This window comes from Oryza glaberrima, chromosome 7, assembly GCF_000147395.1.
Source record: "Oryza glaberrima chromosome 7, OglaRS2, whole genome shotgun sequence".
In the NCBI taxonomy this organism is placed as follows: domain Eukaryota; kingdom Viridiplantae; phylum Streptophyta; class Magnoliopsida; order Poales; family Poaceae; genus Oryza; species Oryza glaberrima.
The window spans coordinates 17,994,321-18,115,177 of NC_068332.1; the positions used below are offsets into that span (position 1 = coordinate 17,994,321).

The window sequence follows — 120,857 nt, forward strand, 5'->3', positions numbered from 1 at the left end:
TCATACCGGTCGGTTGCGTTAATATTCTAGGCTTCATTAGAAGGATATTATTGATCAATAGGATGGAACCATATTAAAACTAGAAAAACTAGATCCTTGGTTTAGAAGACTGAAAGAGAACAACATATGGCTTTTTTTTATACATAGCTAATTTAGTAAGATTAATTGAAAACGCAAAAGGTCGTCAGAAATTTGACTTGAGGGCATATTAAATTTGGGAGATTAGCGAAGCTTAGCTTCATTTGTCAATGTGCGTACATAACTGAAGCAGATATGTCAACCAAAGAGATGGAAAAGTCCAGCAGGATCGAGCAATCAATTTTCAGGTTTAATGGATTATATATTCAGGACATTTTCGTGAGATAGGCGCCAGTTTTGGGGTCTATTTATATATATATATGGTTTCATACATTTCCACTAAATAAGTTAGGTACGGCATTGTTATTTCTCCGAAATAGGCTCTTTCAAAATAGAGCAATTTTACAGTCCTTAAGAAGGTACCATGAGGTACCACTTTTTCTATTGTAAATTTGGTACCTCTTAGTATCTATGTAATATGAGGTACCATGAGGTACCAAATTTTACACTGAATTTTTTTACCTCATGGTACCTCTTCAAGGACCGTAGAATTGCTCATGGTCCTTATCGCTCCCATGTTACCTATTTAAAGAAAGTTAATTTTTCTTAGAAAAATAAGTTATTCTAACCCAAACATGGAATAAACTTTACAGTTCATATTTTTTTCCAAAAAAAATACATGTGAAAATATTCAAACTTGGGTAAAATAAAACCAAACCAAATATACCATTAGAACTGTAGTTAAATAAACTTAAATTACAAATTAAGCACCATGGTTTTAGGCTTGACATTGTGTAGTTTTTGGTGAATGAAAATCTACAAACCTTTCAAGCACCTGAAATACAACAAAATCCCTGAAGAAATAGTTGCAAGAGTTTCCATTTGGAAGAGCCTTGATCGATCCCTCCTACCCACGCACACATCACAGGTCCACAAGACCACAACATACACGGTTTGCGTTATGCCCTGTGCTGCAATGTCACTGTGCAATTAGCTGGACTGATCACGTCTCCCAATAATAAGCCGTACGCCGGCTCTGGCCTAACCAGAACCACACTAGAACAGGATTAGCAACTTTAGCAGCAGCTGCCAATTTGCCACTGACGCCTCTCCCGTCCATCTTTTTCCCCGTGTACCACGTCTACGTCCGTATGCATGCGCGACCATCTCCAGACTCCACAGCTCACGAGATGCCTGCCTTTGCTCCCTGCAGCTGCAGCTGCAGGCCACAATCACAATAGCCCAAGAGTGACACCACCACATGACCGCAACAACAAACTGCAGCCTGCGAAAGGTACCAAAAGCTGCTCGCTCTATCCTATAATATAAGAGATTTTGAGTTTTTATTTACAACGTTTGACCACTCGTCTTATTCAAAATTTTTTAAAATTATTATTTATTTTATTTATGGCTTACTTTATTATCTACAGTACTTTAAGCACAACTTTTCGTTTTTTATATTTAAAAAAAATTGAATAAGACGAGTGATCAAACGTTACTATCAAAAACTAAAAATCTTATACTGTGGGACGGAGGGAGTAGTAGCGAAAAAACAGCGCAGCTTACCATGTCATGCGACCGCGTAATCCGTGTACACGTACGTTGTAGTAATAGCTTAACCGAGAAACGGAGGCGAGCGTGCGCGTGCGGAGTTTAACCGAGAAATGTGGCGCCGATCTATCGCCAGAGAGACCCAAGGCGAAATTAAACGTAACAGCGACGACGCGCCCTGAAACTGAAAGTACGTACGTTGCGTTCCAAGATGCATTTTGCCATGGTCGATCGGAATTTCTTCTCAATTTTGGCTGTGCCTGTCTGTCTCAGCCTCAGGGGGACGCTCAAAAAGGTCACACGGTTTTCTTTTTCCCTTTTTTTTTTCGTTTTGTTTTTTGTTTTCTGGGGGAAGATAAAAAAAAAATGGATGGAATCTTCGGCTAAGGGAAGTTGGTGGGTACCAGAAAAACTAACGCGGTTCTACGTAGCGTAATGCGCAAGGCACTCGGTTCACGGTAATCTGTATTGGGCGCAGCTTAAGAAAATAGGTCCCCTAGGCCATATCGACGATGGGTACATATCATTGTTTAGGTGACAAAACACCGGCGCGTACGAAGCCCCCGTCGGATGGCAGCCAAATAAAAAACTAAAATTAAAAATTACAAACTTAATTATAAGATTCATTTTGAAATATTTTCAACCTAGTTTTTTTTCGTTGGTTTTTAAGTAAAAAAAAGCACGTATTTAAAAGTTTTACCTGTAAATTTAATTTTTATTCTCTAATAAGCCCTTTTGGGTTTATTAGGGAAAAGGCGAAACAACAGGGCCTCGAGACGGCATGGAGAATTCGCGTGTGTCGTCTCGTCGTCCCAGCGGAGACGCTTCCGTTTACCGGTTCGCTCTCGAGGAGGAAAGGGAATTAGCTGGGACGACACGGGTGTTTTTATTACAAACCGTCCTTGCCCGTGTCCGTGAGAAGGGGGAGGAACGACATGCAGGGAGGCGGTACTACTGTCCCGTGGTAGACAATCTGAAATCTGGGTTAATTGTTTATTTGTTCGTTCGTAGCTAGTATATTAGCTCTTTTTCTAAGGGTGTATTTGAAACTAAGAGTACCCTATACCCACACAGTATGGTTATCCGACTGGTTATAGGGTATAACTTATAGAGAAAATTCGATCTATAGCACAGGAAAAAACCCGGTACCAAAAAATAGCAGAACAAATTTTCCACTTCGACTAAAAGCATAGGGCACCAATTTTCTTGCGATTCATAGCACTTCCGTCACATTTGCCATCCAAATATGTGAGTTGATATGAAAAAAAGACTCATTTGCCCCTCTTCCCTCCGCTAGCGCTCTTCTCACTCGGCGACGTTGCCGCGCCCATGTCGCCGACGCTCGGTGAGCTGACGGAGCCGCGCTTCCCGCCCGCCCGCTCGCTCAGCCGCTTCCGATCGGCGCTCGCCACCACGCTTCCCACCGTTGCCCGCGCCAGATCCGTCGCGCCACCGCTGGATTTGTGCGCGTGGGGTGGAGCACCGGCCAGATCCGCATGGGGAGGGAGGCGGTGGAGGAGGAGGTGGAGACGCCGCGCTTCTGGCCCGCCAGATCATGGCCGCCTACTCGGCGGCGGCGGCACCGCCCGAGGTCACGGAGCTGACAGCCCGCCGCCCGCCCGCTCGCGAATCATCCCAACATCCGCCAGCGCGCGCCGCAGCCCGCCTGCATAAGCGGCAGGTCATCGTCCCTGTCGCCGTTGTCGTCATCGCCGGCGTCCCCGTCGTTGTTGTCATCGTCACGTGCAAGCAGCGGCAAGCCAGCGCGGCGTGGCGTCGTGGCGAGGGAGATGCTGTTCTGCGGCACCGAGTACGGCCACCACGGGCCACATCCATCCACGCCGAAGCTAGGGCCGCCCACGTCATCGTCGTTGTCCTCGTCGTCAAGCTGCCGCCGGCGCGGGAGGCTCGCCCTCTATCAGCAGCGCCGAGTGCCAGACGGGGTCCACCTCGCCGTCGGCGGCGACGGCGAGCCACGCGCCCACGTCGTTGAAGAGCGTGTGTAGCTCGCTCGATGGTGGCGGGGAGACGAGGCGGTCGGCGGTCGCCAGGCACGCCGATGGCCGCCATGCCGCCATCCACGAGGGGGCGGAAGAGGAGACCTGGTGGGGAACGTGGGGAACGAAGGGCAAATGTGTCCGACAAAAATTTTCTCCACTCCGATCTAACACCGTTACTTCAAAATGTGACGGAAGTACTATAGGGCGAAGAAAAATCGGTGGCCTATGCTATGGATCGAAAGTGGAAATTTTTTGTGCTATTTTTTGGTACCGCTTTTTTTCCTGTGCTATGGATCGAATTTTCTCTAACTTATATCTATAGAATATGTAACGGATAATGACTTAGGTATTACGTTTCCTTCTATATTATGGAATGGCCTAAAGTCTTGGTTTGATAATATTGTAGAGTAGATTTAGAAAACCGATACCGTATTGGTTAAGGTTTCTATCTTGTAATCATGTCCCCCCCATCCTATATAAGGTGGGCAGGAGACCCTCTAGAGGCATGAGACACAACTAGATCGTCAGATCTATAATACACCCGGCAGATTCAAATCCTCAAACAGGAGTAGGGTATCACCTCTCATTGAGAGAGCCTGAACCTGTCTAAATTCTTTGTCTCCGCATCCATCCATTTTTAAGTCTCGTGCGCTACCCCTTTATATTGCTGAAATATTGTTTCGACACTATGGGTTAGGAGAAGATTGAAAAGACATGTAAAACGAGATAAGTCATTAGCACATGATAATTAATTAAGCATTATTTCTTTTAAATTTCAAAATATATTAATATGATTTTGTTAAAGCAACTGTTTTATAACAAATTTTGAAAAAGAACACCGTTTAACCGTTCAACAAAAGTAGGAGGAAAAACAAGACAAATTTCCTCTCAATTTGTTGCTTCCGAATGTAGTTACTTGCATTTTTTTTTTAGAATGAACAATACTGGAGTACTTGCATTTGAATAAGGACTAGGGCTCTAATAAGTCCATGAGCTTGGACACCGTACCTCTTTATCATAGTAAATCATATCCAGCGCAACACAAAATAGGCTAGGTCCCGCCTCTGCTCATAAGTCTTGACTAGAATGAATGGATGAAATTAACATTCAAGACCAAGATCACAAAGGCAGTCCCTTCTTTAGTCGATTGATGAATATATAATATAAACATCGATGGCACATCTTATAAATACGATAGCAATATGCAGAGAAAGGGGGTACGTACGTACGAGTACGACTTCCAACTTTGTTTCAAAGTCGTCGATGACGACGGCCACTGCCCACTAGCAGGGCCAAGTGGTACACACACATATATCGTTCGTGCATTCGTGCGATATCGCGACCGGGTCCATCCGTGCATTTGCCTCAAAACCCCACACACACAAGCTTCACAGTAACCATGCACAATTGAGCGCATCACTTCAGGGCAGTACGTAGCAACCGGCATAGCCAGAAAGAAGTCACATAGGTTCATCTGTATTCAGTCACTAGCTGAAAGACTAGGCTGAAACAAGGTTCACAATCCCAACGAAAACCGGACTTCTCGAACCGGTTTGCAATACCACAAACCACTCGGTTTTTTCGTTAATTTGTTTTTTTTAAGAAGCTATAAAATTATTCAAATTTTATCAGTTTTTACCGGTTTGCTAACGGTTTTCATGAAAAATGGAAATACTGACCGTGAGTTCTTTTCAGTCCGATAAGAGGCTTTCACAGCACGCATACTTATCGTTTAGCCCCAACCTGCCGCATTAAAGATTTCACGCTATATCTGTCTCTTCTATTACCAAGTGAAGAACGTGAAGCCAAGTAAGACATGTGTTCCTCGTTAGGATTCGCCAGGGCGGGACAAGGAATGGCTCATGTTGCATGTTGGGAGAGGCTTAGCTCCATGTGACGCCCCTATGCCCTGTGCGGGTTGGCAACGATGAGCCATTTGTATTATGAGAAAAGCGGATTTTAGACTTATGACTCCAGTTTATGTGGCACTTTGAGCCCCCCTCGTATGAGTGTCCTATATATTGTGAGTATCCTAAGGCCATTTACAGTGTGTCCCTCCCATGCCGAGCCTCACATACCAGCTAGGCCAAGACCGGTGCTAGACACAAGTTTCAGAGAGTTTTAACCTTAAGTGGGGTCCACAAATAGTATCCCCATTTCTTACTCTCACACCCCTTCCCCTCTCTTTCCCTCTCTCACGCTCGACTTGGCGACCACGGTGCGCTCTCCTCTCCTTTCACCGCGGCGGATGGCCGGGCAGAGTGGTGGAACAAGCGGCGACAGCGCCTGAAAGAACGGCAGCGGGGCGGCCAGATCCAGCCCAACGCTCGCCGGTGCATCACCGCTACTCTCATCTCCCGAAGCAGCAGCTTGGTCGGCAGCGTGGGAGCGTGGGATAGCGAGCTCGGGACGGATCTGGCGACGGGGCGTTCCAAGTGGCGACGAGGAGCTCCTACGGCGAGACTGAGCTCCGACAACGGCGGATCGAGCTCCGACGGCGTAGATCGAGGCTGACAACAAGGGCGGTCTTCTCCGGCGCGGATCTAGCCAACGCGAGCTCGACTAGGGCGACAGTCTCTCTGTCCTCTCTCTCCTCCATATACGCGTCTCTCCTTTCCCTTCTCCACCGCTCCGAGAGATTGGTGAGGAGCGATCGGGTGACCATTGTCATCGCCATCCCCTTCCTTATCGCCAAGGCAGCTCAGGCTGCCGCGTTGTCATCGCCATCCCCTTTCTTATCGCCAAGGCAGCTCAGGCTGCCGCCTCCGCCGCCCATCCTCCGACAGCAACGTAGATTAGACGCTGTTGGATGGCGAGCTCGAGGTCAGCCACTCAGCCACCATTCCCATCTCTCTCCTGCTTTTCGGCCTCGCTTCACCCTTTTCTAACATTTTCTGATGACACCCTTATTACCAACAGAGGACACGCAAACCTGGCAAGGTATGGTCTCCACACCCCTTTCTCTTCCACGTAAGCAATCTATCTACGTGGATGGATAATACCACACGTCACATGTATGTATTGTGAATGGCTTAACGGGACAATTTACCCTGCTGAAACGTGCAGCTACGTGTTTCTGTACCAACTACAGATTTACTTAGAGCAGGTACAATAGCAGGCTATAAGCCAGCTGCAAACATATTTTAAGAAGATAAATGAGGAGAGAGAAGGGCAACGGGCTACAGATTTGTAGCCAGCTGTAGCACGGACTCCAAGACACAGTGTGTGCATGACAGGTGGGACCAGATATTAATAGTGTAGTATGTAACTATTATATGAATGAGCTATTAGATTGGCTATAGATGAATTAGAGTTAGTAGTTGGCTATACTATTGAACTTGCTCTTATCAGAGCAGATCAGATCAGATCCACAGCACATTTGCATCGACAACCGTGAACCCAGTACAAGATTCACCTGCCGGCACAAATTTTTTTCATTTCTCTCTCTCTCTTCTGTTCCGTTTTGTCTGGACATGACAGTTGTACAGTTTGGCTTCTGCATAGAGCATAGTTTAACCGGCCAAACAGATCGATCGATCGATCGGCTCTATCAGGAAGGATGCGTCTTAATTGCTAGCCTGATTGATTAGTTTTCTGATCTGAGGGTGTAATCATCGTGCTAAACTATAATCACCTTGTCTGGCAGATAGCATCGAACAGATTACAGTGATGATCCCACCGTCGCTACGAGGCAACAGAAGAAGCAACCTTTTTTATGTCCACTGTAAGAGACTGAGTAAATCCTAAAACTAATGGTTTCTTCAGGTAATCGGTGACAGTTCACTGGAATATGCGGAAAATATATACCCCAAATGCTAGCTATAGCATCTTTGGATCAAAGGAAACGGCATGAAATCAAAATCAAATTTAAAAAGATTTTTTTCTTTTTTTTAGCGGTTAAAAAGATTTTTTTTATTACACAGTAAATGTGCATATGCACAACACTACACTCATATACCCACAAATGCACCTGGCCCTAACACAAGCTAAAGAGAAGCAAACAAGCGGTGCATCCCTTATCTCACTAGATTCCTATTGAGATTTCTATTGAAAGCCCACTTAAATGTGTGTAATATTCATAAATTTAAATTTAAAAGGATTTCTAATAAAGAGTGTGACTAAGCTAGTTTGTAAGGTTAAATATGTTAGAATTAAAAAGGATGTTTGTGTTTGTTCTAAAATTTATGTACTATGTCGCTAATAGCGGCATCCTAATCCTAAAATTAAAATGTCTCACTCACTGAGAATTGTAAAGAACATAATTTGATTAAACTTGTCAACAAATGTAGCATGTAATTAACAAATAAAAATATAAAAAGAATCAATGCATTTCCTCTAAAAATTCATATACTCCAATTAAAGGGTTCATCCACACCACAGCCAGTAACATTTGATCAAGTTTTGTCCATAAATAGAGGATATTCTCAGTAATATGCAAGTTTATTTGGTACAGCTGCATAGTGGTTACTCAAGCAATCTACAATGTCGCAATTTGTCAGCTTCCTTGGCGCATCGGACATTAGGTCCACCCCTTGTTAAACGAGAAGTACAATGTGTTGATTTCAGAATCGACCGACCCAATGCCAGGCCACCCCTGACAGCCGCCCGGACTCGTCGGTGAATCTGAATATATTTTGGCCAAGTGCACATTGGTAGAGAAAACTGGATGCTTTTATCTACTTAACGAAATCTTCATTAGAGCATGTTCGGTTAATTACATGAGAAATGAATTGAAAGAGATTAAGAGGATTAATTTCACACCTCTTTTTTTTTAACACAGTACAAACGCAGACACTCATAACGCGCGCACACTCACCCCTACGAGCACTTCTGGAAGATTGGGCCGGTATAAATCCACACCTCAATATGCATAGAATAAATCATAAAATAAATTCCACACCTTAGAACAAGGCATTTTTTGAAAAGAAAAAAAAACAGAGGCATATGCCTTAGCACTAGGCGTGCAATTGAATAGTGAATTTAGCTCTTTTAACTCTACCCTACCTCTTGCACCGTCCATTTCTTTGTAAAGAAAACCGCACCGTCCATTTCAAAATATTAAGATTGTCCATGCACATATTAAATTCTGTGCATATAGAATATATCGCCGATCGATTCGATCATCCTCTGGACCATTCATCTAGGCTTCGAATGATCCATCCCATGATTCAATTCGTATATATGCACAGCCCAAACATAATTAAGTAGCCAAGCAGAGTACTCCGGCAATACAAACCGAAATTTCAAACAATCTCACTCGAGCTTTGAATTAATGCCAAATTTATGGCCACGTCCCCTCGAACGATCCGTTGATGTACTGTAATAACTAATCGACCTACACCACACACGTTGATGTACTAGCACCATAATTCCATAAATCTCGATGGTACGCTAGCCAGATGAGAGATCGAGGTCGACGAGACGAGACGATAGTCCTGTTCGTAAAAAATAAATTAAATATTATAAAGTTCAAAAGTTGATTTTTAAAAAAATCCTAGAAAAATGTTGATGAAAAAGTTTTCTTTAGCTGTTTAGAATAGTAAAAAGTGGCCGCACAATATAATCCCTAGTCGGGAGAAACGCCCCCATGATTTTGTAGCTTCCGGCAAACTCCATAAGGTGGTGGGCTAGCCATGCTTAGTTCGAAACCTCATATCTTTTATTTATTTGATATTAGCTCATTCCTTAATATTTGTGTTTTTCCCTAATTAGATAGCTAAAAATAACACGCCAAACTACACAGATGCTATTCCAAGTCACATATTTATATAAGGACAAAATTCACTATGTTTAAATGGCAGAAATTTATGATCCCTCCAATTTATGACCCCAATTTAACATGCACTATACATGTCGATGTACTAGCAACGATATAAATTGTTGCGTGTTTGTTATCATTACCAGACAAAACAGAGAGGCAGGGGGACGTAGTTTTGTGTATGGCTAAGAATCAAAGTTCATATATATTACTAATCTCATATAATTATTTGATGGTTCGAACAATATAAATGGCTTATGTTTATATATAGGTAGAATTATCTGACGATTTGGACAGTTTTATATAGGGAGTAATTTTTAAGTCTTGTGTTTCCATATGGATAAAAACATATTACTATATGAATTGGAGATGGGATATTTACGGTGACTCTAATTTATAGGTTAAGTCCTAGACTTAACATGAACGTTCGTATTTACGATTATTTATTCTTTGAGTGGTAAGACGATGTATCTGTCAACGGCGAAGCATCCATATGACTTTGTCAAAATCGGTCCACTCTTTCGAATATACTCATTTTTTAAGATAATGGAATAAACATTCTGGCCTTTGCTCAATGAGTTATAGCCAATTGTTACAATCTAACACTCAAACAGAGAGTGTAGTCCAAAAACTCAGACACAACAACCATAAATATTTTTTTAAAAAAAGACCAAACCAAGATGATGAGCACACATTTATTCGAGTTTATTTGTCAATCTCCATCTATAGTTTGCAAAAAGTTGTATAACCGCCGTCTCAAGCCTACGACATGCAATCTTCAGAAGCTCTCCATCTTCATCGCACCTTTGAAGTTGTGCTCAAAACTAGAGCCAATATGTTGCCCAAAAAATTACTTGCATATAACTAGCTGGGTGGCCCGCGCAATTGCGCGGCTAGCACCCAAACAAAATTATATATTTTTTTATGATTTTACTTAAAATTTATTAAATAGCTATCTCATTGTCTTAAGAGTTTGAAAGACCAAACCTTATCATCCCCGTGTTTCTAATTATATAGTTTTTTAAAAGCCACACCAGTTACTACCCCTTATGTCATTTCCTTCTTTATTTGTTTGCTCGATCTACCACTATTTCTATTCATTCTCCTTGAACCTTTAAAAATTAGATCTTATAGTTTTAGAGTTTATTTTCACGTTGGGTTTCGTTTTTATAATTTCTAGATGTTCCGTGAAACGTTGCCATTATACTCCTCTATGACCCGTGCACTGTCTCTTCTCTTTATTGTCATTGAGATATTAAAAATCGAACATAATTATCGTTTTGGTTCATTTTTACTTTCTAAAAATCCCACCAAACCGTCAGCGACTTTGCCATTGTACTTCTCTACGGCTCGCCCACTGCCTCCCTTCTTTATTGTCATTGAGATTTTAAAATCGAACATGACTATCATTGTTTTTTTTACTTTTTAGAAGTTCCGAACCTTCAAAAATTGAACCTTGTAGTTTTTAGAGTTTAATGTCTTGGTGGGTTTCATTTTTTATATTTTTAGAAGTCTTGTCAAACGATGCCACTATGCTCCTCTACGGCATATCCGCCACCTACTCTTTATTGTCTTTATTGTCATTGTGATTCTAAAAATCGAACATAACTATCGTTGGAATTCATTTTTCATTTTCTAGAAGTTCCGTCAACCGTCGGCAGCTCTGCAACTATACTCTTTTCCACCCCGCCCGCTCCTTCTCTTTTTTATTGTCATCAAGATTTTAAAAATCGAATATGATTATCAATGGGGTTTATCTTTTTTACCTTCTAGAAGTCCCGGCAATCACCTTGCTCGTTTGCTTTACGGCCTGCCTGTCGTCCCTCCTTTTAATCATCATTAGGATTCTATTTAGTGTTTTATTAATATTTTTTTATGTCGTATCAACCATCACCACTCTACTCATTTACAGGCCTGTTACTTAATTTATCTCGTCATGTGTTTTAGATGGTCTTTTCTTTCAATAGTCTTTATTTTTATCACAAATGTTAGTTATTTATTAATTGTATTCCTAATCGAAATCTTATTTTTCTTTTTCTAATTTTAGAATTTTATTTAAAATTTTAATTAATATCGTATTGTGTTCTTTTAATATACTTTTTTATTTTCAGTTGTTTGAAAGTTGTATTCTTACTTGAACTCTCTTTTACTTTATCTAATTTTGGATATTATTTTGTTTTTTATTCTGAATTTTAATTAATCTCGTATTGGGTTCTTATATGGATTCTTCTTTCAATATTGCTTATTTTTAATTCTGAATTTCAGCTAATTTTAAATTGTATTCCTACTTGAACTCTTCTTTTATTTTTTTTTGCTAATTTCGGTTTTTATTTTTATTTTTATTCCCAATTTTAATTAATCTCGTATTAGGTTCTTATATGGACTCTTATTTTTGATATTCCTTATTTTTAATTCCGAATTTCAGCGATTTTAAAATTGTATTCCTAGTTGGACTATCCTTTTCTTTTCTAATTTTGGATTTTATTTTATTTTTATTTCGAATTTTGATTAATCTCGTATTGGGTTCTTATATGGAAACTTCTTTCAATATTCCTTATTTTTAATTCTGTATTTTAGCTATTTTGTATTTCTACTTGGGCTCTCTCTTTTTTTTTCTAATTTTGGATTTTATTTTATTTTTATTTCGAATTTTGATTAATCTCGTATTGGGTTCTTATATGGAAACTTCTTTCAATATTGCTTATTTTTAATTCCGAATTTGAGTTATTTTTAGATTGTATTTCTACTTGGACTCTCTTTTTTTTTCTAATTTTGGATTTTATTTTATTTTTATTTCGAATTTTGATTAATCTCGTATTGGTTCTTATATGGAAACTTCCTTCAATATTGCTTATTTTTAGTTCCGAATTTGAGCTATTTTTAGATTGTATTTCTACTTGGACTCTTCTTTTCTTTTTTTTTTCTTTTTCTCCGATTAATATGGGAATTTCTAGCCCCCACAGCGAACATGGTGCCTCCTTTCAAAGCTGTTTTAATAATATAATAGATAAATGATGATTTATCAAAAAACCATATCATTTCTAATTTACCACAGAGCCCAACATATAGCAGAAGCTCCAACAAGTATCAGTTTGCTCATCTTTTTATCTACCCTCAAAAGCCAACCATCAAACATTTGAGATATGAAAGTAGGGAGGTATAAACCAAAATAGAACTGTACTATTGTTTATACAAACTTCGTATAATGGCAATAAAAAAAGATGTTGAATGGTCTTATTTTTCATACAGAAACAATATCTCAAATTACTTGTTGCCAATTCGAGAATACTCGTAGGATACGGTGTATATATATATATGCGTTCGTACGAATGAGTGGGTGAGCGTTAGAAGTGTCCGCGTTTGTACCGGGGTTTATAAGAAAATTTTACAGCGAACTGGGTAGTACTAATATTACGGAGTAATCAGCAAAAAGATGGACCTTAGCCGTCGTGTTGGACTCCTCCATGGAAGACGACCCGGAACAGCTAAAACAAGAAAGAACGTAAGAATCGGGGGTCAAAAATAATAAAAAAAGATATTAAGAAAAAAAAAGAAAGAAAAATCCCCAAGGAGACGAAACGTGGACAAAAAATCGCAGCCGTCACGTCCATCTCCGCAAGACCGCGGCGCCAAACGGGTCAACCACCCCCCTCATCCCCCATCCCATTCCCATTTCTCTCGCGCGCACGGCGCCGCGCGCGACGCGAGACGCGACGCAAGCCATCACCAACACAAAAACATGGCGTCCACCACCACCACCTCGCCCACGCGCGCACCCTCCTCCTACCCGTAAACGACACCCACACCGACCCGCCTCCGCCTGCGCGGCGAGAAAACCCAAGAACCCCACGTAGGCAAGGCGAGCACGAGGAGGAGGAAGAGGATTGCAAGACGCTGTCCATCGAAGCATGCCATCCATGGCGCCTCCTCGGCTATAACCAGGCGAGAGAGAGAGAGAGAGGGAGAGACGAGACAGCCAAGAACACGCGCGTGCGCGCGTGCGTGATTCTTAGTTTAGCGCCTTCCCCCCCGCGGCCGATAATAACACGGTGGTGGTGGAGGTGTTCGTCCGTGGCGCGTTCTTTTGTCCCAGGCGTGCATGGCCGAGACGCCATGACGACGACGACGACGGCGACGAACACGGCGACGAACACGGCGGCAGCCATGGAGGTGACCAAGGCGGTGACGCAGCTCTGCGCGCAGGGTGGGGGCGGCGGCGGGAGGAGGAGGGGGAGGGGGAGGCCGGCCGTGCTGCGGCTCGACCTCCGCTGGGGCCGCCTGCTCCGCCTCGCCGTCATCAGCAGGGTCGTCCGCCTCGTCTGGGACCAGCTCCTCGCCTGCTCCTCCTGCGCCGGCGGCGGCGGCGGCCGCTACCGCAGGCTCGGCCCGCCGCCGCAGGGCGTCGCCGCCGGTACCGTCCTCTCCCCGCTCCCCAGGGACGCCGACGACGACCGCGCCGCCGCCGCCGACCGCGACGCGGCCGACGTCGAGGACGTCGTCAGCCTCAAGGTCAGCCTGCTCGGCGATTGCCAGATCGGCAAGACCAGCTTCATGGTAACTTCTCCCATCTCCTCCTCCTCTTTCAACCAAGAAGCAATCATTTCTTCTTGAATTCAGAATAGTCAATCCAGATAGTAAAAAATAAATTAATCTATTGGGTAATTGATTCTGCAGGTTAAGTATGTTGGGGACGACGAGGAGCAGAACGGCTTGCAGATGACGGGCCTGAATCTGATGGACAAGACCTTGGCAGTTCGTGGAGCTCGAATTGCCTTCAGCATTTGGGATGTGGCAGGTAATTTGCACAAGCATGAACTACAAATGCAGGATTATTTTTCCCCCTTTACTTGCATTGGTTGAAGAATCAGATTTTTTTTTTTGGGTGCCTAAACTTGCTTTGTTTGATGAGTTTTTGTTTTGGGATGAAATGCAGGAGACAGCCAGTTCCTCGACCATGTCCCGATCGCGTGTAAGGATGCCGTGGCGATCTTGTACATGTTCGATCTCACGAGCCGGTGCACGCTTAATAAGTTAGTGTTCCGATCAGTCTCACAGCATCATAATCTTGGATCAGATTTTGAGTAATTAGAACTTTCAATATCTGTAGTACTTATTGTTGATTATATTATCTTTTGCTTGATGCAGTGTTATAGATTGGTATGAGAGGGCAAGGAAATGGAATAAGGTTGGTACATTGTTCTTCTATAATCGTGTGGTTTTCATTTTTTCTGGATGTGTTCTTTAGGATTATAGCTGAACCATAGGTAGACTGTGCACTGAAAAATTGTTACAGTATTACAAGTTGCTGCTAAAACAGTAACTAGCGGATGGGTTCCCACAATCCAACATATGTCAGAGCATGCCTGCAGATCACTGTTTCTGAACAATTTAGTAATGCTGATACTTGTTCATATGTTTTTATCGGTGCTCTAGCTGAACAGTGAATAGTGTCCTTGGTTCTTGGTATTGTAGCTGAACAGTTTTTATCTCTCTTTTGTTTTCTGACAGACGGCTATTCCAATCCTAATTGGGACGAAGTTTGATGACTTCGCTCAGCTTCCTCTTGAGATGCAATGGACCATCGTTAACGAGGTACGTTTATTAATAGTTTCTTGCAATCAAAATATTGTTCCCCCTTGCCTTTCTTTGGTTCTTGGATATGCAGCCTTAAGCATCTCCAATGTTTGTTAGCATAGAAAGATGAGACCTTTTCTTGGTTCTGACGATATGGGTTTGGGCTACACATGTTTCTTTTATCTCAAACGCTGCAAATTAACCAGATAGGTCAGAACTTTAATCTTGAATTAGCCTTTTCATGGCTACCAAGTGCTAATAGCAAATCAGAAATATTCGAAAGCCAACCATCCCCTGAAAACTCCCATTTTGAGGTTCAGATTTCAGAAGACTGCTACTGAATCAATTTTTTCTCATCAAAGATTTTAGGCCATGAACACGAAATTTTTTTAGCTTGATCGCATCTGCAATTAATTAAGAATACCTATGTGAAAACGACAAGAGAGCCCAAATCAAACCTGAATCGAGTACAGCATGCTACCAATTATGTTTGTGCAGACCATGCTGACCTGATAGCACCATATATGAATGCCTATTACTATTGCAACATTGAATACAGTGGACCTTGGTTGATCAGGGGGAGCATTCGTTAAGTAGGCCCAAACACGTCTTGTCTTCGTCTTCGTCTCCGGGGAAGGAGGCTCGCCAGTCACCCACTAACAACAGCCGGGATGATCAAGTCAAACGATAGAAAATTTATTAGGCAATGGATATAATTTCTGTTTTGTTTGTGCCCATTTGTTTGCATCTTTGTCCAAACCATACGACGATCATCGATCCCTGTGGGCCTTACAACATACAGAATGTAGATCGATGGTCACTAATCACTCGACATGCTAAAAGCATGGAAAAGCTACATCACAACTAACCGAAAATAACTCCTCGTGCTATTGGGAGCCCTCATGCTTGAAAATGTAGTTGCGTTTCTTTTCAGCCACAGTGAATATCAGTTCACTGAAAAGTTTTTGTAACTAATCCTAGAAACTACTGTTTGACCGGGTTTAATTCTGACAAAGAATTCGAGAACACAAAACCACATGCTTCGCATTTGGTTTTCTGTTGTTAAAAAAACATGTTGTATTCGAAAGAAACTCCTCTGATGTAATGCTCTCTGACATGTGGGTCCACGAGTTATGGGCTCCATATGTCAGTCACTTGAAGTCGGAGGACAGTAAGTTAGAAGATTTGTTTCTGTTGTATTCTTGTTTCTGATGGAGGAATTTTTGTTTTCTGAAATTTCAGGCCAGGGCATACGCGAGAGCGATGAAGGCAACCCTCTTCTTCTCCAGCTCGACGCACAACATCAACGTGAACAAGATCTTCAAGTTCATCACGGCCAAGCTCTTCAACCTGCCGTGGACGGTGGAGCGCAACCTCACCGTCGGCGAGCCCATCATAGACTTCTGAAGACCCTACACCCTTATACTGACAAAATGCTAGGCAAAAAAGAAAACGTACACGAGCCCTTCCTTCCCTCCCCTTCGTCGTCTTCCTCCTGACCTTTCTCTCCCGATAATGGAGGCCGGCCATGGCCATGGCTGAGCAGAGCTGAGCTCTTGCATGTACATATAGGTGAAAAAAAAAGAAAAAGAAAAAGGATCAAGTTGAGTTCGTCGTTGTCGAGGTGTTATCCCTTCCCTTGTGCAGGCAGGGGAAGAAGAGGAAAACCATGAGATGTTGTCTGTAACCCTCGTCACAGTGTATAGTAGAGTAGGAGTTTAACCGATCCACGTAATATAATCCTCACCGTTTTTTTAACACCAGTTTTAGATATGGGTACTCATCGAACCATTCGATCAGTTTAATTTTTTTTTGCGGGGAAACCAATAATTCGATCAGTTCATCTAAAGTCTAAATGAACTAAAATCTACATAGTCCCTCGTTTCAAACTAAGTATATGTCCAGGCCTCCAGGATACTTGTACTACTTCTATCCTAATATAAGAGCATTTTTAGACGTGAGAGAAAAATAAGAAGAGAAAATTACCTAAATGTTCTATATTAAACGAGAGATGATGGAAAGTGCGAGGGTAATTGAGGATAAGATTTTTTTTTTTGACTAATTCACCGGGAGGGAGAGATTCCCCACCTGAATATATTGCGTCAAACGAAATTACACAGGGCAGGCTTTACCTACGCAAGTGCAGGAACCCTGGAGGATAATAGCAAAAAAATACACGGGGAGTAGAGAGGAGAATACAAAAGAGAGGCCACCTTCCCAAAATAACAGCAATTGAAGTTTGCACTTGCAAGAAACCCAACCGAAAACCAGAGCAACCTAAAGCTAACACCCTAGCTCATCAACAACCATATCCTTATGCAAACTTGGAAACGCCAGAGTCCACGCCGGAGGGCCTTTTTGCCACAAGCATGTCAGCTATGGATTAATGGCAACCAAAAGACTGAGGAAGTCATAAACCACCCGCATTAAGCCGTCAAAATCCAACTTAATCTTGTTGCTGCTTGGATCAGTGCCCGCCGACACCATTTGGGGGAAGGAAGCCTCAGAGAAGGGAGGGCCACTGAAGGTTACGGCCATAGAGACCGCCCGCATCGAGTCTTCTTCAATCCGACTATAACAAATTGCTAGCTAGTTCCACGCCCTCCAACGCCCTTTTAGGGAAGGAAGCCTCAAAGGAGGGACGGCCGCCGAACAATGTGGTTGAGGACAATACAAGGAAAAGGGTGGAGACGAAGAGGGAGCTGGACAAAAGATAAGTGGTAGAGGGGGGAATCCTACAGCTGGAAGAACATCAACCGCGTCAACAGGGAAGGCTGCAAGAATAGTAGCTATTCAAGCCAAAGAAAACCGTAGGCACTAACATAAAAGACCTGACCTAATCCATCCATCAAGGAGCATGCCAAAAGGAGATCTAGAGAGAGGGAGAGGCACTAGCGAATCCTAATTGACGGATCAGAGCCAAGCATGTTATGGCAAGGAGCTCGTTGGCTAGCTCAAGGGCGCCTCAAAGAGGAAGGAGGAGGAGGGATGGGGATGGAAGAAGGTGTTGGGCAAGGTCACCGGTCCCGCGGGGGAGGGGGGGTCCGAGGCCAGAGCCTGCCACCGGTGCCACGGATTCGACCAGATCCGGCCGCTAGGAGCGCGGATTTGCACGCCACCAGTCGGGGGCGCCGGGCCTAGCCTTCATCGCAGGCCGGGGGGGACTACAAGGAGCCAAGCCGAGGCCCGTCACCGCCCCCACGGACGACACGTCGCCAGACAGCACCACTGGCGACTGCCTTCCGCGGCCAAGGAGCACGACCGCTCCTTCGCCGGGAACAGCACACCGTCGCCGGGACACACGCTGCGCACCGCCTCCACCACGCCCCATCACGCCACCGCGCACGGCATTGTCGCTCTCCTCCGGCCAGGTCCAGAAGCAGGGTGCCGGATCCAGCCACGGGGGCGCCAGATCCGAAGCTTCGCGCCGCGCCGATGTCAGCCCCCACCCATCACGCGTCACGTCATCATCCTCGCGCTGAGCCGTCGCGTCGCCGAGGAATGGCCTCGCCGCCGCCCTCACAGCTGGCCGCGCGGAACTCCGGTGGCGCGCTCTGGCGGCGGCGAGGGGGGGAGAGGAAGGGAGGGGGCGGCGGGGGCTAGGGTTCACCCCCTGTGCCGCTCGCGCGAGAGGGCGACGCGGGGGTCGTGCCGGCTTCGTACTCTTCCAATTGAGGATAAGATGAACTGATGTGATAAGTAGTATGGGATTGTACTTATTTTAAAACAAAATTTGAATATAAAATCATACTTATTTTAGGAGGATGTAGTATTTGGGACTTGGGAGTAATTTTACTGTTCTTGGTATTAGAAGGTACCATTTCTTTTATATCAAACTTGGTATTTCTCGAGGTATAAAAAACATACGGTTAGGACCGTAACGAGCTGTGTTAGCTGTAGGTTTGCATCTGTTCCCAAGGTGATTTAATTTGAGCAATTGCAAATAGCCTTTTCTTCTTTCACTCGGCAGCTGAATCTTGCTTGGTGGAGTACTCGGGCCGTGCACGTTCATCCACGGGTTTGATTTGACATTGGTCATGAGCGCGTTTTAGTGGACAAAGTGGTGGTTAGCATAGTGAAATTGTCAACGCGAGAAGCAGAAACCAATTGCTGTCGCTGTCGCTGTCGCTGTCGCTGTCGCCGGTACCAATACTGTATGGTGTTCCTGTTCCATCAGAATTCAGTCGAGTGCATGGCAGCTCATTCTTCTGGCCATCACACGATTAATCTCCGACGACGTATGTACGTAGTGGCATGTATAACTGCGAGCATTTAGATTAGTAATTCTCGAATACATTTTCGTAAGGGTTAAGTGGGCATATGTAACGTGTTCACTCCTTGTTACTATCTCTGTTTTCAGATGAGTGACATCATCAGCATAGTCCGCAATACACATTTTATCATCATAACAATTTTACACTATAAAAAACGATTTTTCATGATGTTACCCTATAATTTACGCTAGCGGCCATATACAAAAACCGCCAACAAAAATATAACAATAGGTGAGGGGCTACGGACCACCATGAAAAACCAATTTTTGCTGGTAACCACGCTAAGAGAAACGCCTAAAAAACTACTCTATTTTTCGAGGCGGGCCTCTTAAGTGTCCGCCAACGAAAAATCTCATTTTCACTTGCAGTAGGTAAGGAGGACCGCTGCAAAAAATGTTTTGGGCGAATATATAAATCTACTGTCCCCCACCCCCCACCGCTCCCTTCTCCCTTCCCCCTTCCCCCACCGCGCGGCCCCTCCGCCGCCTCTCTTCCTTCTCTCTCAGTTTCACCTTCTTCCTCCCTTCTCCACCGCCGCCGGCTGCCGTCGCCTCTACCGCCTCTCCGCGGCGGTGGGGCGTGGCCTCCTCCTCTCCGCCGCTAGCCGCCATGAGCTCGGGGCCGGATTCGGCCACTGCGACGACGGCGGAGGCCGGAACTGCCGCCGCGACGACGAGAGAGGCCAGATCCGTCGCCGCGACCGCAACAGGGCCACTAGTCTCTAAAGTCTAAACTATATATTTAAAAAAGCATTACGAATATAACTTTATGAAAGAGAGTTTCTCATAAAAATACCAATATAACTTTTCATATTTTAAATATTTTTACGTCTATTAAATTTTTAAGGTTTCAAGATTTGACTGCACTTATAGGAGATACTACTATAGAAGAATCAACGAGAAACGAATTTTCAAGTTACGATAAACTGGTAGTAGTAAGATTTTGTGAACAAGGATAATGCATATCTGCGTAAAAAAATATATAGTGCAAATCACATATACATTGAAAATCTAGAAACTATTGTCACAAAGAGTAAAATTTTTTACCAACCAAACGGCCACAATGTCGCGCAGGGCTTATCCGGGGCACTACTGCCCATGGGCTGAAAGTGCGGCCACAAGCCCAGAATATCTTGCGGGGCTTAGCCGGGGCACCACGGCCCATGGGCTCTATCTCCCTCACCAGTAAAGCCCTAGCCTCCAAGACCGCACCCGTATAAAGCCGCAGACCTCTCTCTCCTTCTCCTCCCCCGCCGCCGCCGCTCGCCTCCGAAACCCTAGCCGCCCCCTCCCCGCGGCCGCGAAAATGGTACGCTTCTCCCTCCTCCTCCTCCTCCTCCTCCTCCTCCCCTCCGCCGCACGACGGGAAGATCGCACGCGTGCTTGTCCTCGTGCCAGTCCACGGCTCCGCGCGCGCCGTCTTTCTCATGGTCTTTCTCGATTTGTAGGATGCGTTCTTTATTCATGTTGATCTGCCGTAGATGGGGGGATCTTGAGCCGGAGGAATAGCTAGTTTCTTTGATTATGCGTTTTGGGGTCTAGCGGATTTTAACATGAGATGGTTTCTCTTTAGCGACATTTTTTTTTGTTCATGTTGATGTCCACGGTGATTGTTCTAGTTATGTCATTTTTATCTTCAAGACTTAAATGCTTTGAATCGTTGGTGTAGACCAGATTATTGTCGTGAAGATCGACGTATTTTCCGAGCTTACCCTCTGCATGCTGAAAATTTTGTAGTGGATTATATCTAGATTATATGTGTATTGTTGACATTCAATTAGCACTTAAACTTCTGTAGTATAAACATTTTCATCATCTTCCTGTGAGGACATGGGATGAGTTCCTTTTTTTCTCTCTTGTTGTTCTAAAATTGTTCGGTAATCTTGTCTGGCTTTGACTGATGGTCTCCGATGATGGCATGAAATCTTTGAGACCTGACATTCTTGTGATGACAAACATAAGCATATTTCCTGAGGACCCAATTGAGGTTCTAACCATTGGTTTGCTGAATGTGTCTTCACTGTTGAAAAATTTGGACACACATTTGCTTCAAATTATGCACATTTGACTGTTGTTTATAGGCTTGCGATGTCCATTCCACATTCAGTATTTGTTAAGCTGAGTGCTTTTGTTTCAAATTTGTTATGCATAGGTGAACGTTCCCAAGACCAAGAAGACCTACTGCAAGAACAAGGAGTGCAGGAAGCACACCCTTCACAAGGTCACTCAGTACAAGAAGGGTAAGGACAGCCTGTCTGCCCAGGGAAAGCGCCGTTATGACCGTAAGCAGTCAGGATATGGTGGTCAGACCAAGCCTGTTTTCCACAAGAAGGTTCTGTGACAGTTTATATATGATTATGCAGTGTTGTGTGTCTCTGTTCATTAGAAACATATGGTGTCATGATTGATGTAGCAGTGCTATGTGTCTGTACAATGCATGTGGCAATAACCATCACGTAGTTTTAATTGCATGTGGCTTTCAGCTGTGCATTTTTCATGTTATGATACATGGTTCCTGTTTTCAGGCAAAAACCACCAAGAAGATCGTGCTGAAGCTGCAATGCCAAAGCTGCAAGCATTACTCCCAGCACCCCATCAAGGTATTATTTCATTGTCAAGACTCCAGAGCTGAAAATGAATCATTATTTTGCTGGATGTGTTGGATGCTCACTTGCATAATTGTTCTCTGCAGAGGTGCAAGCATTTCGAGATTGGTGGAGACAAGAAGGGCAAGGGAACATCTCTTTTCTAAATTGCTTGCTACCTACTGGATACTAAAGTTGTTGGTCTACTGTGCTTCAATATTTCAATGTTATTAGGAGCTTATTTAAGCAGACCATATCAATGTATTCAAGTATCATCGTCTGACATTTACTCTAGCAAGGATTGGCTTTCTGCTGAATCAACTTTTGTTGCTTAATGCTCGTTGAATCCAATGTGATGCATGTGTTTATATTTTGCAGCAATTTTATCTTACGACAGTTCTATTTCCCTTAGTCCTCAGTATCCCTTTTTTTTTGTTATCTTACCTGCTGTCTTTTGATTAGTAGTTAGCAAACATAGAGCGACCCACTTTAATGACTTCCCGTGACATGAATATGACCTCGAGAGATTAGTCTAGTGAACTTATTCAGACTGAATGTTGTATTGTTAACTGTACTGGCGTTTGGTCAGTATCTTTCGAAACAGATTGAATGTAGGGACGTAATTTTATTGCAAGATAATTCATTTGTTCTTGTGGTTCAGTATCTTGGAAGGTCTTGTGATGTTAGTGAATTCTTTTTGTAGCATTGCAGTACTTGCTCCGTCCTTAATGCATGATTCAATAGGCTACGCAATCTCGTTTGTAGCAATGAATTTTAAAAATTTGGAATTGCTAACTATCGTTTGACAGATTTATGAGCCTTCCATCATTCGTTTTTTTAAGCTGTCAGATGGTTTAAAAATTATAAATTATTATGAACCGAATAAATAGCTTCGAACAAGCTAAGCTATGCTGATGTAGAAAAAAATTAGTTTGAGAACCGTGGTATATTCCAAAGTTCGTAGCTGTCATAAGCCACCCATAAAAAACCGGATGGCAGCAATCACAACTTAGCATTGCTTCTCATGGCAATGTTCATATACTATAAGTGCAGGTTAGTTCAGACTTCAGACACCTGTGGTAATTGTTTTTTATTTTGTTCGTTAGAAGGTGGTTGGATCCATGGATTAAACTTTAGCCTCTGTATTTAGACACTAATTGAGAGTAAATATAGATTACTTACAAAAATAATTAAATAAATGAGAGCTAATTCGCGAGACAAATTTTTTAAGCCTAATTAGTTCATAATAAGAGAATGTTTACTGTAGCATCACATAGGCTAATTATGGATTAATTAGGCTCAATAGATTCGTCTCGCGAATTACTCCAAGATTATGGATAGGTTTTGTTAATAATCTATATTTAATACTTCTAATTAGTATCCAAACATCCAATTTGGAAAGTGCTAAAAAATTTTAGTCCCTTCCAAACACCCCCCTTATTATTTTTATCAAATAGCCACGTAAGCGTCATGTCAATAGCACGTGGGACAAAGACCCCTAGTCAAAGGCGTCATGTCAGCCAAAACCAGAGACATTGCTACTGAGGGAGCTCGTTTGCATAGTTTGAAGAAGGCGCCATGTCCGCCAAAACCGGAGACATTGTTATCGAGGGACCTCGTTTGCATAGATGGGTTGTACTCTCTCCATATTTTAATGTATGACGCCGTTGACTTTTTAATCAACATTTGACCATTCGTCTTATTCAAAAAAAAATTATGTAATTATCATTTATTTTATTGTGGCTTGATTTATCATCAAATATTCTTTAAGTATGACATAAATATTTTTATGTTTGCACAAAAAATTTGAATAAGACGAATGGTCAAATATTATTCGAAAAGTCATCATACATTAAAATACGGAAGGAGTATATGGTTTTCGGATAAGGATGAAAAACAGACTTAGCGACAAAGTAAGAGACCTAAAGTGAACTTATTTTGAGGGATAAAGTCCACTTGGACTTCCTTAACTATAAGGGAATAAGTTAACTAATCATAAACCGTGCGAAAAAGATCCAAAAACATACGGAGCGACAAAGTAAGGGACCTATTGTGAACTTATTTGAGGGATAAAGTCACTTCCTTAACAACAAGGGAATAAGTTCACCTCACGGCCCTCAACTTTATGTTGAGTTTGTCTGAGGTCCCTAATCCGCGATAGCAAAAATCTCTACCCCACAACTATCACAAACCGTGCAAAAAAAGATCCCAAGACAATATTGATCCATTTTCCCCGGTTTTGCTGACGTGGCATACGGTGGGACCCACATGTCAGCGTCCTGTCTTCTCCTCTTTTCTTTTTTCTTTTTTTTTCTTCTTCTCTCTTCTCCTCTTCCCTTCTTCCCCTAGCCTGAGAGGCCGGCAGGTGGGCGAGCAGGCGACGGTAGGAGGCAGCAGCGGTGTGCGGAGCAGGCAAGGGGTAGCGGGCGACGGGCGACGCCTCAGAGAGGGTGTGGTGTGGGCGTCGCTGTGCTGTGTCGAGCAGAGCGAGGTGGCGTCGGTGGGGTGTAGAGGACGACGGCAGATGGAACCGACGGCGGATGCTGTAGGGGACGATGGCGCGGAGGACGGAGTAGGCCGGGAGAGGATGACGCCGATGCGCTTAGGGTTTCACCGGGAGACCCCGCCTTCACCGTCTTCGTGCCCTCACCGGAGTCTTTCCACAGCGTCCTCGGGCTGCGGCATCCCAACGACAGCGTTGCCGATGGGTGGGTCTCACATTTTCCTTCTATTTCACTTACATGTGGGACTCACGTATTATTTTATTTTTATTTTGCTGACTAAGATGTCACGCCAGCGAAACCAAGACATCTATACTGCCATGGGATATAAATTGAACGGTTTTGTATATTTAAGGGTGAAGATTTGTGGTATTGAGGATAAGGGATTACAAACAAACTCGGTGTAAAGTTGAGGGACATCAGGTGAACTTATTCCAACTATAAGGCAAAGCATCACGGCCCATGGCCCATGGGATGCGCATTCTGGTCCACAAAGCAGCACACGCTCTCTCCCCCACCAGTAAGCCCTAGCCTCCAGGAGCTCACCCGTATAAAGTCGCAGACCTTCTCCTTCCCCTCCCCGCCGCCACTCGCCGCAGCGTGTCGATCAGACAAGGGAGCGCCTCCGAAACCCTAGCTCCCCCCTTCCCTTCCCCGGCCGCCAAAATGGTACGCTTCTTCCTCCTCGCCGTCCGCCTCTCTCCGCCGCACGACGGCAAGATCATGCGCTCGTGTGTCCTCGTGCCAGTCCACGGCACCCTGCTCTGGTCGATTTGTAGGGGGATTGCTTTCTTTATTCATGTTGATCTGCTGTAGATGTGGGGGATCTTGAGCCGGAGGATTAGCTAGCTTCTTGTTGATGCGGTTTCGGGATTTAGAGATTTAACACGGAGATAGATAGTTTCTCTTTAGCGATTTCTTTTTTTCATGTTGATATAATGATATCCACGGTGATTGTACTAGTTATGGTTTTCTTTATCTTCAATGCTTTGTATGATTGTTTTTGATTTGTGGGTAGAGACCAGATTATTGTTGTTAAGATGGACGGATTCTCCGAGCTGGTCCTTTGCATGCTCTGAAGCGCAGAAAATTTGTGTAATGGGTTATATCTGGATTATGTGTAGCTATTAACTTCTGTAGTAAACATTTTCATCTTCCTTTGAGGACATGGGATGAATTCCTTTTTTTCTTCTCTTGTTGTGCTAAAATTGTTCGGTAATCTTGTCTGTGGCTTTGACTGATGGGCTCCGATGATGGCATGAAATCTTTGAGACCTGACATTCTTGTGATGACAAACATAAGCATATTTCCTGAGGACCCAATTGAGGTTTTAACCATTGGTTTGCTGAATGTGTCTTCACTGTTGAAAAATTTGGACACACATTTGCTTCAAATTATGCACATTCGACTGTTGTTTATATGCCTGCAATGTCCATTCCACATTCAGTATTTGTTAAGCTGACTGCTTTTGTTTCAAATTTGTTTTGTATAGGTGAACGTTCCCAAGACCAAGAAGACCTACTGCAAGAACAAGGAGTGCAGGAAGCACACCCTTCACAAGGTCACTCAGTACAAGAAGGGTAAGGACAGCCTGTCTGCCCAGGGAAAGCGCCGTTATGACCGTAAGCAGTCAGGATATGGTGGTCAGACCAAGCCTGTTTTCCACAAGAAGGTATTGTGACAGTTTATATGTGATTGCGCAGTGTTGTGTGTTACTGTCTCTCTTCATTAGAAACATATGGTGTCATGATTGATGTGTCTGTTCAATGCAAACATGTGGTAATAACCATCACGTAGTTTTAAAGTATGACTTTCAGCTGTGCATTTTTCATGTTATGATACATGGTTCCTGTTTTCAGGCAAAAACCACCAAGAAGATTGTGCTGAAGCTGCAATGCCAAAGCTGCAAGCATTACTCCCAGCACCCCATCAAGGTATTTTTGCATTGTCAAGATTCAAGCTGAAAATTCTCATGAATCAGTATCTTTTTAGATGTGTTGGATGCTCACTTACATAATTATTCTGTGCAGAGGTGCAAGCATTTTGAAATTGGTGGAGACAAGAAGGGCAAGGGAACATCTCTTTTCTAAACTACCTACTGGATACTGAAGTTGTGGGTCTACTGTGCTTCATACTTCAATGTTATTAGGAGCTTAATTTAAGCAGACCATATCATGTATTCAAGTACTCTAGCAAGGATTGGCTTTCTGCGGAATCAAGTTTTGTTGCTTAATGCTCATTGAATCCAATGTGATGCATGTGTTTATGTTGCACTGCAATTTTGTCTTATGGCAGTTTTATCTCCCTAAGTACTCGGTGTCTGTTTTTCGTTATCTTACCTGTGTTTGCAGTCCTAGAGCGACCCACTTAAACGAATTCCTGTGACATGAATCCCTGAGAGGTTAGTCTGATGAACTTCCATTTTTCAGACCGAATTTCGTATATGGTTAACTATACTATGTTTTGTTCAATATCTTCGTCACGAGATAGAAGGTATGGAATACCATGGATGGAGGTGAATTGTAAGATAGGCCTTGGTCTTGTGATTGTTATCTTAGAAGGTCGATACTAATGTTTGGTCTTGTGGCGTTAGTGAAACTGTTTTCGTAGCAATGTTTGGTCTTGTGATGTTAGTGAACTGTTTTCGTAGCATTGTAGTACTTGTTCCATTCTTCATGCATGATTTGGATAGGTTATTGACAATTGTTTATAGAAATGAATTAAATATTACACTCCTAAATTATTATAAACCGAATAAATAGCTTAGAACGAGCCAGGCAATGGTGATGTAGAAAATTTCTAGTTTGAGAACCGTGGTATGCATATCCCGAAGTTCATAAGCTGAAAAGATTGCCCCCTAAACATTACGAATATAACTTTATGAAAGAGAGTTTCTCATAAAAAATACCAATATAACTTTTCATATTTTAAATATTTTTACGTCTATTAAATTTTTAAGGTTTCAAGATTTGACTGCACTTATAGGAGATACTGCTATAGAAGAATCAACGAGAAACGAATTTTCAAGTTACGATAAACTGGTAGTAGTAAGATTTTGTGAACAAGGATAATGCATATCTGCGTAAAAAAATATATAGTGCAAATCACATATACATTGAAAATCTAGAAACTATTGTCACAAAGAGTAAAATTTTTTACCAACCAAACGGCCACAATGTCGCGCAGGGCTTATCCGGGGCACTACTGCCCATGGGCTGAAAGTGCGGCCACAAGCCCAGAATATCTTGCGGGGCTTAGCCGGGGCACCACGGCCCATGGGCTCTATCTCCCTCACCAGTAAAGCCCTAGCCTCCAAGACCGCACCCGTATAAAGCCGCAGACCTCTCTCTCCTTCTCCTCCCCCGCCGCCGCCGCTCGCCTCCGAAACCCTAGCCGCCCCCTCCCCGCGGCCGCGAAAATGGTACGCTTCTCCCTCCTCCTCCTCCTCCTCCTCCTCCTCCCCTCCGCCGCACGACAGGAAGATCGCACGCGTGCTTGTCCTCGTGCCAGTCCACGGCTCCGCGCGCGCCGTCTTTCTCATGGTCTTTCTCGATTTGTAGGATGCGTTCTTTATTCATGTTGATCTGCCGTAGATGGGGGGATCTTGAGCCGGAGGAATAGCTAGTTTCTTTGATTATGCGTTTTGGGGTCTAGCGGATTTTAACATGAGATGGTTTCTCTTTAGCGACATTTTTTTTTGTTCATGTTGATGTCCACGGTGATTGTTCTAGTTATGTCATTTTTATCTTCAAGACTTAAATGCTTTGAATCGTTGGTGTAGACCAGATTATTGTCGTGAAGATCGACGTATTTTCCGAGCTTACCCTCTGCATGCTGAAAATTTTGTAGTGGATTATATCTAGATTATATGTGTATTGTTGACATTCAATTAGCACTTAAACTTCTGTAGTATAAACATTTTCATCATCTTCCTGTGAGGACATGGGATGAGTTCCTTTTTTTCTCTCTTGTTGTTCTAAAATTGTTCGGTAATCTTGTCTGGCTTTGACTGATGGTCTCCGATGATGGCATGAAATCTTTGAGACCTGACATTCTTGTGATGACAAACATAAGCATATTTCCTGAGGACCCAATTGAGGTTCTAACCATTGGTTTGCTGAATGTGTCTTCACTGTTGAAAAATTTGGACACACATTTGCTTCAAATTATGCACATTTGACTGTTGTTTATAGGCTTGCGATGTCCATTCCACATTCAGTATTTGTTAAGCTGAGTGCTTTTGTTTCAAATTTGTTATGCATAGGTGAACGTTCCCAAGACCAAGAAGACCTACTGCAAGAACAAGGAGTGCAGGAAGCACACCCTTCACAAGGTCACTCAGTACAAGAAGGGTAAGGACAGCCTGTCTGCCCAGGGAAAGCGCCGTTATGACCGTAAGCAGTCAGGATATGGTGGTCAGACCAAGCCTGTTTTCCACAAGAAGGTTCTGTGACAGTTTATATATGATTATGCAGTGTTGTGTGTCTCTGTTCATTAGAAACATATGGTGTCATGATTGATGTAGCAGTGCTATGTGTCTGTACAATGCATGTGGCAATAACCATCACGTAGTTTTAATTGCATGTGGCTTTCAGCTGTGCATTTTTCATGTTATGATACATGGTTCCTGTTTTCAGGCAAAAACCACCAAGAAGATCGTGCTGAAGCTGCAATGCCAAAGCTGCAAGCATTACTCCCAGCACCCCATCAAGGTATTATTTCATTGTCAAGACTCCAGAGCTGAAAATGAATCATTATTTTGCTGGATGTGTTGGATGCTCACTTGCATAATTGTTCTCTGCAGAGGTGCAAGCATTTCGAGATTGGTGGAGACAAGAAGGGCAAGGGAACATCTCTTTTCTAAATTGCTTGCTACCTACTGGATACTAAAGTTGTTGGTCTACTGTGCTTCAATATTTCAATGTTATTAGGAGCTTATTTAAGCAGACCATATCAATGTATTCAAGTATCATCGTCTGACATTTACTCTAGCAAGGATTGGCTTTCTGCTGAATCAACTTTTGTTGCTTAATGCTCGTTGAATCCAATGTGATGCATGTGTTTATATTTTGCAGCAATTTTATCTTACGACAGTTCTATTTCCCTTAGTCCTCAGTATCCCTTTTTTTTTTGTTATCTTACCTGCTGTCTTTTGATTAGTAGTTAGCAAACATAGAGCGACCCACTTTAATGACTTCCCGTGACATGAATATGACCTCGAGAGATTAGTCTAGTGAACTTATTCAGACTGAATGTTGTATTGTTAACTGTACTGGCGTTTGGTCAGTATCTTTCGAAACAGATTGAATGTAGGGACGTAATTTTATTGCAAGATAATTCATTTGTTCTTGTGGTTCAGTATCTTGGAAGGTCTTGTGATGTTAGTGAATTCTTTTTGTAGCATTGCAGTACTTGCTCCGTCCTTAATGCATGATTCAATAGGCTACGCAATCTCGTTTGTAGCAATGAATTTTAAAAATTTGGAATTGCTAACTATCGTTTGACAGATTTATGAGCCTTCCATCATTCGTTTTTTTAAGCTGTCAGATGGTTTAAAAATTATAAATTATTATGAACCGAATAAATAGCTTCGAACAAGCTAAGCTATGCTGATGTAGAAAAAAATTAGTTTGAGAACCGTGGTATATTCCAAAGTTCGTAGCTGTCATAAGCCACCCATAAAAAACCGGATGGCAGCAATCACAACTTAGCATTGCTTCTCATGGCAATGTTCATATACTATAAGTGCAGGTTAGTTCAGACTTCAGACACCTGTGGTAATTGTTTTTTATTTTGTTCGTTAGAAGGTGGTTGGATCCATGGATTAAACTTTAGCCTCTGTATTTAGACACTAATTGAGAGTAAATATAGATTACTTACAAAAATAATTAAATAAATGAGAGCTAATTCGCGAGACAAATTTTTTAAGCCTAATTAGTTCATAATAAGAGAATGTTTACTGTAGCATCACATAGGCTAATTATGGATTAATTAGGCTCAATAGATTCGTCTCGCGAATTACTCCAAGATTATGGATAGGTTTTGTTAATAATCTATATTTAATACTTCTAATTAGTATCCAAACATCCAATTTGGAAAGTGCTAAAAAATTTTAGTCCCTTCCAAACACCCCCCTTATTATTTTTATCAAATAGCCACGTAAGCGTCATGTCAATAGCACGTGGGACAAAGACCCCTAGTCAAAGGCGTCATGTCAGCCAAAACCAGAGACATTGCTACTGAGGGAGCTCGTTTGCATAGTTTGAAGAAGGCGCCATGTCCGCCAAAACCGGAGACATTGTTATCGAGGGACCTCGTTTGCATAGATGGGTTGTACTCTCTCCATATTTTAATGTATGACGCCGTTGACTTTTTAATCAACATTTGACCATTCGTCTTATTCAAAAAAAAATTATGTAATTATCATTTATTTTATTGTGGCTTGATTTATCATCAAATATTCTTTAAGTATGACATAAATATTTTTATGTTTGCACAAAAAATTTGAATAAGACGAATGGTCAAATATTATTCGAAAAGTCATCATACATTAAAATACGGAAGGAGTATATGGTTTTCGGATAAGGATGAAAAACAGACTTAGCGACAAAGTAAGAGACCTAAAGTGAACTTATTTTGAGGGATAAAGTCCACTTGGACTTCCTTAACTATAAGGGAATAAGTTAACTAATCATAAACCGTGCGAAAAAGATCCAAAAACATACGGAGCGACAAAGTAAGGGACCTATTGTGAACTTATTTGAGGGATAAAGTCACTTCCTTAACAACAAGGGAATAAGTTCACCTCACGGCCCTCAACTTTATGTTGAGTTTGTCTGAGGTCCCTAATCCGCGATAGCAAAAATCTCTACCCCACAACTATCACAAACCGTGCAAAAAAAGATCCCAAGACAATATTGATCCATTTTCCCCGGTTTTGCTGACGTGGCATACGGTGGGACCCACATGTCAGCGTCCTGTCTTCTCCTCTTTTCTTTTTTCTTTTTTTTTCTTCTTCTCTCTTCTCCTCTTCCCTTCTTCCCCTAGCCTGAGAGGCCGGCAGGTGGGCGAGCAGGCGACGGTAGGAGGCAGCAGCGGTGTGCGGAGCAGGCAAGGGGTAGCGGGCGACGGGCGACGCCTCAGAGAGGGTGTGGTGTGGGCGTCGCTGTGCTGTGTCGAGCAGAGCGAGGTGGCGTCGGTGGGGTGTAGAGGACGACGGCAGATGGAACCGACGGCGGATGCTGTAGGGGACGATGGCGCGGAGGACGGAGTAGGCCGGGAGAGGATGACGCCGATGCGCTTAGGGTTTCACCGGGAGACCCCGCCTTCACCGTCTTCGTGCCCTCACCGGAGTCTTTCCACAGCGTCCTCGGGCTGCGGCATCCCAACGACAGCGTTGCCGATGGGTGGGTCTCACATTTTCCTTCTATTTCACTTACATGTGGGACTCACGTATTATTTTATTTTTATTTTGCTGACTAAGATGTCACGCCAGCGAAACCAAGACATCTATACTGCCATGGGATATAAATTGAACGGTTTTGTATATTTAAGGGTGAAGATTTGTGGTATTGAGGATAAGGGATTACAAACAAACTCGGTGTAAAGTTGAGGGACATCAGGTGAACTTATTCCAACTATAAGGCAAAGCATCACGGCCCATGGCCCATGGGATGCGCATTCTGGTCCACAAAGCAGCACACGCTCTCTCCCCCACCAGTAAGCCCTAGCCTCCAGGAGCTCACCCGTATAAAGTCGCAGACCTTCTCCTTCCCCTCCCCGCCGCCACTCGCCGCAGCGTGTCGATCAGACAAGGGAGCGCCTCCGAAACCCTAGCTCCCCCCTTCCCTTCCCCGGCCGCCAAAATGGTACGCTTCTTCCTCCTCGCCGTCCGCCTCTCTCCGCCGCACGACGGCAAGATCATGCGCTCGTGTGTCCTCGTGCCAGTCCACGGCACCCTGCTCTGGTCGATTTGTAGGGGGATTGCTTTCTTTATTCATGTTGATCTGCTGTAGATGTGGGGGATCTTGAGCCGGAGGATTAGCTAGCTTCTTGTTGATGCGGTTTCGGGATTTAGAGATTTAACACGGAGATAGATAGTTTCTCTTTAGCGATTTCTTTTTTTCATGTTGATATAATGATATCCACGGTGATTGTACTAGTTATGGTTTTCTTTATCTTCAATGCTTTGTATGATTGTTTTTGATTTGTGGGTAGAGACCAGATTATTGTTGTTAAGATGGACGGATTCTCCGAGCTGGTCCTTTGCATGCTCTGAAGCGCAGAAAATTTGTGTAATGGGTTATATCTGGATTATGTGTAGCTATTAACTTCTGTAGTAAACATTTTCATCTTCCTTTGAGGACATGGGATGAATTCCTTTTTTTCTTCTCTTGTTGTGCTAAAATTGTTCGGTAATCTTGTCTGTGGCTTTGACTGATGGGCTCCGATGATGGCATGAAATCTTTGAGACCTGACATTCTTGTGATGACAAACATAAGCATATTTCCTGAGGACCCAATTGAGGTTTTAACCATTGGTTTGCTGAATGTGTCTTCACTGTTGAAAAATTTGGACACACATTTGCTTCAAATTATGCACATTCGACTGTTGTTTATATGCCTGCGATGTCCATTCCACATTCAGTATTTGTTAAGCTGACTGCTTTTGTTTCAAATTTGTTTTGTATAGGTGAACGTTCCCAAGACCAAGAAGACCTACTGCAAGAACAAGGAGTGCAGGAAGCACACCCTTCACAAGGTCACTCAGTACAAGAAGGGTAAGGACAGCCTGTCTGCCCAGGGAAAGCGCCGTTATGACCGTAAGCAGTCAGGATATGGTGGTCAGACCAAGCCTGTTTTCCACAAGAAGGTATTGTGACAGTTTATATGTGATTGCGCAGTGTTGTGTGTTACTGTCTCTCTTCATTAGAAACATATGGTGTCATGATTGATGTGTCTGTTCAATGCAAACATGTGGTAATAACCATCACGTAGTTTTAAAGTATGACTTTCAGCTGTGCATTTTTCATGTTATGATACATGGTTCCTGTTTTCAGGCAAAAACCACCAAGAAGATTGTGCTGAAGCTGCAATGCCAAAGCTGCAAGCATTACTCCCAGCACCCCATCAAGGTATTTTTGCATTGTCAAGATTCAAGCTGAAAATTCTCATGAATCAGTATCTTTTTAGATGTGTTGGATGCTCACTTACATAATTATTCTGTGCAGAGGTGCAAGCATTTTGAAATTGGTGGAGACAAGAAGGGCAAGGGAACATCTCTTTTCTAAACTACCTACTGGATACTGAAGTTGTGGGTCTACTGTGCTTCATACTTCAATGTTATTAGGAGCTTAATTTAAGCAGACCATATCATGTATTCAAGTACTCTAGCAAGGATTGGCTTTCTGCGGAATCAAGTTTTGTTGCTTAATGCTCATTGAATCCAATGTGATGCATGTGTTTATGTTGCACTGCAATTTTGTCTTATGGCAGTTTTATCTCCCTAAGTACTCGGTGTCTGTTTTTCGTTATCTTACCTGTGTTTGCAGTCCTAGAGCGACCCACTTAAACGAATTCCTGTGACATGAATCCCTGAGAGGTTAGTCTGATGAACTTCCATTTTTCAGACCGAATTTCGTATATGGTTAACTATACTATGTTTTGTTCAATATCTTCGTCACGAGATAGAAGGTATGGAATACCATGGATGGAGGTGAATTGTAAGATAGGCCTTGGTCTTGTGATTGTTATCTTAGAAGGTCGATACTAATGTTTGGTCTTGTGGCGTTAGTGAAACTGTTTTCGTAGCAATGTTTGGTCTTGTGATGTTAGTGAACTGTTTTCGTAGCATTGTAGTACTTGTTCCATTCTTCATGCATGATTTGGATAGGTTATTGACAATTGTTTATAGAAATGAATTAAATATTACACTCCTAAATTATTATAAACCGAATAAATAGCTTAGAACGAGCCAGGCAATGGTGATGTAGAAAATTTCTAGTTTGAGAACCGTGGTATGCATATCCCGAAGTTCATAAGCTGAAAAGATTGCCCCCTAAACATTACGAATATAACTTTATGAAAGAGAGTTTCTCATAAAAAATACCAATATAACTTTTCATATTTTAAATATTTTTACGTCTATTAAATTTTTAAGGTTTCAAGATTTGACTGCACTTATAGGAGATACTGCTATAGAAGAATCAACGAGAAACGAATTTTCAAGTTACGATAAACTGGTAGTAGTAAGATTTTGTGAACAAGGATAATGCATATCTGCGTAAAAAAATATATAGTGCAAATCACATATACATTGAAAATCTAGAAACTATTGTCACAAAGAGTAAAATTTTTTACCAACCAAACGGCCACAATGTCGCGCAGGGCTTATCCGGGGCACTACTGCCCATGGGCTGAAAGTGCGGCCACAAGCCTAGAATATCTTGCGGGGCTTAGCCGGGGCACCACGGCCCATGGGCTCTATCTCCCTCACCAGTAAAGCCCTAGCCTCCAAGACCGCACCCGTATAAAGCCGCAGACCTCTCTCTCCTTCTCCTCCCCCGCCGCCGCCGCTCGCCTCCGAAACCCTAGCCGCCCCCTCCCCGCGGCCGCGAAAATGGTACGCTTCTCCCTCCTCCTCCTCCTCCTCCTCCTCCTCCCCTCCGCCGCACGACGGGAAGATCGCACGCGTGCTTGTCCTCGTGCCAGTCCACGGCTCCGCGCGCGCCGTCTTTCTCATGGTCTTTCTCGATTTGTAGGATGCGTTCTTTATTCATGTTGATCTGCCGTAGATGGGGGGATCTTGAGCCGGAGGAATAGCTAGTTTCTTTGATTATGCGTTTTGGGGTCTAGCGGATTTTAACATGAGATGGTTTCTCTTTAGCGACATTTTTTTTTGTTCATGTTGATGTCCACGGTGATTGTTCTAGTTATGTCATTTTTATCTTCAAGACTTAAATGCTTTGAATCGTTGGTGTAGACCAGATTATTGTCGTGAAGATCGACGTATTTTCCGAGCTTACCCTCTGCATGCTGAAAATTTTGTAGTGGATTATATCTAGATTATATGTGTATTGTTGACATTCAATTAGCACTTAAACTTCTGTAGTATAAACATTTTCATCATCTTCCTGTGAGGACATGGGATGAGTTCCTTTTTTTCTCTCTTGTTGTTCTAAAATTGTTCGGTAATCTTGTCTGGCTTTGACTGATGGTCTCCGATGATGGCATGAAATCTTTGAGACCTGACATTCTTGTGATGACAAACATAAGCATATTTCCTGAGGACCCAATTGAGGTTCTAACCATTGGTTTGCTGAATGTGTCTTCACTGTTGAAAAATTTGGACACACATTTGCTTCAAATTATGCACATTTGACTGTTGTTTATAGGCTTGCGATGTCCATTCCACATTCAGTATTTGTTAAGCTGAGTGCTTTTGTTTCAAATTTGTTATGCATAGGTGAACGTTCCCAAGACCAAGAAGACCTACTGCAAGAACAAGGAGTGCAGGAAGCACACCCTTCACAAGGTCACTCAGTACAAGAAGGGTAAGGACAGCCTGTCTGCCCAGGGAAAGCGCCGTTATGACCGTAAGCAGTCAGGATATGGTGGTCAGACCAAGCCTGTTTTCCACAAGAAGGTTCTGTGACAGTTTATATATGATTATGCAGTGTTGTGTGTCTCTGTTCATTAGAAACATATGGTGTCATGATTGATGTAGCAGTGCTATGTGTCTGTACAATGCATGTGGCAATAACCATCACGTAGTTTTAATTGCATGTGGCTTTCAGCTGTGCATTTTTCATGTTATGATACATGGTTCCTGTTTTCAGGCAAAAACCACCAAGAAGATCGTGCTGAAGCTGCAATGCCAAAGCTGCAAGCATTACTCCCAGCACCCCATCAAGGTATTATTTCATTGTCAAGACTCCAGAGCTGAAAATGAATCATTATTTTGCTGGATGTGTTGGATGCTCACTTGCATAATTGTTCTCTGCAGAGGTGCAAGCATTTCGAGATTGGTGGAGACAAGAAGGGCAAGGGAACATCTCTTTTCTAAATTGCTTGCTACCTACTGGATACTAAAGTTGTTGGTCTACTGTGCTTCAATATTTCAATGTTATTAGGAGCTTATTTAAGCAGACCATATCAATGTATTCAAGTATCATCGTCTGACATTTACTCTAGCAAGGATTGGCTTTCTGCTGAATCAACTTTTGTTGCTTAATGCTCGTTGAATCCAATGTGATGCATGTGTTTATATTTTGCAGCAATTTTATCTTACGACAGTTCTATTTCCCTTAGTCCTCAGTATCCCTTTTTTTTTTGTTATCTTACCTGCTGTCTTTTGATTAGTAGTTAGCAAACATAGAGCGACCCACTTTAATGACTTCCCGTGACATGAATATGACCTCGAGAGATTAGTCTAGTGAACTTATTCAGACTGAATGTTGTATTGTTAACTGTACTGGCGTTTGGTCAGTATCTTTCGAAACAGATTGAATGTAGGGACGTAATTTTATTGCAAGATAATTCATTTGTTCTTGTGGTTCAGTATCTTGGAAGGTCTTGTGATGTTAGTGAATTCTTTTTGTAGCATTGCAGTACTTGCTCCGTCCTTAATGCATGATTCAATAGGCTACGCAATCTCGTTTGTAGCAATGAATTTTAAAAATTTGGAATTGCTAACTATCGTTTGACAGATTTATGAGCCTTCCATCATTCGTTTTTTTAAGCTGTCAGATGGTTTAAAAATTATAAATTATTATGAACCGAATAAATAGCTTCGAACAAGCTAAGCTATGCTGATGTAGAAAAAAATTAGTTTGAGAACCGTGGTATATTCCAAAGTTCGTAGCTGTCATAAGCCACCCATAAAAAACCGGATGGCAGCAATCACAACTTAGCATTGCTTCTCATGGCAATGTTCATATACTATAAGTGCAGGTTAGTTCAGACTTCAGACACCTGTGGTAATTGTTTTTTATTTTGTTCGTTAGAAGGTGGTTGGATCCATGGATTAAACTTTAGCCTCTGTATTTAGACACTAATTGAGAGTAAATATAGATTACTTACAAAAATAATTAAATAAATGAGAGCTAATTCGCGAGACAAATTTTTTAAGCCTAATTAGTTCATAATAAGAGAATGTTTACTGTAGCATCACATAGGCTAATTATGGATTAATTAGGCTCAATAGATTCGTCTCGCGAATTACTCCAAGATTATGGATAGGTTTTGTTAATAATCTATATTTAATACTTCTAATTAGTATCCAAACATCCAATTTGGAAAGTGCTAAAAAATTTTAGTCCCTTCCAAACACCCCCCTTATTATTTTTATCAAATAGCCACGTAAGCGTCATGTCAATAGCACGTGGGACAAAGACCCCTAGTCAAAGGCGTCATGTCAGCCAAAACCAGAGACATTGCTACTGAGGGAGCTCGTTTGCATAGTTTGAAGAAGGCGCCATGTCCGCCAAAACCGGAGACATTGTTATCGAGGGACCTCGTTTGCATAGATGGGTTGTACTCTCTCCATATTTTAATGTATGACGCCGTTGACTTTTTAATCAACATTTGACCATTCGTCTTATTCAAAAAAAAATTATGTAATTATCATTTATTTTATTGTGGCTTGATTTATCATCAAATATTCTTTAAGTATGACATAAATATTTTTATGTTTGCACAAAAAATTTGAATAAGACGAATGGTCAAATATTATTCGAAAAGTCATCATACATTAAAATACGGAAGGAGTATATGGTTTTCGGATAAGGATGAAAAACAGACTTAGCGACAAAGTAAGAGACCTAAAGTGAACTTATTTTGAGGGATAAAGTCCACTTGGACTTCCTTAACTATAAGGGAATAAGTTAACTAATCATAAACCGTGCGAAAAAGATCCAAAAACATACGGAGCGACAAAGTAAGGGACCTATTGTGAACTTATTTGAGGGATAAAGTCACTTCCTTAACAACAAGGGAATAAGTTCACCTCACGGCCCTCAACTTTATGTTGAGTTTGTCTGAGGTCCCTAATCCGCGATAGCAAAAATCTCTACCCCACAACTATCACAAACCGTGCAAAAAAAGATCCCAAGACAATATTGATCCATTTTCCCCGGTTTTGCTGACGTGGCATACGGTGGGACCCACATGTCAGCGTCCTGTCTTCTCCTCTTTTCTTTTTTCTTTTTTTTTCTTCTTCTCTCTTCTCCTCTTCCCTTCTTCCCCTAGCCTGAGAGGCCGGCAGGTGGGCGAGCAGGCGACGGTAGGAGGCAGCAGCGGTGTGCGGAGCAGGCAAGGGGTAGCGGGCGACGGGCGACGCCTCAGAGAGGGTGTGGTGTGGGCGTCGCTGTGCTGTGTCGAGCAGAGCGAGGTGGCGTCGGTGGGGTGTAGAGGACGACGGCAGATGGAACCGACGGCGGATGCTGTAGGGGACGATGGCGCGGAGGACGGAGTAGGCCGGGAGAGGATGACGCCGATGCGCTTAGGGTTTCACCGGGAGACCCCGCCTTCACCGTCTTCGTGCCCTCACCGGAGTCTTTCCACAGCGTCCTCGGGCTGCGGCATCCCAACGACAGCGTTGCCGATGGGTGGGTCTCACATTTTCCTTCTATTTCACTTACATGTGGGACTCACGTATTATTTTATTTTTATTTTGCTGACTAAGATGTCACGCCAGCGAAACCAAGACATCTATACTGCCATGGGATATAAATTGAACGGTTTTGTATATTTAAGGGTGAAGATTTGTGGTATTGAGGATAAGGGATTACAAACAAACTCGGTGTAAAGTTGAGGGACATCAGGTGAGTGCCATCGCAGTGATCCTACCAAAAAGCACGAAAGAAACATCTTCATTGGAACCTAAGCAGCTCTGGCCTTTTGAGCCCAGAAAAGCTATCCTTCATTCAAGCACAAATCGTCATTTGGTTATATGCTTTCTCCAAAGGCATTCTCCAAATACTAGCGTGAGTAAATTGTATTGGCGGTACACGAACTTGTTAGGTGAAAGCAATCTAGTACATAAACTTGTAAAACATTCATTATTAGCGGTATACGAACTTGCTAGGTAAAAGCAATCTAGTACATAAACTTGTAAAACGCTCATTTTGAATTTTTGATACACAAACTTGTTAAGTGCATGTGAATCAAGTCTAAAAGAAAAACCAAAGCTAATCTTATTTTAGTGTTACTTAGGATGCTACATAAACACATGCGTGAGAAAAATGCTAAGTACATATTCAATAAAAAGGGTTAATAAGGCCTAAAGATTGTATGGAGAAAGACATAAAAATACTGAGAAATAATGCAAGGGGTAGAACAAGGAATAATAAAGCACAAATCAAATTTACAAAGATAGCATGTCTCATGTCCACTTCCATATGCACGTGTCGTCCTAAATCAGTGTATAACTTAGTAAAATTGATTATGATGTGTTCTTTTGACCTTGTTTCACATGCATCAAACAAATTCATGCACCAAAACGAGTCTTTTACAAGTTCATGTAGTAAGGTGCATCCATCTGATAAGTGTGAGTACTAGCACTGCAATTTACTCTACTAGCATTTGAAGCTAAAAGGCTCTGGCCTTTTGGAGCCCAGAAAAGCTGTTTTTGATACCAGAACAGATCGTCATTTTTGGGGTATATGCTTCCTCCAGAATCCTAAAATTCTCATTACATGCAAAGGAAAATCGCAAGAGTCCAACGCTGAATCCATCCCAGAGATCTCAGTGAGCAAATTGCACAGCACCAGTTGGGATTATTCAAGGATTTTCAGGGCCATGCCCTGTACCCATCCATCACCCAGCAACAAAACAAGCCGGACCGTAGTGTGTCAAGCATGCACGGCTGCTGCTCTCCGATCTAACGGGTAGCCCCCAACTCATTCTGAACCACACCTTGTGATTTGGACCACAGCACAAAATTCAGAAGCAGCAGCAGCAAAAGGTCAAGCAAAAAATCTAACAGCTTTATTTAGGCAGATCCACCTCTCTACATCATCATAGTCATAGTACAAGAACTCGACGAATTCAGAAGAAACATTGGCAGCTACACCTAGAGAAAGAAAAATGAAAAGAAAAGAAGATCTAATATATTACAAGGGATCCTTGGATATATGCTCATAGCATTGTTACATCCCGAGCACCGAGTCGCGACTTGTGGCGAAAATGGGTGCCATTTCCATGCTTATGCCATTACTTCTTCGCCTGAAAAAATGAGATGTTTTTTTTTTTTTGGTTAGAGATTCAGACTTATGTTCATGAATTGGCTCTTTTGTGAAAAATGTGATTTGGTAAAACATGTGCGGAAAATCTACCTGAGAGTAGATGAAAGTTCCGAGAATCGCAATGGCGGCTCCGAGGGCGTTGATGGGCTGGACCGGCGTGTGGAAGATGATGATGGAGGCGACAATGACGGAGATCCGCTTCATGGTGTTGCCGATGCTGAATGTCAGTGGTGAGATCTCGTCCAATGACATGTAGGACACTTGGTTGTACAAGTGGTAGAACACACTCTGCGCCGCCACCCACCTACAAAACCACAGAGAAATCCATGGCCACATGAATCAGCTGGATTATCACACAAAAATATCATCAAATCTTTTGATACTTCTTATTTCTCTTTCAGAATGAACTGAAGAAGATATTGCTGCTTAGGAGGAAATGATAGTGATAGGACGATCCTATATCTATATTAATTGATAATGGTTCTTTTTGTATAGAATACTTGAGTGATGTTACTGAAAGTACAAAGTATTGCATGCTGAAACTGTTTGAAAGCTTAGGTCAAGCACTTATCACTAGAAATTTTTTGGCCAATTGATACCCAAAAATCTCAACTGACGTGATGGTTGTGACAGTGAAACGGTGAGAAGTGGTACAAAGAAAAGCATGTGAGGCTCACCAGACGAAGTTTGGACCGATCTCGGCGACGGCTTTTTGCCAGCCGGCAGCCCACACCTTGGGCCCCTCCATGGCGAAGGCGAAAGGGAGGAGGATGACCAGCGAGAGCATGGAGAGGCAGGCGTAGTAGTTCATCCCGCTCACCGACTTGCCCTTCATCCCCTTCTTGGAGAATATGTTCCGGAACACGAATGCCAGGTTCGAGATCATCGCCCCCATGAATCCTGCATCGAATTTTCAGCAATACACGATGAACAGATTGATGTGATGTGTCAGGTTTATGAACAAATTGTGCACTTTTTCGTGGCTGGTGTATATTTCTTTATCTGACATAAGAAAACATATCTTTGGTTAATGGACAGTTCTTGTTCTGAAGAATTCTTGGAGATAATATCTATTTTTTTAATCAAAAAGTGAGGATATTTCTGGTGTATCTGCTGCAAGTATCTCCAGGATTTCAGGTGGAGAGACAGAGAGATGCAGAGTGTTTGCTCACTCACCAATCATGTTGAAATTGAGCTCGGTGATGGCGGCGAGGGCGCATCCGCCGATGATCGGGAGGAGGGAGAAGTAGACCGGCGCCGGGAAGTGCTCGCCGAGGAAGAACCTGGAGACGAGCACGCTGAACGCCGGCTCGCCGCTCTTGATGATGTGGGTGAACGACACCGCCACCTTCGCCATGCTCACCGTCGCCGCCACGTGCCCGATGGTGTGCGCGATCGCCACCTGCTCGTCCCACAACGAGCAAAAACGAATCCCCAAATCCAACGAACGCGTCAGAGATTCAGAATAGAACAGAATCAAGGAGGAGACGATGGTGTCCATGGTCAATGCGATCTCACCGGAGACAGGGCCTTCCAGAAATCGAGGTCGGTGGCGGGCGCCTCGGCGATCCTGGTGGCCCAGGAGGCGAGCATGATGGCGGAGCCGGCGGCGAGGGAGAGCGTGGACGTGAGCCACGGGTAAGGGAACGCGTTGAGCACCTTCTTGTTGTAGATGTTGAAGATCACGTTCAGCGCCCACCACGTCGCGAAGTAGACCCCGATCTTGGCCCGCCTCGCCGCCTCCTCCGGCGCCGCGCCCGCCGGTGCGGCCTCCACCGGCCGGGCGCCGTCGGCGGTGGCGGACGGCGGCGGCGGCGCCGGTGACGCGACGCGCGACGCCAGGAAGAACGGGTCCTGCTGCCGGTACAGGGGGCGCGCCGAGAGGGAGAGGGGACGTGGCCCGGCGGCGGCGGCGAAGAGGGGAGGGAGGTGGAGGGGCTTGAATAATGCCATGTTGGGCGCCGTGGCGGTCCCGGCCGTGGAGAGCTTGACGGAGGCGGCGGCGGCGAGCATATTGGCGGCGGGAATGGTGGCGCCGGCTTCTTCAGTTACAGTTACTGTGTTGTGTTGTAGCCGGCCGTCCGTACGTCTATGGCGGCGATGGGTAGGGGGGAGGTGTTGGGGGGAGGAAGGTATTTATAGGGAGCGCGTGAAGAAGAAGGGAGGCGGTTTTGTGCATGTATGTCGCCAGCCATGGCATCTTTCTCACCGTAGTTAGGTTTTTTATTTTTGCTGCCTCTGAATTATTGCCTTTCTTTTTTCTTCTTAAAATGTGTATTTCTTTTCTTTTTTTATACAGTTTGTCCGCTGTGTCGTTTTTCGATATTGCAACTATTTGTAATTAATTTATGGTCATGTTTTATGTATAATGCTCGGTTAATTGTACATAATGCATTATCGATCCACCATGCATGACTAAATTCAACTACAACCATATTGGAAGGACATAAATACTCTGTGTTATGTTAAGAAAAGGCTAGTGCTTCCACCATTTGTGCCTGCTAATAAGTAAATTGCTGCACAAAGTAGTATCTAATGTATGGACATGTTCATCTGTATATGTTTCATCTCTACTGTTGAAAATCCGTTTTTGCTAGAATGCATGAAACAGAATGATCAAATCTTAGCACATCTCAGCTATTCATTTAAGAAATATTTTTATCTTTTATGATAAAATAATGATAGGAATTCTTCTAATTCTAATCAACACATTCATTTGCACATATCTATTTTTATACCATACCAATTTATTCATGGTTTGGTACATATAACAGTTGATTCTTCAATTCTTTGTTCCTTGTGGGTATGATGTTGAAATAGCTCTATGATTATTTCTACAATGAAAAAAAAGACATCGACAACTACATTTTTGTTAGCAAGTGATTTTGTATATTACTTAATATTTTATCAAGGAATGCGTATTTTCCATGTTGCGTATGGGCTACATCTCGTTACAATTGTGAACATGTAATACTAATAATGTATATATTTCACGCACGTTTAAAATTGTGAAGAGAATTTGCCTAGCATTTGCAGGGAAGTGTTTTCACACTCTTGGCCACTTGGTATTGGCTTGCCTCTTGGTTGTTGGGTGGTACAATACGAGGGCTTTTCATTTGACCGCTGCTTGTACGTATATATAGCAGCCAAATGAGTTCTTTCGAAATTCTAAACATGCTCAAAGACTTGCGAAATCTCCCACCTTGCAAAATCAACATCAATATTGATGTCAACATGCATTTTCATAGGAGGATATATATGGATACTAACTACTCCCTAATTAAGCTCAGAATTATAAGGGATTACGCCATCACGCGAGGTGCTCATATGAACCAATAATAAAATGAATATCATCTGTTTAATTATAAGGAGCTAGTACTGTAACAAAACTGTGAAAGTGATTAAAATTTAAAAAATATACTACTAAGTTGGTGTCGAATATAATTATTTGCAGCCAACGGTGTTCTTTCGAAGTAAAACCGGAAAACGACGTACCCACCACAACGGTACAAAACCTAACACTACTGGCACACTACTAGTCGGAGCCTCGGAGGAGGTGAGCCGTCAACAGAAGAGCCATCCCGGCCCTGTGCCGGCAACGACCGTCGACCGCTAATTCTCACGTACGCCCCGACCCGAGAGAGCCTCTCGCCGTCCGTCCGGTACAGCGAACCTCACCACCAGCGTAGCCGCCTACCAGCTGCGTTTCACTGTCTGCCTCTTTGCCTCTCGCCCCCTCGCGCGCGCGGAAGGCGGAAGCTTCACGCGATTCACGCCGACCCGAGACCGAGACCTCGTCGCGCATCCGTCGTCCGTTTCTCTCCTCGCGTACCTCGCGACGATCGAAACCAAACGGACGACGCGGGCACACTGGCACGTCACGTCGACACGTCCTGTGCCGCGGGGCCCTGTCCTGTCCTCCCGGGCTCGTCGCGGCCGTCCGCTCGCTGCGTGACGGCGTGTGCGGGTCACCTAGCTAGCTAGCGCCAAGAGAGGAGGAGCTATAGGAAGGGGGGGGTTTAGCGGCGGAGAGAGGCCGTGGCCCCGCGTGGCGCGCGATCTGCACACCTCGGCCGTCCGTGAGGGACCCCGGTCACGTGGGACGTGGGCGTGGGGGCGCGTACTGTGCGGGGAGATTTTTTTTTCGGGGTGGGGCGAGAGGGGTGCACCATACTCCCTCTGTAAAAAAAAAAAAAGACAAACCCTAAGTTTTTTTGTCTAACTTTGACTGTCTGTCTTATATGAAATTTTTTTATAATTTTTTTAAATAAGAAAAACAGTCTAACGTTGGACACGGAAATCAGGTTTTTTTTTTTTGAACGGAGGGAGTATGCGAATAGCCTAGTACGACGACGGACGGACGCTGCAGCACAAGGCGCTGTCGTTTTGGGGTGCAATTTGGTCGATCGCGTCGTCGCTTTGTGGGCGTCCGCGCGCTATTTCCATTCTGCTGCTTCCCCTGAATGGCCACTACTGCTAAGCTAGTATAGCAAGTGGTGAAATTGGTGAATGGTGATCGATCGCCTCGCGGCTTGGAGTGGAGAAGGCGCTCTCGATCAGATATCCAGATCGATCGGAACTAGCAATGGGTGATCGTGCTGTATGAATTAGGAAAGGCTCGTCCAAGAAAAATGGTACTGTAATGTTACCACTATTCGACGAATATGGGCAAAGCTCCCGTTTTCAGGGAATCGAGAAGACAGACACATATGCTATGCTATACAACTTGCACGTACGATTGATCGATTCCCGATCGTACCGACGTATTTGTAACCTACTCGATCTCTCACTCTCCGTGCCGTTGGAATTTCGTGCTGTAATTTTTCTTTTTAAGATCGGTTTAACCCGTGCCATCGATCTACCCACACACACACATTGCCGACTGCTACCCATCGATCGATCAGCGCTGGGAGGTTTAGTGATCGTCGATCGTATATATGTTATGTACAGCTAGGTAGCTGCGCTTTAGTCTTACTCCTAGCTACGTGCCGTGTTTCGCTTGCTTGCTACTAGGACAGTACAGTACGTACTACTAGCTAGGATGAGGAGCAACACACGCACATCATCATGCCGTACGTTTTGTCAGCTGTCGCTGCCCACACCAACCCGGCATCCGCGCGGACCAGCATCGCGCGGCCGCGCCGTCTGTCTGCTTCCGAGCCTTTCCTTCCGCGGCCATCGGCGCATGTGCTGTCCTGTCACCTCGCGAGCTTTGTTCGCATCCGCCCCGCCCCGCCCAACCGCAGCTGCAACCTGCAGCGCGCGCGCGTCTGCTGCGGCCGGAGATTTTTTTTTTCTCTCTGCGCGGCGCGCGCGAGCGCCGTGTGCGGGTTTTTCACCACCACCACGCGATCATTCGACGCGCCACGGCGTTTCGATCAAGGCGTGCGCGCATGCGCGTCGGTTTCCCCGTGCGTGTTGCTGTTTCCATCGGCGAGTCGTACGTACGTCTCGCCCCACGTGGAAAAGGGAGAGCAAAATGTGTGTGCAGATTATATATACGCGGATCAGAAGTGAGGTCACGGTGCGTGCGTGAGCTTGAGTATATGTAGTCACACGGAAATCACGTATATATATTCAGCTGTGTACTCTTGTGTGTGTGTGTATGTATGGCAGTATGGGACGGGAGACTGTTTGGCATGCACTTTGGTTTCAAGAGGCTGGCGGTAGGTAGATCCGGCCAAGTTTACTCGTGGTGCTAGTTACAGCCACATGATTGGGGTATGTACTGTTGTCATACAGAACGTTCTAGCGAGCAAGAGTAGCACTCCTTTGCTAGTGATCTTCCAAAAAGAAAACAATAAGAAAGAATAGTACCCTCTAGTAGTATATTAGTTGTACTAACTTGTAAGTAATAATATGCTTTATCAGGCCACGAATATAAGAGATAATATGTTATTTAAGAGAGTTTAAAGTTGAGATAAAAATACTTTATATTCCTAGGAGATTTTACTTCACTAGAAAAGATAACTATTGCTTGAGAACAGGAGTAGTATACAAAAGCACATATAGGCACAACTAATGTACACATGCTCAACTTGATTATATTTCTAGTCCCATTTTTCATCAAGGATGTGAGCTCATCGTACTGATTTCTTTCGAACACCAAAATTTAAATGGAAGTTCAAATGAATTAGCTTAACTCATAAAATTCTTTGAAATACCCTAGCCACTCTCTTCGTAGAGAAAATAAAAGCAGATGCAGGATAAAAAATAATGTTCTTTCCATTCAATAAACCTATATGGGCACACAACGGTGTCTATTTAAGGCCCAATCTGGTCGGGGGAGCTAATTGGTGCGCGCCCCTCCACCGGCCACGTGGCCTTTTCTTTTTTGCGACTTCCCGATTTTTCTCTTTTTTTCGTGTGATTTTTTTAGTGATTTTCAGCACGATTTTTCCTTTTTTTCGTGATTTTTTCCCTTTTGCCTCCCTCCCCTCGGCGTATTTTCCATATTTTTTTTCATTCTTTTTTTTAAATTTGAAAGTTTTTAAATTTGAGTTGAAAGTTTTTAAATATGGACTTGAAAGTTTTCAATCTCGAGTTGAAAGTTTTCAAATCTGACTTGAAAGTTTTTAAAATTTGTCTTACAAATTTAAATTTCAAGTTGAAAATTTTCAAAGTTTAAGTTGAAAATTTTTAAATTTTAACTTCAAAGTTCAAATCTTAAGTCGAAAGGTTTCAAATCTAAGTTAAAAGTTTAAATTTCTAGTTGAAAATATTAAAAAAATTGAATTTAGATTTTCAAATTTTGAGTTAAAAGTTTTAAATTTTAAGTGAGAGTTTTTTTTCACGTATAGATTTTTTTGGATGACTCCTGGTCGGGCGCCCAATCGGGAGAGGGTAAAATCGGGCGCTGACGTCAGCGTCCGATTTACATGCAAAATTACTTTAAACTGATTTATCTCTTAAACTACTTATCCAAATGATGATCCGATTGCACTATTGAATTCATTGCAATTAAATCTTCAAAACAAGACCACGCATGGATATATTTCGACGAAAGTTTTTTTTAGCTTATTATTGAATTATTTTTAAATGTTGCAAGATGTTCCACCAGATATATCATAATTGTTTCACTAAGTAGATCGAAAATGTTTCACTCATTTAAATCGGGTGTTGTTTCACCTTATATAAAAACAATGTTTCAGCAAATAGCGAAAGAATGTTTCAGTTCACTGCAACATTAGATCTATACATAGTGAAACATTTTTGAGTACACTCGGTGAAACATTTTTCGGTGGAACAAAAAATAAACCAAATTCCCTTAATAGGGGGTTTCCAAAATATGTGGGTTTTTTGTTGCAATGGAATGTTTCGTTCAGTGTAACATTAGATCTATACATAGTGAAACATTGTGAGTACACTAGGTGAAACATTTTGGGTGGAACAAAAAATAAACAAAAAATTCCCTTAATAGAGAGTTTCTAAAATATGTGGGTTTTTTGTTGCAAAAGAGTATTTTAATTTACTGCAACATTAGATCTATAAATAATGAAACATTGTAAATACATTATGTGAAACATCTTTTGTGGAAAAAAGAGGAGCAGAAATAGGTGGGCCTAAGTAGGCACGTGGGGGAGGGGGCGCGGGGGGAGCGCCCGATCCGGCTCCCTCTGCGCCGGGCGACCGGCAAAGAGCATTTCCAGATTTTTTTAGTAAAAAAAATTCCGGAGAAAAGGAAATATTTTATTAATTACCGTCATTAACCTAAACTAATTGAGTTAGTTACGTCCTCTGGAATCGCTAATCGAGTTAAATGGAGTCGCGCGCTAGCGGCGCGTACGCGCGCGTTAGCTTTCCGAATCTGGCCTGGTGTATGGAGTCCCGAACAGGCCCATAAATTGGCGTTCGGAGCCCAAAACCTCTCGCATTTCCAGCCCATCAAGCCGCTTCGTCCTGGGCTTAGCCCACCACGTCTCTTTCTCAGTTTCTCGGCCCGTCCGCCGTTGGTTGGCTGCTTCCGCTCTCCTCCAATCCAAGGCTCCCCGCGTCCCCGCCCTTCTCCTCCCGCGCCGCCGTTCGCGCGCGAGAAAACGAGGCGGCGGCGATATCGGATGGATGATGCCACTGCCCTCTCTCTCTCTCTCTCGCCTTCGCGCGCGCGTGCTAACTCACAGCATTGGTAAGTGCGAGGTGATGGTGCCATTGCTGCTCGTGCGGGATGCGGTCTCGTGGTCACGAGGTTCCCTATGATGCCCGCGACGTGTTCGACGGTTTGCGCGAGCGAGGGAGGCGCGGCGGTGGTTTTGGGCTGAGCGTTTGGTGCCTCTCGTTTTCTGATTCCCTGTCGGTCCCTACTTCATTTCGGCATGGGATGGAGACTCGGGCCGTGCTGGGGTTTGGTGCTATACTGCTATCGTCCAGGGAGCTAAAACAGGAAACGGGTTGATTCCCCCGGGCTCGAATTCAGAACATCAATGCTTTGCTGGCTGATTGCTGCCTGCTCTTATCAATCATCCGCTTGCAGGACTGCAGGCTGTGGTGATTTTAGTGGTTCTCCATCCCAGTAAAATTTGCAAATTTCTGGATGTTGCACATCTCCTGATCTGCAAGAATATTACCTTCTTCAAGGAGAATAAACTTATGCTGTGAGAATTGTTTTATCACCCTATGGCCTCTGTAGACTCTATACGGGGTGAATATCAGTTAGGTCTTTTTCATGGAACCTGTGACCATGTGATTTCAAAATCTGTTCACGTTGTTGAATTAGTATATAGGGAAAGAATTTGTGTTGTCAGCTAATGGTTGTGCCTTTTGGTTCTGCTTCTGGGATCTTCATTTTGATTTTGTGACAATCTGGTTTGCATTTTTTTCCCCCTGGAATTACACCAAGAAAAAGCATTCTTTGCAGCTGAGATTTGATATGTATCTCCGGCATGTACCCTTCAGTAAACAAAGTATTTGAAATACGATAGGAATTAGTAGTGTCGGAAATGCAAAGCTGTACTTCTTTTGCTATTTGCCTGACGTTTTGCTTGTTTTGAGCTTTCCTTACCTTTTGCTAATCTGTTTACCTTTACTATGTTTCAGGGACAGGAGATGATTCTAGGGCCAAACATGCAGCCGTGGCATCTGGAAGCACCACAAGTTATGCAGATTCCATCTTCTCACCGCTGTTGCTGCAAATAATCTTTGTTAACTAATGGTACCCAGATTGCTTACTTTGGACCTATGCTTCTCCTTTATGTTCCTTCCTGCAACAAACTGCCGACATACTATTTATACTAGGTTTGCTGTTAGTGCAGTGAAATTTGGATATATCTATATGCTAGAGATTTCCTATCCACGTGACCTGATTGTACAATGCTGTTTCTTTGGTGGAATTTAGTATTTGCATATTAACTTCTTTAGTTTGCTCCCTGTATGCCCATATGGTTAAGTTGATTATCAGCTCCGTTTTTTGCCAATTGATAATCTGACAGGTACATTAGTTCTGAAGCTTCCGAGTTCTGGAGACATGCAATTGATGTCAATTGTTCTCAGGCATCTCTATCTTTTAACTTGGAGTATATCTATAATACATACAAAATTATCCATGTTTCTAAATTGGCTGCAACAGCTAACCTCAGCAATCACATTGATTAGCCACCTTCTATATATCTAGTTTGTAGTACCTAAAGACTAAACTCTCTAATGGTCCACCTAGATTGTTCCCAGATAGCACCTAATATCTATGAGCTGTGGCATAAAATATTCCAGTTACTGCTGGACCCTGCATTTTGCTGATAGGTACAAAAAGCTATTCTCCGCTGCATTTTTTTTAATGATTTTGCAATTTAGGACATACTTGATAGTATTATTATTCCGTGCTATCCTATGAACTGGCTTGCCATTAACTTCATACATCTCTCTGGTTTTATTCTAAGATCATACTTAGTATGTGTCAACCCCCATAGTATTAATATTCCCAGCATAGAAATGCTGCTAAGTTTCTGTCTTGTATTGAACAGCATATTCTTTCTTATATTGAATTATCTGCACTGAATATTTGGAGCCTTTTCTTGCTGTTGACTAGTTGGAGTAATAGTTGCATTTCCAATGATTTTTGTCCCAAAGACAGGCTAGCATGAAGCTGTAGCTGGAGTTTTTCCTGCGCTTTGCCTGCCACCACTGAGCTTAAAACATGGACAACATCATTAAATCAAATCCTTAAGATTCTCCAAGGAAGCGAGGATTAGTAGCAACAGCTGAGATCCCACATTCCCACTATTTACTAGGATAATGATAAGTACTAGTACTATATAACACATTACAATTCACATTCGTCCATTTTCTGTACAGCCTGTTAGTCTTCTCAAAGGATTTTTGTTCCCTAATTACCCTTACATTTGTTCTTGCACATACAATATTTCTGTTTTCTTGATTCATGTACCTCTGAATCATTTTCATCTTTATTTCAGGTCTTGTAAGCAAGTCATGGCAGGTACGGTGGCACTAGTATGTTTGTCCCAATAAGTCAATGCTCCCGTGCCATGGATTCTTATATGGGGGCCATATTCTATTAGCCCTTCAAACATACTAGTAGGGAAAAACTCAATGATTTGGCTCTGAAATGTCAAAAGGAACCCCAGAAGTGCTAATTTGATTTACGCCGTCAAAAACGAATTCAGGTATAACTTTCAACACCATAATCATTCTAGCTATTATGAAAAGACAAGCCATGTGCAGAAGTTGTGAGGCACATAATCTGAACATCAATTTTCATTCAGACAATGAACAGGCAGATGAAAACGAGCCAACAATGTTTCTTTAGAGAAGAAACAAATTACTTGTTTATCACTCGATCGGTTAGATGAAAACTCGCTATTCCCTACAGAAGAAACTAAATGCTTTACAGTGCTGCTCTACCTTTTGTTTCAGTCACAAGTCAGAATATTAATCAGTCTAGGCCACTTAAAATTCGATGTAAACGTTGCAAATATAGTACCGATAAAATAAGCAAATTATGTCTATGTGAAGTCGTTTTAGCAACCATGACAGATCCCTTTCATGTCTTATTTGTTTGCATGCATCTCTTTCAAGTTTACTATTGAAATGTTCTCTCTTTTTAGGTGCAATTTGTACCTCCATAGTCCATACTCCAGGACAGATTCTAAATGTTGTACATTTGCCTTCTCAGTACTCATTCAAGGGACAGGTTTTGTTTTCTATTTCTCACTTTTCCTTTTCTTCCAGAGGAATGTCTGTTTGCCAGAGGGCATGCAGAAAACCAGGAGATGTGGTGCCATGCTGCCATGCAAAGAAGAAGTTTTTGTCAACCACAACACATGGGCACCAATCAATCATCCATTAGAGGTGTGGTTAGTACTACTCTACTGCTCATCAGCATGTCAGCCATCCTGTCTCTACAATTAATCTTGTATAGGTAATTAGTCTACATACTTATAGCACCCTGTGTCATGTGGTCATCACCCAAAATGCCGTAGCTGATACGTTGTTGATGGGGATTGGGCCACTGTGTTATGCTCCCATGACCTGAAATTAATTATCAGTTCGCTGAAAATCTGAAACCGGTGCTTGTAATCTAGTTAGACCAAGCAAAATGCATGCCACTTGTTATTATAATGAAGTGGCTTTGATACCATCAATTAACTACACTTTCAAAGCGAGGTTACTAAACTATATTGATCTTCTTCTTAATCCATAGGAAATTAAAAAGGCTCAAGTTTGTGTCAAAAGATCAAAACAGTGGACATAAATCTATCACTCCTCCCCATACACACAACACGTTTTGGTCTGCACGTTGTCGACCGTGGCCCGATCAAGTACTGATCAGCAAGCAAAGATTTTTTGAGAGCTAATTAATCATGGTGTCTTAACTAGTACTGATATCCATCTTTGAAAACCTAGTTAGGCTGTGATCGAATGCAATTAGGCTTTAATTAATTAAGCTGTCATATGGTACGGAATTTCCCGGACTGTTTCTTCGGCGCGAGCACATACATATACAAGTTTGATATCTCAATGATTGCTCATTGCTGCAGCGTATTGCAAGGAATACTATATACTTATATGGCTCTCACGACGTGCGGCGCACTAATGATGGATTCGGTGCGTGCGTACGTGTGCGTGCGTGCGTACGTCCGTCAGTAACGGTAACAACGGCCGGGGGGCAAACCAACAGAGAGAGAGAGACCAACTGCTGCAGAGACCGGTGTCGCCATGTTCATCATCATCAATTCATCATGCCTACCTTTGCTTGCAATTTCAACGCAGCGATTGGTGCAGGCATCTGCTTTTTCCTCAGAAAGTTTGTTGCGAGCTTGACAATGTATGTCCATCCTGAACTACCTGCAGGTAAACACATCTATATCCTCCCCCTCAATTTTGTGGAAATTATTACCGAAATCCTTCTGTTTTTATTTGAGTTTAAAATTGAACTAACCAACGTCATGTTGATAAACATAGAGGGAGTACGATTAATTTAAGGCTCTTGAGAAGGTACAGGGAGACTGTATTTTTTTTAAAAGAAACTTCTCTTACGTAGTTAGATATGAGGGTAATAACAAGGGAATTGAGAATTAACAGGTTTCTGCCAGTAATATATTGACAATCTAAGTGTCTATTCTTTTGAGCTAAATGCTGAGTGACCGATTGGTTCGTGACAATTATCCAAGGATACAACCGAATGAATTAACTATTATAAAGTTGAAACGATTTTCTAAGAGATTCATATATATAAATCTTTTTAATAAAAGCCGCATCATTTAGTAGTTTAGGAAGCATGCATTTATCCGTTAAATATAATGCAAGGAATACAAGTAATCATCTTGTGGTGAGTAGAGCCTAGCTAGCTAGACTATGTCACATGGATTCAGATGAGCAAGGGGATGCGGCTGGAGTCCTGCGTATACACTATAACAAAAAAAAAAAGGGAGGAGGCGTGATTGATTAGGTCGGGCAACTTCTGAAACCAAGGCAAAAATATTCTCCGTTTTCCTTTTTTTTTTAAAAAAAATTTGTAACGGAAACAGTGCCCATATACTGTTGATCTTAACACCCCAACCACCTTACTCTTTCTTTTCTCCTCCCTCCTCGTGATGTCATTCAGCTTCACACCTCTCTCTTCTCTTTCTCTCTCTCTCTCTCTCCTGTTTATATATATAGAGAGCCAGGCTGTATGCATCTTTGCAAAGCCATCCATTAATTCATCCATTCGATCATTGGGTACAACACAAGCATAGAAGCTTGTACGATTAAGTTGATCAGCTTTAGCTATCACCACCTTTGCTTGTAACATCAAAAGCATGGAGGATTTAGTTAGTGGCTCATCTGTGATGAGGAGTGCCATAATTAGCTGCAGTAGTACTAGTGAAGATCAGCAAGCTGCTGCTGCTGCTCAAGCTCAGCCGGAGGAGAGCACCTGGACCGACTACTTTGTGGATTTCATGATGTCCGAGGAGGAGAAGAAGAGGCAAGAAGATCATGGTGCTTCTTCATACTGCTCCCATGGCGGAGATGGCGTCTATGGCGATTGCAGTGATCAGAAGGAGCTGGAGGAGGAGGAAGAAGGAGAGGAAGATTCTATGATCTCCGACGCCGCGTCTTGCGCTCCCGCGGCTGCGGCGTTGCCTGATAGGTACAAGGAGTTGAAGAAGCTCAAGAAGAAGGTCTTCAAGGCCCTGGATCATGATGATTCCCTGGAGGATACCGCAAGCTCTCCAGTAAATAGCCCTAAGGTAGTTACAGCTAGCTTAATTCCCTATATATTTTTGTTGCTATGAAGGCTTAAAGCTAGAGAGTCTTTGTTTTTTTTAAAAAAAGAAATAAAGAAAAGAAAAATTAGAGATTACTAGCTAGTTGGTGTTGATTTGCCTGTTTGATTTGCATCTTTCAGGTCAGTGCTTTGACACAGCTGGAATTGAGCCCTAAAAGGAGGTGCAATACCAGGGACCTAACCAAGGTAATTAATTAAGTTCAATCAATAATCAGTTGGTGTTTTATTGAAAAGATACTATTATAAATTGTCCATCCATTTTTTTCAGGTTTCTAGAAAAGTAGTAAAAATATTGTCTTGTTTTAACATCCTGTCTCTTTTTTTTTTCCTTGAAGGAAGTTGGGATTGGAGATGATCGTGGAAGAGAGGGGATGGACTATGCAGATGCAATGGTAGAGGGGGTGAGGTTTGTTGATCAAAGTCAGAAGAGTGTAACTCCATGTGGAGAGCTAAAGGATAAGGGGCTTTGTTTGTTTCCTTTGTCCATGTTGCTACACTACCATGGATGAAAATTTGAGAACTTCAATGTAGAGCACGTGTAGGGTTTATGCCTTACATGAATGTGTGTGGGATAAATGACCAAAAAATATAGTGTGCTGAGATTACTGTGGATATATTTTTTGGGTGAAAATATATGTGAATATATATTACCGCTCCTGCTCTCCTTGTTTCATTTTTTTTTCCATTTTGTTTTACTTACCACTAGTTATGCTCTGTGCGTGCAGTTTATTTTATTAGATATCTATATGGATGCTCCTAAAAGCAACAATATATATAGATGGTTATACTTGGTCAAATGGTACAAAATTGTCATGGTTATTTACATGGTGTTTTGAGATGTTGTGCAGTACAAATTAATGAATTAAGGTGAGTTGCTCTCCTGCTGTCCTGCACATATATAGCTATACAGGTAAGTTCCAACGATTGATCAGAGGCCATGTAACTTAGTAAGACATTAGTATTAATTAGTATATTCACAATTCACAAATGAGGGAATGACTAACACATGAGTTACAGAACATGTCAATGCTCTACCTTTACATGCATGTCTCTCACTTTTTGTTCGATGTAAAATAAGTGTTCCCAACCAACCGATGCCACTAGCTTATCAGCATGATCAGATGGGCTATCTACCAACTCCTTTTAATTACATCATGGATGTACCTGTTAACTCAGTTACCTGATATGTAGCTAATTAGCTATAGCTATTACTACCCACGAGTAGCTAATTAATTAGCAAATGCAATGCTAAAAATTTAGGGTTATCTTGATGCTAAAAGAATTTCATTCTAAGGAGATAAAGTGGATAAACATAAAGGCAGCATATATGTGCAATGACCATGCTTGCAGCCCATGAACAAGTAGTGGTTAGGGAGTAGCTTTCATGAAGGGAGAATAGTTAAGTGCTTGACTGTTGCCAAGATTTGAAAGCTAAAGGACTTATTAACAAACCAATTAAAATTTTAAGGGCTAGATGACCTCCCCCTAATTTGGCACCTTTAGCTTGTCCCTTCATGCATGTTAAAACAATATTTTCTTGCACCATCTTTCGTAGCCTTATCAATCGATCTTAGGAGTTAGGTTTGCAAGCATGAAGTCTTGAGAGCTACACCTATGTATAGCTTTTTCGTTTGTACGTCTCATGCATGGTTCATCTTGTTACTGTCTGAACACTTGACTACTGATCCAAATAACCAATTGCCCGCTGTCTAGATCAAAGAAAAGAACGAATTCTACGTCGTCAACTACTGTGCGATGTTAATTAATCTGAGATTTCGACATTGCTAATAAATGAATGTGGGACATCATATCGTGTACTTAAAATGAAAAAAAGGTTTTGAGAAATATATTGGCATGTAATTTTTTTGCGTATTCGCGAAAAATAATGACTGAAAGTACATGATGTTATTATGGCAAAGTAATTGCTCTATCCTCATCACGCTTGGAGGTCCCTCAATAACGACCTGTTTTTTTTTTTCTTTTGATGTGTCTATTGATTAACATGAATTATTCAAGAGCCCGCAGCTGAATTCAATATATAGTTTCTGGCCGGTTATCACTGTAGCTCATTATTCATTCTTAAAATATATAGCGAGAAAATACATGTAGTGGAAACCACATGTGTAGTAGTGAATCCTGGACGTAGGATAAGAAAATTGATGCATGCGATTGTTCACGTCATACTAATTTACTTTTACTGGTCATATATATTTTCCCTAGTGTAACCGGGCAACCGAACCTTTCAAAAAAAATTTGCTGGGTAAGTTATCCAGCATAACTAAATTTGTATGTTTTTAACTGAACCTGTTGCCCCATAAAGATATATGAAGAGATCAGATTAATTAGCATCTTAATCTAAATGTTCTTCTGCATTTTTCATCTTATGAGTTCTTATATATGAACAGGAAATATATTAATTAGCTTCAGAACTTAAAATTAGTATTTTTAGATGACAGTACTTCAAAGTTAAAATTAGTTGATACCCTTTCATGTGTCCTACCAGTTTATTTTGATAGAAGCCTTTTGGTGGAGCTCCAGCTGCAATAATTCTTTGCACCGCACCATCTTGTTCATATTTTAGATCACGAAGAATAGATGCTTAAATCATTATATTTTAACCTATAAACTCCAAAATCTAGAGGTTTGAGGTTTGCCAAACAAGCCCTAAGAATAGTACATTGCACTTGTAGATTTGGGCCATATATGTTGGCCTGCATGTTACTGAAGCTTCCAACCAAAAGGTGGCTAGCTCTGAAAATAAATAATAAATAAACAAAAGAGATTATCTTAATCCCCAATCCTTATTAGGTACCATCCTAATCACTACTTAGACAGTGTCTTGTCCCTTAAAGAATATCTTGAAGACTAATTAATCACTCTGGCCTGAATCATCATCAGTTATGTCGTAATGCACCCTTCACAGAAAGTTAGAAACAAGTGGAACAAAGATAGCCTCTTGAATGTCCTTGAGGACTAGTGTTTGGAGAAGATTTTTTTTTTTGGGGGGGGGGGGGGGGGGGGGGGTGGGAATGGAAAAAAAAAAAATGAACTCAAACTGAGAAAACTGTCATGTGTCCATGTGCACGGCATTAAGGTTGTTGGCACATATGAGAAAAAAAATTGAAATATGTTATCTTATCCACGTCTTGGCTGCCCGTGTATCCATGATTTATATTCTCCGGCCGTCTGAATTTAAAATCGCAACAAGTTGGAAATTATTTTGCGGAATGGTGCAAAACATCAAAGAATTTAGAAGAAGTCAATGTTCACCAATATTTTATTTTATATTTCAGGGACAATTATCCCGTCGCAAGGAAGTGAAATTATGATTCTTTTGTATGTTGATGTAATCATGTTACCGTCAAACAACTGAAGCTATATGACCTGCTACAGTGCTCCTCAGGTTTTCAGATACCAAAACTAGATTGATTCCTGGGGTCTTGTTGGCCCTAGTTCTCAGCTTTAATTTGAGGAGAGGAACAACACAAAAAGTAGACTGTTTTCTGCCAAAACATTGAAAAGACAATTCATGTTTCTTTTTGCCTTTTCCCCATAACTACTTATTGATCAACGCAAATCTTCTGTATTAAATTATCTGTAAATAATTGAATCACAACTTTAGATATACTCCCTCCATAAAAAAAATCCAATCCTAACTATGAATCTAGACAAGTGCTTATCTATGTTCATATCTAAATTTATATTTTTAAACGGCTTCTCAAACTAACTTCCAATATGAAATATACAAAGTACAAAATTTCAGTAGCTAGGCCGGTGCAGTTTTCCTCATTACATTACACTGTCCTGTCGAAGTGTCGAACCGTCTTTCAGAGGTTCAGTTGATGGTGCATGGATCAACCACAAGTTGTTGCATGTTTTTTCATCCCCTTTTCTTTTCTTTTCTTTTCTTTTTTCTTTTTCTTCAGAGATGGCAACAGTTTGTTGTACTGACAATAAGGTTTCCGTATGAGTGATGGATGCTTCACCTACCAAGAGAGAGCTAATTGGTGAGTGACAAAGAACATAATATGTTGGAGCTAGCTCACATGCATGCTGCCTTGGCTTGTTTCCTTTTCTTTTTGCAGGCTCGTTTTTTTTCTCTCCTATCCATACAGGAGGTTAGTACAGTTGGCCTGTTGGATTGCTCCATTTCTCAAACAAATGCTGGATTGTGCTCACTCACAAATCATGGCTCATTAGAACATACATGTGAGAATCTTGAGATGTCGTGATCACATAAAGCTTCATACCGTTGTTAGCTTCAGAGAGGGAACCATGCATCTTTTTTTTCTTCTTCAAAAATACGCAAAAGAATTATGCATCTTCATATTAAAATTTTAAAGTTTTTCTTAAAAAGAAATTTTACAGTCATTGAGAGATACCAAAAGTTTTAGCGCAAATTTGGTACCTACTAGTATCTCCTTAAGAACTGCAAAATCACTCTTTCGGAAAGGCTATGCTCATGAAAATAAGAAAAACGCATCACGTTACGTGCCAACACCACTACCACACCCTTATCTTGGTTTGATCTATGCAACAAAATAGTAAGCTGCATTACTCAGAGTTCAGACACACACTGATGAGATGGGTCAAATAATCAAATTTGAATTCAGAGTTTGATCTTTCTGTAAAATAATTTGTCAACTCAAATGGTCTCTATTCGTTCTTTAAAAAGTGTTCTCTCCTCAGCCTAAGAATTTTAGAAGGTTGGTGCTCGATCCTTGTATACAGATGAATAGATGGGCAAGTACAGAGTTGCAACTTGAGTATAATTTAATCCCAGATGTAGGCATTTCAGCGTATTCCAGCAACTGCATTATATATCTTGTTCTTTTCTTTTTGGAGCACTTGGTAGGTACTCAATCGATTTATGGAGAAAATACTGGATTAATTTGTTAATTCTGGACAAACAATATAATATTCTGCAAGATTTCAACAGAAATTCTGTTAGTCGTCTAGATATATAGCATGACTAGAGAAATCAAGAAAAGATTGCAAGATTCCATAGGAAATATGAAAAATGTCTGAACCAACTGCCAAGATGGAGAGGTATGGGAGGAACCACGAAATCTTTGATTGTGTTATTTGTCTTTGTCCCAGTTACCCCGTATCTTTGACAAGATTGCAATCCGTTTTTTTTTTTTTTTGGTCATTTGTCATCTGATTCAAGGGATGATGGTTTTTTCACATAGAATACACGGCAATCATTGGATAGAGCTGCCCACCACTACAAAATCCACGACTTAGGTTTTGCATAGAAAAATTACAAGGAAAATGCAAACGCATATGCGCTGGTTAAACTAAGTATTTAAGAAATTATTGGTAGTCAAAATTATAAAAATTTAATCAAATTTTATCTTAAACTTTAAATATGTGTGACCGGAGAAAATAACTACTTCGTTTCAGGTTATAAGATGTTTTAACTTTAGTCAAAGTTAAACAGCTTTAAGTTTGACTAAATTTATAGAACAAATAGTAATATTTTCAACCCAAGACAAATTTATTATGAAAATATATTCAATTATTGATTTGATGAAACTAATTTAGTATTATAAATATTACTATATTTGTTTATAAACTTAGTCAAATTTAAAACAGTTTGATTTTGACCAAAGTCAAAACGTCGTATAACCTGAAACGGAGGGAGTATTAATTAAGCCATCAAAACTCACTCAGTCTCGAGCTTTGGCCCAAGGCTTGGACCAACCCATAATATTTTGTGCTACTTTTATTTGCACCTATACGGTGGAAATAAGGTTTAACTCGTAGAAAATGCTTATTATTTAGAGGCTTATTGGCAATCTAATTTTGCTCACAGGCTCAATCTTTTTTTAAATAAACTCGCATGCTCAATCTAGTTTATGGGAAGTTTGCTCGGAGAAACGCTCAGAGGTCTTCCGACTAGCTCCACAATGTGGTGGGCTAATTATTCACATCTTTTTGGAAGTTTGCTTGGACTGATAGGGATTGGGCATCTCAAATTAATGGGCCCTGACTGAATCTAGGGCTATTGTACAGTATACTAGTAGCCCTTAACTTATGCCTTTATGAAAGAAGAAAAAAGCATACTACCTTGAGGGTAAATGGTGCCGTGGTAGTTTAGGCTGCATTTGGGAGGACACGGAAAACAAAGCACGCGATTATTATAGTGAGATTAATTAAGTATGAGAAAAAAAACTTGAAAATTGATTAATATTATTTTTAAAGCAACTTTCATATAGAAAAATTTTATAAAAAATACACCGTTTAGCAGTTTGAAAAAGAGAAAAGTGAGTTGGGAAAGAGGGGTAAACAACACAGCCTTAGTATAGGCATATGGATTTCAGCTAAGGCCTTGTTTAGTTCCCAAGAATGAATTTTTGGTTTTAGTTGTCACATCGGATATACGGACACACATTTGAAGTATTAAACGTAGTCTAATAACAAAACAAATTACAGATTCCGCCAGGAAACTGCAAGACGAATTTATTAAGCCTAATTAATCCACCATTAGCAAATGTTTACGGTAGCACTATATTGTTAAATCATGGCGTAATTAGGCTTAAAAGATTCGTCTCACAATTTACACGCAAACTATGTAATTGTTTTTTTTTCTTTTGTCTATATTTAATACTCCATATATGTATCAAACATTCGATGTGATGGGTAGAAAGTTTTTGTTTTGAAAACTAAACAGAGCCTAAACATGTGAAAATTCTACCTTGAGGTCAGATGATGAGATGAGCCCACATTTAACTCGCCCGCGGTGGATGGGATTGCCAAATTAACCAAGTTGGCCTAAAAACATATTACGAAACAAAGCTGGTGAAAGATCTATGGTGTTAACTAAATCTGCGAGGCAGTTCCTATATATAGTAAAAAAGAAAAGTTAGTTTTTCTATTAAGTGTTTGGTGATGTATTATGAAAGTATATTGCATATAGCTTGTTAATTCAACATGGTGGACCGGCCGCTCAATGCAAATACTGGTGTTGATGGGCCATCTAGCTACAATTTTCATTCATCTTATCTTCACATGGGCTGGCTGGGGTCTTGCCGTCTTGGACATAGATGTTTGATGGGTTTACATGTCACATTGTTTAGAGAGAAGGCTATATATTGTCACAGAAGCTTGTCTATAGATTCTCTTTCCTATCAGGGGTTAACCTCAAGCTCCTATACGCCATTGATCAGCATGTATGAACAGCCACGACGAAAGAGAGCCATGAAGCAACAGGAAGTTTGGACATTATCTGAGTTCCAACCTACGGCTTCGGAACCCTTCCCTTTCCACACACAGATCTCAACGACACATCAGTAAATTAAGTGTTAGCTTAAAAAGCTCGAAAAATAAATCATTATTATTTTTTAAAGCAACTTTCGTATGGAAATTCTTTTGCAAATATATACTGTTTAGTAGTTTGGAAAGCATATACATGGAAAATAAATATTGGGAAAATGGAGTATAGAACAAAGATCTAAACAAGGAGGAGGCAGATCAATAACATTGTCAATTGGTGGTTGAAACAGTTGACTGAAGATGGAAGCCCCTTGAAGAGAAGGGCATGGCACATCTGCAAGATTTCAGTATGTTAAAGCGTTCGCGCCTTGTTCATGATCTGTGCACTTGTAGTCTTGTACTACTGCTGTACTTGCTTCATCAGATGCTGAACTATATATTCTGAGTTTTATGTATGATTCAGCTCAAATTTGACCCAAGTTACACTTAATGAATCAAATGATTTATATATTTAAAGAAATAGTGAATTCCTCTAATTACCTAAGCAAACATATATGGACACCATATGTTGTGGCTGTAAGCCTGTGTAAACCCTCCGAAGGGCATATCCGTTTGGGGACAAAACGAGCTAAGTGTTGGAAACTCATAAAAATCATACCTAAAAGTTTTATAAATTTATGAAAAAAAACTACATATAGGTGTAGATATAAAATACATTTTCACAATTCTCCAGTTCAAACTTAACTTTATTTAGGTGTAACAAAAAAGACAAATTTCAGGTGAATAGTGTCCTCTTACTATTCACCTGAAATTTGTCTTTTTTTCCCTCTTAAACGAAGTTGAGTTTAGAGTTGAGATTTGGTGAGAATGTATTTCATATCTACACCTATCTCTAGTATTTTTTTTTCATGAATTTACGAAACTTTTTGATATGATTTTTATGAGTTTCAAACACTTAACTCGTTTTCATGAAAATATGTCCTCTTTCGTTTTGGAGGAAATTCAAAGGTTTTGGATTCCTAAGGATTAATTCATATGAGTATCATTCGGTTAGTAGGAATGTAGGTATAGGAAACAAAGTTTTTTTTACAAGTTATAGAGAGAAAACATAGACACTTTTTCATCCACTCAAACCTTTTTGGAAAATTCCTATGGATTGAAGTGTTCATGCATTCCTATTCCTCCACTTTTACTATTCCTATTTGTTTAAATTCCTCCAAAATGAATAGGCCCTAAGATCAGTAGACGTCATTGAAATCCTAGATTAAGTTTGTTTTTTTACTGTCCTTGTCTTTGCTCAGGTTGCAGTTTTCTTTTAAAAAACGATGTCGGAATTGGGATTTCTTTTCTTGACACACATTACATTTAGGCGCAAATACTCACTCTATAAACAAACACGCTCTATCCATATGAACACCTTTCAAGGTCTGATCTGACATATTTAAAGTCATTATAAGTATCTCGTTATCCATATGAACACCTTTCAAGGTCTGATCTGACATATTTAAAGTCATTATAAGTATCTCGTCGTTGATAGGTACATCATCTATAATTAAAAAAATAATTAGTAATAAATATAAGTACCGGTGCTAAGTAACGTACTACTAGAAATTGATGTATGATTAAAGGAATATGTTCCATATATGTAGGTACAACTGTGTTAGAGCTAGAGATATAGTACTATCAATATTCAATTCTTCCAAAAAAATTTGCTTTTATGCTAGCTGGACCCAACCAAGCATTTCTATCGCCTACTTTGATTTTTGTCGAGCAACAACTGATTTTTGACCTTATTCGATGGGGCTTGCATATGGAAGAAACCGTGTATGCCATATTTTTTTATAAGTAAAGCACACAACCTGTAAACCTAGAAATATATCACTTATAGAACCGGATATGTTAGGGTAGTTCCAACCCTCTATTTCAGCTAGCTTCCATAGCATTAAATATCTTGTGACATAAGAAGAAAAACTAAGGTGGCAAAAGAGTTAATAAGAATAACGGAAAAAAGATAAAGAAACCAGCTCTATGCAAGAAACAAGAATTAACACAAGGAGCAAGGGAGATGAGATTAGATAAGAATTTATTTTGAAGAAACCATTTTGGGCATACAATTTTTATACGTAGTACCTATATGATATATGATATGGCGAGTATGATAAGTACCATATAGTTTCTAGGTTGGGATTTTCCTTATATCCATCGACTTTTAAAACCAATTATAATACTTTCTTAAGAGCTATTTAATTTAGTCTTTGATAACAATCTGGCCCAGGTGGGGTCGGCCGAGACCCAATAACTTAAGGTTGCCCGGACCCCAACAGTTCTTAGGCACACCCACTCGGGAACCCAATCTCCCTAAAAGACTAGTCCAATAGGGGAAGGGTGGCTCTCCCTTTTAAGGTGGCTTCTTCCTCCCAAGCTAAGCAAGGTGGGATTATTCAAAGGCTCACATGGTCGCTGCCCGAGCTAAGCAAGGTGGGCTCACATGGTCGCCGCCCAAGCTAAGCAAGGTGGGATTATTCAAAGGCTCACACGGTCGCCACTCGACTTTGGCGTCTTTGCCAGCGGGTAATAGTGGAGGATGTCCTCATCATTCCCACCCTCTTAACAAGGGCCCAGCTCTGATACCAAATGATAACAATCCGGCCTAGGTGGGGTCGACTTTGGCGTCTTTGCCAGCGGGTAATAGTGGAGGATGTCCTCATCATTCCCACCCTCTTAACAAGGGCCTAGCTCTGATACCAAATGATAACAATCCGGCCTAGGTGGGGTCGGCCGAGGCCTAATAACTTAAGGTTGCCGTATCAAATGATAACAATCCGGCCCAGGTGGGGTCGGCCGAGGCCTAATAACTTAAGGTTGCCCGGACCCCAACAGTTCTTAGGCACACCCACTCGGGGAAAGGCCTAATCTCTCTAAAAGACTAGTCCAATAGGGGAAGGGTGGCTCTCCCTTTTAAGGTGGCTTCTTTCTCCCAAGCTAAGCAAGGTGGGATTATTCAAAGGCTCACACGGTCGCCGCCCGACTTTGGCGTCTTTGCCAGCGGGTAATAGTGGAGGATGTCCTCCTCAGTCTTCATGTTGTAGCACATATTGTTGCCGCACCGAAAATTTGTTTTAAACATACTTAAATCATCTAGTTAGCATTTTAAACCATAAAAGTCAAAAGGACATGCTGGTATTTGGATGGCAAAATCACCATTAATAAATGGTTGGTGGTGTTTGAACTTGTTTTGATATTTCTTCCATAAAAAAATACCTCTCATGCTTTGATCTCAACCATCCATTTGTCATATGCATTTACAATCCACTAAGAATAGTTATTGCTATAAAGCTTAATGTGCATTGAACTATAACACTAATAGTCATTGGATCCCTCTCATGTTTGATACATAAAAAATCTAAGGGCATATTTGGGGGAGCTTAAGATTCTGAGAAGCAACTGGTTGGTAGCCAGCTTCTGAGAATCTAGAAAAGCTAGGTTTCCCAGCTTCTGACTTATAGTTCATTTTCTGGATTCTACAACTACAGCTTCTTAGAATCTAGACCAAAAGCTGTACTGTTTGGGGGAGCTTCTGATTCTGGAAGAAGCTGCAGCAGCTAGAAGCTCCCCCAAACAGGCCTTAAGTGTTATGTAGTATTCCCCCCGTCCCTAAATATAAGGGATTTTGGTTGGATGTGACGTATCCTAGTACTACGAATCTAGACATAGAGTATGTCCAGATTCGTAGTACTAGAATACACCACATCCAACTAAAATCCCTTAAAATTAAGGATGGATGGAGTATTGTATTTTCACATCAACTACTATAGAACAAATATAGATTATTTAGATATCTATATCTATATATCCTACTATAGTTGGAACCATAAACTTGACATGCATTGAGCCATGTCATCTAGATAGGGATGCAAGTGGGGCGGGCAAGCGGGTTTTTTTTGTCCCGCTTATCCCACTTCTAGTTCATTTTTCTTCTAAATTTTGTACTATGATGCGAAAAATACACTAGCAAGCGGGTTTTTATGCGGGTAGCGGGACTACCCACTTGCATCCCTACATCTAGAAAATAGTAGCTTTTTGATCCATCTCATGCTTTCATCTCAACCATCCATATGCCATATGCATTTACAATCCACTAAATATAGTTATTGTTATAAAATTTAATGTACATTGAACCATGACATCTAGAAAAGTAATAACCATTGGATTCCTCTCATGCTTGATACATAACCATTCAGGTGCCATATACAGTTGCAAATTTTCTTTAAAGGGTCATCAATAGAATATCATTTTTTAGTTTAAAAGTAAAGGTGGTATATACGCGTAAATTTGCGTTGCCTTGAAAGTAACATATTGTTGTGAACTTAATATTGGTTTTGTAAACTTAATTTAGCATAAATTGATAGTTTAAAAGTTTAGTAAAATTTCACTTTGGGTCACCTTTTATTACCGGTATTTCTCTTTGGATCACTATTTAACCAATGTTTTCACTTTGGATCGAGTAATCTTACTTTTGCTGCATTTTGGATTGCCTTTACTCTCTTTCAAGCATACGAATGATTTTGAGTACGCCAACTCTGATTCGTCAGTGAACTCCCACCGCTTTATATAGACAATTTATTTGACAAATGACAAGTTTAATGTAGATGGATAAAAGAGTTGATGGTGATCCAAAGTGACACAAAGTAAGATTACCCAGTTCAAAGTGAAAACATTAGTTAAAGAGTAATGTAAAGTGAAACAATCGTAATAAAAGGTGGTCCAAAGTGAAACTTATTTAGTGAATATTATCCTGCACTTGAGGTTAAAAAGTGTCATGCAGGGAAAACACTAGTTATATGGTGATAGAGTCATAGGCGTATGACTCCACCATTCACCAGGGTTCAAAATCTTGATACCACGAATATTATATTTTGCCTACACATATAGGTGAACTTTCAACAAAATTTTAGTGAGATGAGTGATGTGCCATTGATTTTTGTCTCTTTTTTTTAAGAAGTACAAACTCAGGCGCTCACATAATGCGTGAGCGTGTGTGAGTATGGTGTTACATATTTAATAGTGTGTGTGGGTGTGTGTCTAATGTGTAATTGAATAAAAAAATCATACAAGTCATATGTTTTCTAATTTAATGAGTTGTTACATATCCAATTGGCATGTAGGACCAAAATATCATCAATTTCAATGCTACAGAAAAATAATTTTTTTTAAAAGATGCCGCTGCAAAATCATCATCATTTACTTATTTTGTCACCACATCACTCTAAATCAATTAGATTACTCTTATCCTATGGCCTTATCCAAAATACTCCAATTTACCCATCCCTAAAATCGGTCATAAGGATTCTAACGGATCAACCCATGAATCCACTTGTAGGCAAAATTAGTTTGTTAAACCGTGGATTGACTCATGACTTATCTACTAATTTAATCTATAAACAGATTTATGGATTGATCCACTTACATTTTTTATTTTTTAGGTGTGGAAAACGGCAAGGGAATTCATAGGTTATCAACTAGTTTCGCGGATGGACCCGTTTGCATACTGCCCTATTCCAATCAAAAAAAGAAAAAAAGAAAAGAAAACAAAAGAACACCGACGCGGGCAGCAATTGCAGTTGCAGTTACAACCGGCAAATCTCTCGCGACCCTGCACCGTAGCAGCGTCGACGCGAGGCGGACAGCCTCTTCTTCCTCCTCCCTTTCCACCCCCCACAGAGATCTCGCCTCTCTCCTCCTCCCTTTCCCTCTCCTTCCTTCCAGATCTCTCCACGCGCCGCCCCGATCTCTTCCCCCCACCCCCACCTCGTCACCGGCGAGGAGGAGGGCCCGGCCGCCGGCAGCCATGATCTCCTCCAGCAAGCTCAAGTCCGTCGACTTCTACAGGTCCCCTCCACTCCCGATCTCTCTCTCTCTCTCCCTCCATTGCTTGGTATGGTACTCCCTGTGCGCGCGCGCGCGGGGGGGATTTCGACGCGGTCCTCGGCTGGGGGTGCTGGTCCGGGTTCGGATTGGGTGAATTCTCTTGCCTGGCTGTTCTGGCGATTGCAGTAGATGGTTTGTGATGGTTCGTTGATGCACCGAGAAAATCGGGGTTGCGTGGGCGTATGTGGTGGTATTGACCATTCGTGCGGTCGTTGCGAGTAGTGTAATGTCTGGTGTATTTTCTACTGAGATGGGTAATTTGGTTGATGCGCTTTTCCTTTTCGTGCTTGCAGGAAAATTCCTAGGGATTTGACCGAGGCATCACTATCTGGGGCTGGATTGTCCATTGTAGCAGCACTAGCTATGGTGTTTTTGTTTGGAATGGTCAGTTTTCGTTGGATTAGCGATTGCACTGTTATTTTTAGATTTCATTTTTTCACTCTGGTTCCAGTCTTTAGGGAAACAAACAAAAAATGGTTGGACTGTTCTTCTGTTCCATTTGGTGATTGTAGACTGAAATTTGGTACAGAGCCATACTAAAATGATAGAGCATTTATTTATTTATATGCAGATTAGTTGTCTTCTACCATTCCAACTGCTGTAGTGTAGCTAATCGCTATCGCCGGATCAATGTAGAGTCTCGATTTGCTTGTTTCATTTGATGATTGAGAATAGCTCGTTTTTCCTGATATCTGTTTCAATTGACTATTAGAGCTTCATGATAGGCTAGATTCTTAACTGAACCTATTTTGGTTGAATATTTTTGACCGAATTATCAATTGGTCCATCCAACCTTGAAAGTGGCAGTTAAGTAATGTATATGCCCAAGTATATTGTAATTACTCCGGAACATATGCATAATTTTGGCTGTTGCTTGTTAAGGCTTGCAATGTGCTATAGTTTTCACTATGCTGAGCTGATTCCTTAATCAAGCTTTAGACTAGTTTAAAGGTTCATTTCAACTGAAAAGCTAAATCTGTTCAATTGTTATTGCAGGAACTGAGTAATTACTTAGCAGTCAATACTAGCACATCTGTGATTGTTGATAGGAGTTCAGATGGGGAGTTCTTACGGATAGATTTTAACTTAAGGTAAATTCTATGGCATATGTTGCACATCTCAACAAGTAATAAGGTTAGAATACAAAATAAGAACCTTCATGATCACATAGATAATACTGCTATCATTATGGTTCATAGAACTAATGTCTTCCTAATTCTCTAATCTGCTGGTAGTAATTTTATCCCTATTGTGATTAATTTTAATGGAATACTATATATGCAACAGCAAAGCACAGCGTTAATTAATGTCAGGCACTCAGTACATTCTTTTCAATGTATTTGTACTCATTTGGTGCATTGTGGAAAAAAACATATGATTCTCAGTTAATTCATTTATCTTCAAAGGTCATCTAATTACCAGATCCAACCATTTGTAGTAATATGTTTGTAGAATAATTCTGATGTTGTTCTTTTACTCAACACTTTCAACCCTTGGTCTATATGAACCTGAGAGCCATTGTTTATACTTGAAATTGATGCTTTCCAGCAAACAAGGACTAGTCAGGCACTGCTCATTTATTTGTATGTGATAATGCATAGGAGGGTATCTACATTAGTCTAGCTGGTTGCCCATTGTTTTCTATGGAATGACATCAGCAAAGCTGGACTCAACTTTTCCTTGTTTTTCTAGTAGATGCTCACGATCTGGTTCTGTGATTTACAGCTTTCCTGCACTTTCATGCGAATTTGCATCAGTTGATGTCAGTGATGTTCTGGGAACAGTAAGATTCTAACTTGACCTCATGTACTCTGTTTTTGTTCATCTGCCGTCTAGAATGAGGATATCATTGAAGGACATGAAGCTCGTCTTGCACGTTCCATAAAAACTATTGTTGACTTTATTTTCTTGTTAACTTGCCATTACAAATAACTTTCCACTAGCTTTTAAAAGTACTCCCTCCGTTTCACAATGTAAGTCATTCTATCATTTCCCATATTCATATTGATGTTAATGAATCTAGACATATATATCTATCTAGATTCATTAACAACAATATGAATATGGAAAATGCTAGAATGACTTACATTGTGAAACGGAGGAAGTAAGCTCTACATGTATATTTTACACCAATGTTAAAAATACGAAATATGACAATTTATCAGTTTTTGTAAAGTTCTGTGCATGTCAAAAGAATGAAACCTATCCTAAATTCCTAACTAACTTTCTATCTATAAGCATTTCTTGATCATATCTTGCCTTTTGTAGCTCGAGTTTTTCTCCATGCTGGTTTAACCTTAAAGTTTCTGTTCAAAACACATGCAGAACAGATTGAACATAACGAAAACTGTTCGCAAATATTCAATTGATCGGAATTTAGTGCCTACTGGATCCGAGTTCCACCCAGGACCTATTCCTACGGTCAGCAAACATGGAGATGATGTTGAAGAAAACCATGATGATGGTTCAGTTCCCTTGTCCTCTCGCAATTTTGATAGCTATTCACACCAGTAAGTATTCAAATATGTATTTCAATATCCACCTATCCGTAACACATAACATATAGCATTTTAGCAATTGTGCGTTTCAATACCATATCAACGGTCAACCTATTATTCATGTATGCTGTCTTCTTTCTCCTTCACATTCATGGAGAAATGTACTTTATATTCATAGCTCCAATCACTTCAACCAGATTGTCTATGGCAAATTGGTGATAATCTTCACTTTTACCTGCCTCAAGTATTTTTCCTTGAAGTGCCGTTCGGTATATCTAGTTAATCCCTCTTGTATTGTTTCGGAGCCCAAATATTGTTTCCACTGATTATTATCATGCACTTCCTTTTCAGGTATCCTGTTTTGGTTGTTAATTTTTATGCCCCCTGGTGTTACTGGAGCAATCGATTGGTTAGAATTCATCTTGTTCCTTTGCATTTAGTGATTTTCTAGTATATGCTACTCTATCTGTAAGGAAATGATTAGTAAATTATTGCTGGTAAAGTAATGTAAGTATGGCACGACTTATTGAACTAACAAATGGAGACATTTCTAATTACTTGATCTTCCTCCAGAAACCTTCGTGGGAGAAGACTGCAAAAATAATGAGGGAGAGGTACATACTGTTTCTCTTTGTTTGTGTTTTCTGGTTTTAATGTGCTGTTTAATCTATACCATGTTGTTTTTTTTTTCTGCAGATATGATCCTGAAATGGATGGCAGAATCATTCTTGCCAAGGTTGACTGCACTGAAGAAATTGACTTGTGTAGGAGGTTCGTCTGTACTTAATTATTATTCATATCCAAAACAAGGACAAAGCATATTTAGGCTGCAACATGAACTTTACAAATCCCTTTTTGATCCATATACCAAGAGAAATTTAGTTAATTAGTTTTTAATATCCCCAACAAAGTGTCATTATTATGCCACATCTTTCATGAGCTATTCGTGTTTGTGTCCTCTTATCCTGGTTCAGTGGATGCTTATGCCTTCTGGACTTGTTTGCATTTGGAATGATTCAAAAGCCTTTATTCCATAGATCACAACCCTAATTGTTACTGACCATGTTTTTATAAGAAAATGAGCCATTCTGCTTCTGATGACACTGGTTTCTGTGTGATAGTGCCATTGCCATTGATGCACATAGTAACATTTCAAGCTATGCGCATTGGATGTGAACCACAACTCCTCAATAGAAGCCTTAAATTGTTCTCCCACTAGTTTTACCTAATTATATGTGCTCTTGTTATGCTTGTTCGTCATTAAATTAAGGACTACAGTTCATTGTTTTAATTTATTAAATGCAGGCACCATATACAAGGTTATCCATCCATTCGCATTTTCCGTAAAGGGAGTGATCTTAAGTAAGTTCAAGTAAATCTTACAGTCTTCCGGATACTCTACTGAGAGTTAACCTGTGGCGCAAGACTTGTATTATTATTATTTTTTTGCTCATGTTCCAGAAACAAACAAATTGACATTTGTGCAGGGAAAACCAGGGTCACCATGATCATGAATCATACTACGGCGATCGTGATACTGAGAGTTTAGTAGCGGTATGTATATTCTGTTACCCACTTATTTTTCTTGATGTACTGCATGATATATTCTTCACCCTAAGCTTTAGCTTACCTGTAAAAGGTATTGTCCCCATTTTCCTAGGGAGAACAAAAGGCTAACTATCCTTTGCTTGTAAATCACTGACTTTGTTCATGGTCTTGTCAAATTGTGGATAAAATTCCTGACATATTTTTTTGGGCCTCAGGCAATGGAAACTTATGTTGCAAACATCCCAAAAGATGCCCATGTTCTAGCTTTGGAGAACAAATCCAATAAGACTGTTGATCCTGCAAAACGCCCTGCTCCATTGACCAGTGGATGCAGAATAGAAGGTTTTGTGCGGGTAAAAAAGGTAAATGAACTTCTGAGGTGTAATAGTTGTAGTGTTGATGATGATCTCTATCTGTGGTATTTGATTTCTGGTTCCTCTTTATCAGGTCCCTGGGAGTGTTGTAATCTCAGCTCGATCTGGTTCCCACTCCTTTGATCCATCCCAGATAAATGTTTCCCACTACGTAACACAGTTCTCTTTTGGCAAAAGGCTATCGGCAAAGATGTTTAATGAACTGAAAAGACTAACTCCCTATGTTGGTGGCCACCATGATAGATTAGCTGGTCAATCCTACATTGTTAAGCATGGTGATGTCAATGCCAACGTTACTGTAAGTCCCTAAATTTTGCTTTGTTTTTGTTATCAAGATGATTACAGCAGGCATGCCTTCCAGCACTAAATTTTCTGGTTTCTTATGGAGTAACATAGTTTTTGTTTTTTGTCATTCTTAGATTGAGCATTACCTGCAAATTGTGAAAACTGAGCTTGTTACACTGAGATCATCAAAGGAATTGAAACTGGTTGAGGAGTATGAATACACAGCGCACAGCAGCTTGGTGCACAGCTTCTATGTTCCTGTTGTGAAATTCCATTTTGAACCTTCTCCCATGCAGGTTGGCATCTCACCTTTTCTTCGTTTGGTTCATAACTGAAAGAAAAACTAATTCTTATTTTATCATCACTTCCAAGGTCTTGGTAACTGAACTTCCAAAATCCTTCTCCCATTTCATCACAAATGTTTGTGCTATCATTGGAGGAGTTTTCACGGTGAGAGCACACACCCTTTTTTTATCTTTTCCTTTTCTCTGAATCCATCAAGTGTACATGGCTAATGAAATGACATGCGAATTCTAGGTTGCTGGAATACTGGATTCCATCTTCCACAACACCTTGCGGCTGGTTAAGAAGGTCGAGCTTGGGAAGAACATTTGAACAACAAGATTATTCTTCAGAAGCAGCCTCAAGCTTAGTGGTTGCACTAGTTTTAGTCATTATTTTGTTATACCAGGGTAGGAATTCTTAATATATCAAGATGTGAAAGAGGGTAGTGGGTTGGCAGAGGAGGAGAAGTTGGGGTCATGATATATAGTAATAGTAGGTAGGGACCTCACTGTTTTGCTAAACGACTTCGTAAGAACAATAAGACAGTGGATCCTTGTTAACTATACCCTACGTTAATTCGTCCAGACTTGTGTTGTGTTACTCTGTTTACTGTTGTGATGGCACCTGTCATTACTCGTTACTCTGGATTTGTCTTCCGTCTCAAAATTCATCTACGGTAACCACAATTTTTAAGTTCGCTTTTGTGGCACGATGTTACTGTCTGACATCCTTTTTGTTCTATGTTCTACAATCAAAGGGCTGGTTTAGATGGCTAAAATTTTTGTTTTGTGGTGTTACATTAGATATACGGACACACATTTAAAGAATTAAACGTTGTCTAATAACAAAACAAATTACATATACGAATTTATTAAGCCTAATTAATTCGTCATTAGCAAATGTTTACTGTAACACCACATTGTTCAATCATAGCGCAATTAGACTTAAAAGATTCGTCTCGCAATTTACATGCAATCTGTTCAATTGGTTTTTTTTCATTTACATTTAATACTTCATGTATGTGTCTAAACATTCGATGTGATGGGTGAAAAGTTTTTCTTTTGGGAACTAAACATGGCAAAACAAGCAAGTGCAATACGCTGAATTCTGGTAATTGTTTCCCAGATATACAAGTACTGTACTCTGAATCTAGTGAATGTCAGCTCAAAATTATTCTTGGTAAGTATTGCTTTGCTTTAATGCTTGTGCCCCCAGTGGTATACTGCTGTTTTTTCAAATTGGATCCATGCCACTGCAGCCAATTCAGAAGCAAAAGGCAAATTACACCATAATGCGATCAATACCGTGCATGGCGGTTTATATATACATACACACACACATAATCCGTGCTGTTGATCGCAGTTGGGTAAAACGCCCTTGCTTACAAGCCATTCTCCCAAGATATGCACACGAATTTCCAAACAACCAAATTGAAAACCCAGAATCAAGTAAGCTCGAACGTTGCCCAGGACATGCAAACAAAAACCAGACGAAATATAAACTCAAACCATAATCATCATCCTTCCCCCCCACACACTGACCAGCACAAGAAAACGTACATATATACATCAAGATAAACAAAATTCGATCGATCACGAGTTCTTCGAGCTGATCAGCAAGATCATCATCATCAGCTAGAGCTAGCTAAAGTAGCTTAATTAGCATCGATCGATGACGGAGGGGAAGAAGACGAAGACGAAGCCGCACAGGAGGGCGTGCTGCCTGCTGCTCGCCGCCGTCGCCGTCCTCGGCGCGCTGGTGCTGGCGCTCTACCTCGTCTACCGCCCCCGTCCGCCGCGCGTGGTGGCCACGCCGGTGGACGTGACGATCGAGCTCTTCAGCCTCGTGCCGCCGAAGCTGAAGGCCGCCGTCGGCGTGCACGTGGTGGTGACCAACCCGAGCAACTCGGCGTACCGGTACGGCGAGTCGCTGGCGTCGGTGACGTACCACGGCGAGCGCGTGGGCGCGTCGGTGGTGCCCCGCGGCGAGGTGGAGGCGAGGTCGACGCGGCTGATCGAGCCGGCGACGGCGGTGGACGTGGTGCGCGTCGCCGAGAGCCCGCACTTCGCGCACGACGCGGCCGCCGGCGTGCTGCCGTTCGTGGCGGTGACCACCGTGGAAGGGAAGGCGCTGGTGCTCCGGTCGTTCGAGGTGAGCGTGTCCGTGGAGGTGGTGTGCTTCGTGCAGATGTACGTGTTCCACGGCGAGAGCACCTCGCGCTGCGTCTCCACCGTCCGCACGGCCACGGAGACCGTCTCGTCGGAGCCATCCGGCGCCCGTGGCGCACGTAACTCTGTTCCTAGCTATGACTAGCTAAACTACACACGTACTACGTAGTATTGCACTACACTACACATGTCACAAACTTTATTATTTATTGGAGTACTTTTTACAGTGTTTCATTTTGTAATTTTTGAGTGTATATATATACATATATGCATTCCTTCAGTTCTCATTTACTTTCTTCGTCCTAAAATATAATACGAGAATGATACAGTCTGACCAACCTGGTATCGAATGTGGCACATTCTAGTACTACGAATCCGGACATACATCTGTCCAGATTCATAGTACTATAATATGTCACATCCAGTACTAGATTCTTTTTTATGGGACAGAGAGAGTTAGTGTTAAATCTCGTACCATGTTCTTATATTTTAGAATGGAGGGAGTAGTTAACAATTTTAATTTTGGCTATAATTAAATATATAAGTTTTAAATTATAACATTTTGATGAGCCAAATTTAAACGCATCGGTGACACCGACGCGAACAGCTTCTGCTGTGTCCATCAGTGTTCTTGCTTCTAGAGGTTGAGATTCAGAGGCTGAGCTTTCGTTCGACATAACAAGGCAACATAATATAATCTCGTCGGATTACAATTAAACTGAGCTAGCTAGAGCGTAGTGACCAAGAGTACAAAAAGGATACCCAACTAAATGATGAATTTTTTGCATCACGTCGTGTCAGGACTCGAGTTTAATTTTATAATTTCTTGCTTAATTCTGAACTTGTCTTACTGTCCAAACTCTGAAAAAGACTTTTTCTTCGATTGCACACGGAACGATCGATCGATCGAGTAAACAAAGGGTAAAACGGACGAAACAATGACGACGACGGCAAAAGGCACAATGCGTTACGTCGTTGTCGACACAGTTCAGACTGTGAGCCAAGAGTTGAATAAACATGCGGCAGTGTAGCACCCTTCAATTTTGAGACAGGCGGCTGTGCTATGATGTTGTTTTGGGCCCTTATATTGGTGCTGTTTACTATCATAAATTCCTTCCTTAATTGCATAATGAGCCGATATCACAAATTCATAAACTAAATTATCTCAAAAAAATTCATTAACTAAATTAACCTTAAAAAATATTGTTACCAAACTCCAGTTTCCCCATGTACTCGTATGTTACCTTCTTGGACCTAGAGGCATGACAGAAATGACCTTAACTTTCGTAAAAGAACAAATCAGTAAGCCCTCTTATTCCAAAAAAAAAAAAATGGTGAACAAATCAGACACAAATTAAATCAGATGTGTGGCTGAAAAAAGAACAAGGAAATATATATAGCAAATCATATATCATAAGAAGATATTGCCCCTCACAATCTCCACAGAATCCTTCCATCAGCTCACATATCTCCAAAATTAATTCCAAAACGGACACCAACGATAAGAAAACTAAATAAATTAGAAGGCAAATTAATTATAAACATGTACAAAGCCCCAAATTAACAGAAAGGAAAATAACAAAGACCAGCTGAAATTCCAATGCAGCTTCCCTTCTTTACATATGGCAACCCTTCTCTCCCCTTCTTCCATGCATATTAATCCCCCAAAAAAAATCAAGAAAAAATAATTAGCACGTCAATTAATCGCCAAATTCGCCGCCGGGGGACATGGCCGCCAGGAGGAAGCCCGCGCTGATCTGCTGCGGCGCGGCGCTCGCCGCCGCCGTCGTCCTCGCCGCTGTCTTCACCGCGCTCTACTTCACCGTGCTCCGGCCGCGGCCGCCGCGGGTGACGGCGACGGTCGTCGGCACGCGCGTCTCCGCCTTCGCCCTCATCCCATCGCCGGCGCTGAACCTGACCTTCGACGTGGCCGTGGCGGCGTACAACCCGAACCGCGCGGCGTTCGAGTACGGAGAGGTGGTGACGGTGGTGCGGTACCACGGCGACGCGGTGGGGGAGGCGGTGGTGCCGCGCGGGGAGGTCGGGGCGCGGGCGTCGGCGGAGGTGAGGGCGGTGGTGGAGGTGGACGCCGTGGAGGTGTTCTCGTCGCCGTACTTCCCCCTGGAGGGGATCGCCGGGGCGCTGCCGTTCGAGACGGCGACGACGGTGGCGGGGAAGGCGGTGGTGCTGGGCGTGCTCAAGATCAGGGCGAGCTCCGTGGTGACGTGCGGCGTCACGGTGTACCCGCTCAGGAAGGAGACCACGTCGCCCCAGTGCACCTCCACCGTCCACGTGGGCTGATCGATCGATCGCGGCCGTCCGTACTTCGTGCGATGGCCTTTGTTCAATTGTACAAAAGTACGCAAGTTAAATTAAGCCCCTCTTTAGGAATTACAGTACACGCGCTTGTTTTTTTCAAGTATACTGCTCTTGCTTTGAGCAATTTCTTTTAATGGATAGTCAGATTGGACTGCGTTATATTTGATACCACCCACCCCTCCTCCCCCACCCCCCCCCCCCCCCCCACACACACATATAGAGAGAGAGGATGCCCATTTGGGGCACCATGGTGTATGGGCTCCAATTCTAATCACCGTTAGATTTGATTCTGATTAAATTAGTTGATGTGGATATAATATTAACAGGTCTACCCATTAGTAGTTTCTGATATATGGAATCAGATATACTTAATCATAGACGTAATTAATTATGGATGGTAATGATGTTTAATCACATGCACACGATTGAGTATATGTCATTTATTTCCGTATATAGTGTGAAAAGGTTATAAATGAAACCTTTTTGTATAGTATTTTTTTAATGAAAGGAAGGTAAATATACTCAGGCAATTCGTGTGAACGTATCTGAAATAATAATTTTCTTCGTGACTTTGGGTACACGACATACGTACGCATGTATTCCAAAGTATAATCGTGTCAACATAACTAAAACAAATCGGTTGTGTTTGGTGAATAAATTAATTTTACGTGACATATATTCCAGGAATCATGTACCTATATTTTAGGTACACCCATGTGTTTTTCAAAAAAAAAAAGTTTGTTAAAATTCTATACCATACATCATTTCTTTTGCTATATATGCACGTCGAGTATGTGGGACCATCTCCATAATATTATACTGGTATAGAGTATGTGTGACGTACCAGGACTCTTACTATTGGATATATAACCCATTTAAAGACTTGTGTATATATACTTCTCATCAAGGTATATACCCAAATATTTTCTATATATCCAATTTTACGTGTATGTATCCAAATATTGAACATATACCCAAATATTGAATATATAAACCCAATATATCGTTGGTTTTGTTCATGGATAAGGATTTTTTTTATTATATATACCCAATATTAAACATATACCCAAATATTAAATATATATACCCAATATGTCGTTGGTTTTATTCATGGATAATGATTTTTTTATTCTATATGGACAAAACCAACGACATATCGGATCCTTATCCATGAACAAAACCAACGACATATTAGGTATATATATTCAATATTTGGGTATATGTTCAATATTTGGATACATACACGTAAAATTGGATATATAGAATATCACGGAAAATATTTGAATACATACACGTAAAATATCACGGAATACCATCGCGATATCCTCCTGGCGCCTTCGCCGCTCCAACCCCTCCTGGCGCTGACGCCGCACCTTCCCCTCCTGGCGCACCTCCCGCCCCGACGTCGCCCCAGTCTCCCTGCCTCGATGCCGATCTCCCTCCTCAACGCCAATCTACATATATGCAACAACATTCCAGCTGCATATATGCCAGGAGCAGCAGCAGCAGCATCACGAATTCCTGCATCCTATCAGCAGCAGCAGGAGGAGCATTCACCACCACCAGCAGCATCCATCACACAGCAGCAGCAGCAGCATTCACCACCACCAGCAGCAACAACAGCAGCATCCATCACACAGCAGCAACAAGAGCTATTTAGGCAGCAATTTCAGCAGCAGCAGCATTCACCAGTACAAGCAGCAACAGTAGCTATTTAAGCAGCAAAAGTACGACCACCCTCATTTATCAAGTTTGTAAAATGCCCACTTCCATCCATTTTCCCTGTTCATGCCAAATAAATGATTGAATGAAAGACAGACTTGAAACCATTATATTTGCTTGCAGCACATAAACAACAAGCTTCTCTACACAACCAAGGCAGTGTACAGCAATGAAATTTAGTTCATATATGTCTCATTTCTTCAAAATGGATGCAATGTATCTAGATTAACACTGGACAAAGTAAATAACTGCTACATATATATAGGAGGAATTAGCACTGATAGGAGCGACCGCCCCGGTGGTGCGCTCCGCCGGCCGCGCCACGCCGCGCCGACTCGGCGACGTCGAACAGCATCTAGGAGGCCTGGACGGGCATGGCGGGGATCTTGGGGGTGGGGATGCGCTCCACGTCGCGGAGGAAGAGGCCGCCGCCGTTGAGGACGATGTCATCGGCGCCGCTGCCGCCGAGGAAGAGGCCGCCGCCGCCATGGAAGAGCCTGTCGCTGATGGCGCTGTGTAATGTCCCACCTCTCCCAGGCCGGGCCCGCTTACATCCGGTAGCTTTCATAGGTCATAGACTGCCCTCACAAACCAACACAAGTCTTTTCTGCACACTTTGTCCTCACTCATGCGCAATCGGGAAGAATTTCCCGATTGGTCACCCATCCCGAAATTGCTCCAAGCTAAGCACGTTTTGTCCTCACTCATGCGCAATCGAGAAGAATTTCTCAATCGGTCACCCATCCCGAAATTGCTCCAAGCTAAGCATGCTTGGCCTCAGAGTTCTTTCGATATCGGCTTCCGAAAAAAGAAGTTGCAACTTGTTGATATGAGTATTCTATTAATCCTATTAAGCTCTGGGCCGGGATGTTACACCCTCACCCCGTTAAGAGAGATCGACGCCCCCGTCGATCAACCCCAGGCGTCCCCTCTTGGCCACGTCCGTGTGTCCAGTGCCAACGCATGTGCCATACTGTGTGACCACTCCGGGTCCACACTAGCCATGCGCACCATGTCTGCGCAACTGCGACACACGCGCCTGTGAAACCGCTTAGGTCAGCTCTGATACCATTTTGTAACGTCCCGCCTCTCCCAGGCCGAGGCCGGGCCCGCTTAGGTCGGCTCTGATACCATTTTGTAACGTCCTGCCTTTCCCAGGCCGGGGCCGGGCCCGCTTACATCCGGTATAGGTCATAGACTTCCCTCACAAACCAACACAGGTCTTTTCTGCACACTTTGTCCTCACTCATGCGCAATCGGGAAGAATTTCCCGATCAGTCATCCATCCTGAAATTGCTCTAAGCTAAGCACGCTTAACCTCAGAGTTCTTTCGAGATCGGCTTCCGAAAAAAGAAGTTGCAACTTATTGATATGAGTATTCTATTAATCCTATTAAGTCCTGGGCCGGAATGTTACACGCTGCCACGGAGGAACAAGGTCGTGAGGAGGAGGAAGAGGGCGCGAACATTCTTCGCCGTGCGCGTGCGAGATGGAGAGATGAGCGCGATTGGGAATAAAATTCGCTCCCCAGAAGTGAGGTACGATATATCCGGAGTTGGGAACCAGATCTATTGGGAGATAGGATAGGAATTCGGTTGGAGACGATTTTTAACCAAAATTTCCTAAATCTGAGGATAGGGAATCAAGAAAGGAAGCTGTTGGGCATGCTCCTACCACCACATTCCTCATGGATAAGGTTGATAATTTGATGGGATGTCGCCTCTTGAAAATGTAAGAAGATGTCGTATTGTCGTCTCTTTGAAATGGAAGAAGCTTACATGTGGATTTTTTTTTTCAACAATGAAATTTATATCTCCGCTTGCTGAAATTAATTGAATTATATAAGTTATGTGAAATTCCTGTGTAAAAAGTTTGTGTGAACGAGTATAAAGTATATGACGTATTTTGATTTTTGAAGGATTCCGCTTGCTTGTTTTTATCCTTTTTGCGAGAACCGTCTGAAAAAATTTCAAGCTATAACCCGTATTGTCAAAAGTCGAAACAATCGAGTAACATTCTGAATTCGTGCAAGAACCTTTGAAAGTGATTAACATGATGGTCGGTGCATATATCGTATTTTTTAACTTTGTTTTTTTTTTGTGATCGCTTATGCATCCTTGTTATATTATGACTTGCTTTGCCTTTCATAAACTTGGTCAATGAATAAGATATATTTCTTTTCTGTTGGAGCCACGTCTAGATTATCAGTATATTCTGATACTAACAATGAACACCACACTACAATCAAAGTAGCGAAGTGAGCGCAAATTAACTGGTAAGGTTTTTTTTTTAATCAACCCACTCGATTCTTAGATTCAATATGGGTGCTCGCACGTATGACCACTTAACTTTTTTTTTTTTTTATAAACGATGCATTCATTGTCAACAAGTCGTTCTCTCGGTATTTCCGATATGTACTTGCAATGGAAGTAAGAAAATTGGATACACACTAGTAGAAAACATTGATTTGATTTTCCTGGAAGATACATCTATTATTATATACTAAAAGTCCATTAAATTTCTTATAAACACTTTCAAATTGCCAAATGTCACCCTCTAAACGCTCTCAACATGCCAAATGGCACTCTAATAAATAAATAGAAATCCAACCATCTATTTTTACTTAAATTGATGGACCCACTGTTTTATACGGTTAGATCTATTTTGTAAAAAAAACATCCGAAACCAACATATACGGTACCAACGTACAAACGTACGTATCTACTGTACGTGTACTTCCCTTCTATCTTTCCTTTGTTATTTTCTATTTCATGAGAAACTAAAATCAAAATTATTCTTATAGGCAAAAAAAAAATACAATTAAACCAACTACTAGGTCTAGCAGCTCTCCCTCTGTCATATTAAATATCCTACAAACGCTTCTTAATCGCTACGTGGTGTTATTAAATTAGAGAAAGTATTAAAAAATCTTAAAAAATACAAAGCAGCAGAAATTCAATTTGTACTTAAATTGATGGATTTAGGATGTTAGATTTTTTTTAATAAAAAATCCCAAACCTCTCTCCCTCCCCCCTCTCTCCCTCCCCACCCCCGTGCAGTGTTAAAAACCATTACATATTTTATAAATACCTTTAAGCTGCTATTTGACATGCTTAAATTAAATAAAATCTTAGAAATTTTAGAAAAAAAATATTATGTACTAAAAGTTCATTATCCTACAAATACACCTAAGACACCAAGTGGCACCTTATAAACGCTTCTAAGTTGTCAAGTGGCACTCTAATCTGACCATCGATTTTTATTTAAATTGGTGATCCATTATTTTATTTAGAAGGTTAGATCTTTTTTTTTCTTAAAAAAGAACACATCCGGAACCTCCCCATCGCGTAGGTACCGACAAGCTGTTTTCATGACAAATTAAAATCAAAATTATTTTTACATTAAGAACACCACAGATAGAGCTCCACCTATTAGGTCTAGCAGCTCTCGCTTTGTAACTCTAAACATACTATGAATGCTTCTAAGCTGCTACATGGTACTACTAATTAAAGAAAAATACTAAAAAATCTTAAAAACACACAAAGCATTCGGTACCGATTTGTTAATTTTCTTAATAAGAAAATAATCCAAACCTCCCTCCCTCCCTCCCTCTCACTCCCATGCAGTGTTAAAATCCATTGAACATCTTATAAATGCTTCTAAGCTGCTATATAACATTCTTAAATTAAAGAAAAATCTTAGAAATTTTGGGAAAAAAAACTTCCAACCATCGGATTTGACATAAATCGATGGACACATATTTTGAATGGATTGACACATTATTTTAGGTCATTAGATATATATTTTTTAAAAAAACACCCTAAACCTCCTTCCCTCACTCCTTTGCGGCATGCAGTGTTAAAAGTTCATTACACATCTTACATATGCTCTTAAAAAAACAAAACATCCAACTATCGGTTTCAATATAAACATATGACACATTATTTTGGGTTGTTAGATTAATCATTTAGAAAAACATCCCAAACCTCCCTCCCTCCCTACCTGTGTACAGCGTGCGCCATTCTTCTCTCTGTTTTTATCTCCTTGACAATTAAAATTATCCATATGGGCAAAAAAAAAGCACAAATGGACCTCCATCTATTACTTATATCCCGTTATGCATCTAACGACTTTGTACCAACTTAATTAATTTCTCTTAACATGCATATGAGGGCTACATACCTGTACAAATTAATCTTGATACTTTTAAAATGATCTTTTTAGGAGATAAATAAATACTTTTAAGAAAGATGATCATAGTGTCCGAATTACACATATGATCTATGAAGTCACTAATCATAGCAGGTATTCATCTAGCAATATAGACAACAGGTTAGAAAGTGTGGTTGGTTGAACATCATATTGATAATCATGTGGGTTGTACCTAGGAATCTTAACAGTAGAATAACCTTGCTGTGGCCATAGCAAATCAAGTCAGTTCCTTATAGGAATTAAAGACCATGTCCATTTTTTTATTTTTTTGTTAAACTTGCTACAGTACATTGTAAAGTTTTAACGGAGAACAATCTAGAAACATGTATTTGTTATAAGACAATCCACTTTAGTGATGATTAGCTAAATATACTATATCTATTACTTCAATATTTCATAAGAGAAAATTTAGAATGTATGCCTTTACCACATGACAAGTTATATGCACTAATATTTTCGTCCCAAATTGCAAAGATCAAGTCATTTCAAGGATGATTCATAGAAGTATCCAAAAGAAAAAAAATAAAAATGGATATAACATAAATTGAAAATTGCACAAATGTTGCTGGATTTAAAACCCATATTTAGTAAAAAAAATTCAAACATTTTACAAGGATGGTTAGAATGAAAATATATATAATTTTAAAATACAATCAAACAAAAAAGATATTATTGGATTTCTTTTGGGGTTGTATGATATCTTTCTGACGAGTTAAAATACCCTAAATTTTCTCATATGAACCACCTCTAATGATTCGACACGATATTTTCTCATCAATTCAAAACCGCATGATCTCAAGTAATTTTATTTTAGAATTTATATATTGCAAGGATAATTAAAAATAGAATAACCAGTGTCCACAGCACACAAAATAAGTTTAATTTAATTTAGAACATAATACAAGATATTTTAATAAAAATCCACCCGCACAAAAAATATCCGCAATAAAATTTCACTTACATTATATAAGATGCGCGGGCACCTTTCTAGTTTGCTTTTAATGATTGAAGCCACCTAAATTTTTGGCTAAATACTTTTTGAAAAATGAATTCACATAAATATTATTTCATCCGTCTCAAAATATAACAACTTACGAATTTAGATAAAAATATATCTACAAGCATAGCTAGAAATTACGATATTTTGGGACGGGGTAGTAATAATTTGCAAAACTTAGGTTTATATTCAAAGTTTTACAAATTCGAAGGGAACCAAAATGTGATCCCGGTAGGATCAGCGATAAGTATTGGGAATGTTTATAAACTGTCTATCGCTCAAATTCGTCGAATTCTAGCAAATCTTACTGAATTCTACCAATTCAAGCCGGCTCGCATATATAGGTATATAACCACAAGTTTTGACCTGTTATCGTCGCATTTGCTAACCCTGGCTGGAGTTTCAGTAACGCCCTTCTCTCATCACAAGATGCGTAGAGTGACAACGTGAACATTAGTAAATTATCAAGAAAGTCCCACATTTCATTTGCATCGCTAGCATGGCGACAAGCATCAAGGAGAACGCGGCGCCGGAGTCAAACCCGGCACCCAAGACGCGGAACCGGAACGACTAATGCGCGAACGTTCGTGATTAATCACACGCGCGAACGTTCCACTTTCTCTTTCAATGATAGCGTTCCATTTCCTCTCTTGGTTTGATTCCGAAAAGTCTAACAAGCGAACCTGCTTTGCTAGGACGGAAGACAACCAACTAGGACGGTGTAATTTGCCTTTTGCTATATACTATATATCTATCTATCTAAATTCATTAGCATCAACATTGGGAAATGTTAGAATAAATTATATTGTGAAATGGAGGGAGAAACGGAGGGAGTAGGACGGAAGCCATATTTACTAAACCTGGCGCAAATTTAAACAAAAACACTCCTTTCATTTCATATTTAAGTCGGTTTGACTTTTTTTCTAGTCAAACTTTTTTGTTTGACCAAGTTTGAAAAAAAAATAGCAACATCTATAACACCAGTTAGTTTCATTAAGTGTAGCATTGAATATATTTTGGTAATATGTTTGTTTTGTATTATAAATACAACGATACTTTTCTATAAACTTGCTCAAACTAAAAGAAACATTTGACTAAAAAAATCAAAGCTACTTATAATACGAAACAGATGGAGTAAGCCAGTGCAAACCGCATTTTACTCTTTTTTTTCAATTATAAAAAAAAATGCAATTTACTCTTTTTTCAATTATACCAAAAAAATACACACATACCAACACGCCGCCACCATCACATATACCACCACACTGACACCCAACCATTTGTGTACACCCTCTTTAATACGCTCTCAAGCGATGAGGCCAGATGGAAAACCCATGAATCTCAATAAATTTCCAATTTAATGTACGCTAGCGGATATGTAAATATAAGCACGAGGATCTAAATTGCAATAAGAATAGTTATGCACTCATGACTCCATCACCGCACCTCCAATATTCCTTTCGTTTTGAATTGATTGTGGATGTACATCTCCACGTTAGTCGGCTTTGACGTGATTAAGACATGAGCCTTGCAATATACTCCTTTTAATGTACGACGCCGCCGATGATTTTTTAACCAACCTTTGACCATTCAGATTATTTAAATTTTTTGTAAATATAAAAATATTTATGTCATGCTTAAAGAACATTGATGATAAATCAAGTCACAATAAAATAAATGATAATTACATAAAATTTTTAAATAAGACGAATGGTCAAATGTATCTAAAAAGTCAACATCGTCATACATTAAAATACGGCAAAAAGTCAACGTCACCATAAAACGTACAAGCTAACATTTCGCTCGTTTGGGTGTATTTTGTTCACTATTTGTACTTTAAAATCAATACCATGATTCCTGCCTTGACCACCTCCCTTTTAATTGAACTGGTGTACAGATCTCCTTTTTGTCTCATGAGACTAGATTAGGGTTTGGGATTGGATATTTGTACAAACTGCACTAGTCACTACTAGAGAAACGATCTTTTATCCTCGTCCCCAAAACACAAATATCTCGGTTACATTTAAAACCGCTTCTAAAAGTCCAAGTCCCTAGAAACATATTTAGTTCCTGTTGGTGTTATCAACCGGTACTAAAAATGCATCTTTAGTACCGGTTGGTAACACCAACCAAGACTAAAGCTAGAGGATCTTTATTTCAAGTTGATGTTATCAACCAGTACTAAAAATATATTTTTACTACCTGTTGGTATACCAATTCGGACTAAAGATATTTTTAATACTAGTTGGTGTACGGTACTAAAGATGTCTCTAGAGTTAGTTAAAAAGAAAGCATCTCTATCCAAGTCAGATGTGTGTAGTAGGCGGGATTGTAACACGCGTGAGGACCAAGACGAGACATCTTGAGTTTGGATCCCACATCCCATATTATTTTTGATTTATTATGCATCTTTACTACTGATACTTTTAGCTGGTACTGAAGATCGAGATTTTTAATGGTAACCTATCAATAGGAGATAGATATCGATGGTCCATTGTGTGTGGTGCACTACCTTATACTGTACTCCCTCCGGTTTTATTTTAATTGACGTTTTAGACAATGGCACGGTCTATAAGATACATCTTTGACCTTATTTTCTATTATAATATATATAATAAATAAATGCATGTTTACTTTTATTATAGTACTTTAAAAGACAAATCTATATATGTTGTTTTAGTTCCTTTAAACTAAATATTTTTAAAGTTATTGATAGTCTAAGTTATAAAAGTTTGACCTCAACCTTATCCAAAACGTCAGTTAATATGGAACCGGAGGGAGCAGTAAACATGAAAAGTCGGTAGCGGGTGAGTTAGATGGTGATGAAAATGAGGAAAGGAAGGGACCAGTAATTAAAATGGTGAAGCGGCCGGGGATACTAGGCGAGAAAGAAGACAAGTTGAGGGTAGAGAAGGCTGGCTGAAGAAGGGGAAAAGGTAGATGGGTGGATTCCATTCTAGTAGATTGTGGTAGCATCAAGTTGGTGTGTTCTTTGCTGCGCTAGGAGACAAGATTAAACTCTTTATATTGGAGTTGGATAGTGTGCGACTATGTAGTAAAGCGGTCAATGAGTGTGTAGAGCAATGAATTTAGATTGCACGGTAACAAATAATCAAGCAATAAAATTTTAAAAATAATTGTTTTTAAGTAGTAGAAAATCCAATTAACATATATTAATATACTCCCTTTGTTTCAAAATGTTTGACACCGTTGATTTTTTAGCACATGTTTAACCGTTCGTCTTATTTAAAAACTTTTGTGAAATATGTAAAATTATATGCCTACATAAAAATATATTTAACAATGAATCAAATGATAGGAAAAGAATTAATAATTACTTAATTTTTTTAATAAGACGAACGGTCAAACATGTGCTAAAAAGTCAACGGCGTCAAATATTTCGAAACGGAGGGGTATGTTTTTTCCTAGTACAAACTATGTGCATTGAGCCCTTATAGAGCTGATGGCATGACAATGACAAACACAATTCAACCATTCCAGCCTTCCAGGTTGGAAGTTGTTCGAGATACACGAAGTTTGATCACTCTTATGATAAATAAATAATGTAAATAAAGTGAGTGTAGCTTAACTGGTTAGGTTCTTTGTAATGGAACCAGCCTACTCAGGTTCAAATTCTAGATTTGACACAGGTGCTCGCAGAGTGTTTGTATTTACTGTTAATTATTCTTTCAACGGTAGGTGAACGAGCCATTTATGATGGAGCTCGATCATGTATTCGTTCCTCCTTCAAGTAAAAATGGTTAATCCAGATAATCTCAATATAAATATATAACATTTATGGGTATTTAGTTGAGCACTAAATTTAAAATTAATCTAGAGTTGTGAAGCTGCTTAAAAAATAGCTCTAACATTTTTATGTATTTTCTAGAACAGATTTACCTGCTTCACTCTCAAAAGAAAAAAAAAAGAATTAAGCATTTGGGTCGACTCATGAAAAACTAGGTCTGTCTAACTGGACTCATGAAAAACTAGGAGGTCTCTGTCCAACAGGTCAGGCGCTCAGGCCTTATGCTGTGTCTAACCTTCTATGCAGATAAAACAGAGTAATTTATAACGTATGATTAATTAAATACTTTTTTAGATAATCAATATTATTTTGTTAAAGCAACTTTCGTATAAATTTTTTTATAAGAAAACAGTAGTTTGTCGAGCGTGCCTATGAAAAAGTGGGGTAGGAGCTAGGAAAGCTAACTGCCGAATGAAGCTTTTTTTTTTTTTTGACGTGGGGGCCGAATGAAGCCTTAAGTGGGTGGCACATCAATCTATGGTAGCTAGATATCCAATTGCTCCACAGTAATCTTAGCGTGTGACTAATTACTGACTACGAGCACCTCCAACTTTACTTGATCGATCGGTTCACGGAAGAATTTTAGGTCCAGATCGACTCCAAACTCCAAACAAGAATCTCCACCAAAACAAATAGCCCCCTCGACGAGATACACCGATGCCGACCTGACACGACAACGAGAGGGGAACAAGTTTTATCTGTCGACTCGACCCCATGTCAAAAGTAATACTCGTGATCGTATATAATGAAGATAAAGATAAAATTGGAACACGTAAAAAAACATTAGCACATGATTATTTAACTTTAATTATTATGGATTTAAAACATAAATTTATTTATATTTTGAAAATAATTCCTATGTAGAAAATTTTGGCAAGAAAAATATGCTAATAGAAATCAAGATAAAAATCTTTATTAGAAAAAGAATACCAACATAATGCAGGATCATCATGTGACGGGATGACGGCAACGGTCAAGTCCATCAAATTCCGGGTTTTCCATTACGAAATTCGTAAAGGTCAAGATGCCGGGTTTTCTAAATGTGATTGGGCCGTTCGATCGTCGCCTGGGACGACACTCTTGCTTGGTACTCCAGTAGTTAGGCCACGCTTTTCCAGCACAAAGCCTAAGCTAGTGAACAACCCAAATGGCCGACAGGTAGAACAGACACGATAGCGTAGCATTATATCACGGTAGTAGCTGTGGCATTAGCAGCTAGGTACTCCTGCTGTTAGTGACGACTGCCTACACCGATTCGTCTTACGCATTACCCATCACATCATCACCCCCTGATCATGAAAGCTTCCATTTCATGCATGCGGATCTTAAAAATAATACTCCACTCTTTTTTTTAAGATAGAAATATGCTATTGCTTCATACCTGGCCAGGCCCATATAATAGAGATTAGTTGGGTGTGTTACAAATAAAGTACAGGCTAGATCCATATAATTGGAGAATAAGAATAGAAGGAACAAAGTACTGGATTCTATGATGGTTACGTACATACAAAGGAGCGAATCACCCCTTGTGCGTATGGTGGAAACTGGAAAGGGGATAGATGGAAGGAGGACTTGCGATTTTAAATTGGTAGAGATATATGATGTCGTTTACTTTTCAAAGAGCCACCTCGTTTGCTTTCAAACCCTGGTAATTCTCACATTACTCAAAAAAAAAAGAGAGTCCAATTAGAATTTATAATATCTCAAATTGGGATTTTAAAAATATAGGGGAAAAGTCAAAAATCGAAAGAGAAGAATCTGAGCATAAATACAATTTTAAAAATAATATAATTTTTTTAAAAAAAAGAAAAAAAAGTCAACGTAGAAATACAATTTAATATGAAATTCATATTAGAAAGAGTCCCCATTTGAATACTTTTTTAAAAAATAAAAAAAAAGAAGACTCCATATAGAACACAATATGGATTAACAAAAAATGTAGTAGACAATAATAAAAAGAAGCAACTTGATTGAAATAAAAATTGCAAAATAAAATAAAATTCAATAAATCTAGGAGTAAAAAAAAGAACATGTGTCGATGCAAAATATAAAATAACAAGAGTCCATGTCTAAATACAACTTATAAATACCAAAAGCACAATACGTGCAAGACTACTAGAGTGATATTAATTTTGGACTTAAAAAGCTCGAGTATACTTGATTTTTGATGAAAAATCCAGACTAAATCTCTGAAATGCTAAAATTCGGAACGAAAAATTAGTGAATCAGGAAAAAAAAGTAAAAGTATCTGTTTTATTCTATAAGATTTAAATTAGAATTGATCTATTTTAGACGATACAATGAAGCTTCCTAAATTGTGCTACCCATCCGAACTAATAACTATAGTGAAGAGGAGTAATTTGTAATCATGTAAAAAAATCCCGTCAATAAGCGCTGACAATAAGTGACATTTTCTTATTTGAACGAGTTATAAACTATCACAAATATAGCCTAGTGGTTGCAGTGACCTGAGTAGCACCTAAGGTCCTGAGTTCAAATCTCCATAGGAGCGAATGTCAGATTGGGTTATTTGGGGGCTAAGTTCTCCGTTTGATAGGCTAAGTTCCTAATTAAAAAAAGGCTGCACATATCCGATTGGGTATAGAGGCCAGGTAAAAAATACCCTTCTCTAAAAAAAATAAAAAAAATCACAAATATGCAATATCCATATTTGGTAAGGGAAAGAATGCCATCGGAGATGATGAGAATGCCAATATTAGTCTGAAGATGGAGAAAAAGAGATAAACATATGTACCACAAATATTTTATATCTTTGATCTATTATATACTCTCTGTTTTTTAATATATGAGACCGTTGACTTTTTGAGATATGTTTGACCATTCGTCTACTTAAAAAAATATTTAATTTTTATTTTATTTTATTGTGACTTGATTTATCATAGAATGCTCTGTCGACGTTTGATGTCTCGACTACGGAATTTGCATGGCATGGGGATCGTTGGTACTAGGATATACGCGAGACTGAGGTAAAAGAGATGGAGACATGGATTTTTATACAGGTTTGGGCCCCTGAATTGTCATGTAATAACCCTACATCCTGTTGGCCAAAGCCGGTATTGCTCTTATTCATGATAATCACACCAGTACAATATTTGGGGTAGCCTATCTAACTATTGTCAACATGGCGGTCCGAAGATCTAACTCGTAGTCGACAATAGGGTAGCCTTCCTCCTCGAATCCGTGCCCGGCGAGATCAGAGATAGCACTTTCGTCTCTCCTGACAGTATCCGAAGACACCGTAGGGTACTAGCCATGCTTATCCCTGAAGTCGATATCCGGCGGCGTGTCTTGGCGTATGTAGGCTTCTATGTTGTGGCTTCTATGTCGATTGTGTTGGGTGTTGATCCCCTCCCCTCTCCTCCTAGGGGGCTTGTATTTATACCCATAGGTGTCCCCTTGTCCAAGTAGAACTAGGGAAACCAATATGGATACAATCCAAGTAGTACTTGTCGTTTTCATGTAGAACTCTGGTTGTCTTTTCTTATCTTATCCGGAACTCCTTCTATATTCGAAGGTTGCTTCCGTATAGGACATGGTATGTAGTGGGTCCTGCCAAGATTTAGTCAACTACTATTAGGTATGTGGTATCCATAACCCTGACATGCTCTTTAAGTATGGCTTAAATATTTTTATAGTTGTACAAAAATTTTAAATAAGATGAATGGACAAACATTTGTCAAAAGGTCAATGTCATCATATATAAAAACAGAGGTAGTATATTGTTAAATAAATTCTAAAAGGAGCCATCATGTTTGCTTTATGTAGAAATAATTATCATCTTAATAGGAATATTAGATGCATAAACTTTGATCAAATTAGGCTAGAATTCAAAATTATATTGCCATTTTCAATATTTTTTTTTCAATAAAGTATGAAATTATGTCCACTATTTTTTGGAACACTAAACCATACCTATTATTGTACGGAAAACTTTTGTAATAATACAGGCCGCGTAATTTGCACATGGCAATGCTAGTTTTAAATAAGATAAATAAGCAACTTATGTTAAAACCTTAACCGTGTCTACATCTATACTACCTTAAACGAAGTCGTCCTCGAATTTCACACCCTTTTCCAAGTTGTCCGCTTCTTCGTGCATGTTTTTTTTTCTTATAATTCACCCACCCGGCCAATCCCCGATCATATGTGGGCCTGGCCCATTGATAAGCACACTCATCTAGCCAACTTTGGGCCGTTGCAAAGCACATGTGTCTTATACTAGTATTAAAAAAAAACAGGAATAATAGTACAAAGATTTATCAGTTGACACGAGCTGAGTACACCACTTCACCGGGTAGTCTAGCTTGCCTAGCCTAACCCTTTCTGCCGCCGCCGCCGCCGCCGCCGCACCACCACCGGTCGCCCGTGCCCCGGCCACCGCAAAAGATATATTCGAGATTCACCGGTCACCACCACCCCCATCCTTTGTACTTGTAGCTTCGCTCTTTCCGATCGCTTCCACGCCGCCGCGACACGTGGTGCACCACCGTGTCGGTCAAACTTTGGCCATCACCACGTCGGCTGCGGCGGGAGCCACCGCGCCCTCCTTCTCCCCGCCGCCGCCGACGACGACAGCACCGGCGCCGGGGCCGACGACGACGCCACCACCGCCGCCGCCGTGTTCCTCCCGGCTCTTGCCCCATAGCACGTTGTAGAGGCCGGCGACGAGCAGCAGGCTGCCGATAATGCTGCGCGCACCGAGAGAGATCAGATCAACCCTTTGTCAGGACATCACGACATCGACGTTCGCTAACCGATCGATGCGAAGTGTGCGCGTGAGGGATCATGACAGCGAGAGAAGCAATATAGATGCATCTGGTGCTTTGTGCCTCCTCGTGATGGCGAAGGGCATGTCACTGACGTCGATCAAGAATGAGTACTTAGCTTTTAATTAGTTACCTTCCTAGGCTGACGTCCTCGCCGAGCAGGAACGAGGCGATGGCCATGGTGAAGACGAGGCTGAGCGGCATCGACATGGACAGGAACACGGGGCCCTTCTTCTCGATCACCCATATCTGCAGGTAGTACGAGATCGCCGCCACCACGATGCCCTGATGAGAAATTAATTAACAAACATATTCATGCATTGATTTCAAGGGTGAATGATGAACAAGAACTGGAAATCAACCGGCCGAATCATCGATCGATCGATGCCAGTCTTACGGTGAAGAGGACGCCGACGAGGCTGACGACGCCGGGGAGGATCCACCGGGAGAAGTCCCTCTCGAGGACGAGCGCGATCACCAGCGACTGCACGCTCGCGAACACGCACTGCAGCGTCGTGTTCATCAGCTTCGACGGGTACTCCAGCAGCAACGGCCCCTGACAAGATCGACATATGCAGCTGATTAATCGATCATTCGATCGTCCATTGATTATTTGATTAGTTTAGTTACCTGCTTGACCGTCCAGAACGACCATATCACGACGGAGGTGGTCATCAGGAAGATCCCCAGCGCCCAGTTCTTCTTGGAATGCGCCGCGGCGGCGGCGGCGGCGCTCGCATGGTGGAGGAGCTGGTGGTGGTTCAAGGACTTGAACTCCGGGCCTTGGTACAGAGCCAGCACGATGACGCCGCCGATGCAGAGGAGTATCCCCGATGCTTTCGCCATGCCATGGGTGCTCTTCAGGTTCAGAGTCTCCATCCTTGGTTTGCAATCAAGAAATCAATGTTCGTCAGTTCAGTGATCAGATTGTTACTAGCACTAAACACGATCAGATTGTTTTGATTCTTGTCTGACCTGAACATGACAGCCAAGATGAAGGCGACCACCGGCACGATGTTGAAGATGGCCGACGACGAGGTGGCCGACGCGTAATTCAGGCCAATGCTGTACAGGTTTATCGTTCCGGCCATCCTGACAAATTTTCAGCAAAGGAGTTCTTATTCAGAAATCAGAACAACAGTCTGTTCTTCAGCTAGAACACACACTAGATGTTCTATTCATCAACATACCCATAGAATCCATGGACGAAGATCTTGGCAGACAGCCGAAACGTCAGCGGCGGCGCCTGCTTCTTCCTTGCAGATTAAAGAACACCATATCAGATCAACACTTCCATCCATCCATGACAGTTTCAGAGACTGAATGAACAACCCATTGGCTGCTAGCTAGCTATACCTGATCTCGAGGAAGTAGGCGAAGGGTAGCAAGAAGATGGCGGCGACGGCGTGGCGGTAGAACACGAACACCGTGGTGCTGGCGCCCTCGTTGAAGGAGGCCTTGGTGAGTATGTGCATCCCGGCGTATATCAGCCTGATGAGCACCACCGTCGCGTACACCTTGCCGTTCCCCATGGCTGGCTGCCACTGATCAAAGCTACTAGCTAGCTTAGCTAACACTGAGACGATCACTTGATGTATCAATACTGTTTTTGTGTATGCTTCACCAAGCTCCCTATATATACTATCTGTGTGTGTGTGGTAGCTACCTAGCTATAGAGCCTAGCTGTTAGTCATTTTGTGTGAACACTGAAGACTCTACTAAGGCCCTGTTTAGTTCACACACAAAAATTTTACATCCTATCACATCTAACGTTTAAACACTTGCATGAAGTATTAAATATAAGCTTAAAAAATAACTAATTGCACAGATTGCGACTAATTTGCGAGACGAATCTTTTAAGCCTAATTGTTCCATGATTTGACAATGTGGTGCTACAGTAAACATTTGCTAATGACGGATTAATTAGGCTTAATAAATTCGTCTCGCGGTTTACTGACAGATTCTGTAATTAGTTTTTTTAATAGTGTCCGAACGCCCCATACGACATCCTATATAATACCCGATGTGACACTTCAAAATTTGACACCTCTGGATGTAAGCACCCCCTGAAGTGAGATATGTAAAGGAGGAGAGAAGCTGAAGCTTCTTAGCATGTTCTGCTTCAATTCTGCATGATCCATGCTGGATCAGATCAGATCAACAACAATTTTCAGGTTGATACAGTGGTCATAGTATGGGCAAAAGGGCTTACAACAAAAACAAAAGAAAGATAAAGTTTTGTGTGTGTGTGTGCATGCAAAAGGGTTCAGGTTAGGTTGACAAGACAGGATTTTGAGACGGCAAGGATATCATGATTCATGAGTGAGTTTTTAAAAGAAACCGAAGAAAAGATCAGATTTTAATTGGTGCAATGGTCATGTTAACTGAAAGATATACGAGTAGTGCGCTGGCCACATACGAAAACAAAACTGCCACTTGAATCAGCTGAATGGCAATTTGTTGGATAAAGCGCGAGTGCCCTGAAATTGTTTAGGGCAAAAAGCTTAGGCTATATAATACCCTTTGGTGAAGCTTCCTTGGCTAACCGTATGATTATTATTTTTTTGGGATGAATATCATGTGCGCCGTTAGGAAATAGTTTACAATTTCGCAGTGACCGATAGCAAGTGACTTCGAGTCTTTGCTTAGCTGACTGACTGACTGACTGCCTGCTACATGATCGGTTTAATTTATTTGACATCTCCATTAAATTCTCCCATGTTCTACTGGCAAATTAACATGTTATAAGTCCATTGACTTTAGCCAGCAATGGTCTTCTAAATAATTAACTATTTCCTCCTTTTTATATTATAATTTGTTTTGATTTTTTTCTTAATCACTTTTAGGTTTGACCAAATTATAAAAATAATTAGCAATATCTTCAACATCAAATTAGTTTTATTATATAAAACTTTAAATATATTTTGATAACATGTTTGTTTTGTGTTGAAAATGTTACTATATTTTTTTATAAATTTGGTCAAACTTAAGAAAGTTTGAGTAAGAAAAAGGTCAAAAGAAATTGAGGGAGTACAGTTTAGTACTCCCTCCGTCCAAAGAAATTGAACTTAGTATAACAAATTTGGACACCAATTGTGTTTGTTTTATTAAACGGAGGGAGTACTCCTTTGCCTTTCAATTGATCATAATAGAATGCACCAAGACCAAGGAAAGTCAAATAACTCTCAAGTACTATATTTATTCTAGTACTACCATCCCACTGTTTTTTTAGCTAATAATTAATAAACCAATACAATACATGCTGATAAAAAAATCTTGTATGCATGGGAATGCATGCACCAATATCTATTACTTTCGTACATAGATAAGGGGTAGACTTAGGAAAATAATATTAATACGATAATTATTTGAAAATAACCTTAAAAAAATATATGATGATAAATTAGGATAGAAGGAATTACTACGTGATCGGAATGGCCTTTAACACTATTATTATCTCTGTTGACTGTTGACAAATGATATAACCATGTAGTCCTAATTAAGTCATGTCGATTCACTGTAACCTTCGGACTCTTGGATACAAATTAAAAGGGATTTTCAACATCAGTAGATGCAATGTGAGCTTTCTGAATCTTCTTTTTTTTTTTCTCTCTCTCTTTACGAAAAGATGCATGTATGACCACCTTTACCACGTTCAAAGCTGAAAGTGCTTTGTCTAGCTACACCCTACACACACGTATTTCACGATCACACACACTAAATTATTTTAATTTTACTTGTGATATCTGAAATGGAATTAGTAGCCGTGGACTGAACGCAGAATATTTCCCTTTTCTTTAAATTTTATGGTTCTGATGGCTGATGCATGGCTGCTGAGCTCAAAGGAGTGGAATCTAGGACGTGAGCAGCATACGTAGGCGGTAAGAAGGTAATATATTGCATTCCTTAATAAGTGGTATCTTACCTTTCATCATATAGGTTCTTTCAAGCCCTGGAAGGTATATAAAATTTAATCAAGGGTCTTCTTTTTCATGTCATCATTCTGTAGCATGATAATATTTACACTGGTGACCTAAGGCCATTCCCAACCCAATAACTAGAATGATGTCTATAGCATTAAATAAGCTGCCACCTAGATAAAAAATGATGTGGCAAGTGAATAAATGAGAAAAGAGAAAGAAACCATATCTTACATGAGACATGGTTTCTACACAACATCTAATACATCATGTGAGATAAGTAGTATTGAATTTAAGTATGGAATAGTGGTGTTTGCATTGGAAGAGTAGTGTCTAGTACTAGTTTCTTGATAATGTGTAGTTTATGGAAATTATGTCTAGTGTCTTGGGTTAGGAATGGCCAGAGGGCAAGTTTTATAGTGGAGGTGGGTGCCACATCTAATTTAAACCATATCATCTTCTCATTAATTAAGAGGTAACAAATACAACATGTCACCTCTAGTACACAAACCCCAATATTAATTTACTCTCACATCATCTTACTTTTTTTTGAAAATTGTGAGGAGGTTGCCCCTTGCATGAGGGGTGGCTCATTCTCTCTCTTCTAACTTCTCTCCTCCAACTCATCACCTAATCCTATGTGGCAAATTTAGGGATAACATGTAGAGGCTTATAGTACTTGCCCTAACGCTATTGGCTATAACGTAGACTAAACCCACCATTAAATACACCCTTATCATTATTGGTATGGTAGTCTGAATGTGCCTAGAAAAGCATTATGATGAGGGCACACTGCTCGTACAACACGGCTCCCTAGACGGTGGCTTCACACGTTAGGCTATTTTCCAAACAGAATTTCCGTGACTTTGGCAGATTCCACGCACCTGGTAAGGCCACCCTCCTAACTCGGTGACTTGCTCCAACGTAAAGGCATGAGGTCACTTGACACGCATGTCACCATATCGTAAGTGCACTTAAAGGATGGAACACATAATCCTCATTTTTATCATGTTGTTTAGATCCTGATTCAACCTATATGATGAGCCCAGTTGAGACTTTCTCCAATTTTGGGTACATTGCATGCCAAAGTCTTATTACCTTAGTGATGGAGTAGCAGTATTGTTTCATAGCAATACTTTTTTATTATATAGGAATATGCACACACACTTGTGAGTTTACCTATTTAAGACACGTCCAACGATAGTGTAATCAAGGTTTCCCGAACCGCCAGGGCCGACGGGGTTACGAGCAAGCGCGGTAACCGTGGCAAACCGCATAAAACTATATAAAGTTTATAAAAAATTTAAATTATTTTCTAAATTTATTTGAATTTAAGGAGGTTACCACGGTTTTTCAATTACCGTACCCCCGCAGTAAGCGTAATAACCGCGCAGTAATGCAAACCCTGCATGTAAACGATAATTTCTACTACAGAGTTGTGCATATGGTTTCACTCGTATTACGGTGAAAACTATTGTTTCTTTTTCTAATTTTTTTTACGGCAATACTTATGTGAAATGAAATAAAATAATTGATCATATAACTGTTTTGTTCTTCTTCTTTTTTTTTTTGTGATTGATGATATGACATCATGAACGTTCCAACCAAATGACATCACCACTATCCCTGCTGTTTCTTTGTCAACGGTAGACCATACTTATGAAATTTCACGACATTTTCTACAAAGAGAAAAAGGCGGTCGAGTACCTTAAAGCAAAGGCGAAAATAAGAGAGGAAAAAAGAAAGCTACTTTGGGCACCTGTGGTACTCACGGAGCGAAATTATAGACCACTGTTTTCCTCTAAAGCAGTTTATATCGACTGGTTTTTTTTTTCCGTCCGTGTGTTAGGGAGAGCAAAGATCCCAATGGTTTGGTTACACGCCATTGTTTCATCTTGATCGGCTTATCAGCCGCAATACTAAAATACCAATTTTATTGATTTTAATTTTTTTTATTGTAGTTATCTTTTAAATTGGTATTTAAGTTGCTGAGAATTTACGTATAAATTATTTTATAATCACTAATAATATGCTTATAATTAGCTGTGGACAAAACGATAAGAGCAAAGCGATTAAATTAACTGCCTTCATAATTAATTCAAACCCAGTACGGCTTACCAGCAGTAACTAAAATACAAATTTTATTGATTTTGTCTTTTTTTTATCATAGTTCATTTTTTAAATTGGTTTATAAGTTTTACATACAAATTATTGGATCACTAAAACGCTATAGCTTATAATTCGCTGCAGAAGAAATGGAAGGAAACTGATTAAATTAGCCACCTTCATAATTTAAACCCAGTAACTATATACTCCTTCCGTCCTATAATATATGGGATTTTGAGTTTTTTGTTTGCATTGTTTGACCACTCGTCTTATTAAAAAAATTATGTAAATATAAAAAACGAAAAGTCATGCTTAAAGTACTTTAGATAATAAAGTAAGTCATAAAAAAATAAATAATAATTTTAATTTTTTTTAATAAGATGAGTGGTCAAACAGTGCAAGTAAAACTCAAAATCCTCTTATGTTATAAGACAGAGGGAGTGCATATAGTTTCTGGGAATCTAGAACCACACACAGGACACAGTGTGTGTGTGACCACTGCATTTCGCCAGAAGTCCAAACCAAACACTGCCACAAAAGGTGCAAATTGGTCCCGGATCATGCAACCGATAGTAGCAAGCACTCAAAACTCAAAAGCAAGTACTGCTGCTAATAATAGTGTAGCGCAGCATGCATTCATACCGTCAAAACGAAAGCTACTACTATCCCCTGTTCGTTTCTTATGTAAGGAGAGGATTAAATTTTGGTAACTCATGGTACGCTTTTTAAACTGTTAAACGGTGTGTTTCGTGTAAAAATTTTCTATATAAAAGTTGCTCTAAAATACCAGATTAATCTATTTTTTAAGTTTGTAATAATTAAAGCTTAATTAATCACATATTATTATCACATCGTTTTACGTGAAACACTTAATTTTTATCTTTATTTTACGTGTCTACCGCTAAGCAAGCGGTGATCGATCCCCATCGACAGTGGGGACTGCTGATCGGCGACTGATCGCGCGCGGCCGCACGGTCAGTTATAGCCTTCCCCTGTATACTATAGTACAATACTAGTATACTATACTACCCTCTTATACTAATGTACTATGTTTATATATTTATACATACATATATATATATATACTTTGAATATATACATACCAAATCACTTTTGATGTATAAAAAATATATACACTTATACAAACTTTATATACATCGTATACAATATTTGTATGCAACACATATATACAAACTTTGCATATAACATATACAAAGTATATATACGTATGTATACAAATGCATACGTACCTATAAAAACATGTATAGAAACTTTGTAACGTATTAAAAACCAAGAAAGAAAACCAGCGAAAATATCAACTTTGTATTTGTATATATACAAAGTTTGTATACATATGTATAAAAAATACACGTATATAAAGTTTATATACGTGTATATAAAATTTATATACGTGTTTACAAAGTTTATATACATGTATACAAACTTTATAAACACATACAAAATGTTTATATACGTGTATACAAAGTGTTGTAGTTAAAAAATAAATAAATAAAAAAGAGAAATGGACCAAATAAAAGGAAAAGAGAAACGGACAAAAAAAACAGCAAAAAAAGGAAGCGCGCGGTCTCCGCCCCCCCCCGCGGGGCGCCCGGCGGCGCGACTATCCGCGAATTAGCTCTCTCGATCGACACTTGCAACGGCAACGGCATGATCAGATCAGGGCCTCGATTGGGCCGGCAAGATTACAACGAGTTGGGGCTTTGGTCGGTGTTAGGTGGAGTTGAGTCCGTCGTGGGCTCAGAGTTCACCTGTTGGCACCTTTTGGAAAGTCTAGTTGCTATCCCTTATCTTTTAATTGACATCTAGATATCTTCACCCCACAATTTATAGAACTGGGTTAAATTAGGTCCTCAAACAGTATAAATGGCTGGTTTTGATGACGTGGCAAAAAAAGTGAGTTCCATGTGTCATCCTCACTCTCTTCCTCCTGCCCGTGCTACTCCCCTCGACCCTCCTGCTCCTGGCCGTCACCCCCGCTCCCCTCAGCCGCTCGTGCCACTTTCTCCCATCGTGTTCCTCTTTGTTGCGCTGCTCTCCTCCAGCCCCTTCGCCAACGTGCTCATGTCGCTCACGGCCCTCCTCGCCACGGGTTCACGTGCTAGTTCTGGCCCGGCACCGACCAGCCCCGCTCAGCCGCCTGTGGTGCGCCGCTACTACGGGTGCGCCGCCTTTGGCATGGAGGAGATGAGGGGAGAGGAAAGTAGAGGAGGTATCCACTTACATGTGGGCCCCATAAAATTTTTTTTTCTTACTGACTAGGATGTTATATCAGCAAAACCAGTTATTAATATTGCTACGGGACCTAATTTAACCCGGTTTTATAAGTTAGGAGGTGGAGATCTATGGAATCGCGGTTTAGAGATACGAGTTAAACTGGAAGCACAGATGAGGGATGTCAAGTGAACTTATTCCCTTTCTGAGTTTGGAAAGAGCAAACTGGGGTAGGCTTGATCGACGTAGGGCCTTACATAAATTTTCAAGTGTAGTAGTCCAGGAGCCCACGATGCCTTTCCAGGCTAGTTTTTTTTTTTCAATTTTTTTTCTTCAAATAGATATTTTGATTTTCTTTATCCCTCGCAAGTTGATAAAGGGTTGTTATTGTATGGCATCCCATTTCAACATAATATGATACAGATAGGTACCAGATCTGATATATGTGGATACGATATCTAATACTAGATATGTATCAGTCCCATAATGATGTGACCATCAAGTATATGCATACATCCAAGCATGAGAAATATAAAACATGGCAAAAGAATACATCGAGTGAACGGAGGATCTACAAGATATTAAAATCCAATGAGTTTTGGAATCCAGTTCGGCCTCCGGAGACAGCACTAACTTCAAACGGACCTAGCGCCTTCATGTCAACTCCGATTTGGGTGATCTTGGACTTCATGGAAAGCTTATCTCGCTACCTTTCAAACGCATCCGGTCTCATGTCCAAATTCATCTCGAGTCAACGGGAATCGCCAAAAAAAGACAATGCTGTTGCTGAAACCGAACTTGGGCCTTGAGCCTTGTAATAGACTAGACTCATCTCGGAAGTGTCTCCATCAACCTCCACGAATTAGCACTTAACCCTAGCGTTATTTTCCTCTATAAATAGCTTCGTACATCCTCAAAAACAATTGGCTTTTTGTTTAGTTGAATTTTGCCAAGTGTCATTCACCTTGTCTCTAGTTCTAGCTCAATTAGTCGGCGACTATTGATTCAGAGCCCCCAATAGTTGGTGTGTTGATTTGCCAGGTCGATTAGATCTACCACTTCAATCGCAACTATTCCTTTGTGCTTAATTACCTATTCGCAATATTTAGCTTGCATCTTATCTTGTTGTTGCAGTGTTCTCTCGTTTGCATTGCGGGGATCATCAACCGCGCGTCACGGTTGGTACGACATCGTTTGTGGTGTAGCGATTGCATGGCGTCCTGGACTTGTTCTGGTTGGTAGCCATGTCGCAAACGTCGCACTCGATCAAAGCGAGAGTTATCCCCTCATCAGAAGATCGGGTCACGAGAGAGAGCGTCATCCGTTGGTATCAGAGCTTCGGTTGCCTGGTGAGGATTTCAGTTGTATATATTTATTTTTCCTACCTATCATCTACAAATTACCGCACCACTTTTCCCTTTACCGAACTCTAGTTTTGAGCCGTGCAATTTTTATTCAGTTTTGCTTTGTTGAGTTTTGGTCCATCGTGATGTCGGAGTGCTGGTTTTAGTCCTAGTATCATCTTGGTTTGAGGTTTGCATCTCGGTTGTGCACTTGAGGTTCGTTATAGGTTGAAGAAAATTAGCAGATTGATCGATTCATGATTAAGTTTGTTGCTTGCGCAAGGAATTATAAGGATCTGTTTCCTCTAAATTATTCAGTCAGTTTCCTTTTAGTTGGGGGAGATTATCTCTTTTGTTTCCCTCCTACTGTGTGCAGCGCAACACATAAATTGGGTGGGCCCTTTGTTTATCTTGTGCATACAAGTTCAGTCTCCTTGCTTTTCGGTTTCTTTGTTTCAGTAGTTAATCTCGGTAATTACCTTGGTGTATTTCCTTTTGTTTAGCCATGCATGCAAGTTCCATACATGCATGTGATCTTCTCTCCCAGTAATAGCTAGCAGCTGCTTGTATTTGTGCATGCGCGCGCACGCACTTGCCACTTATTAAAAAAAAGAAAAAGAAAGAAAGAAAGAAAAAGGCAAAAAGGTGAAAAAAAAGAGCCGCACAAAAAAGAATCAGAAAAAAAAAGAGAGAAAAGCAAACAAATCAGAAAAAAAAAAGAAAGTGTGGAAATTTGTTTTGTTGGAGTCTTGGAGAGATTTGCTTGCTATGTGATAAAGTCGAGTTGTTTCTAGTCCAGTGTTTATCATTTGCTTGCTTGATCTAGGATTGAGTCTAGGCTAGGCCAGCAACTTTGACTAGTACTTTGGACTATTATTAAATTTCGCATATCTGTTTGATTTTTGCTATTCCTTGTGATATAGTTAAGCCTACCAAGATCCACATACTACTAACCTTTACAGGTCCGGCTTTGCAATCGCTCCACTCATTAAGCGTGTCATTGCACCACGAACCAGCCACGGTGATTGACCTGTTTTTGTATTAGTTGAAAACATTATAAGAACTTGGTATATGCTATAGTGCTGAGCGACTTGCAACCCCACAAGCAAAAGATTGCTATTAATAAGAAGTTATATGCATATGTTTGTTTTTCTTGTTTGCTACTGACAATGACAGGAGTGTACAAAGAGAACGGGATGGAACATATAAAACAATGGCTTTCACATCAAGAGGATATACATAATGAGGTTTGTGAAAATAAGATATCGTTGCCTTTATTTGTTGGTAAGTTTAATCCTAGAGACTATATTGATTGGGAGTAAGTAGTGGAAGATGAACTTGAATATTATGAATGGTCTGAGGAACAAAAGATTAAGGTAGCAACAAGTTCTTTTACTTCTTTTGCATCTCTTTGGTGGAGTGATATTTGTCTTGTCGGTAATAAACCTGGTTCTTAGAATGACTTAAAAACAATGATGAGAGCTAGATTTGTACCCGATTATTATATTCGTGATTTACAAAAGAAACTGCAAAATTTGAAACAAGGGAATAGAACCGTAAGAGAGTACCACTGGGAGTTTAAAATTTGTATGTTGTACGGTGGTATAGGGGAGTCTAGAGAAGATACAGTTACAAGATTTTTACATGGGCTTAATTTAAACATTCAGCATAGGCTTGAGAATAAAACATATAGCCATCTTTTTCAATTACTTTTGTATGCTTGCGATATTGAAACTCAGATTGAAAAAGAAACAAAAATGCCTATGATACATGAGAATATTCTTGCGCCTTCTATTTTATCTAACATCATGCAGGAAGGTAAAAACAATTTTGAAGAAAAGAACAATGAAGCACCTAAATTAGGTCAAGAGAGTGTTTCGGGTAATTTAACTGATGGTCAACTGAACCAAGGTAAGAAAGATTGTGCTATGCTACAATTGTCCACTAATTATGCTATGTTAGAGCAATCTCTAGTGGAACAGATTTCTAATTTGCCTTTATCACAAGCTAAAAATTCAGATTGTGTTGATATTGATAATGCTTGTAATGAGGAAGAGTTGTGCAATGCTTCACTTATATACATGCCACAACTAGTGAAAGAACACGTTACTTCTATTTCTGAATATTTGGGTTCCACTCAAAATAAATGTGTCTTTGTTATTGCTGATGACCAAGAAGAGCTGAAATTATTGTCTTCTTTATGTACTTTGGGTTATATCGAATTTGATGTTCTTTGTGATCTAAATACCTTAGAGAAGAAAATTTATGATTTTCCATGTTATTCTTGGAACAATTATCATGTCATTGGTAAATATAATAATAGATGATGTTATATGGTGCATCGTGTTTATATATGTTTAGATATGAATCCTCCTTTAAATATGGAAAAATATGAGAAACCAAATGGATGGTACAACGTTGATGCTATTGGGATAAATTCACCTAACGTTCTTTTAAAGATCGATGACAATATTCAAGAAGGGGAATGCTGTGCACTGTTAAATTCAAAGGTGAGTTGGTTTCCTCATGATGTAAATTGGATTTATAAGGAACAAATGATGCTACACAATGATTACTTGTTTGCTATTTTTTCAGTTGATCTCTCCTATGACGACAATTGCAACAAGAAACCGAGGACGGTTTCCAAACAAGAAATGGAGGATGATGTGACCATCAAGTATATGCATACATCCAAGCATGAGAAATATAAAACATGGCAAAAGAATACATCGAGTGAACGGAGTATCTACAAGATATTAAAGTCCAATGAGTTTTGGAATCCAGTTCGGCCTTCGGAGACAGCACTGACTTCAAACGGATCTAGCGCCTTCATGCAAACTCCGATTTGGGTGATCTTGGACTTCATGGTAAGCTTCTTTCGCTACCTTTCAAATGCATCCGGTGTCATGTCCAAATTCATCTCGAGTCAACGGGAATCGCCAAAACAAGACAGTGCTGTTGCTGAAACCGAACTTGGGCCTTGGGCCTTTTAATAGACTAGGCCCATCTCAGAAGTGTCTCCATCAACCTCCACGAATTAGCACTTAACCCTAGCGTTATTTTCCTCTATAAATAGCTTTGTACATCCTAAAAAACAATTGGGTTTTTTTGTTTAGTTGAATTTTGCCAAGTGCCATTCACCTTGTCTCTAGTCCTCGCTCGATTAGTCGGCGACTATTGATTCAGAGCCCCCAATAGTTGGTGTATTGATTTGCCGGGTCGATTAGGTCTACCATTTCAATCGCAACTATTCTTTTGTGCTTAATTACCTATTCGCAATATTTAGATTGCATCTTATCTTGTTGTTGCAGTGTTCTCTCGTTTGCATTGCAGGGATCATCAACCGCGCGTCACGGTTGGTACGACATCATTTGTGGTGTAGCGATTGCATGGCGTCCTGGACTTGTTCTGGTTGGTAGCCACATCGCAAATGTCGCACTCGATCAAAGCGAGAGTTATCCCCTCATCAGAAGTTCGGGCCACGAGAGAGAGCGTCATCACATAATAAAGTACTGAGCATGAAACCCGGATGTAGGCCTAGTACATGTGTGGTATGCCCGGTACCCTCGGTACCGGACTCGATACCCCTTACCAATATGACATCTATGTGGGCATGTGGAATCAGGCTAGATCCTCAAGAAAAAAAAAGGAGATGACGACGACGCGATGTTATGAGGCGGTGGCATGGTATGTGAGCCAACAACAACAGTAGGAGACGAAAAAAGTGCAGCCCCCCAGATGCATAGGGTAGGAGGAGGAGGGAGGAGATGAGAAGAGGAATGAAAGAGAGGAGATGAGGTGTATCAACGGTGGGAGGAAGGAAAGAGATGAGATGAGGTATCAACATTGGAGCACGGTGGCAGCTCTAGCTTCAACCACTAGCTTGAATTGAGTTCTTTTTGCTCAGTTGTGTTGCCACATCTCCTCCTCCTCCTCCTCTTCACCCTAACTCTTTTTTTTTCTCTGCTTGTACCTTGTGTTCTTCGTGGTGCCGGGACCGACATTGCTATGCATTCACAATCGTAGCATCATGAAGGGAGTGATCCGATGGAGGAGATAGAAGTGGAAAAGATGGAGGGGCTCAAGAAGGTGACAGGGAAGCTAAAAGGTGGTGCCACGAGCGACAACAGTAGTAGCTGGCGTGAGCGGAAATTGGGGTGGACTCAGCATTTGGCTAGGGTAAAATGCATGGGTTTAATTAACTAGCAGTGCCTAGGACTTAGGTCCTCCCCTGTGTGGAAAGGAGGGAGGAGCCGATGAGAAGAAGGAAAAAGAGGGGAGGAGGTGGCAGAAAGCAGGCAGCTTGCCGGGCGCCCAAGTGGTAGTGACCACGCGTGCTAACACGAGAAGCGGCAAGGGCATACTGGTGCGGACACAAGAACGGGATCCTCTCCCCCTTAGATCATCCTAACTCCTTCTTTCTTCCTTACCTCTGCTTGTGCCTCACTGCCTCGTGCTCCTCATGTTGCCGTGCCTGACATTGTTGTGTGTTCGCGATCATAGCACCACGTAGAGAGTGCTCCGATGGAGGAGAAATAAGGGACAAAGATGGAGGGGCTCAAGGAGGTGGCAGGAAGCCAAAAAGTGGGGCCACGCACAACCGCAAGCGGTAGCAGTAGTAGCATGCGTGTACAGAAACAGGGGTGGACCTAGCATTTAGCTAGGCCCTGGTCTAACATTATAGCTGAAATGTATGTGTTTTAACTAGTAGCTCTGGAACATATGTTTGCCCTGTGCAGAAAAGAGAGGAGGAACCGATGAGAAGAAGGAAAAAGATGGGGAGGTGGTGGCGCAGCTTGCCGGCGCAGAGTGGGACGCACATACATGCTCGCGCGGACAATGCGCTATCCCTTTGCAGCGGGCTGGCAAGCAATGGCGGCTGTCAGCGACTACATATCTAAGGGAGATTTTCAATTCATGGTGAGGACTGCATATGCATATATTTCAGGGTGTGTTTAGTTCACGCCAAAAATAGAAGTTTTGTTGAAATTGAAACGATGTGATGGAAAAGTTGAAAATTTATATGTGTAGGAAAGTTTTGGTGTGAAGAAAAAGTTGGAAGTTTGAAGAAATAGTTTGGAACTAAACTCGGTCTCAGAGAGTATTGCACACATGGCCATAATACCACACGGTGTGACACCCATAACACTATACGCATGAATCTGCGAAGGTTTTTGCTTAGTACTCCCTCCGTTTATAAGATGTTTTGACTTTAGTTATAGTCAAACTACTTAAAATTTGACTAAGTTTACAGAAAAAAATAGTAATATTTTCGATCTAAGATAAATTTATTATAAAAGTATATTTAATTATTAATTTAATAAAACTAATTTGATAATCTAAATATTACTCCCTCCATCTCAAAATATAAAAAGTTTTAGGGTTGGACACGGTGAAAGTAGGTAAAGTGAGTGGTGGAGGGTTGTGATTGGATGACTAGTTAAGGTAGGTGGAAAAAATGAAGGGTGGATGGTTGTAATTGGTTGATAAGAGAATGTTGGTGAAGAATTTGTTATATTTCAGGACAAATCCTAAGGACTAAAAGTTGTTATATTTTGGGACGAAGAAAGTACTATATTTATCTATAAACTTAGTTAAATGTAAAGCAGTTTGACTTTGACTAAAGTTAAAACATGTGAGGGAGTACTAAGCTCCTAATGAATGTTTTTGCCGTCGCTTTCGCCCAAGATGATAATGACATCATGGCAAACACACATCAGATAGATGTACAACGACATCTCATCATCTCATTCAGGTGCTAGACAAGTTCATAATTGCATCCTCTCTGAATCCTCATCAAGGCTCACTGACAGCAACTTGAACTTAATTTATTCACTAATCAGAAACAACAACAGTAGGAGGAGCAGTAGTACTACTGGAAAGGAAACATGGTGCCAGAAAAAGCAGAGATCACACACTACGTGGATCAGAGAGCACCCAATTGCCATCTTGGATAAATTGCAGCCACCAGTTCACCGGTGAGGAGGAGTAAAGAGATCTGTGTGCACACGTCGGCCTCGACAATCTGGAGGCATGCATAAGCAAAACAGCAGCTTTGGTTTGATGACACAGATCTTTTCTGTCACATCGTTTTAATTTTAGTTTTAGACCTTTGCTGCATCATCATCAGGCACTTGAGCCTCGCTGTCATGCAGCTCCAGCTCCAGGCCGGTTTTGCTTGCACCAATCTTGTTCATCTCGTCCTTCTCCTCTATGTTTTTCCCCCACAGAACATTGTACAAGCCTCCGATCAGTAGTATCCCAGCAAAAATACTGCACAATTATATTATCAAAATCAGACAAGAGAATTTGTTACTGCAAGAGAAGTTGTGAATTCTACTGTGTTTTACAAACATGCAAGTAGGGATACAAGCGGGTTTTTTAGCCCGCTTATCTCACTTCTAGTTCATTTTTTCTTCTAAATTTTGTACTACTATGTCGAAAATGAACTAGCAAGCGGATTTTTATGCGGGTAGTGGGACTACCCACTTGCATCCCTACATGTAAGTAATTATAGAAGGACGTATACAAAGTTTCACATTTGGGAAGTTAAAAAAACACAAATTTGAATGGACATCCAGACGAATTTTGAAATTTGAACGGATATTATCTGAATCTGAACAAATTTAGCTAGATTCAAACACATTTAAATTTTTTTTGTCTGGATGCACTTCCAACCGAGACCCACTAGTGGATCCAAATTCAAAAATGTTAGAAAATATAAACTAAAATTGTGAACGCTGTACATACCTTCCTAGGCTAACTGCATCCCCTAAAATGAATGAGGACATGATAATTGTGAATATGAAAGTAAGCGGCATCGACATGGCAAGGAACACCGGGCCCCTCTTCGCAATCGTCCACATTTGCATGTAGTACGATAGTGCGGTGACGACCACACCCTGCAACAATATTTGTTTCATGGAGAAAAATTTACATGCATTTAGTTGAGCATTATTTGAGTTACGCAATTTGAACTTGAAAAATTTTGCATCAGAAGCTCAATTACACTGTAGATTACTGCACCAAGCTCGACATTCCATCCTAGCTTCCACTTGGAGAAGTCCCTCTCGGCTGCAACAGCCACAACGAAAGCTTGGACTGATGCGCAACAGATCTGCAGCGTGGTGTTCATCAACTTGGAAGTGTCTTCTATCAGTGGACCCTGAAAAGACAACATCATGTTGAATCTACTCTGAAAAAAAAAATTAAGGTCTCAAGCGCACAATGCATATAGCCATGTTCTTTTCAGCTTATTCACTGAATTATTAAAATGTTTTTTTTTTGCCGGGAAGGCAGAAAGAGGCTATCCGAAGAAGAAAAGTTACAAGAAAAAACACAACAGAAGCTGTCAAGGTCGGACGTGCACCAAGCACATCCAAACACCACACACTAACCACACAAAGCACAAACCAATGGATTATTTACTTCACGCTTTGAAATATATGTTTTCTCAAAAAAAAAACTCACTACCACCGGTTTTAGGATATTTATTAGGTTTATTTCTCAAAATATTTAATTTTTCATATATAAATATGAAGTTTGATAGCATATGTATATACCTGGAGAACTGTCCATAGGCCTGCTAAAATGTTAGAGAGTGTCATGAGGAAGATTCCAAATGCCCATTGCTTCTTGGAATGGGTATCTCCTGAAGAAGTGCTGCTGCTGCTGCCTTGCTGAAAGAGGTGGTGATGGTTGAACGATTTGAACATTGGCCCCTCGTAGAAGGCCAAAATTGTGACACCGGCGATGCAGAACAGAATACCTGCCGCTTTTACATTTCCATGGAACTTCTTCAGTTTCATAGACTCCATCCTGCCACAAGGAGAACAGATTCCTCAAACTTCTGATGAAGTGCATGCCTTTTCACTCTTCTTGTGTGTGGACATATCTCTTTAAATAATTCATCGCATTTACTTCAAGTAATCAATTTTTTTATTTATTAAGCCAATTCAAATTGCATTTTCATGATTTTGGTATATAATAAGGATGTCTGAATTTTTTTTATGGGATAAAATAGAAATTCCATTACCCAAATACAACAGCAAGGACAAAGGTAACCACTGGTTGAACGTTGTACAATGCTGATGATGATGCTGCCGAAGTATAATTGAGACCAAGGTTAAATAAGTCGCCACAAGCTGTCACCCTGTGATAAAAAAAATATACAAGGAATTACATAAGTTTTACAAGACAATGTAATACATGTAAAATCGAGAAGTTATTAATAAATATATGCTGTGAATTTCATGTATGTTAAAGGCTTGTTGTATCCTCTGCATGAACATCTGACCATGTGCTATGTTGTCTAAGCAATCCTGACATGAAGCAACTTAGTGCAGAGAATATCATAATTAAATCGACAAACTGTGGAAGATTGGAAAGGCAGTGTGAGACACGCACAGAAGAAGATTTCAGATCACAGCAGGGCACACCAAGAGATGACTTGCGAGATGTGAACACTATTCATATCCACAGTTGTATGTTAAAGCAAAGCCTATATTCTTCAAGAAATATCATTTGCCCAAACAAGACTAACAGAAAGAAGAGCCACAACTCCTGCATGAGCTTTGATTTGAGAGACAAATCTTGCATGGTGCCATGAACAAATTAAGGAGAATCACAAGAACAATTCAGTTTTTTCTTTTTTACTAGCTAGAAGAAATTTAACTTACCCATATAAGGCATGTACAAACATTTTCCCTGCAATTTTTAACGTCACCGGTTTAGCTTTCCGCCTGCACAAACACAAGAAACAACATAATTAAGAAAACAGTTTAAGTCACGATCAATGCATATAGTAAACAAAGAGCATAGTTGACAATGGGCTGACCTCTCTAGAACAAAAGTAATAGGGATCAGCACGAGTGCAGCAGTGGTATGCCGATAGAACAGAAACACCAAGGGGTTCATGCCTTGATCCAAGGCGATCTTGCTCATCACATGCATACCAGAGTACATGATCCTGATCAGAACAACGGCCGCATAGGCCTTAGTGCCGCCACTACTCATCTTTGAGTTTCTTGATGAGTTAGTTGCTGCAACTCTGAGAGTCTCTCTGAACTTAACTATCTGAATCTTGAGTCCTCTCAGACTTGTGCTGCAGCTATATATACATTGCTAAAAGCACCGGAACGGCAACCTCGTAAGAGCATATGCCTTGTTCCGGTGTGCAGGACATGGATAATTCCCTTATAGCTAGTGCATCATCACCTAATAAATCAGTGATGAGCCAATGGAGGGAGAATTAATTAGTAAAGAGGATGGAAAATGCTGGGCACTGCAAATGAGTCATGCTAGAAGAATATAATGGGGATGAAAATTCGGTGATGTGTGATCTGAGCATCCACTGATGGAGGAAGAAAAGATGGTTGGCAAGCTAGGCTACTAGGCTAGTGATCTGAGTCGATCCCAACTTATTTTTGCCAGCAGCATTAGTGGCTCTCCGTTTACCATTTGGAGCCCCAATGCCACTACTTTGCTTTCCCAAAGGCAAATTAGGGACATACTGTTCCATGTCAACATTTTTTTTTTGTACACATTGGTTTCTTTTGGGTGATGACTAATGACAAAAAGGGACATGAGAATTTGTGACAGATGGAACAAGCAAACTGAACTTGCAGAAGTGCTTGTTGTGTTGTTTCCGAATGTTGCTTCTAATTAAGTGTTAGTTGGGTATCAGAGATATAGATGGTGGTAGTGCTTGCATCTGTTTCAAGTTCCCATCAAAGTTAATTACGAGAAAATTTATAGGTACAGTGATCGAAGTGGTAGTAGGTTTGGCTTGCACCTAGAATATATAATTAGTATGCCAGCTCCTTTATAATGGATATGTATCCCTCTTAATTTAATTAAATGGTAAGTAGGACAAATCAAGATCATTTAGGCAGGTAATACTGAGGAAACTGTGCTCATTTTTGCTTCTCTAGAAGCTAATAATTGTGATGGTTCCGTGATAGTAAAGGCAAATTAAAGTAGTAATTAAGCTTAGCTGGACATAGACCAATGGCGATAGATTTTTTGTGTTGTCCACCACTTCTCCTGTTTAATTTTAACTGCATTTGTATGCTATTGTCTAGACTGAATATGGATTTACAGTTCAAGATTTCAGTATTGACAATAGCTGGATATGACTTTTTTCCATCTCCTCAAGTAGTACAGTTAATTAGGTTCTAATAAGATTCTGATCAGTTCAAACAAAAACTCTACAAAGATTGTAACTGAAGACAAAAATTCAACATGCATTGTGCCGCATCGTCGTTGAGAAAAGGAGAGCCGTTGGATCACTTCTCTACTTAATCACATGGATGTATTATCTGTGCTAACCATTCGGTATTAATTAATTATACCTTAATACGAATTAATTGATCGTATTTTGTTATCTTACCTTTAATTCATCAGTGGTGATTTTCAAGTGTTATTAGAATGATTTCTAAAATCTCAGTGCAACATAGTTTTTTAAATAGAGATGTGCTCCGGTCTAAAAAAAATATCTCAAGGTACCAATATATCATGGTGCTAAATCGTTTCTGATCGTTTCGATCTAACTGGGTAGGATGTGCATTGTTAGCGATCAAAAACAATTTGGTACCATAAGATATCGGTACCTTAAAATACTTTTTATTGGACCAAATCTGTTGTAAATATACTTTTGCCGCGCGCACCTGTCCCTGCAAGAGATCCGGAGATACGATCGTGTGACTACGAGTTTACCACTAGACAAATTCATAAAAATATCATATTATCTACTTCGATTGAGTAGAGTGCTTCCTTCGCCTTCGCCAAAGTTTTAACTAATGCAATTGAGTAGTGTGCTTCCCATTGGGATAGTTTTAACTAATACCGATTGAGCAGTGTGCTTCCTTTGCCTAGGCCAAAGTTTTCTCACTTAGTATATATATATTGTTGACTAGATACCCTGACTAGCACAAAACTTACAATAAACATTTACAGTAGACCACACTACTACAGTATAAGCTTCAGTCAACATAAATTATGTTTCACTGTTAAGTACTAACTAAACAAATTCATCTAGTCCTATCTTATACAGATCAAGGGAAGAAGATCCTAGCATATTCCATCGTAGGGCCTTATAGGCAGCAATAATCTTGTATATATATATGCATGCATCCTTTGCAGATATGGTTCCTCATCTTTAGCTGCTTTCTCCCTTTCTTCTCTCTTTTTTTAACTCCTGCTGGTGGATACAGGACAGACTGATGTGTCGGAAAAGTTTGTCGATCAGGCCCTCTCAGATGGATCGTAGAGCGACACGATCACACAGATCGCTAATGTGATCTTTAATCGTGAGAAAGATGGGATAATTGGGATCGATGTCTGGTAGCTAGCTTCGTGTGTTGGGAGTTGGATCACTTACGCATGATTGTGGTGCACTAGTGCTCAAGATCATATATACTATTTCAAATTTCATCAGGAGCACAAGCAACGATGCCCTTGTTTAGTTTCAAACTTTTTCTTCAAACTTTTAACTTTTTCAACACATTAAAACTTTTCTACACACATAAACTTTTAATTTTTCCGTCACATCGTTTTAATTTTAATCAAACTTCCAATTTTATTGTAAACTAAACACACCCGATGACTCTTGGGTTAAAAATTTCGATCTAGTTCATCTAGAATTAATAAGTACATGGGCTCTGATTTGTCGTTTCCTCGCGACCGTGTCATCGTAGGTTTTGGATAAAATTAAAGCACAACCCTATATTTGGATGACAGCGGGAGACACAGGTTGGGTTCTTCTTGGTTATGTGTGAGTTGCTGCAAGGCGATATGATATATTCTTAAAGCTTGTATTTGTAGGCTGTGTGTATTTCTAAGTTGATGCAGTGATCGGATGTAATTTCATTCCAATGAAATTCTTCCCATTGTCTTGAGAAAAAGTGATACACCGAACAATCGGAAACTTAATTAGGAATTCAGTGCAACACCGATGAGTAACAGTGTTAGTATTTGATATTTTTTTCCCTAGCTGTAAGTGGTGAGATGTTTGCCTTCCATGGCTCCTAAAGATCCCCAGCCATGGAAGGCATTACTAGCACAAGTTGGTTTGTATGAGACTTACAAAACCAGCACTGATAAAGACGCATAGGATATTGGAAGTGACCGTGACCTCTCGCCGAGCCGCCAATCGATGCTCCAAGATTTTTTTTCTTTTTTTTAAAAAACTACGCAAGAAGACAGAGGGCTTCGACTCCCTTGTCCTCCTAGTTTCTTGGCACTTATAAAAAAAGGGTAATATCCGTGTCTTTGACGGTGTTCTGTCACATGTGCTAATGGAGGTGAAGTGGAATGTGCAAGAAGGGCAGCGATAGTATGAGGTAACAACCTGTCCTATTGGAAAGCTCTTAGGCACATAGCTTAGTATCGCTTCTCTCACCTTCTTCTTATTAGGAGTTGTACTTGGTTTACCAAAATCTCTTCAATGCTAGACTGTAACCCCGCAGTAATCATCTCGGCGTATTATCGATCTATGATAATCTTTTTCTAACATATTAATGTGCACAGAGGCAGCTCTAGAAATTTTTTTTGACGGTCCTACTTCATGCTTCAAAATTTCAAAACGCCGAAAACTCGTATACATAGCTTAAAATACTCCACTAAAACTAGCATTTTCGTTTAAAAATTACAAAAAATACAACATAAATAGCCTAATGGGTCATGTCAATAGAGGGGGTTTGGACCGAATTTGGATAAAGTGATCATTGTAGGCCAAAATTGAGGGTGGTCCAGGTGGTCCCTTGAAACTGCCCATGGACATGCAAGATTTTTGTGGTTCCGTAAAAAGAAATTGAAAGTGAAAAAATTGTTAAAATTGCATAGATCGTTGCTACACATACTAATTTCTTTTTTCTTTTCACAAAACTTTTACAAGCAATGATATATCAACCGTTTGATTTAAGTAGACGAAAATTATAGAAAAGCTAGATGTATTCATAGCATGATACATAGTGTTATTAAAAGTATAGTAAGATAAAATTAAGTAGGCATATAGGCTTTTCTAATTGGATACCTATACTCTTAAAAAACCTCAATGGCGGTGGTAAGTGGTGAATCTGCCATCACCACTGTCATGTGGGTCTCATATGAGTCTCTCAAACAATGAGTTGGATGGACTTTTGTTTCTTCATCAACCTCATGCCATCAAATAGGAAAAGTTTCTTTTGAAGTGAGGTGAAAATGATGACAGATAATATGACCCTAAGAATTTAGAATGAGAGTACTTTTATTTTTAGTTGAGGGTTTATTAGAGCGTACGACGTGATTCTCTTATTTAATTGGCATTCAGCCAGTATATACATATATGATCAGTGGTTCAACTGCCATGGCGACTTTGTTGTTGTGTCATATACGATTGATGGCATTTCACGTGTACGTGCACGCAATAAGCCGGCCAGACTCGGTTATACCAGTACTTTTCCCTTTCTCGAAATGTGATCATATTGCCGTGCGCGAGAGTACGTACGTACGTCCCCGCGCGCGCCTTTGTTGTTGCCCGCGGCCGAGCCGTTAAATCCTCTCGCGAAATCTCGCCCAGAATTCGTGGATCAGAAGAGATCGAAGTTGTTTCTAGCGGCCGGCAGCGTACGTAACCAAGACCAGCGCTAGCTTTTGTCGCGCGCGCGCGCGGCCCAGCCGGAGCTAGGCCGGCCGGTAGTCGTCCCGATCTCTCACTCAGTAGCTAGCTAGTCCGCGCGCTTTTGTTGCCGGACGCGGGCACACGCCCGGTACGGGACACGTGGGATGTGTTTGATTGGGTGGATGAGTCTGAATGGCAGATGGCTATCCGATTTTTTTTTGGTTGGAGAGTAGGGTGGATGGAGTGTTCCGAAATAGGGAATATTCTCTCAATATGATAGATGAGTGCGTCCGGTCGATTTGGCTGGATAAAGCCATCTAGTTTTGGTCTAGGTGATGTGTCATATTCTGATTAGGTGTGGTTGGTTTGATTTTCTGTTAAGCAAGCTCCAAATGATTTTTTTCTCCTAAACCGCTTATCTAATTTATGATTTGATTACACCACTATATTTGTTACAATTAAATCTTTAAAACAATATCTCAGATGATTATATTTTGATAAAAAATATATGAGATAAATGGGTCCCACTAACTTATGGATTTTTCCATCCATGCTATATCCCTCCAACCAAATAAATAATTGGATCGCCATATCCATACAAAACAAACATAAAAAATTAGATCGCTATATCTAACAAAATATGGATGGCTACATTTTATCGTGCGTGTATGACCGTGAACCAAACACACCCGTACACACGCGCACACACGGCGCACACACCCGTACGAGGCCGGCACGGCACCAAAGCCACCAGCAACCACACGTTACGTACGTGGCGGCAATGCGCGCCCAACGCCGCGGCGGCGCGCACCGTGGTCGGGGGGCTTGCTGGCCTGGATGCACGCGCACGTACGGACGCACCGACGCAAGGCGAAGCTCTGAGGCTTCCCGATATATACGCCGGCCACGCGCGCGGATGATAGTTCGAGCCGGTGAGAAGAGGAAGTGCACGGACTCATTTTTTTTCGTTTATGGTTATGTTTATGAGCCAAAAATTTAAATTTTTAACCATTAGTTTTGAAGCTGATTTGAGGTTTTTTTATCAAAATTTATTTTTCAGCTTTTTTAATCGTTAAGAACACGTATATAAAAGTTTTATTCACAAATTACGTTTCATTTGCAAATATGGTGTTTGGCTTATTCCCCACAATAGAGCTACTAGCTAGAGAAAGTAGCCCGTATTAGCCGCCGATTGGAGCAAGTTCATCAATAGAGCTCACTACTTATTATAAATTTATTGGGGCATTTGTAAATTTGCCACTGATTTTTTCAATATTGCAAGGATGTCATTCGAATGATAGTTCTAGTGGCATTTTTGTAATTTTCTAGTATCAGTTTTGCAATAACGATTCAAATTAGTGGTAAATTTGCAATTGCCCTAAATTTATTATAGAGCTAACGTGTATAATTGATTAGCTTTATTTTCTTCCCTCCTTTTTTTTCTCACTGTGAATTTAGTGCATATTTTTTGGGTATTGTCGACGAGGGATACCTGTGAACCGAATAGTGTGGGTATTGGGATACGTTGGTATGAGGATTTACACGATTCGACATCAAGCAAAATAAAAGGACAAGGATTATACTAGTTCAGACCCCTCGTAAGATAATAGCTCTAATCCAGTTTATATGAGATTGATATAGAATCTACATAGTACAACAGAGAACAACTGATTCCAAGGTTACCAGCGATATCCTTGTCAAGAGAGTCTCGACGAGATCTACCGGCGAGTAGGTTTTAAGTCCTCCGGGCTGCTTCTGTGGTGACGGATTGGCTGGTACTATAATTCGATGCCTTAGACCCCTCAGGAGGTATGTATTTATACCTTGAATCCCCTTAGTTTTCAAGTAGAACTCGGAGAACCTGGACCTTGCACGATCTAGTATAATCTTAACCCTCACCTAGGAGAACCCTATTACGTACTTGCCCATAAGGATTATTTCCATAATCTCTCGTCGATTTCCTTATTGTATACGGAAATCTATCACACATACAAAGGTATGCTGTATCCGTATATTTTATAAGTCGTATGATATAATGTATGTCTTATCTATAACCATGACATACATGTGTACAACTAATTCTTGCAAAAGAGCCAAAACTTTTTATTTTTATCTTTCTTCCACATAAGTACATAGGTTGCTTAATTATAATTCACTATTATCCTTGCTTTTATACGGCCGCATATACGGTATCGGTGGCAAGACCGTCACGAACTACTATGTCGGAACGGTGTGAACATGCTACGTGGAATTAGTTATCTGGTGGGCATACCGTGTAATAATCTAATTACCATCGATTAAACCAATTACTTGCAGAATTAAACGGAGGAGTCTATGGCTCGGGCGTCCGATCGGTTTGGAGAAAAATCGGGCCCTGATGTCAGCATCCGATTTACGTGCAAAACTACATTAAACTGATTTTTCTCTTAAATTACTTATATAAATCATGATCCGATTGCGCCATTAAATTCATTGCAATTAAATCTTCAAAACAAGACCACACATAGATATATTCCAACGAAATTTTTTTAGCTTATTATTGAATTATTTTTAAATGTTGCACGATGTTCCACCAGGTATATCGGAATTATTTCACTAAGTAGATCGAAAATGTTTCACTCGTTTAAATCGGGTGTTGTTTCACCTTATATAAAAACAATGTTTCAGCAAATAGCGAAAGAATGTTTCAGTTCACTGCAACATTTTATCCATACATAGTATAACATTATAAGTAAACTAGGTGAAACATTTTTCGGTGGAATAAAAAATAAAACGAATTCCCTTAATAGGGGGTTTCCAAAATATGTGAGTTTTTTTTCGCAATGGAATATTTCAGTTCACTGCAACATTAGATCTATATATAGTGAAACATTGTAAGTACACTAGGTGAAACATTTTTGGTGAAACAAAAAATAAACCAAACTCCCTTAATAAGAGGTTTACAAAAATGTAGATGATTTGTTACAATAGAGTTATGTGTGGGGATACGTGGTGGGCCAGAGGGGACACGTGGTGGGCCAGGGGGAGCGCACGCGCACATGCCCCTGGCATCACGCGCGCAGGGGGCCGGGGGGAGCGCCCGATTTCTGCTCCCCCCGCCGGTCGGCCGGATTGAATCATTATCGGAATTAAACGGCATTAATGTTTGTTTCAAACGGTTAGCAGCAGCGAACAATAGCCATTCAATCAGAACATTTGAGTTAGTAACAAAATTACAGTGAAGGAGCAGAATCACAATAGCAATGCAACGGCATTTTGCCATTTAGATAACAGAGTGTGTTCAAATCTCTCTACAACCATAAAAAGCATTAATTTGTTCGTATTAGTGTGAATGTGAAATTACAATATAATTCCGATTAATCGATGGCATTTCAATTTATCGCTTAACAGTACCATATCCGTTCCAATACAGTTTTTAGTTTTTTACAGATAGACATGGTGCCTTTGTAGGGACATGGGTTCTTTGCAGTACACGGCAGATGATCTGAATTGCATTTGTAGGCTTTGTACGTCTGTTGGGCTGGTCTGCTCGGGAATCAGGGTGAGGCCTTGTATGATGTCTTAGGCTTGAGCACAACAAGCCAAGCTTAGGCCGAATATAAATGGGGTAGAGGCTATCTCAAAGCCCAAGTACAATTAGTTTACACCTAAATTTGCAAACTATTAACATAACCGCTACTACCTCTGTCAAAGATAAAATATATTTTAACTGGAGGAATTATGTTCAAGTGAAGAAATTGATAATTTTAAAAAAGAGTGAAGATATTTATGTAGTAGTTAGGGTGTGTTTAGTTCACGTTAAAATTGGAAGTTTGGTTGAAATTGGAACAATGTGACGAAAAAGTTAGAAGTTTATATGTGTAGAAAAGTTTTGATGTGATAGAAAAGCTGGAAGTTTTAAAAAAAATTTAGATCTAAACTCGGCCTAACATGAATGAGATGCACCGACAGAGTGATGGGTTCCAAGTCACATAATGGAAGCCTGAGTTGACACCGGTCTCACTTGGGGAAGCATCTTCAACTACCCAACTGGCTAAACATGACATGATCGCTTGGACAACAACACTATAGTTGGAAAATTGGAATTTTTACAACTCTAGTTATCAGTTTAAATGTTATAAAAAATCTAAGAAAAAAATTACAACAGTTATATTTATATATAAGTAGACATCTATAATATAGTAGATTTTTTAAAACTTAACCATATTGCAAAAAATTTATGTCCAAACTCGATCCGTATAAAAATAAATGAAATAAACAAAGGACGTTCATTTAGGAATAGTACTCATTATTCACAACCCAATTTGTTCTTTTTTTAAAAAAAAAGATGTGTGGGTTGAATTTAGTGTCGCATGTCTATGGAGTGACATATAGCATTCTAATCTATGTTGAGAAACTTGTTTAGAATTTCTCGTGACCATTTACATAATAGTTCCTCCGTTTCACAATGTAAGACTTTCTAGCATTGTCCACATTTATATAGATGCTAATGAATCTAGACATTATTATATATATAGATTCATTAGCATCTATATGAATATGGACAATGCTAGAAAGTTTTACATTGTAAAACGGAGGGAGTATGTAATAAATAAGCATATGTTCATATAGTTAAGTTGCAAACGAGCTTTCCCCTACGTAAATGACCTAATTCCAAAATATAGCAACCTATATAGCAAGTTTCTAAATAGAAAGCATATTATAGGTTGTTATATGGAGTGACATATAGCATCCTAGTTTTATGAATATGGATATATGTCTATTCAAAATCGTAGTACTAGGATATGTCCAATCTAGTTTCATGCTATTATTTTTTTAAGAATAGAAGGAGTATTTAACAAACAATGCACAGATTTGGACTTTAATTTATATATGTGTGTGTGTGTGTATATGCATATATATATGTATATATACATATGTATATGTATATATATGTGTGTGTATATATATATATATGTGTGTATATATACATATATATATATGCATATATATATATATACATATGTATAGGTATATATATGTGTATATACATTTATATATATGTGTATACATACATATATATATGTGTGTGTGTGTGTGTATATATAGGATGGTATTTTGTACTCCCGGGAGTACATACACCCTCCCTTGATAGTGGATCATCCAATAGGATCCAATTTACCAGATTGAAAAAAAAATGATTAATAAATAAATAATATAATTAACAATCGGGGATACATGCATG

General features: G+C 40.5%; 10 protein-coding genes, 1 long non-coding RNA gene and 5 other non-coding genes across 21 annotated transcripts; 13 read left to right on the top strand and 3 right to left on the bottom strand.

Annotated features, from left to right (window-relative positions):
• The first annotated feature begins 13,038 nt into the window (after positions 1–13,038).
• Positions 13,039–16,719, top strand: LOC127780866 (septum-promoting GTP-binding protein 1-like). The gene is made up of 6 exons (XM_052307841.1): positions 13,039–13,941; positions 14,062–14,182; positions 14,321–14,417; positions 14,533–14,572; positions 14,896–14,979; positions 16,204–16,719. Exons 1-6 carry the CDS (start codon positions 13,501–13,503, stop codon positions 16,366–16,368), a joined length of 948 nt encoding a protein of 315 aa, XP_052163801.1. The 5' UTR covers positions 13,039–13,500; the 3' UTR covers positions 16,369–16,719.
• Positions 16,720–21,134: 4,415 nt separating this feature from the next.
• LOC127780262 (60S ribosomal protein L44-like) lies at positions 21,135–22,230 on the top strand. The gene is made up of 4 exons (XM_052307187.1): positions 21,135–21,221; positions 21,387–21,566; positions 21,760–21,834; positions 21,927–22,230. Exons 1-4 carry the CDS (start codon positions 21,135–21,137, stop codon positions 21,984–21,986), a joined length of 402 nt encoding a protein of 133 aa, XP_052163147.1. The 3' UTR covers positions 21,987–22,230.
• LOC127780996 (small nucleolar RNA R66) lies at positions 21,141–21,212 on the top strand. The gene has a single exon (XR_008018886.1). It is a non-coding gene; the product is annotated as a small nucleolar RNA R66 (small nucleolar RNA).
• Positions 22,231–24,842: 2,612 nt separating the features above from the next.
• Positions 24,843–36,627, top strand: LOC127779027 (60S ribosomal protein L44). 6 transcript variants are annotated; one of them, XM_052305693.1, is made up of 4 exons: positions 24,843–24,989; positions 25,813–25,992; positions 26,180–26,254; positions 29,125–29,428. In XM_052305693.1, the coding sequence occupies exons 1-4, from the start codon at positions 24,987–24,989 to the stop codon at positions 29,182–29,184; spliced, it is 318 nt and encodes a 105-aa protein (XP_052161653.1). In that variant the 5' UTR covers positions 24,843–24,986; the 3' UTR covers positions 29,185–29,428. The 6 variants fall into 6 exon arrangements, with proteins under 6 accessions (XP_052161653.1, XP_052161652.1, XP_052161650.1 ...); XM_052305692.1 differs by lacking the exon at positions 29,125–29,428 and adding an exon at positions 26,351–26,593; XM_052305690.1 differs by lacking the exons at positions 25,813–25,992; positions 26,180–26,254; positions 29,125–29,428 and adding exons at positions 28,585–28,764; positions 33,379–33,453; positions 33,550–33,792 and having other exon boundaries at positions 24,844–24,989.
• LOC127780997 (small nucleolar RNA R66) lies at positions 25,567–25,638 on the top strand. The gene has a single exon (XR_008018887.1). It is a non-coding gene; the product is annotated as a small nucleolar RNA R66 (small nucleolar RNA).
• On the top strand, positions 28,339–28,410 carry LOC127780998 (small nucleolar RNA R66). The gene has a single exon (XR_008018888.1). It is a non-coding gene; the product is annotated as a small nucleolar RNA R66 (small nucleolar RNA).
• Positions 32,766–32,837, top strand: LOC127780999 (small nucleolar RNA R66). The gene has a single exon (XR_008018889.1). It is a non-coding gene; the product is annotated as a small nucleolar RNA R66 (small nucleolar RNA).
• Positions 35,538–35,609, top strand: LOC127781001 (small nucleolar RNA R66). Its single transcript, XR_008018891.1, has one exon. It is a non-coding gene; the product is annotated as a small nucleolar RNA R66 (small nucleolar RNA).
• Positions 36,628–40,282: 3,655 nt separating the features above from the next.
• On the bottom strand, positions 40,283–42,682 carry LOC127780699 (glucose-6-phosphate/phosphate translocator 2, chloroplastic-like). The gene is made up of 5 exons (XM_052307652.1): positions 42,082–42,682; positions 41,740–41,965; positions 41,241–41,463; positions 40,654–40,867; positions 40,283–40,543 (listed from the first exon to the last, which is right to left on the bottom strand). The coding sequence occupies exons 1-5, from the start codon at positions 42,574–42,576 to the stop codon at positions 40,532–40,534; spliced, it is 1,170 nt and encodes a 389-aa protein (XP_052163612.1). The 5' UTR covers positions 42,577–42,682; the 3' UTR covers positions 40,283–40,531.
• A 5,858-nt stretch (positions 42,683–48,540) lies between these two features.
• Positions 48,541–52,164, top strand: LOC127778524 (uncharacterized). Its single transcript, XR_008018518.1, has 3 exons — positions 48,541–49,711; positions 50,967–51,176; positions 51,742–52,164. It is a non-coding gene; the product is annotated as an uncharacterized LOC127778524 (long non-coding RNA).
• Positions 52,165–53,600: 1,436 nt separating this feature from the next.
• LOC127778523 (vascular-related unknown protein 1) lies at positions 53,601–55,081 on the top strand. Its single transcript, XM_052305142.1, has 3 exons — positions 53,601–54,245; positions 54,404–54,469; positions 54,619–55,081. Exons 1-3 carry the CDS (start codon positions 53,814–53,816, stop codon positions 54,790–54,792), a joined length of 672 nt encoding a protein of 223 aa, XP_052161102.1. The 5' UTR covers positions 53,601–53,813; the 3' UTR covers positions 54,793–55,081.
• A 12,028-nt stretch (positions 55,082–67,109) lies between these two features.
• Positions 67,110–73,003, top strand: LOC127779923 (protein disulfide isomerase-like 5-4). The gene is made up of 15 exons (XM_052306857.1): positions 67,110–67,390; positions 67,723–67,813; positions 68,426–68,520; positions 69,155–69,212; positions 69,755–69,939; positions 70,279–70,336; positions 70,501–70,541; positions 70,624–70,698; positions 71,233–71,289; positions 71,415–71,481; positions 71,691–71,837; positions 71,923–72,147; positions 72,269–72,430; positions 72,507–72,584; positions 72,672–73,003. The coding sequence occupies exons 1-15, from the start codon at positions 67,350–67,352 to the stop codon at positions 72,747–72,749; spliced, it is 1,458 nt and encodes a 485-aa protein (XP_052162817.1). The 5' UTR covers positions 67,110–67,349; the 3' UTR covers positions 72,750–73,003.
• An 806-nt stretch (positions 73,004–73,809) lies between these two features.
• On the top strand, positions 73,810–74,944 carry LOC127780590 (uncharacterized). Its single transcript, XM_052307512.1, has one exon. The coding sequence runs from the start codon at positions 74,091–74,093 to the stop codon at positions 74,730–74,732; it is 642 nt and encodes a 213-aa protein (XP_052163472.1). The 5' UTR covers positions 73,810–74,090; the 3' UTR covers positions 74,733–74,944.
• A 1,239-nt stretch (positions 74,945–76,183) lies between these two features.
• On the top strand, positions 76,184–76,986 carry LOC127780595 (uncharacterized). Its single transcript, XM_052307517.1, has one exon. The coding sequence runs from the start codon at positions 76,316–76,318 to the stop codon at positions 76,886–76,888; it is 573 nt and encodes a 190-aa protein (XP_052163477.1). The 5' UTR covers positions 76,184–76,315; the 3' UTR covers positions 76,889–76,986.
• Positions 76,987–91,723: 14,737 nt separating this feature from the next.
• Positions 91,724–94,051, bottom strand: LOC127778905 (WAT1-related protein At5g64700-like). The gene is made up of 7 exons (XM_052305551.1): positions 93,789–94,051; positions 93,623–93,688; positions 93,408–93,524; positions 93,063–93,312; positions 92,830–92,988; positions 92,566–92,717; positions 91,724–92,354 (listed from the first exon to the last, which is right to left on the bottom strand). The coding sequence occupies exons 1-7, from the start codon at positions 93,962–93,964 to the stop codon at positions 92,162–92,164; spliced, it is 1,113 nt and encodes a 370-aa protein (XP_052161511.1). The 5' UTR covers positions 93,965–94,051; the 3' UTR covers positions 91,724–92,161.
• Positions 94,052–107,674: 13,623 nt separating this feature from the next.
• LOC127778791 (WAT1-related protein At5g64700-like) lies at positions 107,675–111,319 on the bottom strand. Its single transcript, XM_052305412.1, has 7 exons — positions 110,870–111,319; positions 110,712–110,774; positions 110,069–110,185; positions 109,596–109,851; positions 109,043–109,198; positions 108,784–108,935; positions 107,675–108,306 (listed from the first exon to the last, which is right to left on the bottom strand). Exons 1-7 carry the CDS (start codon positions 111,046–111,048, stop codon positions 108,138–108,140), a joined length of 1,092 nt encoding a protein of 363 aa, XP_052161372.1. The 5' UTR covers positions 111,049–111,319; the 3' UTR covers positions 107,675–108,137.
• Between the last annotated feature and the right edge of the window lie 9,538 nt (positions 111,320–120,857).

Excerpts from the sequence above, each read along its gene's own strand:
- LOC127778791 (XM_052305412.1), bottom strand. The coding sequence starts at position 111,048 with ATGAGTAGTGGCGGCACTAAGGCCTATGCGGCCGTTGTTCTGATCAGG. Across the intron at positions 110,775-110,869 it reads ATTACTTTTGTTCTAGAGAG|GCGGAAAGCTAAACCGGTGA; the intron begins GTCAGCCCATTG and ends GTGTTTGTGCAG. Across the intron at positions 108,307-108,783 it reads GATGCAGTTAGCCTAGGAAG|TATTTTTGCTGGGATACTAC; the intron begins GTATGTACAGCG and ends ATAATTGTGCAG.
- LOC127780699 (XM_052307652.1), bottom strand. The coding sequence starts at position 42,576 with ATGCTCGCCGCCGCCGCCTCCGTCAAGCTCTCCACGGCCGGGACCGCC. Across the intron at positions 41,464-41,739 it reads GCTCAATTTCAACATGATTG|GATTCATGGGGGCGATGATC; the intron begins GTGAGTGAGCAA and ends AATTCGATGCAG. Across the intron at positions 40,868-41,240 it reads ATCGGTCCAAACTTCGTCTG|GTGGGTGGCGGCGCAGAGTG; the intron begins GTGAGCCTCACA and ends GTGGTTTTGTAG.
- LOC127780590 (XM_052307512.1), top strand. The coding sequence starts at position 74,091 with ATGACGGAGGGGAAGAAGACGAAGACGAAGCCGCACAGGAGGGCGTGC.
- LOC127778905 (XM_052305551.1), bottom strand. The coding sequence starts at position 93,964 with ATGGGGAACGGCAAGGTGTACGCGACGGTGGTGCTCATCAGGCTGATA. Across the intron at positions 93,689-93,788 it reads GCCTACTTCCTCGAGATCAG|GAAGAAGCAGGCGCCGCCGC; the intron begins GTATAGCTAGCT and ends TTAATCTGCAAG. Across the intron at positions 93,525-93,622 it reads TTCGTCCATGGATTCTATGG|GATGGCCGGAACGATAAACC; the intron begins GTATGTTGATGA and ends AAAATTTGTCAG.
- LOC127779923 (XM_052306857.1), top strand. The coding sequence starts at position 67,350 with ATGATCTCCTCCAGCAAGCTCAAGTCCGTCGACTTCTACAG. Across the intron at positions 70,699-71,232 it reads GAAATTGACTTGTGTAGGAG|GCACCATATACAAGGTTATC; the intron begins GTTCGTCTGTAC and ends TATTAAATGCAG. Across the intron at positions 71,482-71,690 it reads ATACTGAGAGTTTAGTAGCG|GCAATGGAAACTTATGTTGC; the intron begins GTATGTATATTC and ends TTTGGGCCTCAG.
- LOC127780866 (XM_052307841.1), top strand. The coding sequence starts at position 13,501 with ATGACGACGACGACGACGGCGACGAACACGGCGACGAACACGGCGGCA. Across the intron at positions 13,942-14,061 it reads TCGGCAAGACCAGCTTCATG|GTTAAGTATGTTGGGGACGA; the intron begins GTAACTTCTCCC and ends TTGATTCTGCAG. Across the intron at positions 14,183-14,320 it reads CAGCATTTGGGATGTGGCAG|GAGACAGCCAGTTCCTCGAC; the intron begins GTAATTTGCACA and ends GATGAAATGCAG.
- LOC127780262 (XM_052307187.1), top strand. The coding sequence starts at position 21,135 with ATGGTCTCCGATGATGGCATGAAATCTTTGAGACCTGACATTCTTGTG. Across the intron at positions 21,222-21,386 it reads TTCCTGAGGACCCAATTGAG|GTGAACGTTCCCAAGACCAA; the intron begins GTTCTAACCATT and ends TGTTATGCATAG. Across the intron at positions 21,567-21,759 it reads AGCCTGTTTTCCACAAGAAG|GCAAAAACCACCAAGAAGAT; the intron begins GTTCTGTGACAG and ends TCCTGTTTTCAG.
- LOC127780595 (XM_052307517.1), top strand. The coding sequence starts at position 76,316 with ATGGCCGCCAGGAGGAAGCCCGCGCTGATCTGCTGCGGCGCGGCGCTC.
- LOC127778523 (XM_052305142.1), top strand. The coding sequence starts at position 53,814 with ATGGAGGATTTAGTTAGTGGCTCATCTGTGATGAGGAGTGCCATAATT. Across the intron at positions 54,246-54,403 it reads CTCCAGTAAATAGCCCTAAG|GTCAGTGCTTTGACACAGCT; the intron begins GTAGTTACAGCT and ends TGCATCTTTCAG. Across the intron at positions 54,470-54,618 it reads ATACCAGGGACCTAACCAAG|GAAGTTGGGATTGGAGATGA; the intron begins GTAATTAATTAA and ends TTTTCCTTGAAG.
- LOC127779027 (XM_052305693.1), top strand. Across the intron at positions 25,993-26,179 it reads AGCCTGTTTTCCACAAGAAG|GCAAAAACCACCAAGAAGAT; the intron begins GTATTGTGACAG and ends TCCTGTTTTCAG. Across the intron at positions 26,255-29,124 it reads ACTCCCAGCACCCCATCAAG|AGGTGCAAGCATTTCGAGAT; the intron begins GTATTTTTGCAT and ends TGTTCTCTGCAG.